This window comes from Bolinopsis microptera, chromosome 9, assembly GCF_026151205.1.
Source record: "Bolinopsis microptera isolate Bmic1 chromosome 9, MBARI_Bmic_1.0, whole genome shotgun sequence".
Taxonomy (NCBI): domain Eukaryota; kingdom Metazoa; phylum Ctenophora; class Tentaculata; order Lobata; family Bolinopsidae; genus Bolinopsis; species Bolinopsis microptera.
In genome coordinates, this window is record NC_087080.1 from 11,226,539 (window position 1) to 11,332,928 (window position 106,390).

Sequence of the window (106,390 nt, forward strand, 5' to 3'; positions counted from 1 at the left end):
ATTTATAATAATAACTCAACAATAGCAAAGCACAAAGTTAACGTACATCTATATAACTATAAGCAAAATTACGAATGTTTAGTAAACTCATCATTCTCATCACTTTCTCAGATATCGGTCATAGTATTAATTAAGTTTAGCGCTATCATTTAAAATGCTACCTATAATGTTATGATAATTTTGAATTCTAGTCCTATTGGCAACACCCTTTTAAAATACTTCTACAGATTACTTGGGTACCATTATCATCAAATGCACCCAAGGAAAACAGGATATAAATAGCAAATTTCTCAGCCCAAAACTAAAATATTCACAAACATTTTCTTGCATGATGATACATCATAAAAACTTTTCAATCAGCACGTAATCCTTCAATAAATTAGCTAAAAATAAGCTAAGTCATTTGACGAACTAAGTGTAAAACATCTGAAAATCGTCGTCTTTTGAAACATAATTTTCCTACAAAAATTTATCCGAATCTTAAATAACCGTTCCAAAACGGGAACAGAGTAACAAAGTTCATAATCTTGCTCGAGTCTCACAATCCAGAGCTAAGCCCTCGGTAGATACTTTGATGCACGAAATTACACGAAAGGCAGGCCCAATTTTGTTAAATTAACATTCGCGTCAAAGTCAGCGGTATTCATACTGTAAGCCAAACGTTCAGCTTTACCATTTGTCACATTTAAGTGGGCAGGAGTAGGGTGCAATCGCTTGTAATCCGGCTCTAACAATGTGTCTCCCATTAGGTCCCGGGTTAACGGGAAGTATGGCTAACAAATTGTATGAATTGGAGATTGCACGCTCTTGACAGTGAACATTCGACTGACTGGAGGTCCAAAGTCTAAGCTTAACCAACCGCCCTAAGACAAAGCTTTCTTTTTTGAAATTAGCCTTTGATGTCTAAAGCCTTATCTAGAGGGTAATAAGTTGGGAGCTCTATCGTAAACCGAATTCTTAATTTCGTCAAAAAGGTACACCCGGTCAAATATATATGGAGTCAGAAAGTGTCCTCTTTTAAAGAGTGTACAGTAATCTCACGTCTGCACGGACGAAAGCTGCAGGTTGTGTTCCTTTGCTTTGAGTCTCAAGTACTCGATACTCGTGGCGGTGCGCTCGCACTCCGGCACAGTTGGAGAGAGACTCTCGATGGCGGCGGCGGCGGGCGGAGAGAGGGAGGTGGGGGCGAAGGAGCGTTTGTCGCCGAGGGAAGGTAGGGTGGGAACTGGGAAGGGAGTCAGGACCGGCACCAGGGCGGTGAGGGAGGATAGTTGAGAGAGTTGGGGGTTGAGAGTGGAGAGGGCTGTCAGAGCGGAGAGAGAGCCTGACAGGGATCTCAGACCTGGTGTCGACTGCAGCAACGAGCTGAAGAAAGGGTGATGTTAGTTTTACAGGCGATTTTTTATAAACTGTATGATTTTAGGGTTAAATGGTTATAAGTGAGAAGGGCAATTTGGCAGTCAAACCCAGTCCCCTATTTTCAGTGACATTTATTAAACTGTAAGGTCAACAAACTCATATTTGGGTATTTCGTGCAAGCAGATAATCACTGATATTTGTTGAACATCCGTTAAATACATCACATATAAATAACCCAATACAATGACCTTATGAACGGATAAGCAACAAAGGTGCACCAAACATTACACCACGTAACGACGCGTAACCCCTGGTGCAAAGTACAAAAGCCAGGATCACACACCAGCTATATTGACACATATACACCCTACAACATGTGCAGTCACACGTACAGCTAGTGACAGCTACACAAGTGTCGTAATCTCTCAATTCTCACCTGGGCAACAGCACGAAGCCGGAGTTTTGGAGCTGCTCCAGTTGTTGCGCCAGCAGACTCGTGTTGGCTGCGAGTTGGTTTCTCTTTTCAGCGACCTGTGACAGGGGGGTGGTTAGAAAACTTAGAAGGAGATTTGGAATTGGTGATAAGTGGTATTATGAAGTGTCATCTGTTGTTAAGCTGTCAGGATGTCAGTGTTCCGAATGGCTGCTGGCTCAGTTATTGTTTCATTTCACGCTTGATAGATTTCGATACAATTCGCAGAATGCGGTGATACATATTTGGGGTAAGTGGCTAGTGTTAAACTTTATGAGTACTAAGTGATGGCGGCTTCATTACCTCCAGGCTCTATTCACCTCAAAAAAAACTCTTATACCATGTAATACTAATCAGATTGGCAACTCCGCTTAGCTGAATAACTTACAGTGTCTCAGTGGGTAACAATGGGAAATGCTAGTCAACTCTTTCTACCTCACATCTATTCTCAACACACCAATAAAGTTAGATCCTCACCACCGTGCTCCAGCCATTGTAATCAACTTTACTCGGACCCATCCCTCTGTCCCCCCTCTCTCTCTCTCTCTCTCTCTCTCTTCATATCTGGCTCCACCTCCACCTGTTGGCCGGAGCGCGATAGTCCGTCACGTGTCCCGCCCTCCAACTCACCCCGCTCTGCGGATCACGTGCAAACCACGTGACGGGGACGTGGTTACCATGGCAACATGTGAGGTGCATATTGTGGTGGTTTCCGGCAGGGTCCCTGACTACTGAACCATGGTAAATTGTGACCGGGACTGGTGACCTGCTCATGGTGGAGGTAACTATGTGATCAGTTGATGGGATATTAGCACAGCACCCCCTCACATTAGTATATATACAGGGAGCCAGCCATCAGCTCTGTTTGGAGCGTGTTGTAACACAGGTAACCAGGTATACAGACTCCCCCAGGAGGGAGGAGGCGTTAAAAATAGATGGTGGCTTTTTTTGGCTCTTGTTATTTGCTTTGTGCGGAGCACTGATAAGAAGGTAGGCGGCGGCGGCTAAAGTTGACCGTGACGAGTGATTTAAGATGTTAGAAGGGAGATTAGGGCCATGACGTACGGTGGGTACTACCGGTGGGTACTACCCTTAGATTCAGTTAAAAACCAATCAGGTCTAGGGGAAGGTTGTTGACCGGCCTCAGGTTGACACATTTAAAACTTATCACAAAGCATCAGTATCACGTGACGCTTTGATCAGCAGAACCGCTTCACTGATAACACCCAAAACCCTCAAACGTCCCGCCCCACTCAAGCCTTTGAACTCAAAATATCGAATTTTCTTTCAAGTATTATGCTATTTAATTAATTGATTGGCAAAATTTTTTATGCCCGCGGGCTAACAGGTGACAAATGCTGAATTAGGAGAAATTTTAGCCGGTAGAACCAGAAACAATCTTAGGTACTGAGGAGCATTCATTCGAAACATTTAACACCACTGAGAGGGCCACACCGCTCAAGTTAGGAAAAAGAAAAATAAGGATGATTTTAGTATAAGATAAAATACTGACCTCAGAAAGCAAGGAGGCTCCAAGATAAGACAGACTCGATCGTGAGGTGGGAGTGGTGGGATCTGAAATAATGTTGGGGTTAGTAAAACATATAATTTGGAGGCAAACTTTCAAAGATTTTATTTTGAAAATAAACAAATAGAGAAATAGTATGGGGGGGGGGGGGGGGGGGGGGGGGGGGGGAGGTTTCCTTGTCATTTAATACTCTTTATCTCTTCTGACTTTTGACATAAACTATGACTCAACTCAGTTTCAAATACCTTGAAAATGAAACTCGTCGCACCCAAATCACTTACTAATTATTAATAAGACAATTAAATTTACCATCGGTCAACCATCTAAATTTTAGGTGGTATTTCGTGACAGGTGACACACCCACAAATTCTGCTTCAGTCGCTAATTCAATTTAGGTTGTCGTGGTCGAAATTCAGATAATAGTACTGCTTTTCTAATTAAAAAGTGATTAGAAAAACACTTATAAGCAAGTAATTCAATAAAACTGCACTTTTGTGGATTCATTTGCTGCCGTTGTCCATCAACAATTTTTTGAAAGTCAGTGATATCTTGATTTTAGCCTAAATATTGAAAAATGACCGTGCATGGTTTGGGTTTGGTCAATGTCGTGCCTACAAAATTAATGATTATATAATGTCATCATAAATCTGATGGGATGGCTGAACTAATATAGAAAGAATTCTACCATGTAATTCTTGGCATGGATACCAATAATTTTTACCACATATTATCCAACACACATGAAACCCAGACCCCCCTAAAAACTTCTCCGCTCAGACCCAACAACTCGAGTAAAACATCCCGCACTGAAATCTAGTTAATTACCATTGAACGTGTTTTTTTTGAGCCGCTCAGATCACACAGCTGAATGATAATGACTGTAATCCTGTTTACGTACAAAGGTTCCGAGAATCCAACACAGCCCCGCATTCGACTCTACCAGGTCTGGAATCCCTACATTCTAGTCCTTTAAATCATTAGCCGAGCAGTGGAGGTAAGTATAAAGCGTGTCGGCTGAGTTAGGCATCCCACAAAGCTAGATTGGGCTGCTCAAAGGACAGGAAACGGGAACTCACAAATTGTTACTTCCCAATTATAAAATTTCGTAATATTAATACTAGAGCCCCTCTGATCGGCACTAGTTCAGTGATCTGAGGACATTTACACTGATCACCTTGTGGACAAATTGGAGAGGATGCTGCGGAAATAGAATGCTCCTCCACGATACCAGCCTCATACCTAACTACTAACTTGTACGCTCGGCTGAGTATAAAGAATGTTTTACATTGAGTAGGGGAGGGTGATCCCTCGATTCTTAATCCCCGGTCTACGCCACATTAGTTAATTCTACATGGTAAAGAAAAAGTAACTTAAGAAGCCTGGGAGAATGAGAGGAATGTATATCTGACCACGTATAATGCTACTTAATCTGTGGTATACACACAAATTATATATATAGTGATACGGTGAAACTGACCATTGAGCATTTTTGTAATCCCCGCATGAAGAAGAGACGATCTGACGAAGGACCGTGAATAGGGGGGCTGTTAGTAATTATAAAAGATGTGCAGAAGATTATTGGCAAAGCTACCATAAATACTTATATTAGTGGGAGTTACACGATGGTACGGGCTATAGTTACCCTGCAACCTCCTCACAAAGCTTTAATTATTTGTTTTCAGCCGATCATTCGCTAATAATAACCATTTACCATCCTCACGGACAAGAGAGATTGCTTAATGTCATGTCCAAATTATGATTAATATTAAATGTTTTGAGCGGTAGACTTAACCGTTTTAGCCGCGTAATTGCCTATTGATACTGTAACTAATAGAGCCTTATGAAGCATTATGGCGCCGAATGGCGGGGGTAACTAAAAATGCATTGTTGGTACCGAGCACAATATTTACAAAGGATCTGATTATTTGAGGAGATTAACAAATAAATGAGGGAGTAAACCAATACAGACTAAGGAGTTGGGGTTAGCGTGGAACTAAATCGGCGGGTGCTGGACGCCATTACTATTACAATATCTAGATCAGGTGCTGGACGCCAGTACTATTACTCAGCTCCATTACTATTACGATATTTGGCATAGATCGAGTATGTAGCCGTCATTACTATTACCAATTACGATATATCTGGCAGAGAAAAAGTTCAAGTGCATTGCTGCTCCGAAGCTGCCATACTGCAGTTGTATGACAGAGCAAGACACATTAACTGTAACGGAGCTGCTAATACAGTTACTGCCACTTTCAAACGTGTCAACTCCGAGCAGCGGTCACGTGACCGGAGCAGTCGCTGTTAAAATGGGAGGAGCAGGGGGAGTAGAGGGGAGAGTGTGGTCACGTGTCCTGTAATGTTTTGTAACACTCCCGCAATGACGACACAGCGTGCTCCGTGTCATGGTGAAAGTAGTTTTAAATGTTCAGATCGTGAAAATAGAAAATAGAAGTTTGCTCAAGCAGATCCGGGCCCTCCTCACGTTCCTCAGAGACTGCTGTGCTGTGTTTTGTAACACGCTAAACATGTGCTGGAACTGACGGAGGGAGAGATAGATAGATAGATAGATAGAGAGAGAGAGAGAGAGAGAGAGAGAGAGATATATATATATATATATAGAGAGAGAGAGAGAGAGAGAGAGAGAGAGAGAGAGAGAGAGAGATAGAGAGAGAGAGAGAGATAGATAGAGAGAGAGAGAGAGAGAGAGAGAGAGAGAGAGATAGAGAGAGAGAGAGAGAGAGAGAGAGAGAGAGAGAGAGAGAGAGAGAGAGAGAGAGAGAGAGATAGAGAGAGAGAGAGAGAGATAGAGAGAGAGAGAGAGAGAGAGAGAGAGAGAGAGAGAGAGAGAGAGAGAGAGAGAGAGATAGAGAGAGAGAGAGAGAGAGAGATAGATATATATATATATATATATAGAGAGAGAGAGAAACTTTAACAAGTTTAGCAGAGACAATAGGGCAGTGTTGTTAGTCCGGACCATTGGCGATTAACACCACTTATATTGACAGGTATTATACAGACCACTACTTGTGGGGAAGAATGTGCGATAATATGCAAGTATACTAGCCGCTAATATGACAATAATGAGTGAGCTTCTCAGCCATTTTTCTACAATCCCGGCTACAACTACTACCCCAGCTAGAGCAGAGGTGTGAGAATCTAACGTGCTAATTCGGACCTTGTCAGCTCTCAGGTTAAAAGTTTAGGTGTTTGAGCTATTGTAAGAGCTCCATACTCAGTATCTGTAGAGATACAATAAAGTCAAAATATTGGAATTGTTTCCTGTTGGTAGGTACCCGGGTTATTTCTCATTTGGAAAGGAGATGTACGGGCTGAGCTGATGGGTTGTTGGCGACATGAGTTGGAGCAGATACTGCTGATTACATACTCCACAGCAGGGATTTAGTTTAGCTATTACCGAGCATTGGCATGGCGGCGACAATTGCCGCCCATTGTTCATATTGTACATCGTTATTAGATACACCAATCTCATTGGCTTAATGTCATCTCCTCCGCCGCTCATTGGCCCAGAATTTGACTCTAAGCAGCTCGTATAGTATTAGTCTTATCACTAAAAATAAGAATATATTATCATCGCAATTGAATGGATATTTACGGTGGGATGCACTCTTCTAACGTGAAACAAATTGCCAGGTCACGAGGCATCTGTAACTACCACGGGTCTCTAAGTACATGTCATGCTGTTGTCACGTGCGGGCCGGCCTATTGTGAAGCATGGCAGTGATGCCAGGCCACGCGGGGATCACGTGCGTGTCACGCGCGCGTCACCTGACCGACAAAAGTAGAGTCTCACGAGGCCGCGCGTGCGGTCAAGGTCATGGTCCACTGATCAGCACAGTTCCATGTTTTTACTAGCATTGACATACGGCTGACTTGAGCGGTAACACGTGAGAGCGAAACTAATTCACGTGTACCTGCGTTGAGCTGTAACATCCCACCCTCGCAACTCAAACTCTCCACATAATTTAATCCATTAGAAAGCACTGGCGAGTGGCGATGGTTTCAGAAACTTTAATCATCGGACTGGTGTGAAATGTAGGGCGTGGGAAAGTAGAGTAACATGACATATATTGCAACGTGATGTGTGTCGGTGGTCCGTTACAGTCTTTAGTCACCAGGCCAGTTGATCGTTGGAAACTTTTAGCCGGATTGCCCACACGGGAGGTCTATGGAGTACTGCGAATCATCCGAGAGTGAGAGGAACTTATGATCTCACGATCCTACTGAGCCCAGATCTCGCTCGCTCGCCTGTCTTGACGCAGGGAAGGACTTACCAAATTGTGAGTGCTATTCACGCAGGTCTATTCTTCTGCAACACCGAGTTGCAACGCTAGCAGAGGGAAACGTGACCATGGTGTGTTCGGAATGACACGATGCTGTAACACGATGCACGGCCTTACCGAGGTGGCTTGCTGATCCTTACTTCCTGGTACTCAAGGAAACAGCACCTGGCCACGTAACACAAGCCATTACATTCCCACAGGAAAGATTATCCTGCCCAGCTTACACTGTGTTTGAAAGTAAATGCCATGCAAATGTAGCCCCCATCTCTCAGTGTCGAGCCTCACGTGAGGGCACGCTGAGCTACGGTCCTCGTTTCATGCGCCACGGCACCTGAGCCTACCTTTCAATCTCACACAATTGAAATCTAATAAAGGGCGATAATTGTTATTGAAATTTCGAAATAGGGCGTAATGAGTTAACAATAGCCCATCGTCTAAACCCAGCAGGATGACGACTGATTGGTGGGAAGGCGGCCACGTGACCCCCTGATTTAGTATCAAGTGAGGAAACTGTGTTGGCAGATACACTAATGTACGAGCCCTAATCAGGGTCGGAGTGCCTGGTACTAAGTAAGGCACCAGACTTGTAAAATAATAACAGTATCTCTCTCAGCCATGACTTCCCCGGGATATCTCAACCGTCACGTGGTGAATTGTGGTGGAGGTGGGAACCCAGATATAGGATACGGGGAGACGATCTTATCTCCTTTTTTCCACTCAACACCCCCGTGCACCTTTATAATTGAGGGGAAACTTGCTGTGAATTACAATATTTTAGGGCTCAAGGAACTGTCACACTACGTAATTCCCTTATCCTTATTACCAAATCATTAAATTTGGGAGATTTCAAATTTTAGAAATATGTGTTTCCGGACAACCTAAATGTCCACCCACGCACAGTACGATACGGCAGTAATAGTACAAGGGTACCTCATCTCCGTACCCTTATTCAAGTACCCTAATTTTCTGGATAACCTTAATTCCTAAACCACGGGCCGGAGCTAGCAGTTGCTATCACAATTGATCACGTCAACTCTGCTACCTCGGACACTGTGTTACCAACCACGGCCTCACGTGCAGACTTAACCCAGCTGTACAGGGTGTACTTGAGGACTCTTCTACTCAACATCCAGTTTCCAGGCATACCATCTCCGGGGGCTGGTGGTGAGGGGACGTGTGGCGCCAGGCAGTCCGACCCTACCATCCCCTCCCTGGACCCTACTCAAAAACTAACTCCCCATCCAATGTTTCAACAACCTCCTCCCGCTTTTTACATTATTAAAGTTATTACAGAGAACTGTAGAGAGAGGATAATGAGAGAGGATGAAACTTACAAAAGAGGGTTGGTGTGGCGAGCTGGTGCACGTATGACATGGTATGTCAGGTCAGTTGCCGTTCTCTACCGATAGATGATCGGCTCACTCTGCTCAATAATTGGATCGGACCTGTTCATCAGCGCATTGTTACAAGGAGGCAATAGAGTCTCCGAGCTGGATTGCACTGATGACCAAGCAATACGAGTGAGAGGCAACCATGGTTCGCCACCTCCGCCTCACGAGGCTGCTCGTGACTCAGCCCGTCAATTGTCCGCTCATTGGCGGGAATTGGCCACGTGGGCGGGAACGCGGCGCACTCATTGGTAGGAGCTCCAGGTCAGACTCTAATGCTGGGCAGTTGTTTTAGGAGGCAGGGAATAGCGTATTGTTGCCATACATGACTGCGAACTGCGACATGGATAATATGAGTGTATCACGTGGCTAGGTCGCTGCTACAACTTGTGTCTCTAACTCCCTCGCTCTCTCTATCCCACCAATGACAAGGACAACCTCCCCTACCCGGCCAATAGGCGACTAGTATCTAGGTCACGTGTACCCCATCTTGTTACTTACGTTCTTGCTTAATCTTTTTAGCGGAGTTTTCATTCGTCAATCCCTCTGAAAGACAACGCTGTTTAGAAATTGGAAAGAGTATAAATAGAAACTTCGTAAAATAAGGGATGAGGCAAGATGTTTATCATTTGGGAGATGGATATGAATGATCCAGGACAGACGAAACATTTTAGAAACTATTTTCACTATTTTCACTAAAGGACACACAACTGTGACGTTGAGGTAATGTTTTTTCGGGCCATCAGTCAGGGACACCCATATATCGACTTATTAACAATTACGGATAAATTTACATTAGCCTTAAGATTGCAATATTTGAAAGGTACTGACTGGAAGGGTTTTAAAAGTTTTAAAATTTTTGACGAGACAATGGTACGCTAATGTAATGCATATTTTTGACGCACTGATAAGGGGCTAGTACTGAATTTTGTTATTTTTCCCTCGAATTGCCCCTTAAAACGTGAGGTATGGATACCCTGGGTAAACTTAAAATATCACGACGACAGCCTGTCGCCATTACGGAAACTAAATCGCGTTATCGACCATGAAATCTAGTATTTACCTGCAGAAGGGTGTCTCTTGATTCCCAAAATGTCGTCGATATTGTAACTAGGGGAGTTTTGGGAGATTTGCTTGTCGGCGAAGGTGTCTTAATCTTGCTGTTGGGTATGCATTGGGTGGGAAGTTTGGTCGAGTTCAGTAGAGATGAAATGGAGGAGGTGTGTACTCGTTTCTGTCCCTTGGCGGCGTTGGCAGACTTAGACCTCAGAATGCGGTTGATTGTACTGGCAGAGGGAACCTGTAAAATTATGTAAAATTAATACAATATTACATAGTATCATGTTCAGGTGAAGAGAAACATCCGTTTTAGGAACTAAATAGGAATCTCAAGTTGCACTGCCACTTGTCTCGTAATAAACGTTATCACATATTGAAGTTATATGAGCGTGAGAAAACCGTCAAAACTTAAAACCATTTCTCTACAAATTGTATTTGTAAGTATGTACCTTATTGGGGCACATGCCATCTAGCAGTAATCTATCTCTGATCTCCCAGGCGAACATGCTGGGGTTTGCGTTCTTGTACCTCTCGATAACAGCTGAAAGAATCGAAATTATTCTCAGTATTCCAATGATGTAAAGCATATGATCAGTATATTACAGTGATGTAAGTCTCAGTATTACCTAATGATGTAAGAAATGCATCATTCAATTGCTTTCCTACTACATTTCCCCGGAAAATAATCCGCTTCCGAATTCCGATTCCACAACGTCGCCACGTAAGTAAAAGTTTCCTGGTATTATGCCATAACACAAATGCTCACGTTTCTGATTTCTGAAAACATCACCACGCCGGATGAGATAACACTATAAGCAAAACTCGTCCCAATACTTGAGATGAGATGTGGGTAAAGTTAGGTACTTACCAACAACTTCAGGTGTGGCGACTCGAGGTTTGGAGCCGCCGATTGCGCCGGGCATGACGCTGCCGGTGTCAGTGTAGCGACCCAGGATCTTGCTTACACAACCGTGGGATACTCTTAGTTGTCGACTGAGGGGAAAGAGGCAGGTTAGTTTTGTTGAAAATTTGGTTGAATTTGGTGGCTGCACTTTGAAGGGAGGCGGGTTAGTTTTTGTTAAATTTGGTTGAATTTGAGGCATTGGGAGAGCAGATATTTGTACAGTTAACTAGGCGAAACATTTGTTTTGGTAAGATCATAATATGAAGATTACTTCCAGTTTCATCAGCCAACCATGGCCGTATTCCTAAAATTCCTAGAATCTCAAGTACTTTGATACAATGATATCTTTCAAGAAAACGATTAATGATCTCCATTCTCCACATTCTGACATGATATGAGTAGAATGCGTATACTTAAGCTAATTAAATTTGCCTAACTTATCTAAATTAGAAGGACATCACAGTATGCGGCACACTTTGACAACCCTTAACTGCTCCAGTTCAATTAAAGGACAATTGCAACTTGGGCTGAAACCTGCCCGGACGACGTTAAATTAAAGTTCCTTTGAGTTGAGATGCTCCTTCGGCCTATCTCGCGGATCAAATCCACAGCCAATATATCCAACCTTAATGTGCTGTACAGTGTAAATTTAATTCTGGAAGCATGAAGAGTAATGAGATCAGTGCAAAGAGTTCCATTAACTGGAAGTTAGGGTGAAATTGTTACATTACTTTAACCTTCAAAGTCGTTTGAGCACCGAGGGAAGGACCAATTATTTAATCATTGGAGGTTGCGAGGACGTTATCGCTTTTCGTTTGAGGAGTTAACAGCGAGGAGGGAGAGTTTACCGATAAGCAATTCATAAGGATTATTAAAGTGATAACCTGTTACCACAAATAATGCGGATATTATTTATAAACGGTGACGAAACCCGTTTTAGCTTTTACATGATAGAGCATCTAGTGAGGGTAGAGCGGCGTGACACACACACAAGGACGTATTTCAGCCACTTCTTATCGACAGATGGAGATTCGTTTGAAATTGACAGACTTATTGGCTGCCCGTACAAAGACCCCTCAAAAACAGAATTTTTGTGTGAAGTACTCAGTGAAAAGGGCCGGGGGCCGGTTCTGTGTAACTTCACATAAAGTCCGGCAAACCCATGACTGTCATTCACTAACGCCCCAGTAGATTTGTGGCTATTATTCAGTATTCATCCCCAAAAGTGTGGAAAGTTACATGTTAGATAATGTATAATATTTCTTCCCGCCGCACCAAAATGTGTATAATGGAATGATTATTTTCTCAACCTCCCCACACCCACACACACACACACCCACACACGAATAGTAGTGCTATATGTCAGTAGAATTAAGTATTGTCGAGATAAAGCCTGTTACGGAGTTGGCCAGCTTATCTTTAGTTATTAGCATCTATCTATCTTTAGTTGGTATTATTATCCCAGCAACTTAAACAACTCATTTCGCTTTATCTTGTCATGATTCCGCATAAGAGCACGGTCATTGTGTTCCGTTCGTAAATACGAAGTAAGAACTTATTAATATTACTCATTGTAAGAAATTGTTGCTTATTGTAAGAAATTGTTTCTTATTGTGATGAATTATTCTACCGCCCCTCATTGACGTTGCAAATTACAATTTCGATGGAAGAGACTTAATTTAAATGGAAACATGTTCAAAAAGATATAGATTATACGGCGGAATTTTCTGTGCAAACCAGAACAATACTCATCATATGATTTAGAACTAGAAAAACGTGCATTATAACAATACGATTGAGAGCCAGAACAATATACATCATAAGATTGAGAGTTGTAAAACCCTAAACAATGGGTCTTCCAATCCCGCCAACCTGTCGCTAGAATTAGACACGGCTCACTAAACTCATAATAAATGGCAGATCAGTAAACTTGAAGGATTGAAACGAAGGACCGGTAAATTTGACGGAAAGTTATAATTGAAGATTAGTAAATTTGAACATGGTTAAATGACTGGAGATCGGTGGAGTTGACTGACCTGATATCGCAGGGTCGTACTCCGTGTTGGGCCAGCTCGACTATTTTCTGTCGAACTTCGTCGGGGAGGGGTCGTCCGTTCCTGAAACTTCCTCCAAGTTGATTTACTCCAACCCTTCGTTTATCTGAAAGATTTAGGCTGGTCGGAAATAGACAAGGGGAATTAGGAGGGCAATAACTTGAAAAGGTTCTATGGTTTTAATGAGGAGCGGTGCCCCTTTAATTGCTGGTTACTTTAAAGTTACTGAGACTTAGAGTATCCCTACTTTAGCTTAGAGTCAGATCTGACACTGACACACAAAACTTTCCGAGCGAAACACGAAACGTTGGGAATGATCGAACGATTGATGTAGCAATGGAGATGTGATCGTAAGTGAAATCAGGTGGATATTGTCACAGGACCCGCGTTGTATCACTTGGTACAGTAAACGGAGTAGATCGCACAAAATTGGCAGTTAATCACTAGATAGATAACACATCTATCGATTAGACCGATAAAACGAGGACAATTTGTCGGTTGGATTAGATCGGAGCTGGGTCACGTGGTTAAATTTAACTGCTTTCTGTCTGAGTGATAGTTAACTAATATGTTTCCGAACTAAAGTAAATGAGGTTACAACGTGATCGTGGTTAAAACTTCAATTTAAGTGATATGTTGGTGGATATAAGTGAGGTTTTGTCGTGTTTTAAGGTATGGGGACTGTGTCTGTGTTCTCATAGCATATTCACCTTTTGCTTTGGGAGCTACTCTCACAGGAGTTGGACAATAAACTTTGCTGGAATTGGATGAAATCATATTATAAGGCAATCCGAAACAAAATTGTGGAACGGACGAAAAATAAACTCATATCAAGCAAAAATAGCAAAATTCGAAACTTTTTATCGTAATAGAGGACACGTTTAATTGCATTCATGTGGCACACATTATTTGTGCATCTCGCGAAGCGAGGATTTAAGTCATCGCACGTTGGAGACTAGCTGTCACGGCACATGTGCTAATTTGAGCATAACGAATATAAAGCAAGTCCTCGAAGTAAATTTTCAAATTAAGGGACCAAAAGGATTGAATTGCTCGAGCAAACTAAAATAAATATATAATTTCGCGACGAAAAAGGAATAAAAAGCTGTTTGGAAGCATTATATGGGCTAACATGTGTTGAAAAGCAAGCCACGAGACATAGCGAGTGGATGTTTTTAAAAGGAGAAAAATCTTTTTGTTCGATCACCTATAACCTGCATACGATCAACTAATGGCTGCAGATCTATCGATCTAATTGCACTTGACATGGAACGGTCATCAAGCGAGATGCACTCTTACAGAGGCCGGAGCAACTGTGCAGGGGGAGCAAGGTGTGTGGCATGAAATTAAATTCAGATAGAGGAGATCTAAACTTCAAAACAAGCAAGGAATTATCGAGGCAATATAGGGGGATCAGTAAGCGATATTGAGGGGGAGGGTAGGTGCCGGATAGGGGTGCCGGATTAGATGTTAACTTGAAGTCGGAGTGAGGTTATATTTTGTTCAATGAAGAGGGTCATGATGGAGCAATGAAGGGTCATTTGTTTAGATCACCCAGTGTTAATCCCACAATTTTAGTAGGTGTGATAATTGTTGCAACGGAGACGCATCGCTAGTCGGGTGAATCCAGCCTTAATCTTTTAATATAACGGTATAAAATATAATATTGTCATCGCCATCATCTCCATCTTCCGGCAAATATAGGGCTAACGACACAAAATGTAGAGAGAAAATAAAATAGTAAGCCTTTTGTGCAAAAAGGCAGAAGAAGGTATCAGTAAATTTAGCATGTCTCTTGTATAAGGTAAGGCTAACAAAAGCATATTACATTTATATGTTCATTTGGAGAGTTGCTTGGCTTCGTTTCCTACCCCGACTAGTCACTAATATGTGCCCTACCAGCCAAATCACGAATTTTCTCAATTCTTATTGGTTCAGCCGGAGATATGAACACATTTCATTGGGCGACATTTATAAATAAAGAAGAGGCAAAATCACGGATGGTTTGAGGGAAAGTAACTTCTGGCAGAGCAAGGTCTGGTACTTTTGGTACTTGAGGTTACGAGTAGGTGTCTGAAATTGAGGTTAAACCTCGTTTCCAGGATAAGACTAAACACAGAGAGCAGAGAAAAAGACAACGAAGCCAGCGTTGCATATCTAGCATTTAACCCATAGGGCTGGTGAAAGTGAAATTAAGAGACAGAATTAAACCCAATTTGTATCGTGTAGAGCTCTAGAAAACAATAAAAATAGAGCACCGCGTTAAACTTAAACGGGAATAATAAATTTGGAGCGGTATGCAGACTGGGTCTACCTCCCGAGATTTAGGGCTCGGAAAATGTTTAGTCCGCGAACCACGGAAACGGTATTCGATCTAGTCTGAGACAATGGTAATCTAGGGCACAACATTTGTACGGCTTGTGAAAATTTATCATTTTAACGCCTATTGTGCCTTGACAATGGGATCCCTGAGCCCTAACTCTTAATTCACTAATAGATTAATTATCTCCAAATTTAAAAGATTTATCATATTTAATAGGGATGATTTGGTTGGTAACCTTGCTCATGGGTCCGTGAGTGGCATGAACCTCATTTTTCAACGTGACCGAACACAGCACCAGACTAGGTAACGTCACACGTGCAGGGGTGGCGAGCCCACCAATCACAGCACGTTTCACGGTTCTCCGACCTATCAGAGAAGAGAATTTAGCCCACGTTACCGGCAGGGGACCAATAACAGCCACCCAAGACTTACTGGTCTACCCAGCCTGTTGTGATGATCAAGTATTATAGGGCTCGAAAATTTGAGAATCCATCGTGGTAATCATAAATGGTTATTACCAAGGTCACGCTTCAAGGATCATCCGTATTTGGAAAGATTTGGAACACAATGCGTTCCCAATACGATCAATAATCGGTTATTTATAAACGGCTCACTTTTCTCTTGACTCGCATACAACGTGCCCTACTTATTGTTATAACACACAAAGGTAACAATGTTACAACAGGGATTGATGCGTCTTATATGTTAACGATGTTGGTCTATTTCAGGGTCTACCGGACCCCAACTTGTTGGCTATCCAAACAATAGAACGAGGGGTTGGCGTGCCCGGTGGGGAGCATGGTGTGTTCACAAGATAGAAGAGAAGAGTCGCAACAAATAATTACAAACTACGTATTGATATGTGCTCACTAAAGTGAGATGAGAAGTCGGTGTCAGGTCTGTCACAAACACCCCACTTCATACAACTGGCAAGCATAACAAAGGTTCGCCCCCGACCCCTTTAAACATAGTAATTTTCAGTTTACCTCGAAATTAGAGTGGCTATCATATTGAGTCTATCGAGTTTTGTCGTAATTCGTGCTGCATAAACGTCATGTTTCCCCCAAGTGGAGCTACGCTAACGAAATTTTCATTTTAATTACCAGGCTGCAGTGATACCCTGACACCCTCTAACTCGAGCCCTAAATTACAGGCTGACAAAGCAAGTGATTTTACGAATAATCCCCCCACCTGTAACTTTGGGATCCGATCATATTTGCACGTGCACCGGTCACGTGCCACAACATCACGTGGCACAACACAGGCAAATATTTGGGGGCACAGCAGGGCCGGAGACCTGGGAGCATGAGACCATAACCGGGAAGTAACTCCGGAAAAGAGCGCGCACCCAGGCATTTCACAAAGTATCACTTGCGAATTATTTGCTGCGACAAAGCTGCTGTGGGATCGTCCAGCTGTGCACTTTGAGCGAGAGAGAACCAAGTATAAAACTGAACTGCGTATAATAATAATGTGGATATAAAAGCCTCACTGCAAAGGACAACTGTTTATTGTTTCCAGCGCCAGTCAGACCGACAGGAGGATTGAGAGAGATTAGCAAACTACAAATTTAGTAGTTAACGAGCAAACAAAGGCCACATCAAGCTCTGCCCTCTGAGACCTTTATCTAAATTCTCTTCGGCCGAGTGCGCAGAATTAAGTGCGGGGATGATGCGGTAATACGTGAACCTGCTCAAGGATGCACGAGGACCAGTTTAGTGTCTCGCGACCTTGTTCAGGCTCCTGATTTAATCCTCAAATGGGTTTATTGTTGGGTTAAACGTTTTTGAATCTGTGGTGACATCTTTCATCGGTTGAAAAACGTGTTGATTTAAACGGCATAACTGATAACGTGAACCGACTTGCTCGAACACTAACTCAACCTTTTTGAGAATGCAAATAATTTGTAGGACGGTTTACCTACAAAACGGCTATTTTGACCTTGTCAACACTGCCAAACTCCAGACAGACCGGTTAGGACACAATGCAGAGGGGTAGGTTTCGAGTTCTGGGATCTAGGCAACTCTGCGATCTGCTCTTAGGGAGAAAACCTCGCGTCCAATCCCGCTCGAAACCTAGTTTAATCGTGTGCTCGATCCCAGTCCTTAGCAGTTAAATGACATTTCACTTCAACAGGAAAATTGCATTTAAAATTCTTGTCATTGATCGCGCGGAGAAACAAAATTATTTCAGCATGAATAGATGAAGAATTGGATTAACTGAATTGAGGAATCGGGCTAAACGAATTGGATGAAGTTATATTAGAGGTCACTGCATTTTAGTGAGGGTTAGCGACTGTTGATCCTGGCTAAGAATTTCAATTTTGCTGGCACATACGGATAAATCAGAAGAAAGGGAAAGGTCAAATCTAGGCAAGTCGGTGGTTTAGTAGCGTTGCGTCTGCAAGCACGAGACAGCGACCAATGAACAACTCTCAAAACCCCTGGCTTGCACTCTAAGTTAACAAAATTCTCCGCTACTTATGACAACTCGTTTGCAACAAATTAATTAACCTTTTCTGGTAAGAGAGCGAGCAGGCGGGAGTGCCTAGCAAGCGGCAAGGGAGAGGTGGTTTAATGCCAAACGAAAGTCAAAGAGCGGGGGTGGGTAATGGCGGAAACAGAGTGTGTAGTAGACGCTGTCTGGACTCCATATAAAAGACCTGGTACATGGTATAGACTCATGACGTGATAGACAAGCTATTGCTACTAATTAGATATGTATCGGGATACGCAGAGGCAAACAATAAACACCTGAGTTACTCAGGACTAATTGGATCTTATTCCATTGTTTACTGCTCCTTTGTCTGACCACACCATTTCTTAAATTGGATAAATCACGGAGTGCACGGCCTGTTGGAACCCGATGAGCAGTGACAACGAAACAACAATGAAAACATCGCACATTAAATATTATGTTACGAAATCAAAACCGTGTGTCCCCTGACTTACAGAGTTCCACAAACTTTCAATATTGGGAGACAGATGTAACGGTAAACAAAAAGTAAAGTAGCGAGTTTAATTTTTTTTTCCTGAATAGCAATAAAGGTACTTGATATAGGTCGGCGTTTTATGAGGGCTTAAAAATTAGCGCGATATCAAGTGAGGATACATCAAATGTTCCGAAAGAGAGATGATTGTTACAAGTCCCAGAACCGGTGAGTGTGTGAAACGTATCATGATTAAATTTCCACAATGAAACACATTTTAACAGGAGGACCAGTTAAAATTGGAGCTGAATTGACCGTGACACGCGTGTTGCAACTGAACTCGACAAGCATTAGAAAGATTTACAAACGAGTCAACAATAACACAGCAGGTCGGTAACGCGGTCAGATAGATTGAGTAATTTAAGTAGAAAACATTTGAAAAGTGTATATGAGACCGTAGTGTCTCCACTTACAGGACTTACAATCCTCAAGGCTCTCGAGGGAAGAGGTGGTGTAGAGAAACTCTGGAGACTTGGGAGAGGAGGAGGTGGAGGAGGGAGGCGATGCTGGTCCTGGAGTCGTTACGGGGGTTGTTTCCTTATCTGCGACCTTCGTTTCCATCATAGTCAACGGGAATGCTAAATATTCGGCAAGAAAATGATCGGAGCGGAGAGAACAAAATTCGTAAGTGTTACAAACGGCGAACTAATGGCCAAATGAGTGAGTTGAGTTTCACAGTACATGCGACTAAGCACATAGCTCGCATCGAGCGCGCCTCTGCCACTGTCACGCGTATTGTAGGAGAGCTGGACGCGTGAGGCGTGAGGGTGCTGTGGAAGAGGCGCTCCGAGTTGCAGCAGGGCATCACGTGTATCGAAGCAGTAACCGTCATGGCTGAGTGAGCGCTGCGCTGCAACACTCAGCACTGCTACATACCCGGCCCATTACTCGTCCGAGCCTTGACCCGGCGGACCAGCTAGGCTCATGTGTCCTGGTGAGTGTAAGAACCGTGTCATACCCCACAACCATCCCCAAAGCAACCTGTCACAGATCCCCGGGACGTAACTTTAAACCAACTATAAACAAATACCTCGCCTGTTGTATCCCGTGAATGGCTGGCTGAAATATTTTAAAGCAGCATCCAAAACGCCGGCAGTAACTGCTCCAGGTCATGCGTATAGGACGGTCAAACTCGTAACACGGCTATGCCGGGTAGCATGGTGTTCCCAAACAACATGGGTCACGTGTCACCCGGGAGGACCGTGACCGAGCGCTTACTCACATGCGCACAGTGCAGCACGCAACAGTCCTCCACCCGCTCCCACTTTTCCAGTGGAAACCCCTTAAATATTTGGACGGTGTTACGATAGGAGTGGAGTTTAATGGCCTGCCACGTGACTTACCAGGTCAGAGTTTCAACGGTACAGTGAGCTGGAGGTAGGCCTGGAGACTTACTGTGGTTTTGCGGAGGAGTGAGAGAGAGGATGATCTATGTTGGTGACTATCTGCTCCCGGAGCAGGTCAGCTGATAAGGAACAGGTCTGTACAAGCTGCAGGACGGTTATTATCACATGTTAACCGTGGAAACTTTATCCACATCAGCGTGATTACCGACACGATACAATGCACACGAGCCGGAGTCATTAAGATGATGCCATTATCTAAACTGACGATGGCTGCTAATGAATATGTATAACTATCGAATGAATAGCCTGTATCACGTTGATAGGGCGAGTTGATCACGGAGTCAGGATAACGTGAGTTGATGTTGCTAGTTTTGTCACAGCTACACCGTAACGAATGCGTTCGGAACCATACCCGTGCACGTGACTTCGACAATAACTGTGTAGCGGAGAGAGAGCGTAGAGGGAGAGAGAGAGAGTTGAGATGAGAGAGTATGTTTCATGATGTGCCGTAATCTTTGTAAACATATATCATCGGATGTACATACTGTCGATATATTGATGGTCGTGTTTGTTGATTGGGTCACGTGCGTTACCGGATAAGGACCGCTGATAGGTTACAGTGTTAGGAGAGAAGGAGAGCGAGAGAAAATTGAGAGATTTGATTGGTACAACTTGGTCGCGTGGTGGGATAGGTTTATGGAAACGTGAGCACCTCTTTTTAGGCGACAGGTGGACAACTAATTCGGCATAAACTAAATATTATAACAATTTTAATTAAATAATGTAATCATGTGACTAATCTTCTTGAAGGATGGCTAATTGTTAATTCAATAGCAAAACTTGTAAATGAGTTGACCCATTTAAAGAGTCAATTTGTGAAACAATACCTCTAAATTTCTAAATTGTTCGGATTTTTGACAGTATTGTAAGAACAGTACCACCTGATCTAGAGAGAGATATTATAAATGCCAACTTGTACAACTTGGTGATATAACATAGACAGCTGCGTAAAGTATTTATATACAGGACCGTTAAATCTCTCCAAATTTAGAGAATATTAATCAAAACTTGTTCCAGACCTTGCCTTTCAGGTTTAAGTACTGAACTTTTAATCTGCGGAATTCTGGGCTTGTTTTTAGGTTAAGCACCATGACCGGCTATGGTATAAATACGAGATTATATGAGGATCTATAATTATCAGCATACTGCTAGCGTGTCTACTAGACATACCAAGGGGGTAGAGATCGCGAACCAGATAAAATCCTACAATATCTCTCACGCAACAGAGACAACTCAAATATATTTCACGAGATATTATCACAGATCACGGCCAACATTCGCAAGATATAACCACAACAAGACCACTATGTACACAGCCACAGATACCAGTTATAGTACCACTAGACAAGATTGCCGAATCCCCAGACTCTCCAGAAGTCGAGCGGAACAATTTGCGTACTAATCAGGATTATTACTAAGGGGTAAGTCAAGGGCCGGTATGTAGCTATGTAGTACAAAAGTTCCGACCGAGACCCAACAACGCCACTGAGTTCCCCCGAGCGTTATCTCCCACTCAGCGGCAGCGGTCGGAGTACAATGTGACTACAAGAGATAGGGGGTAATCAGACCAGTGAACTTTCCAGTCTTACACATTGTAAGATTGTTGTGTATATTATGTAGACACTTACCTGCAGCAGGGACATGGGCAGGGGAGTACATTGTTATGATCTCGTCTGGGATATCTAGCAGGAAACAGTATATGCTTGTCTCAGTGTCTCAACTCTCACAGTACGAAACAATTATGGAACAGTAATAAACTGTTTCAATCACACACACACACACACACACACACACACTGGGGCAGAGCTCGCTAATCTCAAGTCATTGCACACACACACAACCACCGCCCCAATATTCAAAACCTCATGAATTTAATAAATGTCTCAGATTAGTATTGTATAATTGCGCCCTCCCAATAACAATAATACAGCTGGGAGAGTATCATTCGTCTTGCGCGGTAACCCACCGCACATTGTTGAGCGCACGAGTGCGCCTAGTAAAGTTACCAACGTTGTGTACACGTGATTCAACCTGGTCCGCGGCCCACACCCGTTATGTGGCCCGTGGAGAGGTTATTTTTGTGCTGCGACTCTGCTCTCCAAGCTCTTTCCCAGTTAATATTGTTGGGTTACTAATTGATATGAAAGCATGGGTTGTTGGGTTGCGTGGTTGGTGTCGGGGGAGAAGCCATAGTGCTGGCTTGTTCTGCTTGCTACAGACAGCACAACCATGACAACCACACCTAAAACCAAACCTTGTCACGATAACGGCAGGTGAGCGGTAGAAAGCTGTCACGTGACAGAAACATGGCCTGTGGTTGGACCGAAGTGACGGAATATCTTCAAGAGAAAATTGAGAAACACAGATAAAAAGGCAGGATTACGTTTTATTGCGTTCTATTTTAATGAGGGAGAGGTTAAAAGGCACGGAAAGTCACACAGCTTATTGGAAATATAAATAAAACAAAATTACTTCACTAAGCAGTGAGTGCTTGTCAAATATTTACAACCGACAGTAGAATCCGCCCAAAGGCATGAAATCAGCCCAGTGTCAAAACCGGTACAACTTAAAAGAATTTACAATCTACAAAGTTATTATAAAGTATACCTCGGGCTCGTTAAGGAACAACCATCGGCCATGGCAGCAGACTCGAAAATTAGACAAGAAAGCAAAATTCCCGGACCGATATCACGAGCAGCACTAGTCCTGACGTGAGGTGTGCAAACGACCCGGTAGATGCAACTACTAAAAATTAGGATTAAATGAAGTGGACAAAGGTTCGGATCTGTCAACGGTGTGCCGGGACACTTAGCGACAAAGTGCAGCACGCTTCCCGAGACGAACTCGCATGGGAATAGCCAGGAACTCCCATAGAATGTGGTGTTGATAGCTGGACAGTTAACAGCTGTGGTATTATATAAGCCCTACTGCTACCATATATATCACAGATCATTACTATAAAAACTATAATTTACCTAACCGGTAAGTATGTATCCCGAAGATCGGTGATAATCTAAATCAGGGAAGCTGATTGGTTGATAAGTACTCACGTGATCAGATAACAGGGTGCTGATTGGTTGGCCCAAGGTGTACGGATCCCTCGTCAAGCAGTCTCATTACCAAACCAATCACTCTAAAATCAGTCATTATAGATTAGCTGCAATTACAGCTTGCCTCCGGGCTGCCGCTACTCATCGATTTGCTCGTAACAATCACATGTTGCTTGCTGCCCCGTCTATAATGTGGAGTTAGCTGGGCCCTTCGTCCTGTAATCCCCGCCCTAACAAGCCCCCTAATACCTCCAGCATCTAGCGCCTCTTGTCTCATCATATTCATGCTATCTACAGGGTGATATAAACAGTTAAACGCTGCTATAGAGCTTGTCATTAGCTCGATACGCGAGGACGTCGTGTTATTACTTTATTACTAAATTAGGTTACTCTACTAGGTAGCCGGTTCTGTAACACTAGTCACTCACTTCACAATTCATTGGTTTGGAGAATTCATTGGACAATGAAGACAGGGGAGCAGTTGAAATTAATTAAAGAATGTGTATAATTTATAATGTATGTGATAAAAGTTTAAAAACGGGATTTATATTATAGTATGTGTACATCTAGTATCTACAGATTATGTACAAAGTTTGGCAGTAAATATTGAATCATTTATCGTAACAAAACGAGAGTGATCATTGATCAAGAAGTATGGTTTCTCTGTACTACAGTTAAAAAACCTATAAAGTAAGTTAAAATCAATAAGCATGCAATACTTAATCACTTTGATGCATTTAAAAGAATTCTAAATCAATCAGAAAAACACTGGAGACTTGAGTTGTCCGTAGTTGATATTAAGCACTGTTAGGATGGCAAGCGGATCTCACTGGTGGTTCGAAAGACGAGGGGTAGATTCGTAGATTTGGAGTATTGCGTCGGTACCCAAATTTACCGGTGTACAGGGTCACAGGACGGGCATTTTGGAAGTACGGAGATGAGTAGTGTCCTGAAAATGAATTGTTGTTTTAGTTAATAGAATTTGTAGGACTCTGTGCAGTATGAATTGTTTTTGTTTTCAAAGCATGCTTTGCACATGTGCGCGGCACAATAATTGGCGCGAAAAGTAAATTGCGCGCGATATAAGTCGTGACGATGACAAACTTTTTATATATTTTATAATCAAAATTTTTGCGCTAGATTCAGTGTAACCGAGCTGGCGAGTGTACGTACTCAAATTAACAGGAGGCTACAGCTGCTGCTGTGAACAGAGTCATACTGCCGCATTAAATTGAACAAGATATAGTGTATGTGCTATTTTAGGACAGGATAGTACATTTCAGGGATAGTTCTTCTTCTTTAACAAGTGAAAATCGTAAGCTTGGATCGTGAACTTTCGAAACACTAATTCTTGAAAACTCTCCCAAAGCCAAAAATCCACATTACTGAATTTAAATCTGTTAACTCTATAAACCTCGATTTTCCAAATCAAGCATAAACAGCTGTCACGGAAAGATTAAAACTTAGTCACCACAATTACAAGTTACAACCAGCATTGGCAAGCATATTCAACAGTTAACAAGTATACACACAAGATTAGGCTAAACGTGTGATAATAGAGTCTACCACTTATCAATCACACTCATGTGGCTCGTCCAGTCAAGTTTTAATAACGTAATACACGTGAGCACGTGGGAGTACTATTTGAGTGGCTTTAATTTGAGTGATTCTGAGGAAAGAGGAATTATTCGTGTAGTAGTGCAGGCTTCTACAGTTCATGCTTCGAATAGACCCCGAACAGATCAGACCATTTTCTGCATTTTTGACGTTTTCTGAAGCTTAAAAATTGAAATAGCAGCAGGAAATAATGTTTCAAGGTGACTCATGGATTGGCGCCGATGTACCTCCAGGAGTTGGTTCAATTGAATAGAGATGACACGGCTGTCAAAGAAACAAGAACAGCATGCAATCTACTTATGAAGATACCTAAGTTCTCTAAACTGAAGGCGACTTACAGGCGGTTCAGCAACTATGCGCCTGAATCATGGAATTTTCTCCATCTTTATGTCCGTAACATCGATAATATTGTGTCTTTTAAGAGTAAGTTGAAGAACTATCCCAGAACTATTTGTATGATCAGTTATAGCCTGGTTTAGTTAGGCTATTGCTAGTGGCTAAGTCTTTTTTGTGTCATTTTTTCGAGTATCCATTTCTTGTTTTTTGGTTTAACCAGTTGGTTTTTTTTCGGTGTGTCAATAAAATCAATTATATTGTATGTACACTATTACAATTTTTTGTGACAGTTAATATGATATTATCTCTTTAACTTTGTTTATAGTATTTTTGATTTTATGAGACCCGTGTTTAGTTTTTAACTTTCTGCTCCGATGAGGAGAGCAAGTTTTTTGAGGAGAGCCGCTCAGACATGGGCACCGTATTGTATACAATATATTTGTCGCATAGTAGCGGGGTAGTAAATACAGTGTTTCGTTTTCGTTTCGTATAACAAAGTCTCAACACCGCACAAAATCTTCATCACTTGGTCCCATCTCAATAACTTTATCATAGAACTCCTGACAAGGATACTGATACAACTCACAGTCAACTTTCCACAGAGTCTCATAAATCTTCTTAAAATCTCAGCAGGAAGAGTCCTGTAATATCTTATCATACATTCCTCAGTCTTCCAAGGTACATACCGTCTCTCAAACTGATCCCTCAGCTCGGGTTTCAGGGCTGGATGCCCGATCATGTCCAACAAATCGAACGCTTCATCCGGAAACTTGTCCAGTTTAAGTATAACGTAGTTGAGGGTACATTGTACAAGGCGCACAGTATTGATAGTACGGGATGATGTGTGGATCGCTCCCTCCTGATAGCACCCATTTAACCAGCTCCCGCAGGGTAGGTCCCGGTGGGTTAAGATAAGGGTTACTCTGGTTGTGTATCAGGTTGTGTTCCTCCGGGGTGAGGATGTAACTCTTGTTACGGCGCGTGTTCTCCACTATTAGATGAAGGTTATGTTGGTTATTCTTGATGACAGTTTTAGCTTCCTGCATCAGATCGAAAGGGTTCTTATTATAAAGTAAGGTATTAACGTATCGGTATTTAAATACTGCTTTAACCCCGCTCTTCTCCCAATGAAACCCACTCTCTGAATTTGCCAGTTCCCACTTGTTACGAAAAGCGCTGAGGAACCTAGCCAGCGGATCCCTGACCACCATAAAGGAAGTTTGTGAGCCCACACAGGCCTGCCTGGGCTCCCTGCAGTGTCCGTTGTGGGCTCTCAAAACATGGATGTTACAAGATAGCGGTTTTAACAACCCGTACTCAGTTCTGGATGGTTTTGATAAGTGTCTGGCTCCACAGAATAGTTTCACCCACTGACTGCTACCCGCTTTGAAGACCGGACACCAGAACACATTTAGTTCCGGGCTCATGTTGATGATATCTTCTGGGGTTGACACGTGATTGACGGGATGGCCAGGGTTGGTGGAGCAGATGTTGTTGATGTAGTTAGACCGGTTTGCATACTTGGTGTAGTTAGCAGAGGTGAAGTTCATGGAGACGAAGTTCCGGGAGTAACTGATCCCTGGAGTGATCACTCGTTTGGAGTTGGAGTTTAACTCGGGGATGGGCACGAAGACGAGGAAAGTCGCTATGGCGGAGACGGAGATGAATATTCTCCAACAGTTGGCAGATAAATTTGGCGACATATTATCAGAAACTCGGAGGGTTTACCAAGTGAAGACTAAGGTCATGTCAGCTGATAACGTCACTTATCAGCCCAGATAGGTCTGTGTTCCTATTGAGATATAATGAATAGTTGATGTGTTATTTAGGTAAACTATCAGTAAAAATATGGTAGTGTACAATAAAATAAATTTTGGGAATATTTGTACTCGAAACATTGGGGTGAAAGAAAGCAAACGAAATAAAAAACATTAGTGATTGTAAAACAAAGAGAGGACATGACAGAAGGTTTAAAAACGGTAAAGACACAACGGTTAAGTCACTGACGCAGTTAACTGTGTAACTGGTGAGATTTTATGAGAATTATTCGGAATGAAAATAACTGAATATACTGATTTATTGTTTGGTCAATATCTGGGTGTAAAGAGCATTTTCATAACGAATGGTGGAAGTGGCAGTCCTAGTAGAAATATTATAATGCATGGTAGTTTGATCCATTTCTGAGTGTAAATAGCATTTTCATCACATTATAGTAGGCATTACTGAAACTTTTACACTCGATTTAATAACGATAACACTAACGATTTGATCAATAAAACTAGTAACAAATACGCGAGAAGCTCTCGCGGGCAAAGTACAATACTCTGAAGTCTAACGGTATCAAACACATTTAAATATAAGAAGTGTTCAAATTATCAGGGACTCAATCTGTTGCTTCAATGCTCGATAACTATCACACCCACGGAAAATAATTCCAACCTTTTACCGGCTAGCCTATCACGGACCGAAGCAATAGGTCTATCTAAACTCGAAATATTAATAAACGTTCTCATTTCATATTTCATAAGGACATTTGATCTAGAAGTTTATGTAGTTCAAAAGATTTTAAAACGGAATAGTTTTCACCATTTACCCCATTTATGGTTAAAAGGATATTGTGTTCCTTCAAAGATGTGTCAAAATTTAAAATGTGTCGAATGGTGGAAGTCCTAGTAGAAATATTATAATGCAGGAAGGTTAAACACTCTTTAACTGCAACACATAGCAATCATATTACGGTTCTGAATCGACGAATAACATAAAACGTGAATAAAGAAACGCCCTGCTTTTTATTGAGTCAGAAATACAAGGGTCGGGTATAGGACACAGGGGCGTTAGACACGAGGGCGTAGGACACGTGTGATGTTGCAAGTAATAAACTTGTAATAAATTTACACGCGAGTAAATCCAATTATTCGAGCTAAACTTTACCTCAACCTAAATGAAATTGTGTGATGTTATAAGTTTATTTCTAGTTCATCATTCAGGACGGTGTTTGGCTCCGTCTTCGTGTCCATGTTTAAGTGAGTCATGTGATTCGCCCTCGTGTCCACCCTTTCAGGAAAGTACCACCCTTGTGTCCTACCGCCCTTGTGTCCTCCGCCCTCGTGTCCGGTTCCCACAAGGGGTCTATAAATAGTTTTTCTATCGGATATGTTTAGTTGACCGTATTCATAATGAATTTTTATAAATATTATAAGAATTTGAGTTCAAACGATAATGGTTGGAAAATCCGAGGGCAACAAATTAGTTTAGATCTTTTTGACTTCATTAAAAGGGAAGCTAGGTACACAAAACTTCGAGGGTGACTGTACAACAACATCATGCGAGCCCCAAGATTGGACTATTCTGGAATATTCCAGAGTGAAAAGACTTCAAAATAATTAAATAGGTAATCTGCCCATGAAAATAATCACGGGATAGTTCAGTTGAAAATATATTCGACAAAGTTTATTTGTTGAGAACGGAAAACTATTATAAAATTTACGAAAGACTATAATACTACAACCACATTCACACCCCCAAGATTGGACTATTCTAGAATATTCTAGATAATAGTAGGTACCTAATGAAATTATTCTTATACTTTTGTCAACATTGCAGCAATAACTACACAAAGAACATGGCGCCATTATTATGATTACTGGATCTCTGTACCATATAAGATTTTCTTATAAGATTTATTGAAGTCCTGATTACAAAGTCTTCTTCAGAATCACAAGCTTACCCTGGTACCCACTGTCTGACTTTCGCGCTGGAAAGATTGCTGTGACGAGTCGACAGTATTATAGTAGTAGCAGTAGTGTAAAATCCGGATTGGAATATTGTTTATGAGTCGCATGGTTGCAATGTATTCTTGTGTAAATTTGTACTGATCCCGTTTGATGCGACAAGTAAAAATGCTCTTAACAGGAAAGATAATACTTTCAACACTACTATGCTATATAACAAATAATTTGAGATCATGAATACGATGTTGCAATATTGAAACGTTGAGTAATACGTAAGAATACCTAGTAGTAGTAGTAGTAGAAGTAGTAGATACGACCATTCCTTTGTTTGGTCTATACTTACGGGCAATCTAATTATGCGGTAGGGTTTGCCCTTCTAATTTCAAACTCATCGTATTCTATGCATCTAACCTTTGTGCCGTCAATTGTTGGTATGGAGAGTTAATGATATTAGTTGGGTTATAAATACTATTTTTAATTTAATTTCAAGTTATTCCTAAGTAGTGAAGTATTCAAGAAGTGAAGGTAACCACGTGGCTGCGTACATGTCACTCCGATATAATATCTAATATTGTTATATTCAATAGATTGGGCGTGAGGGATAATTTAACTCTATAAAGACTAAAAGGTAGTGTTGCTTCAGTAATGAATCCCAGGTGTAAAGTTTAAGTAGTTCAGTTAGTCGGTGGATTTCAATGCTTGATGAATTTCGCACATCTAATTTGACTTTGTATATAATTGTACTAGGGTTATTTGTTTATTTCTGGATGCCAGAGATCCGCCCTTGATAGCTTCATTTTATTCAGTATTTTCATTTTATTCAGTAGAAAAATACAATTTGGTGCTTTTAAAACGTATCCTGTGGCCAGCTCGCTGTTTTACACAGTCAATATTATAAGTATAACTTAACCTAAGTAGTAAGTAGTGATACAATTCACACTGCATTATATTGAAACCTTAACCAGATAATGCCACAACGGAATTGAGAATAAAACTGAGATAAGCTTAGTTATTTACTTGGAATAAAAGGCACGGTAGAAGATATGTCTTGAGGCTGCTGCAAATTTCCATCATGGCATAGTTTTGATTTTCCCTTTAAGATATTTTCAGAAACACACCAGGTTTATAACAATTATCACTCACAGTACAAATTATAAAATCATGCAAAAATTTGAATGATTGAACAACGGTCAGCGTTAGACGAGGGAAAACATTCAAAAATAATTGAGCAAACGAATGTCACACAAATATCGTACTCGTGAAACAAACTCAAAGGGTGGCCTCGTCAAATTTGATTGCAAGAGACACTATTATAATATCCAGTGAAACTGTTAAGCATGTAACTACTACAACAATTATTGTTGGAGGTTTTTCCCACAGGACTTTCTCGGAGTTTTAAATGCTGAACGAATGCCTTTCTAGGGTCACAACCCTGAACCCTTTGAGGCACGAGCTTTCTCGGAAATTATGTGCATATAATATCAAGTTATTAGCTAAGACAGTTGCCGCAATTCACTCTAGCTCAGCTACTGAACATTTGACTTCAATTTAAAATCCCAACATTGTTTATTTAACAGTTAACACCCTGTATTTGTTATTTTACACCCTGTATTTGTTTATTTAACACCCTGTATTTGTTTATTTAACACACTCACACACCCTCAATCATTAACATCACCTTATAATCATTAACGTCACCTTATCATAATTATATAATAATCACCTCTTCACCCCATCATCCCAACTGAAAACGATTTACACATGTATTTTGAAAGCTCATGCTAAATACAACTTTTCGTATCACTTATATGTTTTTAAAGAACCCCTTCCATGGGGCAGGAACCGAGAGTGCCCATTTTCCCACGGTTTGTCGACTATTGACAAACTTGTCATTTCCTGTCAAATATTGTCAAATCTTGTCGTATATTGTCATATACTGTCAAATATTGTCAAATAGTGTCAAATATTGTCGTATATTGTCGTATATTGTCATATATTGGCACATCTTGTCGATTCTTGTCGTAAAATTGTCATGACATTGGGCACTCTCGGTTCCTGCCCTCCATGGTGCTGTTTGGAGAGGGAAGGGGTTGAAAATTACCAACAAATTTATTACGTAATAATGTGTATGCGGCCTGCCAACTGGAAAAAAACGTTTGATTGACCTCGGACCCCCTCAGGGTCGTAACAGACGGGCCGTGACTCGAGCCGTGAAAACTCTCACGAGTCACGTAGTATGATTAGAGGTCATGACAATTTTCAGTCATGAGAGTTGTCATGTTGTTACTTGTGTGTTTAGGGGCTGTGAGAAGGATCCGTAAAAGCTACTAGTCACGCCTTTCACGCTTTTCAAAAGACGTGAAACGCCAAAATCCTTGGCACTCTGTTCTCACAGTCTGTTTAAACAGAGTGAAAATTGACATGAAGTGTCAAGCCCACACAAACTTACGAGAATCCAGTGAGATGTCAAGGTCATTTAAATTCAATTTTCAATCGACCCTTGCTTGATCCACTTATTTAGCGCGTGGTTTAAGTAATCCTGTCAGTAACTCTCTAGAAAGTTCAGAATGCCAATCATGTGCCCCCCTCAAATGTGCACGTGCCCCCCAAAACGTTGATTCCGTGTCATAACTGTCGACAAGTTTTCGTGAGTTTAAAAGCTTTTGGCTTGATAGAAATTAACGAATTATATAAATCCGTTTAAATCAAACCGTCGATTTAAAGAGCATACAGTGTGTTGTGGTGGTGGTGGTGATGGGCTAGGCGTCTAAGGGTCCCTCAAGCAAGGTCTTCTTAGCAAACGCCAGGATTTCTATCGGGTTGGTGGTTAGTATGTCCAAGTTTAAGTCAGATTTTCCGAAGATTTCTTCTCTCGTCCTGATCGTTGCAGGGCACCGAATCCAGTGTGGTACCGTTTCTTCTTCTTCTCCGCAACGGGGACAAGTTGCACTCTTTGTAGAGTCGATCCTATTTTTGTAGTGGGACAGGTGAAGGCAATGACCTGCTCTGAGTTCTGCTAGCAGCGCTCCGTCTTTCCTGCTCTCTATTTTGCTGTCCGCTCTTTTTCTGTTGTATCCCTTGTAAGTCTGGGAGACCAGGTGGTGTTGGGGGTCGCTATCCTTGATGTGAGCCTTTGCTACTGCTCTGGCAACTCTGAACTCCGTATGAGATTGTAGACTGTCCTTGGCCCAGGTCCGGGAGTTGTGCTGCTGTTGAGTTGTGCAGTGTGTTGTTTACTGGGCGTCGCTCAGCCTGTCATTCCGCCGACTCTCTATTCGTTTTTAAGAACATTATAGCCTAGGGTCCCCAGGTAAGTGTGTTGTGTTCTAATAGAGTATTTATGTAACGTACTTTTGAAAGGTCCAGCAATTTAGACGTGTGGACTTTGAAGTCAATTGAAATGGGCCAGACGTAGGCTCTATATTGTGTTCTATTTACTTTTGAACTTCCGTGCGAAAACTACGAATTTTCAATCAGAAACACGATCTGAACTGTTACTTGCTAATTGGTATATTTTTATTTGATATCAAATAAAATACTCCAGGAATAAACTGAAGATTGGTTGCCACTGTCGATTGCGATAGTTGGTCTTCATATTGTGAGGGGATTGACATACATAATGGCACGTGACAGTTTGACGCAATGTCACGTGACAGGTTAACGCAATGTCACGTGACAAGTAGAATTAGATGCATTGTCACGTGATAACTGTGAGGTAAAAAACGGTAGAGTATAACTCATTAGCAGAGGCATGGAAGAACCGGCTAGTCTGCGTTTTAAGCTAGTACTATAGTTCTTTAACGGCGTGTAGTTGGTTGTATTTGCTTCATTTCATTTAATAATTTAGATCAAAGACTTCTCTGCCTGTCACATTTCTAATTGGATAGAGACTCTTGAGCCAAAATCGACCATTATATTTTTAACCAAGCTTAATCCTGATTTTAAAGATTAAGAGTATCTTTCTTCTCCAATCTACTTGATTTTGTGAACGCTGGTCGCTCAATATTGTGTACTCTACGAGACATATTTAAATGGTACGAAAGTCGGTGGTTTTTGAAAAAAACAGCATATTTTCGGATTTATTTTTCACGCATTTTCCTTAATTATGACTTAATCGATTTACTATCACAATGCTGGCAAGCATAACCGTTGCCCTTATATTCACAACACTATTTACCCCCTATACTATTATATCCCCTTTATTGTTTTCCAGGCATTAAGATTCATCGAAAGTAATTCAGCAGGTATATTTAAGTTCAAACATTCTAATTCAATGTTAAAGATGACAAGAATAAGAAATAGTTATGTGGAGGTTTTAAAGAAATTTGCGCAAAATACGCGCCAGCATGTTATACGAAATTAGGTAAAAAACCCAAAATCGCCATATTCAGGTGCCTTAAAAACCATGTTAAAATTGAGTTAGAGATCTGAAACTTTGCAGGGCGTCTAGACCTTGTCCAAATCGAATGTAAAAAAAATTTCATGTTTCAGGAGTATCGGGAAGTGGGTTTTCTGGAACCCCTGTTTTACAACAGATTGTCGTGAAGCATATATATATAATAATATGTATAGACGCTTTTGCAGTCAATTGTAGCCTACATTTAAGTGTCCGTAGATTCAAAAGTATAAAAGATACAGTCATTTCAAACCACATGTTTTAAAGATAATCGTTTATACTTTAGTTTACATTATATCGAAAAATAATTTAACGTCATCATCATCACTTGATGACGTCATCAAGTTAAGTGTTTTTAAAACTTGATTTTTGACAAAATAACAACTTTTCAAATCGATTTAACACCATTAAGGAGTAATTGTATTCAAAATCTGAGGACATTTTCACCTTAGATAATTGTTCAAGCATTCTGAAAATCTACCGGAAAAGTTTCCTACCTTGCTCCTTCATAAAGATATTCGCTATTGAAGTTAGTGCTTTTTTGAAGAATAATTTTATAAGAACACAAAAGTTGTGAATTAGTATTCTCTGGTGTTGGGCCATCCCTTGGGTTGTGGAGCTCAATTTTGCTTCCTAAAGGTCTAAATTGTGTTATAGGCTAGTTTTAAAGTTGAAAATCGAAAAGTTACACACGTGGGGACACGCCCAAATTGATTTAAAATAGCTAAAATCACTGAAAATTGTTATTTTCACGATTTTTACCAACTTTGGAGTCCCGTTGTGATCCAAGTTCTTTTTGAGATCTTCTGAAACTTTGCATGCTTATCAAACTATACATTAAATACCACTATGCAAAAATTTATGGTGATTCAATATTTTATGCGCACGCAACGTCCGCTCAAAGTTTGCACGTGCGAAAGGTGAGAATTTTGCTCGTTCGTGATTTCGAATATATTCTGCTTTCCCACGATATTTAAATGGCATTATAATATGAATTTAATGCCAACTTGAATGAGTAAAAAGTGCAATATTCAGTCTGTTATTGACAGATATGCCTACCTAAACACAAGGAAACGTTTTCAAAGGTAAAATTTCGAAATCGTTGAAATTACCTCCTTATTAAGTTTCGACTGTGTAAATTATCCTGACATTATAATCAAAAAGAGATGATATTTGACCAAAACCCATAATCATGGGTAGAGTGAACCGCTGCCAGTGTCTCTCTTTTCCAAACAAAAGAAAATGATATTAATTTAAGGAACCGTCCGCAAATGCAAATTGATACCGAGAATGAAATCGGTCGCTCGCTTTTCCCATTCATTCACGGCTTACGTATTGTAATAAAGCTTATTGAATGGGAAAAGCGAGCGACCGATTTGATTCTCGGTATCAATTTGCATTTGCGGACGGTTCCTTAAATTAATATCATTTTCTTTTGTTTGGAAAAGAGAGACACTGGCAGCGGTTCACTCTACCCATGATTATGGGTTTTGGCCAAATCAACTTATCAATATAATAAGTTATTAATATGATTCATCAAACTATTAATGAACAGTAGTATTCGATCATGAATTGCTTTAAAAATGATTTTGGACACGTTCCATTATGCATTAAAAATAGGCAAGCTCTATCACTACTTTATTGGCCACAGCGGAGAAATTTCGGGAGTAGTGGAAGATAACAAACACTGTCGGTCTCCTATACCCTCTGGAGAATTATAAGTTAAGTTGAGGCTAACTTTCAAAGGCTCCGGAGAAATTGTTTTACAAGATGAAACAGCTGATCAGAGAAGATCTTTGTATTTAATTTTCTCAAATATTGGGTTTCAGTTAAATTGTAAAAATAAAATAAGGAGATGAAAAATTCCCAAATAACATGATTTAATTTGGGGTACGAGATCTGGAGGTTTTCGGAAAAAATTCCCATATTTTCGTTCTCAAATCATTTAGGTCACCGGAATTATGTCGAACATAAATATGTCTCGTAAGAGCGTAAGGTATAACAGATTTCTATCTTCAGAAGCAAAATGGTAGATTCCTTCACCACGGCATGGAACTCTTTGTTTGCTACACTTTTAACAGCAGGCTTTCTAGTTGGAACAACAGCAAACTCCTTCGCCCTCAAATTTTTCCTCTCCCGCCCTCTTTTTCCTCTTTCCTGTCAAATATTGTCAAATCTTGTCGTATATTGTCATATACTGTCAAATATTGTCAAATAGTGTCAAATATTGTCGTATATTGTCGTATATTGTCATATATTGGCACATCTTATCGATTCTTGTCGTAAAATTGTCATGACATTGGGCACTCTCGGTTCCTGCCCTCCATGGTGGTGTTTGGAGAGGGGGAGGGGTTGAAAATTACCGACAAATTTATTACGTAATAATGCGGCCTGCCAACTGGAAAAAAACGTTTGATAGACCTCGGACCCCCTCAGGGTCGTAACAGACGGACCGTGACTCGAGCCGTGAAAACTCTCACGAGTCACGTAGTATGATTAGAGGTCATGACAATTTTCAGTCATGAGAGTTGTCATGTTGTTCCTTGTGTGTTTAGGGGTTGTGAGAAGGATCCGTAAAAGCTACTAGTCACGCCTTTCACGCTTTTCAAAAGACGTGAAACGCCAAAATCCTTGGCACTCTGTTCTCACAGTCTGTTTAAACAGAGTGAAAATTGACATGAAGTGTCAAGCCCACACAAACTTACGAGAATCCAGTGAGATGTCAAGGTCATTTAAATTCAATTTTCAATCGACCCTTGCTTGATCCACTTATTTAGCGCGTGGTTTAAGTAATCCTGTCAGTAACTCTCTAGAAAGTTCAGAATGTCAATCATGTGCCATGCTCAAATGTGCACGTGCACCCCCCCCCCACGTTGATTCCGTGTCATGATTGTCGAAAATTTTTCGTGAGTTTAAAAGCTTTTAGCTTGATAGAAATTAGCGAATTATATAAATCTGTTTATATCAAATCAAACCGTCGATTTAAAGAGCATACAGTGTGTTGTTTACTGGGCGACGCTCAGCCTGTCATTCCGCCGACTCTCTATTCGTTTTTAAGAACATTATAGCCTAGGGTCCCCAGGTAAGTGTGTTGTGTTCTAATAGAGTATTTATGTAACGTACTTTTGAAAGGTCCAGCAATTTAGACGTGTGGACTTTGAAGTCAATTGAAATGAGCCAGACGTAGGCTCTATGTTGTGTTCTATTTACTTTTGAACTTCCGTGCGAAAACTACGAATTTCCAATCAGAAACACGATCTTTTTGATTTGAGAAGAACTGATTTTGCAGTTAAAGTTCACAGTTAAAGAACTATTCGAATTATTGACATAGTATTTGAGGAACTCTGAGATATTGTAATTACAATTCTTAAACGGTTTATTCAAATTAAAGTATTTTCCCTTGTCACCTTGCAGAACAAAATATAAAGGAAAAGAGCCTTTGATATAAAGGAAAAGAGCCTTTGATATCAAATAAAATACTCCAGGAATAAACTGAAGATTGGTTGTCACTGTCGATTGCAATAGTTGGTCTTCACTCTTCATACTGAACTCCTATATATTGTAGGCTGTGGGGGGATTGACAGATACAATGTCACGTGACAGGTTGACGCAATGTCACGTGACAGGTTAACGCAATGTCACGTGACAGGTAGAATTAGACGCATTGTCACGTGATAACTGTGAGCTAAAAAACGGTAGATTATAACTTTTTAGCAGAGGCATGGAAGAACCGGCTAGTCTGCGTTTTAAGCTAGTACTATAGTTCTTTAACGGCGTGTAGTTGGTTGTATTTGTTTCATTTCATTTAGTAATTTAGATAAAAGACTTCTCTGCCTGTCACATTTCTAATTGGATAGAGACTCTTGAGCCAAAATCGACCATTATATTTTTAACCAAGCTTAATCCTGATTTTAAAGATTAAGAGTATCTTTCTTCTCCAATCTACTTGATTTTGTGAACGCTGGTCGCTCAATATTGTGTACTCTACGAGACATATTTAAATGGTACGAAAGTCGGTGGTTTTTCGAAAAAAAACAGCATATTTTCGGATTTATTTTTCACGCATTTTCCTTAATTATGACTTAATCGATTTACTATCAACTTATCAATATAATAAGTTATTAATATGATTCATCAAACTATTAATGAACAGTAGTATTCGATCATGAATTGCTTTAAAAATGATTTTGGACACGTTCCATTATGCATTAAAAATAGGCAAGCTCTATCACTACTTTATTGGCCACAGCGGAGAAATTTCGGGAGTAGTGGAAGATAACAAACACTGTCGGTCTCCTATACCCTCTGGAGAATTATAAGTTAAGTTGAGGCTAACTTTCAAAGGCTCCGGAGAAATTGTTTTACAAGATGAAACAGCTGATCAAAGAAGATCTTTGTATTTAATTTTCTCAAATATTGGGTTTCAGTTAAATTGTAAACATAAAATAAGGAGATGAAAAAATTCCCAAATAACATTCAATTTAATTTGGGGTACGAAATCTGGCGGTTTTCGGAAAAAATTCCCATATTTTCGTTCTCAAATCATTTAGGTCACCGGAATTATGTCGAACATAAATATATCTCGTAAGGTATAACAGATTTCTATCTTCAGAAGCAAAATGGTAGATTCCTTCACCACGGCATGGAACTCTTTGTTTGCTACACTTTTAACAGCAGGCTTTCTAGTTGGAACAACAGCAAACTCCTTCGCCCTCAAATTCTTCCTCTCCCGCCCAAGAGACATCCCGAACCTCCTTTACAGTGCTATCACAGCCAATGATCTGGTACTGAGTGGACTGGTACTTCCCATTGCTATAGCGCACATCTGGCGCACTACCGCCTGGTCCCACTACCAGCTTGTCTGTGACATCTGGGGGATGACTTGGGAAGTTTCCAACCAGATGTCCGTGTACTTGGTCATGCTGTTCAACATCCTCCGTACAAAGAAACTTCTCTTCCCCTTCCAAAGCAGGAGCAGAGAACCAGTAACTGCTCTCATCGTCGGATATCTAACCTTCCTCCTCCTTCAAGCAGCACTCCCCTTCTTCTCGGGCGTTGACTACGAGTATGATAACCGACTGAAGATCTGCAGATGGAACGTGGAGTTTCAGTACGGGGAACAGAGCAAGCAGTACAGACTCATGTTTGTGTTGTTCTACCTTCTGGAGCGGCTGCTTCCTATTCTGGTGGTGGTGGTTTGCTGTGTGATATCCCGGTGTGTACTGGCAGGGAGGCAGCTGGTAAAGAAGGAGAAGAAAGACCTACACGGACGAGGTGTTGTTCCGTGTAAGATGCGTTGGTGGGAGTGGTTACTGTGCAAACAGGGTGCAATTGAGAGAGATAAAGGTCGACTAGAGATCAGAGAGAGATTAAAGCACAGAGCCAGCATGACGGTCCTCGTTACCACCATGAATTTTGCCGTGCTCAATATCCCAAATGTGATCTACCTGTCAATGTTAACATACGACATGATCAATGATCCCCAGAGGAAACAGGCTTCAAGCATCCAGTTCGACGATAAAGATTACTTCAAGATCTCTGCATGCATCTACGGAGTAATAATCCATGCTATAAATACTCCTCTTGTTTGCATGTGGCGAATGCAAAATCTTAGAGCTTTCTTTCTTGATGAGCTCCTTGGTATGAAAAGCGCGATCCTACGGTGCTCGGCATTCTTTTTGAGAAAAGATCCAACTACAAGCGGGCCGACTACTATACTCAATCCAGCTTTTGGTAGAGCAAATACAACAGTGAAGACATCTCATGAACTGCAAGAACAGAACATTGGTGATTTCAGAAATACGTCAGCCGACGAAGGTGGGGATTAACTCAAATTGGTTGGATTACACGTGACAGAGTATTTACAGTTATGCTTGGACAGTGCGACAAACCTTCGTTTGACAGGCTTCGGAGACGCTGCTATGACTCAGTCCATTTACTCCAAGTCTAGACAATCCTAACAGTCTAGGACATATTAAATAATTTTGAAGTCTTTCAGATAAAATTATTTTGATTTAAAATCTTGTTAAATTCCGTGACGGATAGTGCTAATGACGGCTTTCATTTAATATGATATAATCATATTTTTTCATACATCCGGATCCCGATGGCCCTGTGTTGGCACTATGGCAGCACTCTCATTGCACTCTGGCGCCATAGTGCCAACTTTCAATCATGCTCGTTCAGAAGCATAAGACAATCATTATACCTTCATTATTATCTTTTCACAATAACTACGGTGTTATAAAAGCATTAACCTTTATTTACTAGCCTTGTCGAAGCATTGTGATTAACAATGCTGATCTGGTGACGTGTCACATGCTATCAGCTTATGGGCGTTGCGATAACATTCCTGCAGCATACACTTAGGTGTCACATTGACATAGTAATAACAAGTCACGAGAGTGCCGCCATAGTGCCACGACAGGGCCATGAGAGTGCCTCGACAGTGCCGCCATAGTGCCACGACAGGGCCACGAGAGTGCCTCGACAATGCCACCATAGTGCCACGACAGGGCCACGAGAGGGCTTCGACAGTGCCGCTACAGTGACAACGGGATCCGGATGTATGACCTCATATTCAATGCTCTATCTTATAGTGGTTTTGATCTATTCCTTAGTAGTAAAGACCACTGCCCCCTACGAAGAAGAAGACCTCATATTTCTGTAATTGCTTATTATATATTTAAAAGCATTCAAAATCTCAACAAATATATGAAAATACGAATCAGCGAATCGCTTTATCAATGAAAAGATTTCAACAGAATTCGTTGCAATCTGTAGCAGTTTGTGCATAATACACAGAATCATGTTAAAATTGGTTCAAATGTATAATATAATTGTATATGCAAGAAATTGTTGCAGTGATGCAGGTAAATGTTCAGTATTTAGGGAAAATTGGGAATTTAGGTATAGCCATGATAATATGGCCATTATACGGCCTTCATATGGCTAAACCTAATCTCCAAATTTCCCGTATTTAGTATAATCAATGGTTATTCCCCTGCCGGATCCTGCTAATTCCAATGTATTGACTACTTAGAGTGAATTACTATATTATAGTTTATACTATATTATATTGATTAACTTAATATAGTAAATTTATGCTCAAGCTCGCTGCTCGGTGAATAACAAATTAAACAGACACATATTTATATAGTAAATTTCTAAAATTTCATTCTATTCACTTCGAATTGTTAAAAAATATCAAGATTGTACTTTTATTATTACCTCGTATTTAATGTTTATCCCGAATTTTATATTTAATATGCAAATTTGCGGACAGGTGGTCATAGAGTCAGCAAACAAGTGATTTTCTTCACTGGATAACTACTTCACTCTTTAATTTAATTTATATCATTTTATAATAAAATACTTACTTTACGTATTTCAGAATTACATATTTGTTTATTCATTATTCATTGTGTTGATTGATTTATTTAGTGTGCTGATTAATTTTTGTATTTTAAGATTTTACCATTGTTAATATGGTTATAGTGTTAAGTGTCAGCTTGTCAGATTAATTTTGGAAACACAAAAATAAATTTTTATTAAATACAATTTTTATGCTGGAGATGTTTTTAAAATTTTGTATTTATGTATAATCTAAAAAATTTAATCAATTATTGATGTTGCAATGTCCATGTTTTGCCAAATTTTGTTTATCTTTCAATAACTTGAACTTCGTCACACAATATTAAACAACTGATAACTTTCACGGCAAGAACTCTAAAAGCCTCTTCCGACAAGCTGCAATTTATGATTTAGGCATTTAAATCAACTTGAACTATAATATAATAATGGCAAGTAAAAGAATAATCAATCATAATCAATAAGAACAGTAAAGACACATTACAGACTCAGTTTGTTAAACTAACAGTAATTAACGGCTTTTAGTTTTCGTTGGTTTTAAGTTTAGCGTGGTAGCCAATAGCTATTTATGAAGCTGCACTGTAAAGTGTAAGCGTATAGTATTATGACAGCTTACCAAACTGCTAATGGATCTATATAACGCAGATTTGTCGCGTGCCAATAAATAGGTTTTTTAAGTACTGCATTTCATAGCTGATAACAATGTCAAAGAAAACGCTAGCGTTCTAAAATAAGTTATCACTTCGCCACATATATCTTTTTAAAATACTTTAAACATTTTTTAAAAAATAAGCCTGAGTCTCCAGGTAAATTAAGTCCAGTCGTTCTTGCTGGCTAAAATCGGTCACGCTGTCTATTATAAACTAACGGTACCTCATGACAACGGTCCTATTGATAACGTGCCCAACCCACTGGATCCATAACTTTCCATAACGGGTATAATGTCATATACAACCAACACGTGAATACACACGTGACAACACGTGAATACACAAATTGGGCTCCTAAAGAGCTCATGATAAACTGATAAAGATAAACCTTTATTTGGGCAAATCTTAGAATGAGCACTGAGCAGCTTATTAATTTCAGATTCACCAAGTTATCAGCAGTAGCAATTTATTAAGTGATATTTGTTTCTATGCCAATTTTAAGCCCGAATTATGGAATACCGCACTGATTTAATATTCACATAATTGTCATATTTAGGCAGTCTTTCTGTTTTCAGTGAAAAATACAAATGTGTCAATTCCAATAACTATGAGATAAATCTCCCTAAAAACACCGCACTTTTGAACAATCAAAAAATCAAATCAGTATAAAAGAAACTAAATAACGCAGCTGTCTGCAAGAAAAGTGATGAAATACAGGACTCTCACATTGTATTCATCAAACTTAGTGCTCAACAATCTATATGCTATATAATACAAAAACTGCACAAGTATTTTTTGCTAAGCATGCCTATTACAAAAATATAGGAGGTACACCGCTGGCAGACAAATGAGGCGCAAGTCTACAGTAACGATCTTGGAAATGGGATAATTTACGAGTATTGCGTATAATATTAATATGCTTTGACTGACATGGGATATCCAAGTAGTTAAAAGTGTATGAAATGCCACCCCCACTATAGTAGTTATAATTATAAATACGATTAAAACAGGACAGACTGGCAACCTATTAAACCTGTGTGTGTGTGTGTGTGTGTGTGTGTGTGTGTGTGTGTGTGTGTGTGTGTGTGTGTGTGTGTGTGTGTGTGTGTGTGTGTGTGTGTGTGTGTGTGTGTGTGTGTGTGTGTGTGTGTGTGTGTGTGTGTGTGTGTGTGTGTGTGTGTGTGTGTGTGTGTGTGTGTGTGTGTGTGTGTGTGTGTGTGTGGGGGGGGTGTGTGTGTGTGTGTGTGTGTGTGTGTGTGTGTGTGTGTGTGTGTGTGTGTGTGTGTGTGTGTGTGTGTGTGTGTGTGTGTGTGTGTGTGTGTGTGTGTGTGTGTGTGTGTGTGTGTGTGTGTGTGTGTGAGTGTTTCTTTTTATGTGCACGTGTGTTTAATTTATTTTTAACACGAGTCTATTAAACTCTTCAATCAAACATATTTGAAAGCAAGTAAGAGTAAAATAACTCCGTTGAGGCGCATTGAGAGAGGGTGACAAATTTCCAGGCCTCTCACTTTTACAAATATCAGAATCTGCAGCCATGTGAGAAGCCATTATTCTTTTTATGGCGGTAGAAAATCAAAAATTTGTTAGAATTGTACAAATTGAAGTAAAACGTTATCGAGAATAATTTACTTTCAAATGATAGACTTGGAGATTCGGGGGATGCTTTTAGCAATTTGCACTAGCAAAGGCACTCTAGAGAACAGAGTTGTTGAATAAAAATAAAATCTTGGACTATCACCTAATATATTGTGAGTGTTTAAATACGAGTTTAAGGGTTCGGCAGAGCTGATATAGTTAGGCCACTAGCCACTAGGGTGAGATAGTTAGGCCACTAGGGTAAGATAGTTAGGCCACTAGGGTAAGATAGTTAGGCCACTAGGGTGAGATAGTTAGGCCATCAGGGTAAGATAGTTATGCCACTAGGGCGAGATCGTTAGGCCACTAGGGTGAGATAGTTAGGCCACTAGGGTAAGATAGTTAGGCCATCAGGGTGAGATAGTTAGGCCATCAGGGTGAGATAGTTATGCCACTAGGGCGAGATCGTTAGGCCACTAGGGTGACAATTACAAGTAAAACCAACATAACTTCCAGAAAGTTACACAACACATGTATACAGATTATGGTAATATTAAAGCTGGCAGAGTAGCTTTATCAACACCTTTAATAGTACCAGCAATACCTCATTATGTTATAAGGATATAAGGAGGATACGTGCTGTATTAAACTATAAAGCACTATCCTCACGTGCCTACAAGTATACCATGTTTGGAGCTACAACTTCTCCAACCATCAAAACTCGAAAGCAACATTGATTAATTTCATTTTGTTTATATAAACAATTTTTTTTAAATAAACAAATAAATGAGATATAGCACCAACCCCCCACCAACCATTGATATTACTAGCAGTAGCAGAAGTACAATTTTACATATATAATAGTCATATAGGGGGGGGTGTCATGTCCGTCTATGTCCGCCTATGTCCTGTCCTTTTTGGATTCTATGAGACAACGGACGTGTTTTTTGGGACATTGGCGGACACGGACGGACATTGGCGGACTCGGACGGACATTGGCGGACCCGGACGGACATTGGCGGACTTGGATGGACATTGGTGGACATTAGCGGACATTGGTGGACATTAGCGGACAAACATTTTGAGGACTGAAGAGTACTGAAGAGTACTAAGGAGGATGGCTGAGAAGGATGGCTGAGGAGGATGGCTGAGGAGGATGACTGAGGAGGATGACTGAGGAGGATGACTGAGAGGGAGGAGAAGGATCAGGAAGACCCAGGAGGAGGAGGAGGAGGAGGACCCAGAAGGAGGACCTAGGAGGAGGAGGAGGAGCACTGAGGAGGATGACTGAGGAGGACTGAGAAGGAGGAGGACTGAGGAGGATGGCTGAGGAGGATGACTGAGAGGGAGGAGGAGGAGGAAGAGGAGGAAGAGGACTGAGGAGGAGGAGGAGAAGGACTGAGGAGGAGAAGGAGGACCCAGGAGGAGGAGGACCCAGGAGGAGAAGGACCCAGGAGGAGGACCCAGGAAAAGGCCCCAGGAGGAGGAGGAGGACTGGAGAGGAGGAGAACTGTTGAGGACTGATGAGGAGGACTGAGGACGAGGAGGAAGAGTAGGAGGAGGACTGAGGAGGGGAGGAGGAATAGGACTGGGGAGGATCAGGAAGACCCAGGAGGACCCAGGAGGAGGAGGAGGAGGAGGAGGACCCAGGAGGAGGAGGAGGACTGAGGAGGACTGAGGAGGAGGACTGACGATGACTGAGAAGGAGGAGGACTGAGGAGTACTGAGGAGGATGGCTGAGGAGGATGGCTGAGGAGGATGACTGAGGAGGATGACTGAGAGGGAGGAGGAGGAGGACTCAGGAGGAGGACTCAGAAGGAAGAGGAGGAGGACTCAGGAGGAGGACTCAGGAGGAGGACTTAGGAGAAATGAGAAGGAGGACTGAGGAGAACTGAGGAGGAGGAGGAGGACTGAATAGGAGGAGGAGAAGGAGGGGGACTGGGAGAGGACTGGGGAGGAGGAGGACTGATGAAAAGGATGAGGAGGAGGACCCAGGAGGAGGAGGACTGAGGACCGAGGAGGAAGAAGAGGAGGATGAAGAGGAGGAGGAGGACCCAGGAGGAGGAGGACTGAGGAGGAGGACTGAGAAGGACTGAGGAGGACTGAGGAGGATGGCTGAGGAGGATGACTGAGAGGGAAGAGGAGGAGGAGGAGGACTGAGGAGGACTGAGAAGGAGGAGGAGGAGGAGGTGGACTGAATAGGAGGAGGAGGAGGGGGACTGGGGGAGGACTGAGGAGAAGGATGAGGAGGACGACTGAGGAGGACTGAGGACTGAGGAGGAAGAGGAGGAGGATGAAGAGGAGGAGGAGGACCCAGAAGGAGGAGGACTGAGGAGAAGGACTGAGGAGGACTGAGGAGGACTGAGGAGGATGGCTGAGGAGGATGACTGAGAGGGAAGAGGAGGAGGAGGAGGAGGAGGACTCAGGAGGACTCAGGAGGAGGACTTAGGAGAAATGAGAAGGAGGACTGAGGAGAACTGAGGAGGAGGAGGAGGAGGACTGAATAGGAGGAGAAGGAGGGGGACTGGGAGAGGACTGGGGAGGAGGAGGACTGATGAGAAGGATGAGGAGGAGAAGCTCTTAAGATGGATTCAATCCTTCTTAACTGGTCGTGACCAAGTTGTTGTCGTGAACGGTGTGCATTCAGACAGCGCTAAGGTGTTAAGCGGGGTGCCTCAGGGCAGTGTTTTAGGTCCACTGTTCTTCCTGTTGTTCATCAACGACCTAGAGGACGTGGTTAAGCATTCTAGAGTGAGCTTCTTTGCAGACGATACTAGGGTTTCCAAGCAAATTAGCTGCCTTGAAGACTGCCAACTTCTTCAGACTGATCTTTACAGCATTATAGATTGGTCCCTATGTAACAACATGAAGTTACACGAGCAGAAGTTCGAACTCCTAAACCACCTACACAATAAGAGGAACTTATCAAGTGAACTTCCCTTCTACGTAGAAAGTCTCCTCTACAAGGTTTCTAGTGACGTCACTCTTTATCCCGTAGAAAACGTTAGAGACCTTGGTGTAAAAGTGTCAAGCGATCTGAGCTGGTCTAAACACGTCGGGGATATGGTCACCAAAGCTAGAAGTAAACTGTCTTGGGTGTTCAGTGTGTTTAAGACACGGGATAAAGTGGTTATGATGACCCTCCACAAGTCTCTAGTCAGAAGCTTATTGGAGTACTGTTGTCCGCTGTGGGACCCAGTCAAGACGACAGAGATTCAGCTTTTGGAGGGGGTCCAGCGTACCTTTACAAGCCGCATTGGTGGTCTATACAGCTTAAACTACTGGGAGAGGCTAGCTCATTTGAAGTTAATGTCCCTGCAACGGAGAAGGGAGAGATACATCATCTTGGTGATGTGGAAAACGTACCATAACGTTGTTCCAAATAGCTGTAGCATCGAGTTTGTGGAAACATCCAGATATGGCACTAAAGCAGTTGTTACTTCTCTATCAAAGTCGAGTTCGATGAGAAACCAGACACTGTATGATAGCTCGTTCGCAGTAAAAGGATCCAAACTGTGGAATAAGGTGCCGAGTGAAGTGAAAGCCGAGAAAACGTTTGCCAGCTTCAAAGTCAGTTTGTCTAAGTTTCTTGCTTTGATACCGGATAACCCTCCGGTTTCCGGTTATACGTGCAGCTGGTCGAATTCCTTGGTAGACTACACGCCATCACGGTGGTCAGACATCAGATGACCCTTCCTGCTACGAGGATAAACCTTACCAAGTTACCAAGTTAGTTAGGAGGACCCAGGAGGAGGAGGACTGAGGACCGAGGAGGAAGAGGAGGAGGATGAAGAGGAGGAGGAGGACCCAGGAGGAGGAGGACTGAGGAGGAGGACTGAGAAGGACTGAGGAGGACTGAGGAGGATGGTTGAGGAGGATGACTGAGAGGGAAGAGGAGGAGGAGGACTGAGGAGGACTGAGAAGGAGGAGGAGGAGGAGGTGGACTGAATAGGAGGAGGAGGAGGGGGACTGGGGGAGGCCTGAGGAGAAGGATGAGGAGGACGACTGAGGAGGACTGAGGACTGGGGAGGAAGAGGAGGAGGATGAAGAGGAGGAGGAGGACCCAGGAGGAGGACCCAGGAGGAGGACTCAGGAGGAGGACTCAGGAGGACGAGGAGGACTGGGGAGGAGGAGGACTGTTGAGGACTGATGAGGAGGACTGAGGACGAGGAGGAGGAGTAGGAGGAGGACTGAGGAGGGGAGGAGGAGGATGACTGAGAGGGAAGAGGAGGAGGAGGAGGAGGAGGACTGAGGAGGACTGAGAAGGAGGAGGAGGAGGAGGACTGAATAGGAGGAGGAGGAGGGGGACTGGGGGAGGACTGAGGAGGAGGATGGAGGACTGAGGAGAAGGATGAGGAGGACGACTGAGGAGGACTGAGGACTGAGGAGGAACAGGAGGAGGATAAAGAGGAGGAGGACCCAGGAGGAGGACCCAGGAGGAGGACTCTGGAGGAGGACTCAGGAGGAGGAGGAGGACTGGGGAGGAGGAGGACTGTTGAGGACTGATGAGGAGGACTGAGGACGAGGAGGAGGAGTAGGAGGAGGACTGAGGAGGGGAGGAGGAAGAGGACTGAGGAAGATCAGGAAGACCCAGGGGGAGGAGGAGGAAGAGTAGGAGGAGGAAGCATCTAAATGTTATTTCCATTTTTGTCCGTTTTTGTCCATTTTTGTCCGTTTTTGTCCGCTCTATTTTTTGTCCGTTTTGAAAATATAGGGTACCGAACGGACAAAAAACATGATCCCCTTATAACAGCAAAAATTGAACATTTTATTTAGCAATTTAGGTGTCCATTAATGTCCGCCTATGTCCGTCTATGTCCGCCTATGTCCGTCTATGTCCGCCTATGTCCGCCTATGTCCGCCTATGTCCTGTCCTTTTTGGATTCTATGAGACAAGCGGACATAGACGGACGTGACACCCCCCCCCCATATAACACCAAGGACACCTCGACTTTATCAGTACGAAAAAGATTATTACTAACGAAATCACTTTAATAATGTAACAGACTAATGCCCTCGACAATCGTGTTATAATTCTAGCAACCGCTAGGGCTAAGATAAGTGGTGTAGTAGCATCTCACACAGCTTGCAATCAAACAGGTGCAGGTCATAACGCCGCTATCAGCTATTCATCAAATATCTGCTACTACTGGAATTTGATCGGAACCGCTCCCACGATTAAACTCCAAGCAGCTGATTAATCAGGAAACCGAGATTTTGGGTAAATGAGGAGCAAAAATCATGAGCGGAAGCCTCGGACAACTATTTCCGACTGTGAAAATCCTTCGGGTTTCTGTAACTGGCCGAGCCATATGGTTACTGAGTCACCAATTAACATTGGCTGTTACGTACCAAAAAACAAAATGTTCATAAGTCTGCAGACTCTGCACAAATCAGGAATATCACCGAATGCAAATAATATACAATTTTTTGATTGCTGCTATCATGTCCCAGTTTCATGCTCAGTTGTGCCTAAGGTGGGGTAACCACAGAAATTCACACTTTTAAGCTGGATTTATAATAGTGAGGCAACCACACAACTTCATACTTTGACTCTATTCACTCCACTGATTCGAGTGGAATTGGCGGTCTTGATTTAATCGGTCACCGGTAGATAGTCTTAGATCTATTTTCAGCGTATGTTGGCCGTATGTTGGGCGGTGCAGTGGCTGTATAGTGTATAGTGGCCGTATATTTACCATAATATGTAGGTCATAATTATATGTAAGCTATACCTAGTTGCCTTTCGTCATCCCATCATTTGTTGCCACATCTTGCTTGAGAAAATCATTATTATATATTATGTTCCGAAAGCCATTATTGAGATTTGAGATAAGCCCGAACTTTCAATACCCTGCTATTAATGGAGTAATTAATGAACAATTAATATTTTATATGCCCACATCTAGAAAAGCGGCATATAATCTGCGAGGAAATTTTGGATTGTGGAGGAAATTTTTAGAAGACCTGACTTTTAGGGCAAAAGAAATAATTTAAAGGGAAAACATTGGACTGCGAGGAAATTTAGGACTTTCTGGATGTGGGTTTATTACACGCATCAATCTGGCAGGCGGCAGCTTACGGTCAATAATCTCAATATATCCAGCGGCGTCCTCTAAAATCTCTCCAAACTCTAATGGAACCAAACTTAAACCACTCATCAAGAAACTGAATCTAATCTGCCCGACTTTAACTCAGCTCGTGGGTATGAGCCGTGTTGGGAGAGTGGCACTTTCCTCAAAAGGTTTGATCGAGGGATATAATTATAAGTTAGAGAATTAAACCCGGCTTAGTATGCAGGGTGGCGCCCAGAAGTTAATCCGCATGATTTAACCCTTTAATAACTCACGTAGTTCGTGCCAGAATTGCACACAAAGTTTAGAGATTATTAAATATGTGTCAAACTTAGATTTCCCGAAAGTTTCGTAAAATTTCGTCGATTACAGTGGGTGTAGCATGCCACTCCCTCTTTTTCGCTACTGTCGTGTGTTATACCACATGATATTTTAAATATATATAATATGGATATAAGTTAAGTTGTTGTTTACGCTAGTATCAAGTTTTCGCGTTAAGAGAGCTCTTCCGCAAACTTTCCATGACTCCAAAAGCATGATGGTTAACGACGCGACAGGCCGAGTGTGACTATTAAACGGACAGGAGAAAGGGGGGGGGGGGGGGTCAGCCGAATATTGTTAACACTCTCAGTAATTATAGAGAGCTATGAAGAGTTTTTACTGTATTCTAAACTTGATACTTTACAACATTCGTGATATTTTTTCTGCCACAATACAATGCTGATTGCTGATGCAGCTTTTTAGAAATTTGCTGCATATCATGGTAGAGTTATAAGTTTGATACAGCATTTATAAAGTTATTAATTTGATACGATTATCATAACGGCTAAGCGTTAAATCGCTCAATTTTGTATCATTAAAGCTGTCGGTATCAACATAAAATGATACGATATGATATAATAGCTGCCTGAGCAGTAGTAAGGATATTTGACGTCAATTGTCTCAACTAAACAGCGACTCAACTAAACAGCGACTGTCTCGACATACCAGTGACTAACTCAATTTTCGCGCGACTGTCTCGACTTACCAGCGACTGTCTCAGGATCATTACCAGCGCCATGTTTGTTCCTCAAAGTTATGTAGTTGTTAGCGTGACTGTTCCTGATGAGAGTGTCGTAGACTCTACCATACTGTGTAGTTCCGGGCCTGCTCTCTTCTGTTCGCTCCAGCAACTGAAAATATGTCACAGATTAGGTAATATCATATACGCTAATCTAACTGCGGGTAATGCGATTACATTATTAATTGCACGAGGCGCAGCCGAGTGCGAATTAAAACAATAATCGCACGAGGCGAAGCCGAGTTCGATTATTGCAGTTATAACCATGGTGTAATCGTATTATACATGCAACTTTAAATTCGCGTATAACTCCACGCTTCTGGTGTTATATTTATAATCAGTGCGTTTATAATCGCACGGACTTATAAACTAATCGCACTGTTTTGAGAGCACTGAGCAACTCAAAGAACAGCGCATTTCAACCCTCCACTTCAACCTGAAACCTCATCCGAGAAACGAAGTGACTCTCTCTCGGTTGATTGTACAATCTAGTAGCTCCACGAAAATGTCTGATAACCACCTCAACAAAGGGTCAAATACAGATAAGAAAAGTAAACATATGATAACCGTCTGATGCTCATTGCTCCTGTTATGTGATCGTTCGGATCTGAGTCACGTGACATAACTCATCGATTGCTATTGGCCGCTAGGAAGGGATGGAGCAAGAATCGGCTCGTTCTTATTATCTGCAGTTGTGATGATTGTTAGAAAGTTTTGATCAGAGGTTTTCTCTGAAAATCGTGTTAGTACCTGTTCGATCAGTTATGGTAACGATTGCCATCTTCTCAGAACGTCAACCAAAATCCCGGATTTTTAGACCAACCGAGTATCACCAGTTAAATCACCTCTGAAAGCTGTCGAACACGTGACTTCCTTTAAAGTAAACAAATGTGCCTCACCTCCCCACCAGAATCCACATCTACACATTATCTTTCATAAAATCAATGCGATTAGTTTTGTAATCGCACCAAATTTGTTTTCGGTTGCTATCAGAACAGTGCGATTAGTTTTGTAATCGCACTCCCTGAAAAAAACCGACAAAATGGAGAAACAAACAGTGCGATTATGAAAATAATAAGTGGCCGTCAAATAGGTCAAAAGTGGAGTTATACTCTTATATAGACAAAACCCTTTAGCTTAATGCTTTTGTTTATTATGTTCATTGTAATTGGGAGTGAAATTACTATCCCCCGATCAGTCTAGGTCCGATAGAATTTTAATTAATTCCAAATCTCAAAAAGTTTAGTTGGTCCGATCTAAAAATTATAATTTGACCAAAAATTAGCAGGTCTGATGTTTAGTTTTTCATTGTTAAGAATTTTTAATAATTTAATAACCCCGCACTGTTCGCTCCGTGAAAAACATATTCAATTAAAAAGTTTGCTTACGAAATCGCAAACAGCAAGTATCATTTAAAAAGCAACCAGGATTCGACTTGTTAAAATAGTTCAGTTGACTTTAACTTATTTTTAGGCGACATGTTTCATGGAGAACCATCTAAGTGTCATAAAGTTGTCGGAATAATGTTTCATTTCATGATCAATGCATAGAATAAATCTATGCAAAAATATTAACTTAAGTTAATGAATATGATGTGGTGAGTTGCTGTTCATGTTTTAAATATGCAACATTTTTGTAATACTTTATGGTATTTTGGTTTAATAAAGTTTGGTTTAAAAAATCCATTAAATCAGCGACTCTTAACATCTTAAATCAAGCAAATCTTTGTAAGAGGGCAAACAAGAGATGTAAACAATATAACAAAGATTTGCAATCTATTATAGAAAGTAAAACAGATAAGAATTAGATATTTTAATTGAATCCTGTTAATCAGCGCAGTCAAACAGTGTCTTCATAAAGATGATAAAGCGCATAATAATGATAAATTTGATTCTGTCCCGGACTGGTTGGTGTCCGGTGAGTGTCTACTGTTTTAGTAACATGATACACCCAAAATGTAATCCAAATATTACGTTGCTATGTGACTAATGGAATGTAGCCTAGCAACTGTTGTTGGCAACTGATGCAGTATGTATTGAGTAAAGTCACAGCAATAAACTACTTTGAAAATTTAGAGCAGTACTGAAAATATTTTTAGGTAAGTAGTGGCCAGTGGGTTAAAGGACCAGTTAACTGAAAAAAAAGTTATCCTCATATTTTGACAGATTGTGACAAATAGCAAACTAAGCAACGAGTCGAAATTCCTAAATCTCTAACTGCTCTCTAACGCGTGTAAATAGCGTTTGTATTATTTTGGTGATGACGTCACGAAGTCCCTCATTGCGCGCGCAGAGGCTCTGAGGAGCTCGCGTGACTGTATTTTACAGGTAGAAATTGGACATAATACACAACTTTAGAGTTAGACAATAAAAAGAGCTTAATTAACCGACACAAATGGTTCAAATTAGTAGATCATAAGAATCTTGAGATACTTAAAAATATAATCAAAGTCATTATATAGCTAGCTATATGATCTATTTTCCCATTCTGCTCAATCTTTTCTGCTCTAACAACACTTTGCTAGGTTTCTCAGCAGTATGAAACCTTTTCGGCACAACCTTACGCTTATATCTACCTAGGTCAATAGGAAGCTTGGTGTTGCTTTTAACATGGTTTTGAACAAGTTCTAAAAATGACTTCTTGTACGAAATATTGTCTCTAAAATAGTTATTTTTCAAAACATATTGTTTTTGAGCTCTTGAGTAGGCAACTTTAGTCCTTGGTTTTGAAGTCGTCCCTATTCTCAGGTTTTTGTTGTGCTCAATACAGACCAGCATCATCAGGACGATAGTAGAATCCATAGAAAAAGCTTTCCTTTTCGGCAAATACTTTAATTTGGCACAGTGGAGTGCTTCTAGTGCTCCGGTATGGAGGAATTTTGCGCACTTTTTCATGGAATTACACATTCTAGTATTAGTAATAACCTTAAACAGAGCCTCAAAGTCAGAATCGCCTATTTTAAACCACATCCCTTTCCTGCTCGCACCCTTTGTCAGTGTTTGATGCAAGCACTTTTGGTTGAGCTTGTCTAAAGTTGGAGGCTTAGGGTAAGGTTTGGTACCCTTTAATGTCTTAAACTGTTGGTGGATTTTTCTTCTGTTCCCCCACGCGTGAATATTGAGTACATGAAACAGTGAAGCGTGAAAAAGTTCCATTAAAAGTTCAGGGTTACCGTTACAGTTTTGAGCTGACCACCAAAAGTGGTTTACGAGGGAATTTTCCCATGACGCAATTTTTGGGTTTTTCTTGCTGGCTTTTTTAAACTTCTTCCTCAGGGATTTACCAAAATGCCAAATGTCATACGAATGTTGAACAGAGGGGTAACTTTCACGCATTAGTTTGCCGATCCCAATATGTGCATCCGTTACAAAACTAGTTATTTTCAACTGGTCCTCTTCTGTTAACATCTTGAGAATTTCTTCGCACGCATTCCGCTCTAGTTCCCCCTCATACTGGCCCTTCTGGATGGGTAAAAAGTCCACGATCCTATCAGTTCCACACTGCATGAGCGTGTATGTGCAAAATTTTGCACTATACCCCGGACTATCGTATTGTGCGTCACCACAAATAGTCACTTCGTCACATTTTTTCAAGTCTTCGATTGTTTTAGTTCTCATCAAAGCATAATCCCTCGCAATTACTGGATAGAGCCAAGTCTTGACTAATTTGTAGAACGCAGGTTTAGATAAAGGGGGAAGTTCAAGAAGCTTGAAAAATGTTTCAAATGTCGAATAACCTAGCCCACTGAGTGTTGCAGCAGCGCTTAATCTAACGTTAAGGAGTGCGATTCGATGTGGCATATCACCCGACCGCCAAACAAAGCTGTGTCCCATTAAGCACATACACTCCACTGCTACAGCAGATCCCGAATAGTTGGTTTTAATAGATTCAACTGGAGAACTGCAATGCAGACAGTATTTAAAGAGTTGCAGTAGCATTTCAACGTCAACTATGACAGATTTCACGGGTGTTATCTTATTTATGTTTCGTTTTTGGCTTGTAAATGTTTTATTTACTGACATTGACAAAGCATTTTGATTGTGAGCACTATTTGTCGGAAGAAACGAATAATCTGCACTACCAGTGTATATTATATCACGATCATCTAACACAATTTCATCCTCTGAACCTAAACTCTGCACTACGGACTCGTTTTCTCTAATGTCCCGAACATTGTTACTTTTACAGCAATTACTGCATCTGAAACATTCTGTCTGAACATATACTGATTTCACACGGGTTTTAGTCAAAGTAGTCTCCTGAACCTGATCTAAAATACTTGGACATACCACGTCTAAGCCAAGACTAACTGGAGTCGTAGGGGCAGAGGAAGTGCTACTGCTAGGGGTTCTTAGAGACACTATTGCTTGATCATTTTTATCTATCAAAGACTTATTAACGTTCAATAAGTTATCTATATGCTCGATTGGGTTTGTCATTGTGAGCCGACGTTTAACTCCCGTACGTTTAACTTTAAGGACTGGTGTGTTTATACTGCTGGTGTTACTAACTGCTGATGCTGGCCGTGGTGTTCGCCGCTCTCCTGTCTCCCGTATCGTGTTGGGTATAGCGTCAGGTTTTAGCAGTATCGGAATCCCCTTCCAATGCTCGGGGTCCTGGATTGTGGTGCGATAGAAGGTGGTCTGGACAAAGTCATCATCGCAAAAATGATCAGAGCATATTCGCATGCTTTTAAAATTCATGTGTGTCATTTCCCTGTCAATTCTAGAAACCCACATTCTCGTACGTGAATAAGCCTTATTGTTCTCCAACGGAAACTTATAGAAGCGAATAAAGTTTCGGTAACTGCTCTCATCCCGTCCAAGACGCTTAGTGCAGTTGTATGCGGCACAGAAACTCATGAGTCATTTATCTAAAATTAAGCTGTTAGTGTTCATGATCAACCTATGGCGACAATGTTTTACGTGAAATGTTAAAAGATCATAGTTTAAGAATTTTATAGATTAACATTTGTCATCTAGCCATCTCAGAATCAATCGCACCGTAATATATTATGGCTAAAGAATAATAGGGTCTCGAAAATTCTATAGTTTTTCAGTGGGTCGATTGACTGCAGTCTGCACTTGGTATTTAATTTTACCAGTAGTTTATTTATGGTAATACAATTAGGATGACAACTATAGGTAAGTCAAATTCAAAACACACCGCATACCGTACACTTCAATCAGGTATTTGGTATCCCGGGTATTTTTTGCGGTAATTCGGTTCCCACGGCACCATTCTGATAGGAGCTACTACTACTGGCTCCAATCGGAATGGTCCCGTGGGAACGGCCGTAAAATAGCCAGACTTCTTGTCTCCTGTACTGTCTAGCACGTGTGGATTATACAGTAAGAAATTCCGCTATGCAATAAATATAATTGCTCTCGGATCAAACTCTTTTAGGAGAGCGGACTATTCGACTGCTCGTATTCTTCCGAACAGCTGTAATATTATATTACAGAGTTACACTCTGATCATTTATATTCAACTATTTAATATACATTATTGAGCGAGTGTAGTTGATCAAGTCAAAAGTTGAAGTTTGAAATACACCCTGACCCTTTTATCCGTTCATATATTATTACATAGTACATACAGATCCAAGATTTAGGCCTTTATATAGACTTTGAAATTATAAGAAGCAAATAAAATTAAAATATTTTGAAAATGTCTTGGTTTTAGGAGTAAGAGTCTGAGTAGTAAGGAAGATTACGTACTACATTTACCAATGGCTAATGACTTGGACAACAATTCCACTGAGCATGACGTGCAAAGTGACTCAAGCTCTGCAGAAGTAACTTCTGATTCAAGTAGTGAGGAGGAAAACGAGAACATTCCGGATGACTGTGGGGTGATCAACAATTCAACATCCATCATGTACAGTTTGGCATTTGACCCCTATCGGCTAGATCTCAGTGACCATGATAGCGACCAAGAACTTTGTAAGGAGCAGGACTGTGACACAGATGAAGAGGACGATGACGTAGAAGATCGGTTGTGTGCTCCCGTTAGTGTTCACTCAAAAGATTGGTGTATTTGTGGGAAATGCGAAACACTACCTGAAGGGGAAGTTTCCTACTGTTGCTCTGACGTTAACGTTGTTCGAGACATGATGGAAACAGAAAATCAATGTATAACTGAACACAGCAAATTTTGCAATTTTATTTTAAATAGAGACGCATTAGAAATGGCCACATATGGTCACAAAACTATTAGTTATCCGGATAAAGATGACCAGGAGAGTTTCCACCAACTTCTACGCCATACAGCTTATAGATCCTTTCTAAATTTGTTAGAGTTTCATGGACTGGGGAAAAATAATCGGTACAGGCTCCCTGCGTGTGTAATCCAATCAATAAGAACCAAATATCCGAGCATTTCAAACGAGTACGTGGGTTTTAAAGAAAGCGAATTTTCATCTCAATCCAACTGTAATACACTCCAACAATTCTAGTTTCTATGCATTTGTAGTACTTACCCTACTTAGGGATCGTCAATGTCTATTTATAGTTCAATTCACTTAGATATTCGTATATTATGTTTTGTTTTTTATTCAAATAAAAGTGTCTACTTGAATCATATACTCGGCTGAAAGCAACAACAACAACAACAAGGTGATAGCCAAAACTATAAGGATTTTGGAGAACTAGGGAAATAGTCATAATTCTAAAATTTGAGTGAGTTACACGTGTTTTATTGACAATGATAAACATTTGTAATGTATTACGCTATGCCGTGCGTTCTGGAGGTTAATAAAGAGTAGGAGTAGCGGTAACAAAGCAACAACAACAACAAGGTGATAGCCAAGACTATAAGGATTTTGGAGAACTAGGGAAATAGTCATAATTCTGAAATTTGAGTGAGTTACACGTGTTTAATCGACAATGATAAACATTTGTAATGTATTACGCTATGCCGTGCGTTCTGGAGGTTAATAAAAAAGTAGGAGTAGCGGTAACAAAGCAACAACAACAACAAGGTGATAGCCAAGACTATAAGGATTTTGGAGAACTAGGGAAATAGTCATAATTCTAAAATTTGAGTGAGTTACAGGTGTTTTATTGACAACGATAAACATTTGCAACGTATTACGAGCTATGCCAGCGCGCATTGAGGGACTTCGTGACGTCACGAGGCCACAGCTTATTATTGTAATAACACGCGTTACACGTACGCTAGAGAGTTGGTTCTTTCGGCGATACGATTCTTTACCAGTTTGTCACAGCTGATTTAAATCTTAGCCAAATTGGAGACTACAAATTTTTCAGTTAACTGGTCCTTTAAGCGCTTGAAATGATGGTGACGATATAAAATAATTATGCAAATTGGAGAAATATGTCAAGATCTGGTGAATCGTTCAGTTAACAAGAGGTGCAATCTTTAAACTGATTTAGTATATTTTGCTAATGGTCACTAGCCGTCGTGACGGTCTGACGTGATATGTAGAGGATTCTTTATCATGAATAACTGATTGAACTTTATAAAAACTAGCACGAATGATAGTTCTAACTTCGTTCATGGTAAAGTTCACCTTCATCCGCACCATTTGGCCTAAATGAGAATTACAATAACTTCGGGAGTAATTACCGTTTAATTAATCAACTTAATTAATGCATAACTTGAACCTATCATAAATATAATTCATGATCATTATCCTGACGTCGCCATGGAATCTCTTTCTCTTTCATAATCTTGCTCCAGTTCTATAATTTAGGTACCCGCCTCTGTGATCCTTCCTGTCTTCAACATCTTTTGTTGCTTTGTTCAAATAATCTAGCTTTGTTGATTTGTTAGAACCGTTTTAATGAACCGTTGTGTCGTTAAATAAGGTTTATTGAATAGCAGACCACGAACAGTACCTAAATAGCTCATATTCTTTGTAACTGAGAGAAACCCAAATCAATACTTCCTGACTCCTGTCACCTTCTGGTCTGTATGGTTAAATAGAAACCTTGCCCTCAAAAGCAGCCGCTGCTGTCGTTACTAATAAATATTTGAATCGTCATTATAGATTGCTTGATATTACAATGGAATACTAACATTGTCTTACCAGTAGGGCGGCTTAATGAAACTTGAATGGGTATCTGGGTATTTGGTAGAATTAGCACGTGAGGGCATCAGCGATACTCATGTTTGTGTGCGTTTTCAATAGTACTAATATTAGCCAGAGAAATTGTTTAAGGAGCACACTTGGGTAGCCTTGAAAAACGATGCCGATCCGCTTAAAATTACCCCACCCATTGCACTTATAAAGTTAAAGATTTAAAAAATTGCTGATTAAGCCTCTGAAACACCGGCCAAACCGAAAATCAATAAATTTTTTCTGATGATATTATTTCATTTAACATTCGATATTTAGCGATGTTGTTATATTTTCGTCACATTTCAAAATTTCGGTTTCCCGAAGAGTTTGAATGTTATTCCTTAATGCTAAATGATCCTTGCACTCTATCTGTGGTGGTGCCTCTCAATTAGGTGAGTTTTCATTTTTACAACATTTATGAATAAAATATAGAAAATATGATGATGTATCTTTAATTTTATGACAGGTTTGAAAAAAGGGACTAATGCAATTAGAATTTAAGTTTTTGAGGAAGGCCAGCATCAAAATTTTGATGCTTGAGTAGTACACTTAACTTAGATATCTGAACGATTGGTCTCTGGTCTTTAATCAAAGATGAATCATTGGGGTCAAGATAATAAAATGGCAATTTTGGTGTTAGGACTGAGGACGACGAAGCAAACGATTGTTTGTAGCTTTAACTTGATACGAAAAAATATAGCATACATGTATGATGTACAGTAGAGATTTTTGCATGAAACAATATCAATCTGATAAATGGTAGATTATCCCCCTTCAGAAAGATTTATATAACCTCGTAGTCCAAAGTTTCCCCCCTAGAACTTTTATTTTACCCTTAAAGTCAGGTATTTTAACAATTTCTTCTTTAGCACCAAATTTCCTCTCCAAAATCCAAAATTTTCTCACAGATTATCTGCTGGTCTGCTGCCTTTCTGGAAGTGGGTAGATTATTGATACCAATTTCAACCTACTTTTTTGATCCCTTTGAATCCAAAATAGTTTCTACAGCCCTTATCTTCTTGAGGATTGTAGAGAGGTATTGTTACTTGAACACAAGGATTTGTCTTGTTCTGTCTTGTATCCGACAAGTTTCCTACAGCAATGCAATCTGAGGAGATATTGAGAGTAAAAATACATAAGTACTTGATAATTCTTAAAACAGCGAAAATTTATGGTCAAAGCTAACAAAGGGATTTTTAACAAGGGATCACATATAAGGTGAACAATAATTTCATTAAGGCAAAACCTCATTAAATCAATTTGTATAATTCAACTTATTGATAAAAATACAATAATGATTGAATATTCCAGGCATAAAAACCTAAAAGAGATGATAGCAATTCTTATTGATATAGTGAAATTCTTCATTCATAGTGACGCTACATGTGATTTTGTTTTAAACACCCTTGTCTTAAACGCCCATTTTAACCTTTTTTAGTACAGCAAATTCAGTCAACATTGGGTAATAACATAATCAAATTTACTTTTTGAAACCATGGGAACAAAAAGGTTAATTCCTACCTAATTTGAAATCTTTCTCCAACTTAGCTCTCTGGGTTGACTTCAAAGGAGGAAGTCCAATAAAATGAGGTTTTTTCTTTTTAGTTTCTCCCATAGCTTAAAGAAATTGGAATTATGATTATGAAAACAGTTAAGATAATACAAAATATAAGACAAGATAGCAATTAGTTATGGCAATTTTATGCAAGCCAACTTATGAACGTTTGATAAAATTAAACATACCAAATATTTTCTTTTTTGTTCCAACATTTACAATTTTTATTTCAAAACAATAACATGAGGTAATTATATCCCGCTCATATTCATAATATTATCCAACAACACATGAGCAGCTGGCTGTAAGTGATATGAGAAAAGCCGAATTATAACATCTTTTAATTGTTATGTAGCACGATGAACCAATTAAATGTGCTTTGCCGAGCTGTTATGTGAAGGATTGACATCGTCAATGGTCAATCAAATTATTTATTACATAAAATAATGAAATTATGTTATGTTATGATATGCTTACGTCATAATATTTAGGGAGGGAGAACTGAAAGCTTGTGGAAAAACAATTGAGAATGGTGATAGTAGCTCAAAACCGAGAGGATAAAATTTAAATTGGATCTTTTATTTAAATCAAATAATATAATAAAATTCAGAAGCTCCCGCCGTATATAGTATTCAGTATTGATTAAAAATAGTTCGCAGTTTAAATATTAAAATTGTTTCACAATTTAATTTCTATATTAAATATGTGTTTTGTTATTCCACCATACCTGACCTTTTATTATTTACTTGTCATACGTTGTATAAGCCGACGGGCACGATTGCGCGGCTCCCCCTGTATCGTTGAAAATCTATAGCATATAGTGAAACGACAGTGGGGGTCACAACGTGATACAAACCTTCACTATGGGCCGGCGCGCAGCGCTCAGCCTATTTGCTATCATTCCGCCGAATTTCTATTTATGAACGTTATAGCCTAGCTTGTAGCGCGACGCGTTGTACTGTGCCACGCCGTGCACTCATTTATGCTTCTCGCAACGATCGGCGAAATGCGCTACTGTTAGGCAGTGCGCCATCGACCGTAAAACGCGCGCGCTGACCATTGAATGGTTTTTTAGCTCTTATTTCGGCCAGCACATTATTTCGGAAACATTCAAAAAGTTATAATGCTTCCCATATAACAATTTTGTTGAAATTTTGTCAGCGTACGTAAACACTTATGTTCTATTGAACCTAATTTAGTTTGAGCAATTTCGATGGTCAGAATTTGAGTTATCACCGAATTTATACCTATTTTGTCATTTTTCGACCTCTTAATCAAGACCAATCTCTCACTACTAAATTAGGTTCGGTAGTTAAGTATGATTCGAAGGTTCTGACAAATTTTCAGCATGATTCATGTTTAGGAATCGAAGATATGATAAAATGATACGACAAAAATGAACGAATTTGGTCAAATTACGCAAGTTTTACACTTAATTTTGCTCCAAAAGCCGTGCACCATCAAATATGGCACCTAGGCAAAACTCACTGAACATCCCAAAAAAATATGACAAATTTGGTCTAGAAAACAATGGTACAAAAATTTTGAAAATCCGAGCAAGTTTATTTTTATCGTGCACCCCCTACTACTGTGCCTCGCCGAGCTGCGATTAATTGACATGGACATCTTCAATTAAAGCCTAGCCTGAGGTCCCCAGGTAAACATGACCTAAATCGATTGTATTACCAACTAATCATCAACTAATGAAGACATGACAGTTTTGAGTTTACTCAAAATAAAATGCTACAAAAACTCCATGTTTTATAATTATATTGTATACTTACTACTATACGAGCGCTTTTGCATTTGACTATGCGCGGCACTGATCTTTTTAGCCTCTTGCATAACTTCTACTTTTTGACGATTTCAATTCATTGCAGCTCAGTAAGGCCCAGTAGCGCATTTCGCCAATCTATGTGGTTGCGAGAAGCATAATTAAGTGCACGGCGCAGCCCAGTAACGCATTGCGCTACAAGCCTTGATCATCGATGTATTTTCGGACGCTGATTTCGAAATCCGAATCACCCCCATGACATATGGTTAAAATGCCCTGGCGAGATATTGGCGAAAAACTGTCGATCTCGATCACGTGATATTACCGTAAATCGTTGCAATATGTTTATTTATATCCCAGCAAACCCTACCGGCTGGGGTATATCTCCAAAAGTAAAATAAATAGAACCTTCCAGTTCCAGTTTTCAAATTTAAAGTTAGCTCCCCAGGAGCAAAATTTGGGACAACTTAAATTCTGAATTAAACCGAAAAGTTTGATTTTCAATTTTGGGCTAAATAAAAGATCGCAGCTTTTAAACTTTGCAAAGTAATGTCGTTGTCATGACTACTAGGCTAAATGCAGCGTGCGAAAGGTGAACTTCAAACTTGATGTGACGCGCGAGGACAAACGTGCTGTTGAAAATCGATCACCTCTATAGCGAGCCCGGCAGGCGGTAAGGTTTTCTGGGATTGCAGCTTTGCAACTTAGCGGGTGATACTCGTAAAATATTTGTTCCAGGACCGTCGACGAGTCCAACTCGGCGCGCGGATCCTGGTAGGTTGTAAACCTACAACTTTGCAACTTGAGTGAAGAGCAGAGTATGAAAACACATTTTAGGTTTATAACCTACCAGGACGCGCGCCGAGTTGGACTCGTCGACGGTCCTAATATTTGAAACAAATATATTACGAGTATCACCCGTTAAGAAAACACACAGCAGGTATGAGGTAAGCAACTCATTTTGGTGACTGTTCCTCATATCACCTAATGCATTGCACGAGAAATCCATTTAAGTTGGTTTTACAGCCCAACAACACTTCTTTATCCCTACAAATTCATGTTTTATTCAAACGAAGAACATATTGATCCTGCGGCTGCAAGAAAGAAAAACATGAATATCGTCTCCTTAACTAATAGTAATCGAACAAGTACTATTACAATTTTCATAGCACTAGCAGAGCACGATAACAAAGTCAAAAGAAAAACAAAGCAGGTAACCAACATCACAAAACAATCATGATAACAACTGAATTAAATTTATTCTGAACGACCGGCAGCAATGTGCTCCGTGATCCCGAGCGCGGACCGACCAATAGCAATAAAAGTGGTATGTCAAGTGACGCCGATCCGTCCAATCACGAACAGGAAAAGCGAGCAGACAGATATCATATGTTTACTTTCCTTATTTGTATTTGACCCTCTGTTCACATAGTTATCGTTACCAATACCACAGCTTGACTCGGCAATTGCAAGGTGCTCATATGTCATATCTGCACCGTACACACGCCATGATCTGATTACGTCATTAACTAGAATGATGTGAACGTGTAACCGTACCCATGCACACGTACAATACAAACTGTTTGGTGGGTGGGTGGGGGGGTTAAGATAGGCAACCGATCTTGACAGTGTTTAGGTCGCTCCTCCAACTGACTTTGGTGCTTACCGTCCGAACATGAACAGAATATTAACCTTGCTTAGTAATAGAGTTCATATCTGCGCAAATAAAATGAATAGGCAGGATTGGCGATTAATTTGTGCAGGAATCAGATTAAGGCTTTAAAACCTGCCATATTAGATGGCAGGATTCAATTGCTGGAAGGGGCCTATAATTCATCAGCGTCGTATATATTTTTTAAAAACTAGGAAGAAACTACACGAGGATTTATTTATTTAATGCAAGCTTCTGTCCATAGCTTTTTTATTGATGCGACCTCCAGGCATTCAATGTTGAACCATTTGCTAAGCTTCACTTCGTCTACACCGTTTACTTCCTTATTGTCGATAATCAAGCATTTGTTCTTGGAGTGTTTTAAAATTCCAGGAACACAGATGGTGGATCATTTTAATGAATCCTCAGTCTGTTCTCACAGTCTGTTTAGCACTTCGTGTCTCTTCGTGAGAGTTGTCACGGCTCGAGTCATGTCCCGTCTTTTTTTTCTTTTTTTTTTTTTCTTTTTTTAAGAGAGGCTGGGCCAAGATAGCCCACGAGAGGATAGCATTGAGATGCTCTGCCTACCTCTGGGGTGTGTCAACCTTGGGGAAGGTTGCCGGTGAAATCAGAGTGATTGGTGGAGGATGGTGTAAGATGTTATATGAGTCAAAATGATACGCTTAAATGCCAGCTGGGTTTGGAAAAGTAAAACGAGACGAGATAGCATATATGAGATAATACTTTAAGTCACCCCGGTCTGATCCAGCTCTTCCGGCACAATTAAGCGTTTGGTGCGGTTTGCGAAATTGACAATTGTGGTGATGTGTTGGTTGTCGAATATGTCATTGACAGAGAGGAAGTAGTCCTGGAAATATTGACCTCTAATTTGGGCAATAGCTGGACACTGTCCAAGGAAGTGTGAGACAGTTTCCTCTCCGTCGCCGCACATAGGACAAGCACTGGTGTTTGATTTGCAAATGGTGTGAAGGTGTTTGTTTAAGCCGCAGTGACCCGTGATGAGGTGAACTGCAGTTCTGTAATCTTGTCTGTTTTTGCTGAGTGTAGTGTTGAGGTTTTTGATGATTTTGGCATGCTTGTGGCCGAGTGTCAGTTTGGTGTGTCTGGGACCGTCAGTTAACCAAGTTTCCTGATTCAGTCTGTTGACTTTGTTGTCGATTTGACGCTTGATGTAGGATTGTGGAACTGGACACTTCAAAGTGGATTCACTGATTGTACCAAGCTTGGCCAGCTCATCTGCTTTTTCGTTCCCCCACAATCCGATGTGTGCTGCAATCCATCGTATCTCTAGCGTGTTGTTGGATCCGAGTGCATTAAGAGAGTCGTAACAGTCTCTTGTAGTTCTACTCCGCGTTGAAAGCGCAGAGATAGCTTGTATAGATGAGAGACTGTCAGACCATATGATGATATGTGTGTTGGTATATGTAGAGAGATATTTGCAAGCTTCAATGATGGCGGTGAGCTCTGTTTGGTAAACAGTGCAATAATCAGGGAGCTTGAATGATCTTTCTTCAAGGGTGGTGTTATTGTTGTCAGTTGTGATGATATAGCCAGCCCCGCATCCTGAGTCTGTGAGTGACCCGTCAGTGTAGCAGGTGATCGTTTCACTGGTAATGTTGTCAATGGTGTTTTGAAGTGAATTTCTATATTCAGTGGTATCGGCTCCAGGAGTTGTGACGGTGAAGTGCCGTCCCGTCTGTTCCGACCCTTAGTCACAAATGACAAAATTAAGTCACGCTAGCCACACAATGTTTTCAGTTTTGGAATCCTATGTTGTAAAATTGTTAAGTTATTAAATTGAATATTCTACAAGTCGATTGTGCTGATCACCAGCTCAACTAGCCCCAGTCATCCTGCCCATTCTATTGTACAACTATCTATGAGGATAATTCTAGGTTAATAAATCTTTAATTATCAGAAAACTCAGTGTAAGACATTACGTAAGATCACACCTTGTAAGTCAATTGTCATGTTAAACACAACAATCGTGCAAGGCATGAACGACATATACGACGCTGTTGAATGCCTTACTGGACTTCATATTATATCTCCGTCATTATTTGAACGGACATTTATTGGACGCTGGAGGCCCTAACGTTCATTTTAATGTCCGTTGAATAAAGTCTGTATGTTTGCGGTCCATCCAAGCCAAAGTCTGTTGAGCTTTTTTCCCGGAAGTATTCCACCAAGAACCAGATGCACCATATAAGTGCACTATTGATCTATCACTGACTGCACCCTTTTGCACATTTTCATGCCCATAACTATGGTTAGGGTCACACGTTTTTCATGACGTAAAATAAAAAACATCAGAAATTAGTAGAATTACCTTTAAAATAAGGAAAAACATATTCAGGAAGTTTCTGAATGTTTAGTATCATTATCAGATAGCTAGTTGCATTGATTTTTCATTGGTAGATTGGGGAGACCTAGAATGAACTTGTTATCGGTTTTAAGAAGTGATTTAAGTAGTAGAAATTTGCAAATGGACAACTTGCATGAATTGAACGAAATTAGAGATATAGCTGCATGCAACAGATGTTGGGAAAATCTTTTTCAAGGGTACAGTTTACCGCATTAAGGTATTTTTAAGAATCATTTTTGTCGGTAAGATCCTGTTTTATAATAATAATAGTTGCATTGATAATGAATCTACTTTTCATATTATCCATGCATTATTACATTTTTTTTAAAGAGAGTGAATCTTGGCAAATGAACAACTTATTAAGCTGAATCACAATCCCTCATCAGATTGAAATTGAGTCATTTTATTTTAGTCACATTAGTCGCTTGTACACACAATGTTTTGGAATCTTAATTCTTACATTGTAAAGTTATAAAATTATAATATTGAATACTCTACTTCAATTTGGCTCATCACCAGCTCAACTATAGCCCCAGTTATCCTGTCCACCTTATCGTAAAACCTTCTTAGATGAGGATAATTCTATAGGTTAATACATCTTGAATTGTCAGGAAACTGCAAGTTTAAGACATTACGTAATAGTCAGAATTCCACCCGACTAGGTCCGTTTTATTTGGAATAATGGGTATAGGTTAATTTTATCCTAGCATTTCACATCCCCATTTCCACTTCTGTCGCAGAGTCTAAGTCTTCTTACGTTACCACGGAAAGATCAGGGTTTAGGTCTGAATTTTCAGTACCATGGCGAATTCTTTTACCATACATTCACCGTACCATATATCCACCGTAAATTATAGTTCTCTTTTCGTCCAGGGGTTCGATTCCCATATTGCATATATATATGCAATATGGGAGCAGGTTATATATAAGAGCAGCTCGCATGTTTGAATGATATAATTCGAACAATTGGTCGCATGAGTTTTATCATTTGCTATATTTCTGGTTCCGCCGTACTGTCCATAGTACTAATGTGAGTGTCATGCGATTCCACTGTATTGTCTGTAGACTAGTAATAGTAACCAGAACCTCCTTCGTACCGTAATCCACCGTAGTGTCCACCGCGGCGACCGTAGTTCATTCACATTGTGAGTCACAATTCAACAATATAATTTCAAGCCACATACGGCTTAGGAAGGACAACATGGCGTTTGTAGGTTTACAACCTACCAGGACGCGCGCCGAGTTGGACTCGTCGACGGTCCAATATATGGAACAGATATTTTACGAGTATCACCCGGCCGTTAACATGGCGTGCGAATTGGATGTCATATACACATTTATAATTATGCACCCATTCGGTCTCGATAAAGCTAAGCATCTTGACAATATTTCAATCGTAGGCGTCACGAAGAAGATTCTGTTTAGACCTGAACACTACTCAGTACACACTAAATGATCCAGACAGAAACTACCTCTGTGATCACATCTTTCTCTGGGTGCAAAATGAATATATAGGTTTATTAGTTTTATAGAAATTTATAAATCTTATAGAAATTTATATCTATATATATATACAAACAAAATGTTTCTAATCTATATATAGATTAGAAACATTTTGTTTGTGTGTTTTGTGTTATGCATTTTTTATACCTATTTTAGCCCAAAGATTTTTATCGAACGTTAGAAGTGCAGTAGGGTCAGTTTCAGACAAATTAAGCATAAATGACATCATTAGCCCCTGCAAGCGTTTTGGTCCCTCATTCCTGCCACTCAGCATTGCCTACTGTTAAGTACACATTTTTTAAAGACAATAGAGAAGCTGACCCTGTCTCACTAAATTCAACCACTTGCCATAATAAAAAGACTAACAACCAAATAAATTTTAATAAATAATTATATACAATCACCAAATAATATTTCCTCAAGTTTACTTCTAGTTAACTAATTCGTGGTTAAACAATTCGTGGTTAAAACAATAAGTTTCATTGAAAACTAATTGTTTCATTGAGTAACACTAACGTATGCTCAAATATAAATAAATTAAGCAGAAACTCTAAGTTTGGTGCAAGAATATGATAAATCTATGAGTCAATTCTAAAATACTCCTACGGACACGGCTCCTAACATTTCTATGAGTCAATTCTAAAATACTCCTACGGACACGGCTCCTAACATTTCTGACTAATTCCTTATTGAAATACTGGCCGATTCAAACCACCTCCAGAGAACGCTCAATTTTATTCGAGCTCAACGAATGTTTGCATCTGTTACAATTATGAGAGTATATTCAATATATGCTCATGTGTAGATACTTTCAGCAAAACCTTTGAGGTTAATCCAAGAATATAATAAATCTGTGCGTAGGTTGCTCATACAATCAAAACAGCAATACCCCGATTTAATCACCGTATGATTCCTCCATACCTTACTTTGACCAAAAATAGTTCTCTTCATTAGGTAAAACAATTCCACTTTCTCTTCTTAAGAATTGAAGTCACAAAATATCTAAATCAAAACGTATATTTCTTCAGTAAATGTGAAAGCTGTCATTATCATCGATCCAATAGGATACTTTAGCATTCCATTTTAAAACAAAATTTGAAAAAATTGATATTCCCTTTTGTGTAAGCCTTTTTTCCGATCTCTTCAACAAGTAGCACCTGGTAGTTTACTTGTTAAAAACCAACTCTTTTGATCATGTGACCGATTCTTCTTGACAAGGTCGTTGCCTTCAAAGAAGTCCTCACTCAAAGTTTTGTTTCTTGCCAAAGTCCCTCACTCCCTCGTTTTGCAGTTGAAGGAACTAGGGTTTCTATACCGGAATGGCTGATTCTAGACCTCGTAAGCTAGAGAGTTTTCGTTTTGCTGACTTCCACTATTTATTCCTACAATTATAATGCTCCAATTTTGCATTCAAAAATTAGAGAGATGTTGCTTCTACTGTAATCGACTGCAAAGTGTCCCCAATTTTACCGCGGATGCAAGGTCATCAAATCAAGCCTGTTTTTCTTCTGCAATGAGAAACTACAAGAGATGTTTGAACGACAGTAATAAATGTGGTAGATGTGAGGAAGCCGTGTAAGCCGTGTACGGTGTAGACGTGTAAGATACCAATTTCCTGATTCAGCCAGCAGTTACTAGTGGTACAAACCTCATCAATGTTCCTGATCCTAAAAATGAAGCCATTTAGCCTTCCTGCTTAAACTTCACCTCACATTATGGTTTTAGATTGAGGCCAAGATGATGACTTAACCCCTTTTTTACATTTTTCTAATCCTCAGCTGTGTAAAATGATCTATAACAATGTTGTATACCTGCTCTTTTGCTTTATCACGTTACTTAGATAAACGCTTTCTATTGGCTGCTTCACTTCTCTCCTGCATACAGATTGGACAGTCAGTTGGCGAGCGTGCGTGCGTGCGTGCGTTGCTAACCACACCACATAGTTACTTATAAATCACGTATATCTTTCTTAGTTAGATTAGAATTTGGAATTATAAGGACTAGATAATTTCGCGTGCAAACAGTATTGTATCGCGGTCTCTTCCGACTCCAGTATGTGTCTCAATTCGTTCGTTACATACTTGAGCTCTTTCAGCTGTTGTGTTTCATGCATTAAAAAGCTAATATGTACATATGTTTTATATTTTATAGTTTTATGACTGAGAGATCTTGGTAGCTAACTTGTATATTGAAAACAACCGAAAGATCTTTTTATTAAGGTCGTTTTCTCTCGAATGATTGCGGTTGCTATGGTGGTCATGGTGACGTAAAAACTTGACAAGTCACCATTGACCCGCATTAGAGCATTAGGGAGTCAGGGACGATAGGGTCGTTTATGACCCACCTTTTCTAGAGGCTATAGAGGACAAACCAAAATACTAAACGCCACGAATCTTCAGCACATATGCTCAAAATTTATTAGGCAAAATTATTGACTTTCCAGTCGAGATCCAATTAATCACTAACAATTAAATAATTAGGCTAATTAGTCGTCATAATTGGAAATTATTTCACTTAACGTCTTGCCTTGATTGGGACATTAAAACTTTATGTAGGCTTATTTGTTTGAGGACAAAATAGTTCAAGTGGGCAACGATTTCCTAGAGACTAGTAAAAAGCCTGTGATAATCAGATACTCACAATATCAGAGCTAGACGCTGTTTACTAACTGCGGTAGCAAACGACCCACTCGTCCAGGTCGCAAACGACCCATCACGGTTTTTAATGACACAAATAAAGAATTTGTGTCATAAACGACCCACTTACATGTCCATGTAACTTCTTGAATTCATCCTACAAAATGACATCATAAGTGCAAAATCGCCTCTCAGCAAGTTATTATCATTATAAACTGCGAAAAATGAGTTAAATGGGTCATTAGCGACCCACTAAGACCACCAAATTTATTAATAACATACATTGTAGTCAAACTTTTACAAATATTAGTATAAAAACATGTTATATCTTGATCATTGCTCCTGTACGTTTTTTTAAACTTTTAAAATCGATCAACTGCAGGTCAATAAATTTCGATTGGGATTTGGGTCGTTATTGACCCAGTTGATCGATTTTAAAAGTTAATGACCCATGTAACCGATTATTCGCAGTTTATGATGATTATCACTTGCTGAGTGAGCCGAGTAGTCAGTAGGTCGTTAATGACCCAAATTCTTTATTTTTTTAAGTCATACAGTTTGGCCATATGCTTTTAACTTATGCTACAGTTTTTATTTTATCCTTGTTTCAGAAGTAATAGCCAAAAAACCGTGATGGGTCGTTTGCGACCCGGACGAATGGGTCGTTTTTGTCCATCGCTGTATCTTTTAAAGTAAACGAGATACAGATTAGCTTTTTTGGATATCTCATTTTTGCTGTTAAGTGACCTAGTGTGTTAAACGGCATCAAATCGGCAAACTTTAAAACTCGTCGTCCCTAATTTGTTAAACCTTAGAACTACCAATAACTTTTTACATAATGAAGTTTAGACAAATGGATTGAAAGTTGTCTAAAAAGAACATCTTCACAGGACTTTTGAAACACCCTGTACTACTATTTTACAGTTTCAAAAATGGCAAAACTTCCCAGTCCGGATATGGTATTGGCGGGATACTTCACACAAGTTGCTCTGTCAAAGCTAATCTTTCGAGTAGCCCGACGACCGAGTGTAGGACTGTTGTGGTTCCTGCTTATTGGGGTGTCTGCAGTAGTGGCTCTCCTTACAACTATTGCAAGTAAAGACAACAAATTGGTTCAAGGACTTCTTACATTTGTAGGGTCTTTCATTCTCAACCTTAGTGGAGGTTATCTTGGATTAGATTCAGTCTGGGCGTCCGTCTACACTGGTACCACCTTAAAGACCTACATGTATTTTACGATCCCAATTATGGCTCTAGCTTCTTTTCTGATAATAGTGCACTTCCTCAAGAAAAGAAACCCAGAAGAATCTGAAGAAAACACCAATTTGCCTAACCCAGAAACCATTCTTCTCGGAGTTTGTATTCAGTATACCATTTTAAAGTGTATTCTTGCTGTTAAAGGGTATAATTGTCACGGAAACGGACTTGTATATTGGCTTGTGCTTTTGGTAGTGTCAGGCATCCTCACAATCTTAACCTTCGTAAAAACTACGAACCAATTCAGGTTATCTCGATCATTGTTTATGTTCGTCGGCTCATTCATAACACAACTGACTGCACTACCGAGATTTAGGCTAGCATGCAGTGAGTTTTATAATTATGCAACATATGATTATATCACGTTAGTCATAAATGGGATAGCTGCTCTGATCCTCACGATCATGTTTCTGAAGAAAAATATTTCGAGCGGGTTGGCTCTTCAAAACACAACTGCTCAAAATCCTCAGGTCGTTGTTGCTCCTCACGCTCCCTCTTACCCGATGCAAGCATCCAACCCATCTCAAGCATCCTACCCTCCACAAGCATCCTATCCGCCACAAGCATCCTATCCGCCACAAGCATCGTACCCTCCTCAAGCATCCTATCCGCCACAAGCATCGTACCCTCCACAAACATCCTATCCGCCACAAGCATCCTACCCTCCGCAAGCATCCTATCCGCCACAAGCATCCTATCCGCCACAAGCATCGTACCCTCCTCAAGCATCCTATCCGCCACAAGCATCGTACCCTCCACAAACATCCTATCCGCCACAAGCATCCTACCCTCCGCAAGCATCCTATCCGCCACAAGCATCCTATCCGCCACAAGCATCGAACCCTCTACAAAAATCCTATCCGCCACAAGCATCCTACCCTCCACAAGAATCCTACCCTCCGCAAGCATCCTATCATCCTCCACCATCTTAAGTCTTAACCACCTCAAGGATTCTACCCGGCTCTAGCACTCGATACAAACGCACAAACTACTCAACTTTCTGAAGCTAGCAAAGATACTCTTGCTATCAAATGAACTATCAAATGAACAGCTTGTAGTCTGAAGATGCAGGTTCACAAGAGCCTCCTCTCTTTATATTATTGATAAAATGAACTTAGGGGTCGTTCACATATTACGTTATCAGCCGAGGGGGGGGGGGGTTCCAAATGCTTACGGTTGATTACGGGGGAGGGGGGGTTTGGTCGGTGATTACGTAATCAAAATTTCCTTTTTTACCCTCTTGAATAATAACAATTTGACACTATTTTAATTCAAATTCCACTAAATTTCATTCTGATAGTGATAAAATTTAGAAATTGATCGAATGTCCGACTATCTTACTATATATCAATGGTCAGGCCATGATTACGTAATATTGCTGTCAGGGGGGGGGGGTTGGGTCTTGATTACGGTTGTGGGTTGATTACGGAGGTGAGGGGAGGGAGTAAAAATTTCTAAGATATTGATTACGTAATATGTGAACGACCCCTTATGAAATGAAATTGTGGCTATTGATTTAAAGCTTAACACTGATAAAATGATAGCAATGACATAAAAACCATTTGTTACCATTGGTTGAGGAGTTACTTTTCTTCTTTACGCTTTATATAATATAGATAGGTTATAATAATTTAAAGCATGACAAGGTTTTGGCTTCAGTTCAGTGGCGTAACGTTGCCTGTTGGCGTCCCCCTGCCGAAAAAGGGCTTCCCTGTTGGCGCCCCCTCCCCTTTTCATTTTGGTGCCCCTCCCTAAAATTGAACAAATTAGGTGATTTTTGTATCACGTGGTGACCCCCACTGTCGCTTCACTATAGTGTGACTGTAGCGTCTTCGACGCTACAGCTACAGCTTCACGCTACAGCTTCACTGTAGCGTCTTCGACGCTACAGGGGGAGCCGCGCACTTCGTGCGCGGCGGGTCATACAACGTATGACAAGGTGATTTTAGAGAATACGCCGGTAAAATCTCTAAAAAAGTGTGTATCTAGAGCAAAACGCGCAGTTTTGCTAGTACTTTAGTTAAGTTTTCGAAATTGTCCCACGGCCACATTCAAACGACGATTTGGCGTTCCCCTAAGACGGCGCCCCCCTGCACAGCGGGGTGAGCAGGGCCTTTCGTTACGCCACTGCTTCAGTTAAGAATGCAAATGTAGTTAGTTGTTGTATAGTATCTCGTCGTGACCCACATTGTCGTTTCACTTAGTGTTCACTTATTGTTTATACGATACAGGCGGGCCATACTTGTATCACGTCGTGACCCCCACGGTCGTTTCACTATGGTGAAAACTCCCCTGTATAGTTTCTACGATACAGGGGGAGCCGCGCACTCGTGCGCGGCGGGTCATACAACGTATGGCAAGGACTAGGAGCAACGATCGACGACGATGCGTCGACGATGATGCATCGACAACGATGCGAAGCAAGAATGCTGGTTTGCGCGGCGCGTCGAAGCGGCGAAGTCCTCCAAGGAATAACCCATAACCATACTTTAAGAATGACAAATTTAGTCTACGATAAACTTTTGACTAAAATTGTTGTTAACCAAATTTCATGTGACTAAATTTTTTGGCGACTAATTTTGAAGTAGACCAAAATTTTAGTATTAGAATCAATTTAGAATTAAATTTTATTGACCTTACATTCTTTATTATATGTTTTGTGTTTATGATCCAACCGTTAAATATTGCATTGCTAACTTTACACATAACAGGTCCCTACTGCATGCGTGTAATAAGAAATTGTATGCTATGATATGTAACTAATGTATGTAATGTTGGCTCGCCGTTGGAATGTTCCCAGATCAAGAATATTCCTCCTTACCAAAATACGGGCGTACTGAATGGTGTAAGTTACCTGGGGACCTCAGGCTATTATGTTATAGAGATTTGGCGGAATGACAGGCTGAGTGCGGCCCAGTAAGGTGTAAGTTACAAGATCAGGCGCGCGGTGTATACGTGGGAAAATGTATGATACATGTGTTCCGTTGTTTGTACTTAGTTCACTATAAAGTATGACTTAATATGCGGAATTGAAAAAAAAACAAGCTTAATAATGGAAAAATCAAATAAATGGAATGGAAAATGGTCTTGAAAAGCCAAAAAATTCGACTAAAATTGTTGTAGACTAAAAATGTGCGAAATTTGTGCCCAAAATTATATTTACGGTAACCAAAATTATAATAATAACCAAATTTATTGTGACCCAATTATTTGTTGGCCCTAAGTTGACGCGGACGGATGTTATTCGTTTAAATTTATTCCAGCCTTTAATTTTGATCACAGAAACAATAAATTTTCACTGATGGAATGAAACAATAAGTTTTATTTAACATTCCTTTAAATTAACAAGCCGGGAGTCGCAGAGCAACGATCTCGTCAGAATGCTAGTTTGCGCGGCGCGTCGAAGCGGTGGGGGATTGGGAGCCGGCTCAAGCTGATCCCTCCAAACTACCGATTACATTACACCCAGGGCCTTGTAAATTTAATGTGTAACACTTTTTATGTTACAGGCGACAGCAAACAAAAACAAAAACTTATAACATGGGTGAAACAGGACACCACACGTGTACGATCTCAGCCGCGCAGTATCACAACAGTCAATAGTTCAAAGGGTCCTGGACCCCCAAATCGAGGCAAATCATAATAGATTACCTGTAGTGGGATGCGTACGATGTGCTTTGTAACGTTTACAATTAACTATGTGTTAAAACTGCACGGCTGAGTAGTCCAGATGTAGGATTGGACTCCCTACAACACACAATTTCACGAAGATCATGCGTGCGCTTGTAGCGCGATGCACTACTGGGTCGCGCGCGCGCATCCAATAATTCTTCTCGCAGATTTATTTATTTAGATCGGCAGATCGGCGAGATGCGAAGGATTGACATCGTGAATCAAGCGTGCGCTTACATTAAAACGTATAATAGTAAACGAAGACCGGCCTTTATATTGCGATTTGTTATTTCCTAACACTATTACTAATTACTATTTCTATTTTAAGCACCAGCCACCAGATAATAATTTAAAGGCGTCCACGGACGCCTGGACGCCCTCAATAGCCGCCTCTGGAGGGTTGGTTCTTTCGGCAATACTATTTTTTACCAGTTTGTCACAGATGATTTAAATCTTAGCCAAATTGGCGAATATAAATTTTTGAGTTAACTGGTCCTTTAATAGTCAATAGTTCTATGTTTATTGTTTACATATGCACTGACGGGGTATCCTAGGAAGTTTCTTGAACTTTATGAGATTTAAACGAAACTCAAAAATCTCGCACAAAGCTCGCACGCGTTTCATCGAAGTTTTCACAATATAAAAGTGCAATAAAATACACATGATCGCACGCCATGTTAAGTTCCTAATTATTGTGTCCCTCAACTTTTAAGTTAAACTTTTTCTGTTTTCTTATTTATTTTCTTGTTACATTTTTTCTGTGTTTATTTACAAATTTTGTGCGATGAGCCTAACTCGCAATATCGCAATCTCGCATGAATCTTGACCTGGGGGTATGACTTACTACCACCACTGGTTCGAGAGATTTGTTAAATCGAAAAATATTCGAGTTCATTATTTCAAATGAAGGTTCATTTTTGCATTTATTTGATAGTTTGTATAGTCGGATCGAGTCAAATTTTATTGAATTGTGTTTGGCCATTCGAATTACGTTTGTCCTGAAAAAATGAGAGTTGTAGCTTCTCAGATGGCCGAGATAAGAAGCAGAACGAGTTTGATAACTTCGTCATTTCTAATCTGTTTCACGTCATTTTTTCCCGATCCATGACTCGTGCCGAAGGCACAAAAGAGTTAAGGACAAGGTTTAGCGAACGAGTTTTTTTGTTGTATATGGTAGCTTTGCGACCGTCGTGTTTCGTGCGTGTGTACGTGCCTGCGAGCCCTGTTATCGCCCACGTGACTACCTGCGCAAAGTTATTTTGCGTGATAATCTGAATTATATAATTGTTGGCGCGCGGCGCTGAACCAACCAAGTACATTATTAATTTCATCATTAATTTCATCATTAATTTCATCATTAATTTCATCATTAATTTCATCATTAATTTCATCATTAATTTCATCATTAATTTCATCATTAATTTCATCATGTGCGTATCCCACTATACAAGGCACTAATTGATAGCATATTATTATTATTTTGAGTTAGTATTACTATTTTGCACAGATATCCGTGTCAGGTTGCATAAACAATAAACATATGGTTACATACTCATAGAAGTATACACGATTTTCAAATTCAATATAGAATTATATTAACTGGGCAGCGCTCGGCAGTCGGCATGTCACTTCGCCATATTTGCATGTTTATATAAACAGTAAAGACTGGGTCGTCCCCAGGTTGTATGGAATATGATAAATACGCCATCACGGATCGGGAAATTGAGCGGCCATCCACAAAAGAAAAGCGGCTGCATTTCTTGTTTCAGATCCAATGCACAACGTGTACAAATCTACCGTCTCTGAAAAAATCAGGCATCCAGCATGTTCAGAGAGAACATGTAGGTGTTTTAATTTTTAATGGGCGCGGTCTGAAATATTCGAATTTTCAAATTTTGACAACTGAATCCTCGAACCAGAAGGTACAGTATGCTATCTGCAAAGCAACAGCTCTCAAATATAAAACACGGCGGAGCTATTAAGGCCCACCCTGTACCCTGTACCCTCCGTACGGCGCTATACGTAATATATGTTAAAAGCGCGCCGCAGCTACTCCCTACCTCAACATTTGCGCGGGTTTCTTAAGCGCGCACGTACGTTTATTCTTGGCCGTTAATCAGACCCATGACATAACGCTATAGGTGGCAGTGACTGTAATTTTCTTCAACAATTACTGAATTATCCATCCATGAAGTGATTTACAAAATGACACCTAAACCTCGTGTTTCGGTGTTCACTTAAACGGTACTTGGCGGCTGAACTGTGGTGTCTGACGTTTGCAGCTAGATCGGACTCTGCATGATATTGTATTAGCAAATTTGTACAGTGTATAATTGTTTAGTGTTTATAATACTCTGCAACCTGGTAGCACGGCTGACACAAAAACAAAATATTGGCCTGGCTTGTGCATAACCAAGTAAATAACACGCACTCCGATAAAAGCCGTCTGGAGAAACTCCACAAAATGTTCATTGTAGTCAACGGGCACAAAGAAGCACTACTAGCAATTGTGTCCTTTACCCTCCTACATAATTTGAACATTTTTGTGGCTAACTCACTGAACAACATCTGAATTAAAATGTGTCTAGTATTAAAAGATTCAGTAAGTAATTTTTTCATGTACACTGTACACTGTAGTTAGTAAATCAAATCAAACTTTTTCGATCAGCCGCGCGCTGAACCAGTGTTGCACTAGGTAAAAATTGTGTATATTTTGTTCATTTTTGAGTGTAAATTAATTTATTAATTTATCACAAATTATTTTATTATAATATAACCACTTATGTGAAATGGTTATTTTGACTTTAAATATTTGAACTAAATATGAATTGATTGTGGGTATAAAATAAAATTTGTTTTACTTTAAAAAAATTTGTTTTACTTTATTATAGCATAATATAAATTTGTACCTACTTAATTGATGATGTCAATCCTTTGCATATCGGCGACTCTGAGTGCATTTTGCCGATCTAACGCAGCCCAGTAGTGTATCGCACTACAATTCACCTACCTTAAGAGACATATTTACAAGGTAGGAGTCGGTGGTTTTCTGAGTATTTTTATATCTTAATCGCTGTGAACAAATTAGCATATGAATGAATTTTTCATATCCTCACCTGGTATTTTATAGCCATGGAAGAGGCAAAGATTGCCTTGACCTGTTGTCAAATCAGAAAGAAGTCAAATGCTACAGGAACAAAGTCATCTGTTGTTGGTAGGTCAACATGTTTAGTAGTTTATTACTCAAATGGTACTTTTAAAAATTTTACCTTGAAACGTTTGATCTTTTGATCTGAATTGTTTATTGTGGATTGCTAAATTTTGATATATTTCACACTTCACAGGTATAGGGTGCCTTGTAACGTTACCAGCATCAGGACTTGTCTCCATATATCAGGACAGGCTGTGTATATTATCCAGATATCTTAAATTACCTCAGATTTCGCTAGCGAGAGATTGCTTTGTGGTATTTAACAAAGTATGTAAATTAACTCAATATAATACCTATTTAATATGTACCTATTATTTTTGTTCTGTTGCTATGATACTCTCAAAAGCTGCTTGGCTCTATTGACAATGCAGGTTAGGTTGAATATTATCATCTTGAACCACTTTTTTCGTTAATAAAATATCGTTATTCATTAATGAATTCATCATAAGAATATAAGCTGTCAACTTTACTGTCTATGTTTTCAGGATAAGAGAATACAATTAAAACCAGATCGGTACCTGGAAAGCTGTCCAAAACTAGGGTTCACATTGGTCGCCTGTGAACAAGCAAAAGTAATGAGAGATGATCAGCTGAAGCCTGTGCCTCTCATTTATCAGAGGCTTAAATTAGGCGATCCATTCTGTAGTGTTAGTAAGTATTCACTGAGATGTAATTAGGAAAGTTTATTAAGAAATTCCACCATGGTTGTTTAAGTTGCTGATAAGTTTTTTATTTTATATTAATAATTTGTATAATAAATTTGTGTAATAATAATTTGTATCTAATAAATTTTCATAGTATAATTTTGGATCTTTTCTTCTAAAAACTTGCAGCTGATAATCTGTAGCCAAAGTTAACTTTTATCTTTTGACCAGCGATAAATAACAAGGCGAATTTCAGAGCTTAGTCCAAATGCAACTTATGGGTATACTAAGACGGATCACAAAGTTACTAACTTATCCTACAGCAATATCAGTTACTCTGTTCCATCACAAACTAGCAGTCTCAAGTAAGTCTTCTCCATATATATATTATAGATGTAACTTCTTTGTTACTCCTCAGTTAGTGTTTGTTGAGAAAAACATTCCAATTATTATGAAATAAAATTCACCAACTTGTAAATTTTGCATTCTTATCAAGGGATAGGATATCCAAATAAACACAGCAATTTGAACCTTCACTTGGTAGTAAATTTAAGATTATAACGACATCACTTTTGATGTTGTAGGCATGTTGACGAAAGGAAAGGCTGTTCCTTTTTTAATTTTAAATTTATGTTTTTGATTTCCACTATTTATTATTCAGGAATCTGCTTGACATACATACTATTTGTTTGATAAATGGGTATGATTTCTGAAAACTGTCTGATCCTTTTATCTTACAAATTAACATTGATTATCTGTATTTTACGTTCAATATCGTGACACGTATTATTTTTCATATCATATTATTTGTTAATAGGAATTGGGAATATTGAAACAAAAGTTGTCTTACTTGAAAATCTTACTTAATTTTTATTTGGATGAATTTTAATGTTAAGCTCAGTGGTATACTTACTTGATTTGAATATATATATATTGTCGACATTCAACATCAGGCCAGTCGAGCTCTTATTTGATAATTATGTGCATATTCAGCGTTTTATTGCACGGTCAGCCCCAATATAATCGCTTGTTGACATATTCGTAGATTGTTATTTTGGAAGATTGTAATTGTGATAAGTGATTTCCTTTCAGGATCTCAGCAGGAGGACCTCTGCTGTCCACTGACAAGGGAGAAATAGTTGGTATTACAAGGGGTCTCGCGGGATCTGGGCTCTCAATCAATGCAATTATCCACCACATACATGGTTTTTATTAAAATAATGATATATCGGTCATACATCCGGATCCCGATGGCACTGTCGAGGCACTCTCTTGGCATTCTCGTGCCATCTAAATTATTCACAATTCGGGCCAGGATTTTTCTACCGATTTTGCAAATTTTATTGTTATAATGTGCATTTATCAGTATTATTTATACTATATTATACTCAATAACTGTCAGGGTTTAAAGAAAGTGATGGCACGGAAGCAATACTGCATCAACTGGAGCTCTTAGAACAAGAAGATATAGGGATTGATAAGAACCAGCTGAAGATGAGCGCTTGTCAGGCTCTTAGCAAACTGGCTGCTAAAAGTGGTTGGTTCCCAATTCTGCATTTCCTGTTCAGATATATATAAAGTTGAAATATCATAAAAATAAAAAGCACACTTGAGCTGAATTACAATAATTCACGTAACCTGACACATTGTCAGTATCTATTTATCTGGTCCACAAAGCGTTATATTGTCAGTAAACTCCCCGAGTCTATGTTATATTCTAACGGGGTGTGCCCCAGTAACCATCCTTCTAGTAACAACTCACACACAACACGTTTACTTGCTGTAATCTAGTAACTTGTCACGTGACAGATTATAATGATATATCGGTTCACAGTTAGATCACATTTAGGGAACACTATCCACTTTACACACTACTACAACACTACTTGTGTGAACTGGTCAACACAAAAAGTGTTCAACATTCAATAACCTCACCTCACAGCTCTTATATTTACAAGCTTCAATTATCACACACATTCAACAGCTCACCTGGTCTCAACTCATGTAGAAGCTAAGTCACTTTTATTTCATGGCATGTGGGGTATGTAATTGTAAGAGTGGTGCCTGATGCGGAATATGTGGGACCCGGTGGTTTGATAAGAGATTGGATCTGAAGAAACTAGGTGCCTGGTGTAGCTGCTGTACTACTATTATAATATGGTGATTAATACAATATGCATAATATATTATATGTACAGGGATGTTGGGTAGTGCAGACTGCAGAACCTTATTGTTGAGCATAATAGATAAATTAATCTGACAGTGACTCATACAAGTCATAAATTACAAATTCTCAAAATAGCATATATTCTATTATTAGCTATCTAAAAAAATTCGAATGTATGGTGTGGCACTGTGACCTGATTTACCGTGGCTATTGGCTGGAATGTAATGCCACACGGCTATAGGGTGAAGCATACTTTTACATCCCTCTGAATAAACAGCATGTTATGATTTAATTAGTACAGCTACTGCGTATAATCGGTTATTCGGGCATGTAAACACGCAATTAGGCAGGAAATCTTTCAAGGATTATTCGAGAACAATCTAAAAATCCTCAGCTCCGTTATTGGAGTAGGTTATTATTATTAACTTATAGCTAGGTTCTTGAACTACAGCATTAATAGAAGCATCGCCAGAGTATGATATTTATAATATTGCGCAAATTCTAAATATGACGTTTTATTTATAGCTATAATAAAGCGTAACCACACTGTCCATCGCTTGACAGTTGACATTTGTAACAGGTATTATATCACCAACTTCTGTTATTGCCAGAACTTTACGGAATTTTCTGTTGAAAACACAAAAGCTTTTGCACTGTCTATATTGGTAATTGTTGTTAATTTACATTGGATGAAATAAGTTTGTAAATGAGTCTGTAATGTAACTGCAATTAAAACGTTTGTAATTAGTTAATTAATTAATAATTGACCCAAACCACCATATGATGTGTTTCACAAGACAATGTGGAATTTCAATTTCAATACTGCTTTAATTAGACATTTTGATTGTTTTGGCAACATAATATGAACACTTTTAATCAGTACCCATATCCACAATTTGTGCTATTCTAATCTAGATGTATGTTAATAAAATGTTATATGAAAGTTACTGTGGTTGCAGCTCAATGTCCCATTACCTCATTGGCTTGGGTCCGGCTTGCAAACCCCATCTACAATGTTTCAGCAAAAACTAAACGACGTCATTTCTAATTACACTGGTTTTAGAACTGATAAATAATAAGCAGAATGTTTTGCATACTAAAAGCTAAAACCATATTCTTATCGTCCAGATAATATTTCTTAAGACGTTCTTACCGACAGAGTATCTCAGAACGTTTCTTATAACTTATCAATTAAATCTCTGCATCATCATCATTATACGTCATGATCCCTCTCTTGCCTTTAAAAGTAAAAAAGTAAATCTTAAAATCTGAATATCATTTGATTGAGATGGCCAAAGAAGGTATAAACTAGGTCCCTTAGTGATGTTGTCACCTGCTGCTGCATGTACTATTACTACATTATACTGTATTTAAGGTTAAAAAGTTGAGGAGTTGGCGACGAACTTGAATTGAAATTTGCGGCATTCTTATAATCTGTAGAATATTGAAATGCCAGCCAAATGTTACCTTTTTAAGTGGTACTAATTGCGCTCGCTGGAACATACCAGTTCAAAAATGCTGCTTTGAACTATTTTGAAGCGCCTTATCTGTAATTCTAGTCTTTAAAAACGGGTAAATTGTTAGACATTGATATTATGAACTCATTTTATAGAATTTTACACCTCAGAAATATTGACGGCTCTATGTTATGATTTGCTCTGTACTGTGGTGCAAGTTTAAACTTTAAAGCATCATATTTCACATTGGGAACCAGTTATAAAGCATTGTATTTCAATGGAGACCAGTTATACAGCATTGTATTTCGATACTAGATACGTACAATGTAACAGTATACTCTGATATTTGCAGAATTGTTTTCTAAACTGCGATCAATTAAACAATTAGGTACTGTACTTTAGGCTGTAACACAGTATAACAGTAAATTTAGTATTTACAGTGTCTCAAGTGAAAGGAAAGTGTAGCAATGTATACTGGCAACTTTCCTGGCCAATATGAATAATAATATGAATACTGGCAACTTTCCTGGCCAACATGAATATGAGTACTGGCAACTTTCCTGGCCAACATGAATATGTATTGATCATTACAGTTACCCTGTTGTAAAACGTTGTGACCTCTCACAGCTAGCTGTCAAATGGTTACACAGCAATACACCTTCAAATTCCAGTCCGATCTTGTGTTTTCCATCAAAATTCAACGATCACATAATTCCAAATTCTTATCTTCAATGATCTAATTAGTTTACTTTACAAGCCTTCCCTAAAAAGGTATTGTTAAAAAACCACGAGGTTTTTAAGGAAATTTATAAATTAAATGATGAACAAGATCTATACTTAAGATTGAAGATTAAAATATTGCCGGTATAATATCAGTAAACTAACAGTGTTTTCTCTTTCCCACAGTTAGTGATGTGGAGTGTCTTGTATCACACGAGTGTTTCCTCTCCGTCATCGTCTCCTTCCCGAATGAGAGTGAACCTAACGTGGGACTGTTGGGGGCTACTTGCAAACTCCTCACCATAATCACCTCCCCCCAAACATGTGAGTCAAACACAAGGATTTATTTTATCCGTCAGGTACAAAACAGTCAAGGACTAGGGTTAGTGATCGGGCTGTTTTTTGTATACAGAAGCTTGCTTCCGCACGCACGTTTAGTTGCTATGGTAACATTTGATAATTTATTTTATTTCCCCCGATCGGGAAATTTAGCGGTCACCCACATAAGAAATGTGACCGCATTTCTTGTTAACTGAAAAACAGGCATACGTTCTGTGCAGCTTAATTGTGAGGCGTGATGATGATCGTACACAACAGTAATAGTATGGCTGAATGAATAGTCCGCCGTCTGATAAGAGACAGATTAACCAAAGAACTTTGAGGTAAATCAAAATAGCCATAGTGTCTGACAACAAACTCGTGAAGTACTGAAATAAGCACTTTGAAAAGCCAGAATACGTAAATAGAATACTTATAACGGTTGTGAGGTCCTAAATCGTAATGTTATCCCCGATATCCCCATGACGGAGACTAAGATCTGTTGTTAAATGGATTTCCACTCTTTAATATTAGAGAGGAAAGTGGTTCTTATTTCTTATTTATTTATCTGCGTTGTAGTCAGCCGTCTTTTAATACTTGATAGTTAAATGGGTACTATTCGTGATATATTTTAGCCATTTTCGATGAGATTCATATTTAAAATCTTTTTTAAAGCCAGATTTTAAATATCTTTGCAATATCTTTTGGCTCATCGTCTGTTCGTGTTACGGTGCTGTTGTTTATCTTGTTGTCATGGTTCCGAATGTTAGTACTGGTAAGATAATGTACTGTATTGTTAGTTTTTACACCCCATTAAATACACGCTTGTGACTTTTGTAACAGTAGACTATTCACAAATTTGTCACATGATCGAATTCTGAATCATACGAGTCGTGTTCCCATGGTCCCAATTTTAATTTGAACTTTTAAAGTAGACTTATATGCAGAAATGTTCAAAGATTCAAATTATTATTACTATTAGTCCGTGGATCTTATGTTTTCCAATGATATTCATCATCATGGACAGGACAATTAATCGCCAGTTTGACTTTTTACTGAAACTTTCTATAGCAGACAATTAAACCTCATGATTATGTTATCATCATGCCACAATCCACATGGCAACATGTTTATAATTCCCAGTTACTCCATTGTTTTTCTAATCGTGTACTGTCTTACTCACGTTTTACCTCGGTAAATTGTACCTTAACTGATTGTCTACATGATGTAAAGTGTGTAAACACAGTATGTAAACTTCTTTTTATTAGTGTCACACTGCTACAATTGTCGTCTAGTGTTTTTATTAACAGTAATGTTTTCTTCCTGCCTATATAGCATTTTAAATGTGATTATTGTGAATTTATTTTGGATACCTTAAGCTTTAACTGTTATCAAACTGAAAACTCATCAATCTAATTTTTGAATATAATTTACTAGCTTCACCGTTTATTGCTATAATACAACCCTTTTAAATAACAAAATTACAGTTTTTTACCACTTTCCAATGATTACTATAATATGTTCACATTGTCATAACATTGATAGTCTTCTCGAACCCTTCTGGAGAGCTACATTTCAAGACGTTAACATGCCCGCATGTTTTTTACAGATAATGCATGTTAAACATGCATTATCCGTAGAGTAGAATAGAACTTGTTCTGCAATTAATTTAGTCCTAGTAGTAAACCCGCGATGGGGTGGCATGTGCCTCAATAAAAAATATTACAAATCATTTATTATTATATCAATTTATCGTTAAATATTTCAAAAATATCAATAACGTAAAATATATAAAAATAAAGTTAATCTACACTAAAGAATAAATAATCTATATTATATAAATCAACAATATTAACTCCCCATCTTCTTGTAGTCATTTATCCTGACGAGGTAAGGAGATTAGTAGACTCCATAGTACATGATCTTATCTTATCATTCTCCTCAAACTGATTGTACACTACAATCCTCAAACTTATTGTACACTACAATTGCAATCCTTAAACTGATTGTACACTACAATCCTCAAACTTATTGTACACTACAATCCTCAAACTGATTGTACACTACAATCCTTAAACTGATTGTACACTACAATCCTCAAACTGATTGTACACTACAATCCTCAAACTGATTGTACACTACAATCCTCAAACTGATTGTACACTACAATCCTCAAACTGATTGTACACTACAATCCTCAAACTGATTGTACACTACAATCCTCAAACTGATTGTACACTACAATCCTCAAACTGATTGTACACTACAATCCTTAAACTGATTGTACACTACAATCCTTAAACTGATTGTACACTACAATCCTCAAACTGATTGTACACTACAATCCTCAAACTGATTGTACACTACAATCCTCAAACTGATTGTACACTACAATCCTCAAACTGATTGTACACTACAATCTCAAACTGATTACACTACAATCCTGATGATTGTACACTACAATCCTCAAACTGATTGTACACTACAATCCTTAAACTGATTGTACACTACAATCCTTAAACTGATTGTACACTACAATCCTCAAACTGATTGTACACTACAATCCTCAAACTGATTGTACACTATACTACTCTAGTTCATATCTGTGAGATGTGTAATATAAAGTGGAGCAGTGTGGCAGTTATTTAACTCGTTGTGCTAAGTATAGCAGTCTGCAGTTAGTGGGACTGTGTTAGTGGGATAGGTGTGCAAACATTTTACCATATTTGGAGGAGTCTGTTGTAGTGCGGGCAGGGGTGTAGCCCCCCCCCCCCCCCCCGCTTCCTACACCCCTGAGTGCGGGCCATTATTTTAGTTAACCTTCAGTTCGAATATCTGGATCTTCCGTTAAATTGGTTGTCAGTATAACTGAAACTATTAGTAGTAGTTTGAAGAGCCTTGGAATTATGAGCATAAAAGTAGGGTTACTTCGTGACATATTCAATTCATACCACATGATATCCAATTCGTATTAGGTACAACTAATGTTCAAAATCATAAAATAATTTGATGATTACTGACTCATACCTATAAATACAAGAAGCTGTGCTGTAACCACCTGTACTTTGGACGATACTCAACCGGTTTAGCTTAGTAACTACCTCCTCTTAGATAGTTCTTACTGCGACAAAAGATCTTATCAGCACCTCCACATCTAGAGTATAAAGTCAGTTTATTTTCTAATATTTTTCCTTTTCTCTGTTTTACAAGAAACTTGTTCTGTTAACTTTCTGTCTGATAATAAGGGCTTTTTCTCGCGAGTGTTTTATTATTACCTCGATTGCAATGCTGAAGATTTCAAATGTGATTTGAAGATTCCCAAGAATGGCGAAACAACTACAAGCTATTCTTGAGAATGGCTTGAAGTTCTGCAAAGAAAAGTTCTGCAATGGAATAAACAGTTGAGTAATTATAAGCATCCAGATATTGTGTAAAAGGTACATAGGCTACGATGGTAATGTGGTTTAAGTTTGTTTTGAAACGTGACAGTAATTAACCAATCAGCTTGCAGCATCGAGCAAGGAAATCTCGGTATCATGGTCACCGGTCACGTGTCACTGTCACGTCTCGCTGTCACGTGTCACTGTCACGTGTCACTGTCACGTGTCACTGTCACGTGTCACTGTCACGTGTCAAAATAAACTTGTACAACCTCTGTCCTCTCCGTTATATATTATCTAGTACCTTCAAGTTCATTCATTAAATACTCATTGATTGCAAGTATTGCACATTCGAACAATGATGTACATTTTACTGGTCATAATGGACATAAGTTTCAATACCCACAAGAAATGCTCCAGCATATATTTTGTGAGCGGCTACTCAATTTCCCGACCGACAGTGTTTCATATTCCCGTTCTATGCAAGTGCCAACCTAATCAGTGGATCACCCTGAAAATCACGAAAAATATTTATATGATGTAGTAGCAAACTTAAAGCAATATCTAGGCCCAGTATAGAGACTTTTTACTGTACTGATAGCAGTTATGTGCTATGTTTCGTTTTTCGCTCTCTTGAATTGGTCGATCATGATTGATTGCTACCAGGTACGAAATGAGACTGTTATCTATATTAAACTAAGCAGGTATACCATGCATATGATATGCTCGGTTTATACTTTTATATTTTAAGGGGGGGGGGGCCAATGGATATTTTTTTGTGAAACTTGATTTCGAGATAGTAGTTGACCAACAAACTAAGACCAGTGACCGAACTTTTGAGGGGGTCCCGGACCCCAACCGCCAAACGGTGCGCGCAGGGCAGCCACGCCCATATTTGGTCCAAATTAGGCCCAATTTAGCCAAATACCCTGAACATGCCCAAAACCAAGGTTTATGGTGCTCTACTTGTAGCTAGTGGTCTCCTGAACTCGTATATGAAATTTCATCAAGATTGGACGAAAAATGACTGAGTTATGAGCCAAAAACCATATGCCCATATTTGGGCATACGCACCAAATTTGGTAGATTTCGGCCCATAAATTGATCAAATATCAATATTTTTGAATGAAACTTACTTTATATGAAAGGTAAGCCTAAACTACATATTATCTGTAAGTTATAGCTTTATATCTGTTTAAATGTGGATACTAAGGCGAAAAAACCACAAAAAATGAACTAAATTGCCCATATCTCGGTTCGCGATATTTGCGGAATTGATCTCATTAAAATTGTAACAACTCAATCAGTTTTCAAAATTTTTGCATGAAATTTTCGGAATCGACTCGAAATTGCATTTCCACCTTATTTTAAATACGGATTTTTGATTTAGGCCTCCAAAAAAATTTGGCGGCCAAATTCCAAAATTATCTCACAAAAATTCAGAATTTGGCCGCCAAATCTAAATGAGTGATACACCCCACACGTACACCCCTAGGGCCTGTAGTGATACACCCCACACGTACACCCCTAGGGCCTGTAGTGATACACCCCACACGTACACCCCTAGGGCCTGTAGTGATACACCCCACACGTACACCCCTAGGGCCTGTAGTGATACACCCCACACGTACACCCCTAGGGCCTGTAGTAATACACCCCATACAACACCCCTAGGGCCTGTAGTGATACACCCCACACGTACACCCCTAGGGCTTGTAGTGATACACCCCACACGTACACCCCTAAGGCCTGTAGTGATACACCCCACACGTACACCCCTAGGGCTTGTAGTGATGCACCCCATACAACACCCCTAAGGCCTGTGCCCTGTAGTGATACACCCCATACAACACCCCTAAGGCCTGTAGTGATACACCCCATACAACACCCCTAGGGCCTGTAGTGATACACCCCACACGTACACCCCTAGGGCTTGTAGTGATACACCCCACACGTACACCCCTAAGGCCTGTAGTGATACACCCCACACGTACACCCCTAAGGCCTGTAGTGATACACCCCACACGTACACCCCTAGGGCCTGTAGTGATACACCCCACACGTACACCCCTAAGGCCTGTAGTGATACACCCCACACGTACACCCCTAGGGTCTGTAGTGATACACCCCACACGTACACCCCTAGGGCCTGTACTGATACACCCCATACGTACACCCCTAGGGCCTGTAGTGATACACCCCACACGTACACCCCTAGGGCCCACAAGAAATGCTCCAGCATATATTTTGTGAGCGGCTACTCAATTTCCCGACCGACAGTGTTTCATATTCCCGTCCTATGCAAGTGCCAACCTAATCAGTGGATCACCCTGAAAATCACGAAAAATATCTATATGATGTAGTAGCAAACTTAAAGCAATATCTAGGCCCAGTATAGAGACTTTTTACTGTACTGATAGCAGTTATGTGCTATGTTTCGTTTTTCGCTCTCTTGAATTGGTCGATCATGATTGATTGCTACCAGGTACGAAATGAGACTGTTATCTATATTAAACTAAGCAGGTATACCATGCATATGATATGCTCGGTTTATACTTTTATATTTTAAGGGGGGGGGGGCCAATGGATATTTTTTTGTGAAACTTGATTTCGAGATAGTAGTTGACCAACAAACTAAGACCAGTGACCGAACTTTTGAGGGGGTCCCGGACCCCAACCGCCAAACGGTGCGCGCAGGGCAGCCACGCCCATATTTGGTCCAAATTAGGCCCAATTTAGCCAAATACCCTGAACATGCCCAAAACCAAGGTTTATGGTGCTCTACTTGTAGCTAGTGGTCTCTTGAACTCGTATATGAAATTTCATCAAGATTGGACAAAAAATGACTGAGTTATGAGCCAAAAACCATATGCCCATATTTGGGCATACGCACCAAATTTGGTAGATTTCGGCCCATAAATTGGTCAAATATCAATATTTTTGAATCAAACTTACTTTATATGAAAGGTAAGCCTAAACTACATATTATCTGTAAGTTATAGCTTTATATCTGTTTAAATGTGGATACTAAGGCGAAAAAACCACAAAAAATGAACTAAATTGCCCATATCTCGGTTCGCGATATTTGCGGAATTGATCTCATTAAAATTGTAACAACTCAATCAGTTTTCAAAATTTTTGCATGAAATTTTCGGAATCGACTCGAAATTGCATTTCCACCTTATTTTAAATACGGATTTTTGATTTAGGCCTCCAAAAAAATTTGGCGGCCAAATTCCAAAATTATCTCACAAAAATTCAGAATTTGGCCGCCAAATTTTTTTGGAGGCCTAAATCAAAAATCCGTATTTAAAATAAGGTGGAAATGCGATTTCAAGTCGATTCCGAAAATTTCATGCAAAAATTTTGAAAACTGATTGAGTTGTTACAATTTTAATGAGATCAATTCCGCAAATATCGCGAACCGAGATATGGGCAATTTAGTTCATTTTTTGTGGTTTTTTCGCCTTAGTATCCACATTTAAACAGATATAAAGCTATAACTTACAGATAATATGTAGTTTAGGCTTACCTTTCATATAAAGTAAGTTTGATTCAAAAATATTGATATTTGACCAATTTATGGGCCGAAATCTACCAAATTTGGTGCGTATGCCCAAATATGGGCATATGGTTTTTGGCTCATAACTCAGTCATTTTTTGTCCAATCTTGATGAAATTTCATATACGAGTTCAAGAGACCACTAGCTACAAGTAGAGCACCATAAACCTTGGTTTTGGGCATGTTCAGGGTATTTGGCTAAATTGGGCCTAATTTGGACCAAATATGGGCGTGGCTGCCATGCGCGCACCGTTTGGAGGTTGGGGTCCGGGACCCCCTCAAAAGTTCGGTCACTGGTCTTAGTTTGTTGGTCAATTGCTATCTCGAAATCAAGTTTCACAAAAAAATACCCATTGGCCCCCCCCCTTAAGCGGATTAATTAAGTCTACTCTGAAAAATGTAACCACTTCCACGAAGTAATCAGAATTCACATCTGGGACGGAAGAAACCTTAATATTCACCAACTTTCGGGAGGTGTTCAGGAATTCCTGTGTAGCCAGTGTTTACATATTTATTTTCACCTCATTTAGATTTGAAAGGACAGGTTAGGGTACCCTATTTAAATAGTTCTAAATGACTAAATATAGAACCGTTTACAATTTCTCATCAAGCTTCCATATCATAATTCAGTATACATATTATATGTCGACTATCCGACTATCGAGTCAAGTCATAAATCATGAAAATCAGTTTGACGTATTATTAATTATTTCGCCATAATTATATCCTGCATACAACATATCAGTATTAGATATACATAATGGTCAGTTCAGACGCTGTCCCAAGTTTCTCGCAGTACACCCCCACACGTACACACGTACATCCCATACGCACACACGTACACCCCACACGGCCACACGTACACCCCTAGGGCCTGTAGTGATACACCCCACACGTACGTCGTACACCCCTAGGGCCTGTAGTGATACACCCCACACGTACACCCCTAAGGCCTGTAGTGATACACCCCATACGTACACCCCTAGGGCCTGTAGTGATACACCCCACACGTACACCCCTAAGGCCTGTAGTGATACACCCCACACATACACCCCTAGGGCCTGTAGTGATACACCCCACACGTACACCCCTAAGGCCTGTAGTGATACACCCCACACGTACACCCCTAGGGCCTGTAGTGATACACCCCACACGTACACCCCTAGGGCCTGTAGTGATACACCCCACACGTACACCCCTAGGGCCTGTAGTGATACACCCCATACGTACACCCCTAGGGCCTGTAGTGATACACCCCATACAACACCCCTAGGGCCTGTAGTGATACACCCCACACGTACACCCCTAGGGCCTGTAGTGATACACCCCACACGTACACCCCTAGGGCCTGTAGTGATACACCCCACACGTACACCCCTAGGGCCTGTAGTGATACACCCCACACGTACACCCCTAGGGCCTGTAGTGATACACCCCACACGTACACCCCTAGGGCCTGTAGTAATACACCCCATACAACACCCCTAGGGCCTGTAGTGATACACCCCACACGTACACCCCTAGGGCTTGTAGTGATACACCCCACACGTACACCCCTAAGGCCTGTAGTGATACACCCCACACGTACACCCCTAGGGCTTGTAGTGATGCACCCCATACAACACCCCTAAGGCCTGTGCCCTGTAGTGATACACCCCATACAACACCCCTAAGGCCTGTAGTGATACACCCCATACAACACCCCTAGGGCCTGTAGTGATACACCCCACACGTACACCCCTAGGGCTTGTAGTGATACACCCCACACGTACACCCCTAAGGCCTGTAGTGATACACCCCACACGTACACCCCTAAGGCCTGTAGTGATACACCCCACACGTACACCCCTAGGGCCTGTAGTGATACACCCCACACGTACACCCCTAAGGCCTGTAGTGATACACCCCACACGTACACCCCTAGGGTCTGTAGTGATACACCCCACACGTACACCCCTAGGGCCTGTACTGATACACCCCATACGTACACCCCTAGGGCCTGTAGTGATACACCCCACACGTACACCCCTAGGGCCTGTAGTGATACACCCCACACGTACACCCCTAGGGCCTGTAGTGATACACCCCACACGTACACCCCTAAGGCCTGTAGTGATACACCCCACACGTACACCCCTAGGGCCTGTAGTGATACACCCCACACGTACACCCCTAAGGCCTGTAGTGATACACCCCACACGTACACCCCTAGGGCCTGTAGTGATACACCCCATACGTACACCCCTAGGGCCTGTAGTGATACACCCCACACGTACACCCCTAGGGCCTGTAGTGATACACCCCACACGTACACCCCTAGGGCCTGTAGTGATACACCCCACACGTACACCCCTAAGGCCTGTAGTGATACACCCCATACGTACACCCCTAGGGCCTGTAGTGATACACCCCATACGTACACCCCTAGGGCCTGTAGTGATACACCCCATACGTACACCCCTAGGGCCTGTAGTGATACACCCCACACGTACACCCCTAAGGCCTGTAGTGATACACCCCATACGTACACCCCTAGGGCCTGTAGTGATACACCCCACACGTACACCCCTAAGGCCTGTAGTGATACACCCCACACGTACACCCCTAGGGCCTGTAGTGATACACCCCATACGTACACCCCTAGGGCCTGTAGTGATACACCCCATACGTACACCCCTAGGGCCTGTAGTGATACACCCCACACGTACACCCCTAGGGCCTGTAGTGATACACCCCACACGTACACCCCTAGGGCCTGTAGTGATACACCCCATACGTACACCCCTAGGGCCTGTAGTGATACACCCCACACGTACACCCCTAGGGCCTGTAGTGATACACCCCACACGTACACCCCTAGGGCCTGTAGTGATACACCCCACACGTACACCCCTAGGGCCTGTAGTGATACACCCACACGTACACCCCTAGGGCCTGTAGTGATACACCCCACACGTACACCCCTAGGGCCTGTAGTGATACACCCCACACGTACACCCCTAGGGCCTGTAGTGATACTCCCCACACGTACACCCCTAGGGCCTGTAGTGATACACCCCACACGTACACCCCTAGGGCCTGTAGTGATACACCCCACACGTACACCCCTAAGGCCTGTAGTGATACACCCCACACGTACACCCCTAGGGCCTGTAGTGATACACCCCATACGTACACCCCTAAGGCCTGTAGTGATACACCCCACACGTACACCCCTAAGGCCTGTAGTGATAAACCCCATACGTACACCCCTAAGGCCTGTAGTGATACACCCCACACGTACACCCCTAAGGCCTGTAGTGATAAACCCCATACGTACACCCCTAGGGCCTGTAGTGATACACCCCATACGTACACCCCTAGGGCTTGTAGTGATACACCCCACACGTACACCCCTAGGGCCTGTAGTGATACACCCCATACGTACACCCCTAGGGCCTGTAGTGATACACCCCATACGTACACCCCTAGGGCCTGTAGTGATACACCCCATACGTACACCCCTAGGGCTTGTAGTGATACACCCCATACGTACACCCCTAGGGCTTGTAGTGATACACCCCACACGTACACCCCTAGGGCCTGTAGTGATACACCCCATACGTACACCCCTAGGGCCTGTAGTGATACACCCCATACGTACACCCCTAGGGCCTGTAGTGATACACCCCACACGTACACCCCTAGGGCCTGTAGTGATACACCCCATACAACACCCCTAGGGCCTGTAGTGATACACCCCATACGTACTGACCCCTAGGGCCTGTAGTGATACACCCCATACGTACACCCCTAGGGCCTGTAGTGATACACCCCACACGTACACCCCTAGGGCCTGTAGTGATACACCCCACACGTACACCCCTAGGGCTTGTAGTGATACACCCCACACGTACACCCCTAGGGCCTGTAGTGATACACCCCATACGTACACCCCTAGGGCTTGTAGTGATACACCCCATACGTACACCCCTAGGGCCTGTAGTGATACACCCCACACGTACACCCCTAGGGCCTGTAGTGATACACCCCACACGTACACCCCTAGGGCCTGTAGTGATACACCCCACACGTACTGACCCCTAGGGCCTGTAGTGATACACCCCATACGTACACCCCTAGGGCCTGTAGTGATACACCCCACACGTACACCCCTAGGGCCTGTAGTGATACACCCCACACGTACACCCCTAGGGCCTGTAGTGATACACCCCATACAAGTAACACTCACTGACTCACTGGATGGAGGTGAACACTGCAGCTCCAATTAATAAAAGGCTTTGTCACGTGCTACCAAATGTCACAAGGTCCTGTTACACCAACATATTCAGTAAGAGTGGGTGGTCGTGCACTTAGATACAGTTAAATATTGGTGATTACATTGGTTCAGTATTAACACCCGTAACAACCTCTGGCTATCTTCACAACACCCCACATAACAACTACAGCACTCTGTTTAACTAGGTTCCCAGTATTTAACAACCTTCATATGTTGTCATGGTAACTGGTCTACCCGTCATATTACTGGTAGACCAGTTTAACTGGTCTCGGTAACTGATAACCGCATAGCCCTGGCTTTGCTAGGTTGTTACAAGGTTTCTGTACCAGGTCATTACTAGGTTACTACCACGTTACTAGTGGTAAGTGAGATAAGGGGTCGGAGATAACGTGTCAAGTTTTACATGCACCATGGTCTGTGTCATATTACCATGGCTATGTGCGTGACAGTGTTTAACAGGGCTATGTTTAGTATTAAACAGCATTAATTCGCACTTCTGGTATGTTGAGTTATGTGGTCAAAATGTTGAGATATTATCTGTTGGGAAATTTGGCGTGAAGCCAGTTTTCTAGTTATTGCTAATAATAGCAATTACAGTTACAGTGACGTACGAGGTAATTAGAAGATATATTTTAAGAAATTGAGAATTAATTCTTGCATACAGCCAACAGCTTTATACTTTTCTACAATTAAAGGAACACTGTCTGCAATTGTATTGGGAAGTGAGAAGAGGTGTTTTATAATTTCATACTAGGTCTGGATATAACTGGTGAGAGGTGAACTATATTTGATTTGACACGTGACAGTGATTCTAGGTTTATATTGGTCACGTGTCACCTCCCTTCAGTACCTACATTTGGGAAATCAACCATATTTTTCTGACACGTGACTGCGATTAACCAATCAGCTTCCAGCATTTACCGATCAAAACCTAGAATCGCTACACGTGTCAAATCAAATATGGTCACTTCCCCACTAGTATCCAGATTGATTCTGTGAAAGAATGACACACAATTCGTGGGATCATTAAGCGGTTGCAAATTATATAACCATGTCCCACAGAAACATTGAACAGAGATATTTAGGAGGCATGGTAAGAGAATGTCGCCTGGGTTACTGTCATCTGGTTACTGTCACCTGGTTACTGTCACCTGGTTACTGTCACTTCATCACTTGGTTAGCAGTGATACTGTGACTATAACATTGGCGCTTGATAAGTACTTTGCAAGCTCGGAGATTTATAGTTATCTCCTATAGTAACCCAGTGTGATATAATGTAGTTATTTAACATTAGCAACATTTTAGTAAATATCAACCATGTAGACAATATGTTAGGTTTTTTAAAGTGAGTTTTTTTAAAGGTAAGTTTTTTTATAGAATTTAACTTTAAGAACTCACGAATAACGGAACCTCCCGTAATTGCTTGTTATATTTCCTGTCCAGCATTTCCCTCTTTAGGCACAGAATTTCATTATTTAAACTATGTAAACACAACAAAATTGTGAGATTTATTAAGTGAATATGTAATGCGATTGAATATGTAATAATATAATTGGGTCATAGCGAGTCCAAACCCTGGCTAAATAGCATAAGTCTGTCGCATTTATACGAATGAAGGGGACGATGTTCCTTTATTTAGAAAAGTTAAGCTGGTGGCTGAAGCTTTGATCTTTTTAAGTCAAGAAGTAAGAACCATAAAATTGTGAAATAAAAGTTGCCAGTCTTAGTTCTTTTGAAATTTTATCGGTACTATAACGTAAGGCGCATTGCGAAAATAGTGTCGCCAACGCGGTTAAATTATTGTCATTAAACATCACGCGCGCGGCTGGACGCCGGACGTACGGCCGGCGTATGGGCGATACAGTTCGCATTGCATTGTTCATCTTTGTCACATGGTTCCCCAGGACCCCATTTGTTTACAATAAGTTCACTATGACAAGCTTGAAACGGAAGCTACTGTCTAGTTTTCTCTCAACCACTTTATGTAGGAGCATATCTTTATGTAGGAGCATATCCATGCTATAACAATTATAGTATACATATACAATAACACTGCTCCCAATGCAAGACTTTATATACACAAGTTACACTTCACAAGTTCTAATCGTTTCCTGCTTGTTTGTATACGTTTTACTTTACAGTTGAAGTCCGTTAGTACCATGTCAGACATCAAGTTACACACTGACAATGACAAACAAACTGACACACAAACAGACAACCTAATCAATCCTAAAACTGGTTCATTTCTCGACGAGAACGGAAATATTTTGTTTGACCATCAGCCAATCTCATCCGTAATAAAACTCGGTCGAAGTTTCCTAACCACTCTAAAGTTGGACACTGAAAACAAAGCCCCCGGAAATAGGTTTATAGAATCGATTGTTGGTCAGATTAACGGTAGATTTGATATGAAGAGCAAACTGCCCTTATCTCCTAACTATTACAAGCTCATTTGGACTAATATCGCTGAGACTATTGTTCGATCGTCTCCATTTTATCCGGCTGAATACGATGAAGCAAAGTGGGTTCAGAACTGGGAAAGAATGAGAAAATACGGATCCTGTGGTATAGAATATTTTGATCACTTGTTGAAATTGGGTATATCGCATTGCATCGGTAAAAACATATTAGTTTTTGATGGAAGAAAAGGAGAAAGTGAGGAGAGATGTGTTTTTGTGATCAGTCCTTGTGATTTGGGAGGAAAAGCTGATTCCACACCAGTGGTGCTCAGTTTTGACGGAATATCTTACCGAGGACTAATTCCTCTGACTAAAACAGATTCCTCCAAAATTAGCTTTATAGTCGAACAATTGATGTTAGGTGTGATTGATATCGTCAATATCAGACATATGATCCGTGAGAAGTTTGAGACTTTCCAGGTCCCAAATTTATTGGAGTCACTCAGTAAATCTAGACATAGTTTATCCCGGCGATCTTTAAAACGGCTGTCTCCTAAGATGAAACCTGCTTCATTTACCGGGAAAAGCATTGCTGACGGAATATTCAACTTACCAAGTAAACTCAGTTCACTTCGAAGAAGAAAAATTAAGAACAGTGAGCACAGCGATGAAGAAAATTACGAAAACCACAACAATCTCTCAGTGAGCAAAGTCAGCAACTTTGAGTCCAGAGGAAGGTTTGTGCACCCTCTGATGAGAGAAGGAATTCAGCTGGCTAAAGAATACTTCATAAACCTGGAACCAGGCACCCCTAACGGGGGGTGTGGGAACTGCTCTATAGAGTCAGTCATGGATCAAATTAACTCGAGGGGGTGCTTCTCTGAGAAACTCCATCTCACCGCACAATTCTACCGGAATATGTGGATGAAAGAGACTGAGAGAATAACTCGAAACTCGGCCTACTTCTTGGAGGACGACTTCACAGAGGAGCAATGGAAAGAAGCTTGGAATAAACTCCAACAGGACGGTGCCTACGAAATAGACTACTTTGGGGACCTCATGATAGTTGGGATCATGCACTGTGTCCGGAAGAACGCCCTGGTTTTCAACGTGTCCAGCTCCAGAGCACATGGTCCGTTGACTGTAATCAGGGGTGACCACTTTGGGGCAGTGGTGCGGGACGATGAACCACCCCTAGTCCTAGCGTATAGTGGCACTCACTATGAGAGTTTGGTCCCGGTTCATGGATGGATGTGGAGAAGACGGCGTATATCGTGGAACATTGGAGTAACTTTGATGGTTCTGATATGAGGTCACATCTTATGACCCTTGATTGGTTTAAATCGGATGTGGACTTGTCCGACTGCTTGAGGACACCGACTGAACGACAAAAAGACGAAAAATGAACAGCTGGGTATCAGTGAAAAATTGAGGCGCTTGTTTTAATGAGAATGGTGCGTAAGCTATTAAAATTTGTCATCAAACAGCAGGCCAAATAAATTTTTGAGGCTAAGCGTTTTAATCCGACCATACTGTACAAAATTAAATCCGTCGTTTAATCTAAAGATTAGGATAATCAAGGAAAACCCAATTTAATCCCAACTGTCCCATCATTAAACGGTTACCTCCCCCAGTGACGTGTCAGACTCGAGCACTATCGGAGGATATAGTGAGCTATGTGCTGAGTGCCATGAGTTTCTCCCAACACGCCACAGTCCACCTGTTCGGGTGCAGGGTGCTACTCAACTTGATCACCAGTCACGCTTCTGAAGGTGAACTATTTCACTTTTATTTAACTTTTTAATTGTATCTAACTTAGCGATCTAACTTTAATTCTGTCTGTTAGATGATATAGTTCTTGTAGAAAAAAAGTTTAGCTTTTCTAAAGCAGAGAAAAAAGCTAAAATATTTGACTCTCACTGATACAAACCCTCTCAAGATAACATCTAAACATTAAAAAACTATTTTATAATCATTAATTATGTTTTTCAGTTTTGCCTCGGATCCAATTTCACCTGTTTTTGAGATTGTCTAAAAACGAGATGTCTTGCTCAGGTCTGGAGCCATACGATAATGAGTTGGGAGATATCAGGACAATTATACTGGACAAAGACGGAGCAAATGTGTTAAGAAGAGTGGTCAGATCACACCGGGACGACAAACATATCCAACACACTGTGTGTCTTATCCTCAGCCTACTGCTAGAGTTTACGTACCGAGGTTTAGACTTGTTGTTATACGCTTTCTTCTTATTGTTCTAGCCTGCCATGTACCAACTGAAGCCTCATGAACCCATCTGCTTACAGGGATAATAAAGAAGTAATTAATTAATTAATTGATTACTCCCAGGCTGGCGTGAGTCGGAGGAGCACAGACTACACTGTATCACAGAGTTAGAACAAGCTCAAGATCTTCTGTCACAGGCTGGTGATGGACTTAACACCACCTACGACAAGGTTAGGAGATTACTGTTGCGCGCCCAAAATAGAATTAATAAGTTAAAGTAATTTCTATACTTGTTCTTTTCTCTGATATCTGGTGTGTACGAATTCTTGCGGAACATTATTGATTATTTGCTTTTAAGGTTGTGGGCTCTGTTTGATGGTTTCCAGTTAATTTTTACAGAATTTGTCATTCGTTTGAATTTTATCCGTGCTTATTACTGTGCTCTGTAAACAATGAAGGCGAACTGATCAGAGAACAATTTCCCAAGATCTAATGTATTAATTCGTGCTGTAAATTTTATCGTTAGATAGTGCTTCACCAGGTGGAAGCCGAACTAGCGATGAGGATAGAAGAACAAGACACGACGATAAGACAGAAAAACAAGGTCATAGAAAACAGAGACAGTACAATAGAACAGCTACACAGGCGACTAGAGTTTGCCATGCCCACAACTCAGACCGTGGATAACACCAAGCTGGAAGAGGAAAATTTGAGACTGACGGAGACTTTGGAGAGGGAAAGAGATTTGTGGCACTGCAAACAGTCGGAGCTGGAAGCTAGTCTGGAATTCAGGTATTGTTTTTGTCATGATCATGATTCATGACCAATGCTTTTCTTTCTATTGACTACTTTTGTAATTTGTATGACCACTGACCGCTGACCACGAAAGAAGAAGATCGCGAGTTAGTTATTTTTTAAACCACCATTTTCCTGAATCCCTGATTTAAATTGAGATTTCTTATCAGCCAGGAATTGGTGAAGGACATGACGACTGCGATTAGGCAGATTAAGTATGATCTAGAAAATAGCTCGGAAAATTTAGAGAACAAACGAGTTGAATACAACTCCTGGAACAGTATTAAGGATGAACTGGATCGGGTAAGAGTTGATAAGCACTTCACATCGCTCTGATTCCGTTTTTCATATGAATTTTTGTTTCTATTTAGAATTTGCACCATCCGCTTCGTTTGATTCTCACTTTCACTTTCACTTTCACTTTCACTTTCACTTTCACTTTCACTTTCACTTTCACTTTCACTTTCACTTTCTTAGATAACGAGAGCGGTACAGCAGTTAGGGAAGACAGCTGAAGAGGAGCTGATCTATCACTACGATATGGTGGATGTGGGGAGAGAGGAGGATCAGCAGCTTCAAAAGTCTATGGAGTCTGTCTCTACTACGGTTAGTCTGTCTCAGTGTCTCTACTACAGTTAGTATCACGCACCAGCTCTTTTCAATGTCAAATTAAATGCAAATGAACCGATTTTTGTAAAATCAACCAACACATCTCCACGCACCTACACAATTATTTTATTCCTAAAATATAATATATTCAATATTCATGATGATTGTTATTGTCAGATTGAAAAGGACGCAGCGCTGAGACGGTTCGAACGAACACACTCCCAGACCTCCCTCGACATCTCAATGGACAGCGAACAAAAAGCCACGAAGACACTTGACAAGTTGCAGATGGTGAGAAGAGCAATACACGGCGTGGAGCAGACACTTGAGTCTGAGGAAGAGAGGCTGGAGAAGCTGAGACAGAAACGATTCATTAATCCGCTCCACGATATCACTGAGGTTAGTTTCCGTCCGTCCGTGTAGTTCTTAACGAGATCAATGATTTTATTTACATTCATTACTTTCAAAAATCATAAAATCAATAACTACTAAGATCAGCGTCTGTTTGTTAATGATTCGTAGATTTAACCCACATTTTCGTCGCACGAACATTTTTTGTATGAGAATATAATGGGTGAATGAAAGATTAGAAAAACTCACAAAAAACGTAATGATATCACTAAAACATGACAATTAATTATGATTACTAATGGATGATAATTAATTATGATGATTAATGGATGATAATTAATTATGATGATTTATGGATAATAATTAATTATGATAATTAATCGATGATAATTAATTATGATAATTAATTCTCCCGACAACAACACCAGGACACGGAGGTGTCTGCTAATGAGAATGAGAAAGAGAAGGAGGATAAAGTTGCGAGTGGCCCAATAGTTGTTCACGCTCATGTGAGAGATATTGTTGTAGTGTTTGCAGCAGTTTAACTAGAATGTGTGATAAATGTGTGATGAATAGAGTCGGGGAAAGTTTCAGTGAATTTTTTTTACGGACTAGAGAGAAAAAAGCACTGGGGTTTAAACTGCATTTTAAGAAAGTTAAAAGCGTTCTGTTTCCCCTCGGAAATATATTTGGTGATATATTTTGTTCAGGAAGTTTAAATAGATAAACGCCAATTTAAATACAGAGAAAGCTTTTAAGGCCAGAGGGGGGGGTAAATGGCACTTTTGTAGTTTTTGCATATTTGATAATAGCTACTGGAGACGAACAAAAAGAAAAAAACCGGATCAAAATCTGACCTTGCGCTTCTGAGATATCGCGCGCTCAATTTTGAGGTTTACCTGTAATTACATGTTAAACTGGAACTTTAAACGGCTGTAACTTTTTTGACCTTTCGATTCCTTAGTTGAGAAAACCGGCCCTTCCCTGATCTTGAGGTTTGGTACAGTGGTTCCTTGGACAATTATCCTCACATCTGGTGCAGCGATTTTTTTTATTTGACTCTGTTCTCAAATTATGAGGTTAACCAGGTCAAAAATTCGAAAAATTTAATTGGTTAACCTCATAATTCGAGAACTGAGTCAAATAAAAAAAATCGCTGCACCAGATATCTAGATAGTTGTCCAAGGAACCACTGTACCAAATCTCAATATCAGGGGGTGGCTGGTTTTCTAAACTAAGGAATTGAAAACCACAAAAGTGTGTTTTGAGATAAATGTATTTTAGTGTTTTCAAAATTTTTAATATTCACTGGAATGTATCACAGTTCGTTAGTTAGGACTTTTTATACACTTAATAACGTTTGCTTGATCAGACCTGGCCGTCCCCTAAATGATTTTAGCCACTTTCAGTAGTTAATGTCCTTGTATTGTAAAAAATGAGGTTAACCAAGACTTCCTGTAAACACTAACTGTTTAAAATTTGGTTGTTAACCTCACTTTAGACCATATAACACTGGGATTGGTTTATCAATATGTTATTATATATGTAGTAAAACATTTGCACAGTATAACGATTAAGTTTTTGAGGTTAACATGTAATTGACTGGTCAGATATTCAAAATATTCAAAAAATGAGAGGTTAACCTCATTTTTTAGCCATTTACGGGTAAAATCTTCTACTAAAATATGGTCAGTTCAAATCACCTTTGTCACGTGATTATAGTTGTAGGCATTGTGATATCAATAGATACCTCACTTCGATATTGTGGTACATTACATAAGTAAGAATCGTATGTATATTCCCTACGGTACCAAAATGTGATGGTTAACCTCATTTTTTTCATTTTCCCAAGATAAAAGAAAGTCAATCAACACGTCATCTATTTAGAAATGTGTATACCGTAAACTTACGATGAAAATAATAACTCTATCATTTGATCTATTTTCGCTATATCTAAAAGAAGAGGTTAACCTCATTTAATCACGTTTGGATATTGCTTTTTCTGATAATTATGAACCTAAAATGTAGAGTTTACATTTGCTGACCGAAATAACAAAAAATTATGGCGTGTAATAAAATATTAACCTCAATTTTATTAACTTCAATGTTGTATAGTCAATTTTGTGAAAATCGGTTAACCTCAATTATAAAATAAAGTTAATCAGCTACAAATATGTGAATAGCAGCAATGTTTTTGTCATCAAAAATTAAATCGATTTAGAAAATAATATTTTGGTAGAATTTTTTGACCCCTTACCCCCCCCTCTGGCCTTAAAAGGTTGTTGACGTGCAATTTACGATTGATATTATTTATCAATCGAAATTAAATATTTAGGAGTTTGCTAGATCTAGCGACCATCTCTAGTGATTTCTTGAGGATATCAAAATTGGTCGTGTATTAGTAATTAGTATTCTATTAGGATATATCTACAAAGTTATCTGTCCACAGCACCACTCACCGTCTCACCAGGTACCTTAAAATCTGTGACCTGTCCATACTCCATAAGACACTTACATACACCTGCCCACTAACAATAGCGTCCTCCCTTAACTTTATAATTTAATTCTTTATATAATTAATAACAAAGACCATCCCCTCCAGAGCTCGACACCACAGAGGACGTCAGATGTAGATGTACACGACATACCACGCGGTCTACTGAAGCACATGTGCAGGATGCTTGACGAGCCACCTTCCTGTGGGTGGAGAAGGATTGTACCTCTGCTCGGCATGTCACATCGACTTAAAGACATTGAATCGTAAGTGCTGTGATTTGTTTTCAAGAAACGGGCGCGGACTTCATTTTGATGTTGATTTGAGCGAATTTCGAGAGAGACTTGACTTAAAACCTTTCTGGTATTTCTGTTCCATCCACACCTGCTTTGTAATGAGTTTTGATTTAACATTTTTTATAAACAGGTCACTGGACAGTCCAACAGCTGAACTAATTAGAATTTGGACGAACGAAAACAGATTGGTTACTTTTCCTGATCTTATGGAAGTTCTTAGGTAAATACCTTTATTCAATATCCGAATATTTGTTCATGAAATATTGTTTAAACACAGAATAGTCCTTCCACTCTATCGGGTTAAGAATAAAAATGTGTGTTTATTGTAACAATAATAAGAATACGTCATAGCCAAATTAAGAATATACTCAATACTACCCCCACTACCTCCCCCTGCCCACAACCCCCTCCCCCACCTAAATACAACCCCCACCTCAATACTAGCTCTTCCCACCTACAGGTTAGCAGAACAAATGGATACCGTAGAATTCATTAAGCGGCACCTGCAGTTGAAGAAACGGCTTTCAAAACAATCGTTCCTCTACTTCCCCATCGAGAAACAATCTTCTCCTCCCGCTTCTTAAATTTGTAATTTGACTGCTCGGTCATTTAGTTGAATGGTTAGTTGATTTGTTAATTGATATGGAGAGTTGTATCTCGCGCGATTACAACGAAGAGCACGTTGGTTTGAGCGGAGAGTGTTTGAGGTGTGAAATACAGAAATGTAATTTGGTTTCCTTGTAAATATAAGAGAGTCAATATTAAATAAAGTAATCAGCAGAGTGTTGCTGATGCTAGATGTTGAACTTGTGGGAGATAATTATAATGGGAAAGGTACTACTCCCAGAAACTGATGGTACACAACAAATTTAAAGTTATTGTTTGTTTTAATTTTAAAATTAAGTTATAATCATTATATTTTCATCTTGATCAGTCTACTTTTCACCAATATGTAACTATAACTACTGGACCAATCTTCTACTCCTAAAAACAAATTTTCCCGCTAATTCTAAAAACAACAAAAACTTGAATCTTTTGTCAATCCTTTATTGAGCTGATAACTGCAAACATGAAAAAAGGGGAAAAACATCAAAAAATCATGAAAAGAAAAAATTATTTACAAAAAACATTTAAAAATGATGTTTTTGAAGATTGTTCCAAAATTTCGCCAAATATAATTACATGTTTGTTATAACAGTATGAGTTAAGTTTCTTCCGTATTAACTATTAACCCCACTTTGATTTTAAACCTATTTTTACTCTGTATTTGTGTTTTTAATAACGATTAAATATTAATAACTTTTTTTGGTGATTGAAGCAAAAAATCAGGTATCTTCGCATTTGAATTTATTTTGAAACTCAACAATAACTAATACACCAACGAGAATCAAACATCTTGTCATACATTTACCGTCAGTCAATTATTATACTTTAAAATCCATGGCAGTAATTTTTTGATGACCTAAGTCCTAACTGTAGATTGTAGATACACTATTTTTATCATCTAAATATCTTTGTTTGTTTTAACTTTTAATTTTTGTTATCAGTTAAATAAGTAATCACGGATATATTATACGCTGTGTGATATTGTAAGATGCAATGAGCTGTATGGTTAATCATTCCACTTTTGGGTTGCTTTTATTAAGCTCCTCAAGATTAATCAAGAATTTCCTTTAGTTTGTTTTTATACTATACTCGTAAAACTTGTAAAACCCACCTAAATTCCACGCATAGCATGTTGTATTCTTTACAATTGTACAAAATACAAAAATTTCCAAAACCACGGAGAATTGTCACTTAGAATAATATTACGGTTTTCTAGCGTTTAATTTTACTCATATTGGATTTTAGATGATTGGAAAATTTAACAACGAATGATACAAAAATGTGACCGTGAAAAGAAATTGGTATTCGTTGTGAACAAATTGCATAAAATCAAAAACAGTGATGAGTGATAGATCTATATCAAGATTTAGAAAACGGTAAAGCTTAATCCAATAAATTTGATCAAATCAACTGTGCGCTTTATGTGTCCGACAACATTCACATCGACCAAAGTGAAAAACCATTAATTCATCTCCAATTTCTTGCACCTTCAACTTCAAGTTGATCTGAATCTATTTTAAACTTATTGAACCCTTGTAGCAAATATAACAAACATAATTCAAAGATATAAGTGTACATGAACTCATCGCAATCTTTGTATCCAGCACCGTGGAAAGAGGAAAGAAGAGAGTAATAATAAAAGCATCACAAATATTGTAATCACAATTTACTACACAGTAGCAAAAACAATCAAAATCTTTCTCATGTCGAAATACAGCGTCCAAAAACTTGGGTAGATGGATGCTACATCACAGCAGTTGTAGATAAGTTAATACGTAGTCATCGAGACTTCAAGAAAACAGAAGACAAACGTTTTTGGGACGCTACCACAGTCAATCAAAACACCACCCACCCAAGGCACGTGGAGGCCAATATGTGTACCATTTGGGGCTTGAACAGATAAAAATACTTGATTTTGTAAGAATTTGATTACAGTTATGTATACAGTTACACAACCATGTCCACTACGTATTTATCTGTTATTTTTTACATAATACAACGAAAGTTTTATCGTACGTTCGATTTTATCCTAAATTTCAAGGTTCCATATGTAATTAACTGAACATTAATGCTCGTGCTCATGCCCCAGTGTAACAAAAATTTTGGAAGTAAATAGGGGTTGTTACACTTTTTTTGTTATAACTGATCAAGAACCCATCGAATATAAATCAAAATGCTGTTAAACTTAAAATTGTCACGCACTGGAGTAACCACTCCCAGTGGCTGACCCGGCATAACTCATCCCTGATAAGGCTCTATCTAATGGATGTGTAGTTCCTGTCAACCTCTCCGACGGTAACACTGTGAGGTCCACCTCTCTTGGAACTGTCCGACCAGAGCTGAGCCTTATTGATTTTATCCGGGAGTATCTTCTGTAGGTCGGCTTGTTGATCACTGTCTTTGCTGCGGGGGGCGTTTGTTAAGTCCCTTTCTAAAGCTGGATCACATGGTAATTAATAAAAAAAACAGCACGTTCTTATACCAAGAAATACTAATTACTAGACAATTACAAATTACAATGATTAATGTCCGACTAGATTTCAAACGAAGAGTAATAAGTGGGTAAGGGTAATATAACGTTGGTAACTGGTAAGGTTTTACCCCGAGGTCTGGCAGCCTTGACCCCACTTCGTGGCAATATCTGCCCTGTGGACGCTTTATGAATTACTCTGTTTGCTCGTATTGTTACTTTCTTCTTTACTTTTGCTCT

General features: G+C 40.0%; 3 protein-coding genes across 5 annotated transcripts; 1 reads left to right on the forward strand and 2 right to left on the reverse strand.

Annotated features, from left to right (window-relative positions):
* Window positions 1-319: 319 nt before the first annotated feature.
* Window positions 320-19,045, reverse strand: LOC134820787 (paired box protein Pax-2-like). Its single transcript, XM_063831401.1, is given in 10 exon segments — window positions 320-1,365; window positions 1,796-1,890; window positions 3,345-3,406; window positions 9,553-9,597; window positions 10,115-10,168; window positions 10,171-10,351; window positions 10,560-10,651; window positions 10,979-11,103; window positions 13,051-13,174; window positions 18,803-19,045. Coding segments are annotated over 10 exon segments (1,248 nt in total). The 5' UTR covers window positions 18,945-19,045; the 3' UTR covers window positions 320-1,037.
* A 4,269-nt stretch (window positions 19,046-23,314) lies between these two features.
* Window positions 23,315-59,720, reverse strand: LOC134820788 (sperm microtubule associated protein 1-like). 2 transcript variants are annotated; one of them, XM_063831403.1, is made up of 5 exons: window positions 59,710-59,720; window positions 59,254-59,350; window positions 58,704-58,840; window positions 49,614-49,758; window positions 23,315-23,785 (listed from the first exon to the last, which is right to left on the reverse strand). In XM_063831403.1, the coding sequence occupies exons 2-5, from the start codon at window positions 59,345-59,347 to the stop codon at window positions 23,634-23,636; spliced, it is 528 nt and encodes a 175-aa protein (XP_063687473.1). In that variant the 5' UTR covers window positions 59,348-59,350; window positions 59,710-59,720; the 3' UTR covers window positions 23,315-23,633. The 2 variants fall into 2 exon arrangements, with proteins under 2 accessions (XP_063687473.1, XP_063687472.1); XM_063831402.1 differs by lacking the exon at window positions 59,710-59,720 and having other exon boundaries at window positions 59,254-59,356.
* A 17,570-nt stretch (window positions 59,721-77,290) lies between these two features.
* Window positions 77,291-104,806, forward strand: LOC134820953 (uncharacterized). 2 transcript variants are annotated; one of them, XM_063831622.1, is made up of 17 exons: window positions 77,291-77,380; window positions 77,511-77,644; window positions 77,863-78,028; window positions 78,278-78,386; window positions 79,114-79,226; window positions 79,424-79,558; window positions 82,552-82,689; window positions 97,938-98,075; window positions 98,359-98,523; window positions 98,653-98,759; window positions 99,071-99,321; window positions 99,495-99,627; window positions 99,802-99,930; window positions 100,111-100,332; window positions 102,887-103,044; window positions 103,205-103,294; window positions 103,535-104,806. In XM_063831622.1, the coding sequence occupies exons 1-17, from the start codon at window positions 77,299-77,301 to the stop codon at window positions 103,656-103,658; spliced, it is 2,394 nt and encodes a 797-aa protein (XP_063687692.1). In that variant the 5' UTR covers window positions 77,291-77,298; the 3' UTR covers window positions 103,659-104,806. The 2 variants fall into 2 exon arrangements, with proteins under 2 accessions (XP_063687692.1, XP_063687693.1); XM_063831623.1 differs by having other exon boundaries at window positions 77,296-77,380; window positions 79,114-79,163.
* Window positions 104,807-106,390: the final 1,584 nt, after the last annotated feature.

Excerpts from the sequence above, each read along its gene's own strand:
- LOC134820788 (XM_063831403.1), bottom strand. The coding sequence starts at position 59,347 with ATGGGAGAAACTAAAAAGAAAAAACCTCATTTTATTGGACTTCCTCCT. Across the intron at positions 58,841-59,253 it reads GGAGAAAGATTTCAAATTAG|ATTGCATTGCTGTAGGAAAC; the intron begins GTAGGAATTAAC and ends ATATCTCCTCAG. Across the intron at positions 49,759-58,703 it reads GATTCAAAGGGATCAAAAAA|TTGCTGGAGCGAACAGAAGA; the intron begins GTAGGTTGAAAT and ends ACATATTTTCAG.
- LOC134820953 (XM_063831622.1), top strand. The coding sequence starts at position 77,299 with ATGGAAGAGGCAAAGATTGCCTTGACCTGTTGTCAAATCAGAAAGAAG. Across the intron at positions 82,690-97,937 it reads AATCACCTCCCCCCAAACAT|TGACGTGTCAGACTCGAGCA; the intron begins GTGAGTCAAACA and ends TACCTCCCCCAG. Across the intron at positions 98,760-99,070 it reads TTAACACCACCTACGACAAG|GTGGAAGCCGAACTAGCGAT; the intron begins GTTAGGAGATTA and ends GTGCTTCACCAG.